This window comes from Megascapheus bottae, chromosome 27, assembly GCF_031878675.1.
Source record: "Megascapheus bottae isolate mThoBot1 chromosome 27, mThoBot2.hap1, whole genome shotgun sequence".
Lineage (NCBI taxonomy): Eukaryota > Metazoa > Chordata > Mammalia > Rodentia > Geomyidae > Megascapheus > Megascapheus bottae.
Window position 1 is genome coordinate 17620954 of NC_143535.1, and position 144179 is coordinate 17765132.

Consider the following 144179-nt stretch of genomic DNA (forward strand, 5'->3'; position numbering starts at 1 on the left):
AAAAGCTGGAAGTGGTACTGAGGCTCAAGTGGTAGAGCTCTGGCCTTGAGAAAGGTCAAGGACAGTGCTCAGGCCCTGAGCTCAAGCCCCGACTGGCAAAAAAAAAAAAAAAATCTGAGATATTTTGGATGAGATGTGTTGTAGTTGGTACATGATTCTGGGATGGCAGACAAAAAAAAATTCTGTAAGATCCATAAATGATCCAGTTTCCTAGAAGGGCTTGGTTAGATTGATACTTGCAGATGTGTTGATTCAGGCTGGTGACCCCAGGTAGCTAGAATTTTTTAAATTTAGTTAACAACAGTCCAGCCCTCACACTCAGAATGTCTCAGTGATTTTGGAATTTAGAGAAAATTCAACTGCAAGCATGAAATGGTAGAGGCAGTCTCTGGTGCTTTTATTTTTTTCCCAAGGCATAATATATGTTTAATATTTTGTCATAAACAATAAATACCTCTCTAAGATTTTTTCCCTGTATTTTTAAAATAAGATAATATTGAACAGAAATTATGAAGACTTTTATATTTGATGTTAGTTGTTTTTGTTAATATGGTTATGAAAATTGAATTCTATATGCTACTAAGCTGGTTTTTCTTTTTGTTATTTATTGATTTATTTTGCTGTTCTTGGGGCTTGAAATGGAGGGCCTGGCCACTGTCTCCAAGCTTCTTTGGCTCAAGGCCTGTGCTCTACCACTTGAGCCACAGAACTGCTTCCAGATTTTTCTGAGTAGTCTTTTGGAGATAAGAGTCTCACACAGACTTTACTGCCCAGAGTGTCTTTGAACCTCAATCCTCAGTTCTCAGCCTCCTGAATAACTAGGATTACAGGTGTGAGACACCAATACCTGGCTCTGTGCCAGTGTAAAGAGCTGGGGGGGGGGGCAATGTCTAGGAAGACACCTGAGAGGGAAGCTGTGCTTTCTTTTCATCCCACCCCACACATTTCAGTTTAATCTGGTGCTCCTCAAGAGACAGTTTTGTCACCAGGGCACTTGAAAGGAGTGGGGTGAGGGGAAAGGAATAGATAAACAAAGAGGAGAAAAAGGAGGAGACTGCAATCAGGAATCCAATGTATATCCTACAAAATTAAGAAGAGTGAGGAAAAACTGTAGGTAGGGGAGGAATGGGTGGGAATGTTGACTGTTGATCAAGGCATAATGTATTTATGAACTGCTTTGTTAAATGGTAACTTCTTTGTACAACTACTTAAAATAAAAGGAAAAAAATAAAGGCATACAACTTGTAAAAAGGGACAGTTTTGTGATGTGGTGTGTGTGTGTGTGTGTGTGTGTGTGTGTGTGTGTGTGTGTATGTGAACACTGGAGTTTGAATTCAGGGCCTATACTCTGACCCTTAGCTTTTTCCACTCAAACCTAGCATTCTCACACTTAAGCCACAGCTCTAATTCCTGCTTTTTGGTGGTTAATTGGAGATGAGTCTCATGGATTTTCCTGCCAAGGCTGGTGTTGAATCAAGGTCCTCGGATCTTTTTCCTGTGTAACTAGGACTATAGGTATGAGACATTGGCATCCAGCTTTGTGATTGTGTGTGTGTTCCTGTGTATATGCCAACATTGGGATTTGAACTCAGGTCCTTGTGGTGCTTTCTCATTTGAGTCATACCTCCACTTCCATAGAATGGTTTTTGATAGGAAACTGATTATTTGATTAAAGCAACAAAGATAACAGAGGTGACTATCAGTTTGAGAGCTGGTCATTTGGGACAGAATCCTCCATGGACCTCTGGCAAAGCTGAATTGGCTCCCAGTACCCTGCTAGGGCTAAGAGGGGAGGTCAGGAAAATTTCTCAGTGATGGGGATGAGGATGGAACCCAGCTCTGCTAAACTCCATTCATTTCCCTTACCCCAACACAGCAAGTACACAAGTCCATTATGCACTTCAACGGGCATTTCTCTCTTCACTTTCTTTCTTCTAAAGTGAAGAAATGGTCAATGGCGGTGGACAGGGAGTCAACATCAACGTTGCTCCAGGCTTCCCTATTTTCACAATAGTATGATAAAGTTCAGTACCGAAATGTTAACTTACTGGCTACATCATTTAGGGTAATTGAGACACAGGATATTGGCAGAGATATGATTTTACAAAGAGAAAGAGTCCTCAAATCTTAATCTGTACACAAAGCATCTCAAAAATTGGAAACACTAGGATGATTTATTGACATTTTCACCTTCCTACATATGTTCAATGCTTTGTAGATATAGTGCTCTGTCTAATTTTCTTTTCCTTTTCTCAATTTAAACTGGGCTTTCAAGATAGGATAGAAGGCTCTAGTTAGCTCACTTGTTAGGTGGATTGCATTTATACTCTTTAAAAGATACCTTCCCATATAAGAGAGGAGTTTTGTAAATTAATATCATCATTAAAAAATAATCTGCCCTCCTCATCCGCACCCTTTGAGTTATCTGAGGTTTCTGTGTGGGCTGCACAGACAGCCAGCGGTCTTGGCATGGGCCGTGGGGCCCAGGGGAATATTAACTTACAAGGCTTTCCCTAGTTTGCTTTTACACGTCTGAAACTATTTCAAAATGTGGCAGCGAAATACAAGTTACTAAATACACTTAACTAGAAGGTGAGAAATGCTTCTGGCCCCTCCCTCATCCTTTAGCATAAAGATGGCAAGGAAAGGACTGTGTTTAGCCACCGGATCCCTGGTTACTTCCAAGTATTTCTAACACCTAGCTCAGGATGAGAAAAGGGTAGATAACTAAGAGATTGTCGAGTGCAACATATAACTTAAGTGTTACACACACATACATGTACATATAACTCAAGATTAAACACTAATGTTCTTTTTTTTAAAATTATTAAACTTCAAGAGTTCTTGGTGAGTGGAGATGCTAGGTGTGGGATAGAACAGGAAAGAGTCTTTGGGTTTTGTCAGAGTCCCTAGCCCTAACTTTGCAAAGGTGTCCTTAACCACTTCTCTTTGATTGGGCTCAGTCCCTAAGAATCCAGACTGTGGAGTGGTTTGCTAAAGACCTCACCTCCGGAAGCTATGAACACCCCCCCCCCCAGCACTTCTTTAATCAGTCCGGCCCTCCTTTGGCATTCCTCTGTGGGTACAAGGGCAGACATTGCCTGGGTTCCTTCACTGGAGACCGAGAATGATCTGTGGGTCTCCAGCAGCTGGAATAGGTTTGAGTCCCTTTAGCAGATGTTTGCTGTTCCAGCCACTTCTAATGCCTTGAAAACAAAACCCCTGACTATTCTGACCAGAGTTCCACTTGGTGATTGACAGCTGGGCTGTGTTTCCTCCCTCCCACAGAAGTGCTTTATGGCCTGAGAGTCTCAGCCAGGGAGTGAAAGAGAGGTATGGGAGCAAAAAGAGAATTGGGCTAGATGCCACAGTTTTTAAAAGCCCAAAATTATCAAGGCAAGAGGAGAGACTCATTTAAAGAGAAAGACAAATTTAGTACAACTAATTAAGATTTGATGTCCCATCAAACACATTATGTAATTTAGTTTCCCCAGCTTTCACAAATTCATGTATGCATGACACATTTACTGAGAGCCACCATGTGCCTGGTGCCATGTCAGTATTGGTGATGGGAGAAGATAATATGGTGAAGATCCCTGGTTCATCAGAAGTTCATTGTCCAGTATGCCACAATCACGTAAAGAGACACTTTAAGTGAACAAAGCATGTTGGGGGCTAAGGGAGGAATGGCAGTGGGCAGTCTTAGGGACTGGGAAAACTGCTTCAGGGAGGTGACATTTGAGAAGTGTCTAGAACTAGTTTTTCTGGAGGAGGAGATGGAATGCTTAGGGCATTCCCATTAGAGGGAGCAAGCTTATAAAAAGATTCGTATTATGAAAGGCCAACCCTGCAAAGTAGGTATTATGATTACCATTAACAGATTGAGAGAAAAAAAGAAGAAGCTCCATTTAGATTATGAACTGAGTGAAGGCTGGATTCCAAGAACTGAAATTCCTCACTTTTGGCTCTTGGGGATTTGTGTCCACAGACCCATCTGAGATTTCTTGCCTCTGTAGTAGAATATAGGGAAAAACATTAGAAAACTCAAGTTGCTGGTTGGAATGCTCTACTTCTCGCTTTTAAAAAATATTTAAGAAAAACCTATCTTTAAGTTGGGGTACAATGGAATTTCAATCCAACATGTCAGTTTACGAGCACAATGCATCTGGTTCATCCCTTCCATCCTCCTCCTCCACTTTTCTCTACCCCACCCATCCCCTCAATTTATCTGGTTCCATTTTTACATATGCTCACTGAATATTGTGACTACATTCACCCATCTTTCTCCCCATTCGTTTGCCCCATCTCTTTGAGTTCACATCTTCTCTCCCCAGAGTTTTACTTCTTCAGCCATTAAAACTGCATTCTTCAAACATCAAATCTGGGGGAGAGACGGGGAGAATTGTGTGCCTGCCGCCCTATCTGTGGAAGCCACGAGTTGGGGCCCCCCATCCCCCGCAGCCTGGGCCGGGTGATCTTCCACACTGTCCACGCTGATTTTTTTCCCGCGTGGCATTGTCACCACGCACTCCCCACATTCGACCTCCGTTTGGCGAAAAGGATGGAGACTTTGAAGAAAAGAAAGAAAAAGAAGGGAGTGAAAAAGATGCGCTACAGGGAGAAAAGAGAGGAAAAAACCAAACACATTTGACCATACAGGAGGCCAAAAGGAGCGATGGAGGGGCGGTAGTGGGGAAAAGGCTAAACCGGAGATGGGAAAAACACCCTCAAAACTCCTTGAGGGGCACGAGGAATGGGAAGGGCTGACGAGGGGAAAACCAGTTGAGGTAAAGGGGGATCGAGAAAGCCGGGGGCCCGGGAAGAGGGAACCGTAGTGCAGATATCAGGCGCGCACAGTCTGGGAGCTGTGGTGATTTAAATGCGTAATGCGCAACCCGGGGGCTGCTCGGTGGCGGCGCGATCTCGGGGAGCGCTGCACGTCCGCCTCGCAGTCGGCCCTTCTACACTCGAATCCCACCAAATCCTCGCGTTTCTTCCTGGTTGTGTATGGCTCCACACTTTCCTGAGGCGACAAAGAAGAGCGATTACCGCTGCGCCCTTGGGGATCCAGCCGTGGTGCCCAGAATAGCTTCCTGTCTTACCCTCCGGTGCTGGTGCGGGGTGGTGGTGGTGTCGGGGCTGAGCCACGAGAGTTCTGGGTCATCGGCCCTGACGATCCACAGGTCACAGGGTCAACCGCATAAGCAGGGGACCATGCACGGACACTGGGTTGGGGTGTGTGTGAAGGGGACCCCGGGGCTGTGCGGCGGAATGCGCGCCCCTGGGACATCTGGAGAGAATTCTCACAGGCCCTGGAGCCGCCTCGGCATGGAGGAGAATAAAAAACAATCCTAAATGGAGGATCCACACACACAAAACGCTGCGAGATGGAAGTCTTCAACACGAGCGGAGGGAAGACCCAGTCCATTACTATCAACTTTCCCCAAGTACCTAATGCCCACTTCTCCAAGTCCGATCGTCTCTCTGCTTTGAACCACCGACCGGCCCAAGCGGGCTCCCACTTGCTTCCCCCCTTCTCCGGTTTCCGGCTCCCCAAGCCCCTCGTGGGGGGGGGCAGCAGCTCCCACGGACCCGCAGGAGACTCGTGGCCACCTGCAGGTTGAGAGCAGTGAGATCTCCTTAGCCATCCTGGTCCTACCATTCTAGGTCTCTAGCGTGACTTTTCTTTCCAGTCCCCCACGCCTATCGATTTCGAGGCAAAAAAAAAAATTCGTGGAAACGAGTGTGCAACGTGCACTTCCCGCCGACTGCAGCTGCGTTCGCGCCGCGGACCGCGGGAGCCGTGCGGGGCGCGGGGAGGGGGGTGGTCTGCGTGACGATAGCCTCGGCTTAGGATGATGGTGGAAAACAAAAATTGGCGCCGATAACGATGGGAATATAATCAGAGCTTGGGGACCCCAGAAGGATAACGGCAAACTACTAAATAAATATTATCTTCGCGGTTACCCGCATTCTGCCTCATTGCAAGGGCCCTGGGGATGAAATTTAGGTAGCTTGGGAAGATTTGGGCCCTCAGAACAGCTAGAATTGGGGCTGACTGGGAGGAGGGCCGCCGGAGCCCCGAAATGGCCATGTCTGGCCCCTTTTGGCAAGGAAACTCATTGATAGTTTAAACGTTTAAAAACAAAACAAAACAAAACAAAACAACCCGCATACTTTATTTTTTAATCTGCAGCTTGTTCTCCGGGTAACGGATTGTGCCGAGGTCACTTGTGATTTGGGATCGCGGTGGTGTGGCCTCGGCGCAAACGCATCCTGCTTGGAGCGCTGGAGCTGAGCGCGGGCGGCTTCGAGGCTGAACGCCCAGAAAAGAAATCCAAGGTGGGGAAATGGCCCCAGGGGTGGAGGAGAAGAAAAACACCGGGGTCCTCGGGAAAGCACCTGGAGGTGTGGCCCGCAGCCGAGGGAAGGACTAGAGTTGTTTCTAGAGAGAGATCTGGACCTTTGAGTCCACCGGATTACAGGTCAGCCCAGGCCCGTGAGTGCTGAGGTCGCCTGGCACTGGGGCTCGCGCGTTGGGGGACCCGCTTGGGAAACGCAGCGGGCTCAGGCCTGGGCTGCTCGAGGGGGCGGCGCGCGGCCCGTGCTGCGCGCACACACGGGCGCGCGCGCAGCTGAACACACACCTGGAGTTCGTGGGGGAGGGGGTGGCGAAGAGGAGGAGAGCCAAAACGAATGTCTTAAAATAGAGAGCCGGGCAGTGTCTAGCGCTCTCAACGAAAGCGCTAGACGCTGACAACCGAGAGGAGGCGAAGGAGAGTGGCTGGGCGCTTAAGCGCGCAGGTCGGGTCCCCCTCCACACACCCCAGCCTGATCGTCCGGGTAGGAGTGGGTGCCGACACCCCTCGGCTCGCACTCAGCACCTGGCCCTGCAGGAAGTACTCGCTGATTGACAGCTGCGGTGTCCCAAAAAGGCTAGCCAAAGATGCTGCTGATCTGCGGGTGGGTGTAGACTCGCAGTCGGGCGCGCCCGTGCCTGCTCCCCTCCGCGCGCCTGGCGCGCCCCGCCGCCCGTCCCGCCACACAGGAGCGGGGCTCCGGGCCCCTGGCCGCGCGCGCAAAAGCCTCAGGGGTCCCCCACCCCCATCCCTCCCCCACCGACCCCGCAGTCCCAGCCGCGTTCGGGTCTGCGGGCGCTCGTCGCGGCTCACCATGCATTGCCACGCCGAACTGAGACTGAGCTCGCCGGGCCAGCTCAAAGCAGCCAGGCGGCGCTACAAGACTTTCATGATCGACGAGATCCTCTCCAAGGAGACCTGCGACTACTTTGAGAAACTTTCCCTCTACTCCGTGTGCCCGTCGCTGGTCGTGCGACCCAAGCCCCTGCATTCCTGTACGGGTAAGACGCCCCGCTGGGAGATGTGTGGGGTGCGGTAGCTTTAGCGCCCGGGTCTTCTCTGTTTTCCGCCTGGAGGGTGAAAGGGAAGAGTTAAGGGATTCTTTTCCTGCACCCTTGCAAGGAGACAGAACCTGGAGACTGGCGGTGGGCATCTGCAACCCGGCCAGAAAGGGCCACAAAGTTGTTTGTCCCGGGACTGGAAATCAAGCAGCGTTTCTCCTGGCTTGGGCTCTTTTACACTTCTTTCCCGCACCATTGGGGTTTCAAGTCAGAAAGTTCAAACTCTTGACCTAACTCAGCGCCCAAGTCACGTTTCAGGAAGTGGGGTTGTGGGTTTCCACTTGAGCTTGGCTGGTCTTTCTTTGCACATTGAGTTAGCTTGTCCAACTTCTGGTGTCTCCGCTGATGTTTACAAGTTAAGTGAGCGCCCAGGAATTCATGACAAAATTGTTTAGGTGGAGTTCTTAAAATGATCTCCCTTTGGTGAAGTAGTTTTTAAGAGTACATTGAAGTTGTGGCCCTACCTGAATGAGAAACTAATGCCCCCCCTCGTCTTTATTAAATAAAACCTGCAGTGCTAGCAATAAAACCAGCCCTCAAATCTGTTTTCCTCTTTTCAAAGAAGCTAAGACCAATAGGAAAGAAAAACAGAATAAACAAATTTGAAAAAAAATAGATATGTAAAGAAAATAAACCCAGAGGCATTAAAAAAAAAAGTACCACAAGAGAAAGCTTCAAGTTGCAAAGTGCCTTGGCATTGTCAATATTTAGCTTATGAAAATGTGGGTATAGAAAAAAAAGTTGAAGCAAATTTTATCAAAGAAGTTGACGTGCTTTTCATGAAAAGTAAACATTTAGAACATTCCAAACCGAAAGCACATTTGAGGTTATATTTGTTGTATAGCTGGCATGAAATAAGTTAATTAAGTTATACTTGTATTGAAAGGGTGAAGAACCTTGCCAGCAGTGGTTTTGAAAGACTTTTTGGAACAGGCTGAATGCTGCTAGAACATATAGAATTTGGAATTCTAGATTTTTCTCTTGATTTTACTTATAGTTCCTGTAGATTGATTGGAAAATATATAACAAATATGTATCATGAAATTGTTTTAAAACCTAGTTGTTTCTACATGTATTTGGATACGAACTACCAAGTGACAAATATTTTGTTATAGGTTTTTTTTTGGTAGCAAAATCTCCAGGATAGGAGGTGAGGCTTTATAACCATAACCAATATTACAATGCAGAATATTTTTATAAATATATTATATCATATAATATATATTATACTACATATAATATGTAACCATGTTTTATATATATGAAATGAGAAACAAGAAATTTTAGGAACAAGAGAGGTAGACTTGGCGTTGAGATTTTTACATATGTGTGATGCCTTGTTTGGCTATCTGTTGGCAAGGAGAAGTCGGCTAAATCTTCTTTAGAGAACAACCATTTTCTAGAATATCTCAAAATCCTTTGAGAAAGAAGAGAATTCATTTGAATCACAACTCATTAAAGTGCCCTGCTCAATCATTGCCTTTGAGAGAGAGAGAGACAGACAGACAGACAGAGACACAGAGAGAAACAAAGGCAGAGACAGAGAGATGGAGAGAGACAGAGAGAGAGAGACAGGTTTCCAGGAAAAAACATTTGAAAGTACCTAGAGGGGCAGAATTTCAGTAGTTCACTTTCACTTAAAGATAGCTTTTCTTGCCTTAGGAGGGTCATGGAGTTAGATCATAGAACATAGATTAAAATGTTCTAAGAAAGGAGCAATTGACGGGTTCAGAAAAATTTTGCCCCATCAGTGGAGGCTGAGTAAGTTCTATGATGTATTGATTTCTCAGTGTGAAATAAAATAGGAGAAAACACAGTGATTCACAGATAGATTTATGGGTGTTAAAAGTGAGGTGATATGTATCTCAGGCTACAATGTTTGTTCCGTCTTGTGTTTCTAGAAGTTCATTGATGATGTGGGGTAGAAGGTGGTGGTTAGCAATGGTTTTCCTCTGTTTTTTGTACTTTCTTTTCTGTAGCATTTGTGCCTACATGTGCTGTGATTTTGCTCTAGTTGAGGAGATGTAAAATGTAGAATCTTGGATTTTCCAGAGGAATTCACCTCATAAAAACTGGCTACAATACTCCCGACTTTCAGATCATGAGCTTCCCGTGAGTTTATGGTTACAGCCTTCCGTGTATTAGATTATGGGAACCCCATTAGTGACTTCTTGAGATTCTCCTTGGCAAATTTGATACTTTCAAAACAGTTTTGTTGTTTTTAGCAGCTGAATTTGAGGATCAAAAATTATTTTAGAATATTGTCCTTAAAAAATTGACCAAAATAATGAAAATAAATGGCTACATCAGTAATGAAACTGTAGATTTTTTTTCACTTTCATGAATGGTGAGCAAAGGAGCTGGATAGAAAGAAGTGGTTATTGCTTCAGGTAGAAGCAATATAGAGAAAGTTCATCTGAAGTGCGAGTCATATGTTGGAAATAGAATCAAGGAACTTTTCTTGTCCTTACATTTGCTCATCTAGGTTTAAATAACTGCAACGGAAGTGAACTCTATCAGCAAAATAATGAAAACTAAGATCAGAAATTTCCTCAAAATGAGGAGTTAACAGCACGTATAATAAACACATATAATTGGGTTGGAAAGAATGCTATAGCATTCAGAAAATCTGTACATAATTAAGCAGTCCATGCTGTTTTAGATTTAGCAATCCCAAAGTCAATTTACTATATTGAACCTCCTCAGGCAGAAGAGTAGTTATTCAAGTAAACAGAGAAATGGAAGTATTTTTAATCAAGCAGATAATCGTTCCACAGTAATTTGTTATTAAACACTTCACATGTGATGGAATATGCACCTTCAATAATATTTATTTTAATAGGCACTTCTTCTAAACTCAATAATTTTAGCTCCAGAAAGGGGTCTCAAATTTTCCTATTTCTTCGTAGATCATTTAAATCACTAACATAGACATGTAGAAAGGGAATCCTTTCTTTCTAAGCCAAACTAAAGGCAAGTTCATCATTAAACTAAAAGAAATGCTGAAGAATGCTTTCTTTAAAAATATTGCTATGTACAGTTATCTTACAGTCTAATAAAATATCAGAAAGCTGGAACTCAAGGTGTTGGGATGGGAGTGGAGTTAAGAGGAAAGAGGTAGACAAATGAAGAGAGGAAGTGTGGGAGAATGCAGTCATATAATATTCAAAGTAAATATGTGGAAACGGAACTAGGAAAATTGAAGGATTGTATGGAATTGAGAGAGGGGGAAGAATGAAGAAAATGGTTACACTGATCCGATGAATTATACACATAAACTGGCATGTTGAACTGAAGCCTTTTGTACATCTAAAAGTGATAAAATTTTTTTAAAAATATTGTTCTTTAGACCATTGGCGAGGTTTAAAATGATTTAGTGTATCTTAAAACCAGATAACAGCAATCCCCAGTTAGAATAGAAATATATAGCCAGTTAGAAATTGAGGATCATTATTCATAAACATTAGCATGGTAACTATGATTGAAAGGACCCCCGAATGGGTCCTTTATGGATGCGATTTGATTTGAGGGTATATTGCTGTCCCTTTCTAGTTGCGATCAGTGTTTACTGGCTAAAAAAAGTCACTAGGGACAAAGCTGGTGGGAGGAGATGGCATGGGAGGGCATTGATTTTTGTTACTTTCAAAGGCAATACCTTTGAATATAATCTTTAGAATTCCACTGGGCTAGTAAATTTGAGAAGTAGTTGGCAAAAAAGAGTAATTTGTTTTCTCAAAACCAGAATGTAACAATTGAGTTTTCTTTTGGGATTCTGATAGACCCACTTGCAGTGCTAATTACTTAGCATTTGTTATGGATGCTTATACTAGAATGATCCTACTTTTGCAGGTGCACATTTACTACGTGGAATATAGATATTTCAACAATCTACAACCGTATGACCTTCCATTATTCCACGTAGTAAACTTATCGATTGAACGCTCCCCTGTCTCTAGCAGAATAATTCTGCTGAAGCTCTCTTCGGTCTGCAGCAGCCGGTCTCACAGGACTAGCTCATGCTTACTGGAGGAGGTCATGGAGGTCAATCTCCTTTTCTTCAAAGTACTGTGATTGCATCTATCTTCAACATAGTTGCAGTCCAGTGTTTACACCCAGGTCCTGGTCAGGGTGCTTGAAAACCAGGCAGGCTTTTCTATCTTGGTTACACACCCGGGATAAACTTGTACAGCCACACCCAGGGAATACTCAACCAGCCAATTAAAAAGGGGGAATTTGAGAGAGGGTGATTATCTTAGGAGGTGGCATTGAGAACATTTTATCCTTTGGTGGGTCCAAGAGAAACGAGTTCTCTGGGGTGGTGTCCTTGGGTGCATTCCTCATGAAGAATAGTGTGTCATTTTGTTGAGCCATTCAATGAGATGGAGACAACGTGTGGTGACTTTTTGGGGAGCTAGCATTGAACTGGCCACTGCAGCATGAAATAAGGTCCCCTGAGTGTTCACATCTCAGCTTCTTCTTCTAACTGGAAACGATACCCTACAGGATCTTGGGAACCTGAGAACTGGACCTTGGAATATTACTGTAGAAACATGAACTAAGGTCTGGGAAAATGATCATTATCTGCACACATTTGGATTTCTGCCAGAGGCAAACAAGCTTTTGTTAGCAATTACTTATAACTACTTCTCTTGTTCCCATTCTAAGGGTAAATAAATTGAGAGACATTCAGGATCTTAGGATTTATTCCCAGGTCATAATGAGCAGTTATTTGACTTCTCAAATTTTGCCATCCCTTTGTTAAATTGAGATGTTCAAGGTGTTCCTTAGGAAGTGTTTTAATTGAGCAGTGTCTCAGCTCCTATTTTTCTAATAGCAAATGGAAGAATGACTGGATGCTATTCACAAGCTGAAATACCTTTGTGAATGTCTACACCTTTAGTATCACTTATTTCAACAATTAAATTCAACGAATATTTGTATTTGTTTGGTAATGCCCTTGTCCTTGAATCCTTTATTTTTTAATCTTACTGCAAATCTGAACTAGCAGATGAGGTATATTAAAAATCTCTTAACCGACCGATGAGCCGCCCCCAAGTCCCCTTTTATTGCACACTAGAGAACATAATGGATGGTTCGGAACTGCGAGATAGAACTCTGGGATGGTCTTACAATTTCACTTACGAAGTGGAATTTTGTCCTGACCTTTACCTATAAGATGCTATCAGCATGAGCCTTGTTAAATTAGCCTCATTAAGCACAAGTCAAATGAAACTGTATATTAGTAAACCTCTTTACAAAGCCAGTTTCTATAAGAAATCAGTTATTTTTCTAGTTGGAAGGGCAAATGGGCCCTGCAAACATGGACAGTGTTAAAATGGTTTGGTTGAGCTGGAGTTAAAGCACAGAGACTGTTAAACATTTCCCAGCCTTCTATAGGAGAAGCAATAATGGACTGGGAAAGTTTACATTGTAAAGAAAGATTAGAAGGTAACAAGAGAACGGAAGAAGGATGGGAGGGGATGGGTTTCTTTGAAATTCTCGAGGCCAGCAAATCCAGCATTTGTCCTAGGGTATTCCTACATAGCTAAACATAGGCTGAAGCTGCCTGAGATCACACCTAGTAAGTGGCGAACACTGGGCTTGGATGCATTCTGGAACCCTGTAAGGGACACACCTGGAGACTGGAGGCTGCTCAGTGTATCTGGGGAGGACTGCCTAAATGTTAAAGTAATAACATTTCGAGTTGCTTTCTGCCCTTTGTTTGGAATCCATGCAGCGGGAGAAACAAAGATGAAAAGTTTGGTAGCCATAGTTCTTGTGTGTACTATTAGGCTTGTGGCCTTTTATGGGTGTCCTGAAATGGCCCCTGCATACTTTTGGAGGGTGGTTGGTGGGGATCCCAGGATCCTGTGGGCCAATTCTTCATGGACTGTGGCTGGAGGGCTGCAAAGACTTGAGAGGGATATTAGACACGTTAGCTTTGCTTCCATCCTCATTTGACAACTGCTGTTTTGAATTTCTTGTTCTTGTAGAGTTGGTGTTGCTAGTCTGGCTTGAAGATCAACTCACAGGTAAATCACCCAGCTGCTAACCAACTTTCTAAAGCCTCCAGAATGGTTACCAGCTACTCTGCTGCAGGAGAAGGGGCAAAGGGGCTTCATTTCTTCAGGAAGGATTGTGAGGACCAGGAAGGAAAGAGAATGATGTATGGGATTTACACTGGATTGTTGGTGGAGAAGCCCGTCCACCTGTCTTGTTGGTGCTTGCCTCAAATTAGGCTGCCTAAAAATTGGGAATGTTGTTTCTTTTCTCTAACACAGGTGGCAGAATTAGAATTTATTAATTTCAAGGCTCAGAGTAGAAGACTGTGTACAAACTTAGTGACATTAGCAAAATACTCTCCAGGAAGATAGGTAGTTGTTTTTGTTTGTTGCCACCTACCTTCCACTTTAAAAACAAAACAAAACAAAACAAAACGTTAACAGAAAACCTTTGTAAACCTTCAGGATTTAATTTATTTTTACTGCAGTTTAATAACAGAAAAAAAGTCTTGTTAAAATAAATGCTCTAAATAAAAACACAGTTAACTTTCCATTACAGAGTCTAATTACTCATCTGCGCTAGAGTGTTTTTATGTGGCAATTTAACTTCTTTAAAGTGGAAACTTGGCACGCATGTAAGGAAGAAAGCCTTACACCTAGATAGATACCAAAGATGATGGATTCGATTCTATTTGTGCTGGAGCTGAGTGTGGCCTGTGATTGCTCAGCAGGGTTGGAGAACCGGCTTCTTGTAGTCACTGAGGGAAGGCTGTGGTGTCTGTAGTGCCAGTTGAAATTGAACACGGAGAAGATAAATCTGAACTTCAGATGATGTGCAAGTACATGGGAGAGGGCTCCCTGCCAGTCCCCGTGGGAGCTGATGTCAGGACTACTTGATAGGCCTGGAGTGTAGCTAGATATGCTTTCTGACTCCACTGGCTGGGGTCACAAAGGCAAACATGGCTTTCCTCCAGGAAAAGGTCAGGATGCGAGTGAACGAGGGCCAGTCTGGAAGGATCTCCAACTAAATGCGTCATGAATCTAAGCAGATACTTTAGAACTTTTCTTTTTTTCTTTTTTTTTTTTTTGGTTCTCTGCAGCTTAACAATATGTCTCTTCTTAAGTATGCTTTCTGCATAACAGGAGAGAGAGAAATGTTTCCAACAGATAAATATTCATTGTCTGGGTGGTCTTCTACCTTGGTGATATCAAGGTATTATTGACCACTGATTCGTAAACACCCAGTTTAGGAATCTGGGTGGCTCATGCTTGTAATCCCAGTTATTCCATGGACTGCTATCTGAGAATCAAGGTTTGAAGCCAGCCCAGGGAGAAAAGTCCTTCAGAAATTTAACTCCAATTATCCAGCAAAGAAAGCAAAACAAACAAATAAAAAACAACTGGAAATGGAGGTATGGCTCAAGTGGTAGAGCAGCAGCCTTGAGTGGAAAAAGCCAAGGAGAATGTGAGGCCCTGAGTTTAAGCCTTATGACTGGCATACAAACACAAAACAAATAAACAAACAAACAAAAACCCCAACAAGTCCCCTCCCCCCAAACCCCTCCAGAACAAGCCCCCAAATAAGAAAAAAAATCTCACCCAATTTAGAGCCTTGATAAGTGATGTGACTATCCATTTTGTTTTGTATTTGAGGGTCACTGAGGATGTGTGGGGAAATGGAGTAGTGTGGGACCTGGTGGAATTTCACAGAAGCTCATGTGTATTCCCATCCCAGGAAATATTTGAGCAGGTCCTGAGAGGGAGATGGTGGGGAAGATCCTCCCCTCCCACTCTCCTCTTTTCCAGTGTTCTCTTCACTGTGTGACTTAACCACTGCCCTAGAAACAGGATAATGTCCCTTCACAAAGAAGATCACAGGCATATGTGGATTGTGTAGTTCACATAATACCTTGCCTAGATGGTTGACTTTGTGTATTACCCTACTGGAAATTTATCAATAGCAGAACACCAGTAGTATGTTTTCTTGGAGAAATACCTTGGGAAAGGAGTGTTACTTAGAGTTCTTTTCACAGAGTTTATCCAAAAGGGACTCCAAACTTGGGAGAAATGCCAGAAACACCCCATACTTGACTCGTCTTATGCATATGTATAACAACAAAAGTGATATTATTTTTTTCCCCGATTGCTTCACATGTCATAGTACTTGCAGTCAAGTGCTTTTTTAAAAATTGGTTTCACAACATTCCTAAGAGGTTGTAGCTATTATTGTATCTCCACTTTGTTCATGAGACTCTGTGAAGTTGAGTAATTTTACCAAAGGCATAGAATCTATGGCGATTTCTCATAAAACAAGGTCGTCAAAGGCAAGTGGGGAATTGGGCAAAGGCTACATTCCATTGGGCCATCCATAAGTATAAAGGTCAAAATGGCTAATACAGTGGAAGGATGCTCAGCTTCAGTGAGAACAAGAATAATTAAAGCATTCTTGCCTATCTATCGAACTCATTTGGGGACAAGGATGTGGAACAACATCTTTTCATTTCATACATGGAAGAAGGATGTTGATAGGATTACTTCTGCTAACATTCCTGTCCCCAGTGCCATTATTTTGGAAAGCAGTTGGTAATTGTCAATAAAGTTGCAGATGGCACCTACTCTTCTACAGAGTCATTCCAATTTTGTGCGCTGTAAGAATGTTCATTTCTATGCTGCTTAGGTGAGGGAAAAAATTGATCTGCCCTTTCAGGGAATAAAATAACAAGATATGTCATACAATAAATTTTTATTCAGGGATTAAAATAGATGAGCCAAATTTAGTTGTGTTACTATGGGCAAATTGCAGAAATACAGATACTGGGGTTTAAAATACTCCCCCCCCCTGCAAGTGGTAGATCCATGCAGATGATCTGATACTGTCCATATAATGAGTGAGAATATATAAACTGACACTTCAGTGTCAGTGGGGGAAGGAGGTGTTGCATGGGATTGAAGAATGCTACCCACCGGTTTTTATTTTCCTATGTAATTATTTCATGAGTAAAAAATAAGCCTAATACAATGGGATTTAACAGACTTTGGCCGTGGGCATACAGAGAGTGATAATACTAGTTTTTATATTTGAAAACTTTTATGTCATAAATATTGAAAATGATAACAGAGGCGACCACATGTATCATGAAATTCATAATCTTATGGAACTTCCTTTCTCTTGGTTGTAGGACTTGAATTCAGGGGCTGGGCATGCATGCTACCACTTTAAGCCACAGTGCTGCTTCCATTTTTCTGGTGGTTACTGGCCGATAAGAGTCTTATGGAGTGGAGGTGGGATGGGGGGTTGGTGGGGAGAGGGAAGCGTCTCACAGACTTTCCTACCCAGGCTGGTTTTGAACTGTAATCTTCAGATCTCAGTCTCCTGAGTAGCTAGGATTACAGGCATGAGCCACTGGTGCTTGGCTTTGGATGGCTTTCTTAATAGGTTTTCTGTGTGTGAACAGAAGCTTTTATATGCAGAGCTTGTTGTAAAGAGTCTCATGGGATTATATGAGAAAGGTTCAGAATTAAATGTATGTCCGGCTCACATTATAAAACAGCCACAGTGGCTTCCGAAGTTGGTTTTGGAACCCACCTTCCTGGTTGCTGGAGGTGCTGTTTCCTTACAAATGCTTTGACATAACTAACCAGACTCTAAGATGGCTACTTGTTTTTTGAACAAATTCCTCCCCCCACCCCCGCAAGGCTAGCACTCTACCACTTGAGCTACATCACCACTTCAGCTTTTTGGTGGTTAATTGGAGATAAGACTCTCATGGCCTTTCCTGCCCAGACTGGCTTTGAACTATGATACTCAGATCTCAGCCTTCTGCGTTGCTAACCAGAAGTGAGCCATTGGCAACCAGCTAATAGTGACAATTTAATTTACAAAAATTGTCTAGGGATAGCTATGGTTATGGGTCAAGGAATCTAATGTTAAAATTCAGTCTCAGTTCAGGCTCCAGTGGCTCATGGCTGTAATCATAGCTACTCAGAAGTCTAAGATTTGAGGGTTGAGGTTCAAACCCAGCCAGGGCAGGAAAGTCTGGGAGATTCTTATTTTTGATTAAGCACCACAGAAAAGCTAGAAGTGGAGCTGTCACACAAATAGTAGCACAGTAGCCTTGAGCATAAGGCTCAGGGACAATGCCCAGGCTCTGAGTTCAAGCCCCAGGACTGGCACACACACACACACACACACACACACACACACACACACATAGAGCAAAGGTAGCTTCATTGCAGGGGAGAATACTGATGTTCACTTATTATCTGTGTGCATTCTCTTTATATTCCATCTCCATGACTTGATTTGAAAACTTCGTTCAGTATGTGGTGTCAGGCACTGTTGGAAGGCTTGAATGTTACCATGGTGATCCCACAGAGCCCTGTCTGTCACCAATAATAAGTGGTCATCTTGCTGTTTAGAGGAGCTAATCTAGACCACATTATTCCGTAATGACAACTGGAGTGGCAGATGCCTTATTCAGTCCAGACATTTATATTTTCTTTGCAAAATGGTTCCAATTTAGCAATGTTGCTTTTAGACACTTTGGCAAGACTGTGGCCCTTTGGGAAAAGTCCTTCTTAGGGAGAACCAGTTGGGATAGTTGAGTTTGTACAAGTTTTTCCCCCTCCCTAGACTGAATGCCAAAGCATTTCTCTGTAAGCCCAAATAAACGCATATAAAAGGAAGCATTGTATCATCTCACATGGATACAAGGAGAAGAGGGATGAGTACACTTCAGTCAAATGTTAGAGAGATAGGCAGACAGACAGACAGACAGACAGACAGACAGACAGACAGACAGACAGACAGAGGAAGACATGAGGTCAGAGTCACATAAGTGTTACTGTAATATAATGTGATGGTTGCTCTATTTTATAATGAATGACTATCTTTAATTATTTACTTGCCTGATTTACAAATTGAGTTTTATGATAGGCAATGCATGTGTGGAAAAAGCCAGGAGTACTACCTATGATTCAGTACTATCACAGATACACTGAAGGTCTTGGAACATAGCTAGTCCCCTTTGGATAAAGGGAACAAACGTATTCCAATGGGCTATAGTGCCTCAATGTATTTATATGCATACATATGTGTGTGTGTGTGTGTGTGTGTGTGTGTGTGTGTGTGTGTGTGTGTGTGTAAAATGCAGGAAGATGTCCTCCTGCAGTGTGGGACTCTGCTCTCTAGTAACACATCTTATAGCTTCACTTGTGAGTACTTAGGAAAAAATAAAAACCAATCTAATCATTCTATATTCATACAGTAAATCTTTAGGCAAGGATTAAAATAAATGAACCAAATATGTGTTAATGGGGGTAAATTTTAGAAATAAAGATACTGGAGAAAATTCAGGTTGTAGTACTTTGGAAGTTCTTGGGGAAAGATGAGTGAGATTTAATAGATTGGGGGTAAATTTTCAGCAGGTTCCACTGAAGGAGAGAAAGGAAGGTATTTTGATGTGGTTCCAATGTAAATTCCCTCTGTTACACATCTAAAATATGTTTTATGGAATTAATTGGTAAGTCAGCCCAAATGAGTTTTTTTCCCCAGGGGGAGGGAGTGTTGTTACTTTCTTACCCCTAGCTATCTATCATGGTAGTTTATTCATGTTTAGCATGTTAGTAGAAGTGTGCTTTCCCTTATCTGTTTAAAGCACAGGATAAAGGGCAATCTTATTGGAATGCTTGTTACTTTTCTGTTTTTCTATTGGGAGATGCAAATTTTCATGGTTGCTAACAATTAGCCTCCTGAATATAAAATGTTTTACTGTTTAGGAAAATGCAAATCAGAATGATGATGATGATGATGATGATGATGATGATCATATTGACCTCAACAATAATTAAAATATAGAACCATGAGCCAGGCACTGAACTAGGTTTTGGATACATGCAGGTGTTTAAATTATATGAAAGAAACCAGGTGCTGGTGACTTATGCTTATAATCCTAATTACTCAAAAGGGTGAGATCCAGAGGACCATTCTGGGTAGAAAAGTCTGTGAGATTCCATCTTCAAAATGATTGAGGTGTGACTCAAATGTTAGTAGGCCAGTGGAGCAAGCAAGCTGAGCAAGAGTGAACCTCTTGTGTTCAAGCTATGGTACTGCACACATATACATGAACACACACACACACACACACACACACACACACACACACACCCAGTAAAGAAAAATGTATAATCACCATTGCTTTCCAGATGAGGAAAGTGAAACCCAGGGAGGTGAACAAATGGCAATAAGGTCACATGAGTAAATGGCAGAATTGAGGCTGGAACTTGGGTCTCGTTCAATAAAGAGCTGCACACTGTATGTGATTATGTTATATGCCAGTTAGAACTCAAACTTATGTTCATTTATATATGAGCCCCATATATTCTGTGCATTCTCAGTGTGCCAGAGCCATATTTCCTAAAAGAATCACAAGATTTTTTTTTCAGTGCTTTTTTTAACAGTGGAATTTTTGAGGAAATGAAGCTGTGGCTGTCTTATGTGAGTCTCATCTCTTCATCTCTGGATGCCAATGGCCCAAATTGTGTCACATTCACAAAGACTGTTTTGGCTACTATACTTCTGGAATCTGTGATTCATCAAAGAAAGCTTTTAAAAGGAGAGCCATTAGTGGAATCCCCTTTGTTGTGTTCATTGTAATAAACTGTGGAGAAGATGCTTAATAATGAAAAACCACATTTTTCACCCTTCAATTGCCATGTAATCAGTTATGTGGGTCTAGGGTAGTAATTCACTGTATTATACAATATGCAAAATCAAATCTTATAAGTCACATTTCCATCTCCTTAGACATTTCCCAATACTTCTTTCTGAGTCTCTGAGCTCTTCTCAACTACTTTCTACATAAAAACATAGTATGTTGTATATTATAAGATATATAAGAAGTGTTATAAATTATAGTAGCTGCACTGTTCTGCAGAATAAGGGACTTCTAACTTTGAATTCATTATCCATCCTGCTATTATCCTCCTTGCTTTTTTAGTTTCTTCCAAATTGACATTAGCTTCTACCTGTGAATGAGAGCATACAGTATTTGTCTTGCCTTAGCTGGCTTATTTCACTTTATCTAGGATCTCCCAGTTCTACCCATTTTACTGCAAATGACAGGATTTTTAAATTATGGTAATGGAGTTTGAACTCAGGATCGCATGGTTGCTAGGCAGGTACTCTACCCCTGAGTCATGCCTCCAGCCTTACTTTTGCATTATTTTGGGGGTAGGGTCTCTCTTCTTATGCAAGTGTGTTCTTGGACCATTCGGTTTCCCATTGTAGCTGACATGACAGGAGTGCTGTCAAGTTTCTTCCATTGAGATGGAGTCTCGCACACTTTTCTGCCTGGACTGGCCTGGAACATCTATCTTACCAATCTCAGCCTCCCATGTAGCTAGGAGACATATGCATATGAGTTGAGGAGTCGCTTGAGCTTTTCTATTGAGGCTGGCCTCAAAGTGTGTGATTCTCTCATTCAAAGCCTCCCCAAGTAGCATTAGCTACCAGTTCATGGATCCTCCTCCTCCTCTTCCTCCTCCTCCTCCTCCTCCTCCTCCTTTATAGTTATAGAAAGCCATCTCCATGATTACAATGAAAATTCAAGTTGGAGAACTACTATTGAGTGGATAGATTGGTATAATTTGCACCCCATGAGCCAAATGCGTGAAAGCATGTAGTGGCGGGATCTTGGTGTCGGGGCTTTGAGTTAGACAGCCCTGGGTTTGCCTGTATTTTATCATCGATGTGACCTTAGACAAGTCACTTAACCTCTCTGGCACTCAATTTCCACATATGTAAAATGAGTAATAACTACATAATAGGCTTAGTAGTGTGGGTTAAATAAGAATGTATATAAAGCTATTAGCATAGTTCCTGACAACAAATGCTCTGTAATTGAGAGCTTCTATTAAAAATAATTATCTTATAATAACATCATCTTAGTTGACTGAAGCACAGTCCTGTAGGGAAAGATTACAAGTGGTATTTTAAACTTAATCAACATTAAACTTACCTTAAAAAAAATCCATGCACCTCACTCTAGGGCTTTCTTCTGATTATGTCATGGGGCTAGCTGTCTTTTAAGGCAATCTGGATGGCTGTGAAGGGTTGGAGTTCAACTCTTCTTGCATCACTCCCAACTTTCTACTTTATGATGTGAGTTTGAGGTTGTAAATTCATAAGTGAATGGCATAAATGAGTTAGCATTACAGGCATCACAGAATGTGCTTTGTTGCTTTCCTCATCTTCTTCTTTAAATAAGAGCTGTTCTGGATTCGTTTCCCCCAGGAAATGTTTCCTCATTGCAGCTGTAAGGAGTTTAAATCAAGAACAGTCTTGGAAAAGTGGTGGAATTTCCCAAGAAGTTGGATAATATTTGTTTTTAATGTAGAGGAAGAGTGCTAAGAGTACTGGTACTCTTATTTTAGGAGGAGAGGGGGGAATAAGTCATGGAGATGTAGCTGTCTTGCGTTTTAATTAGGTGGTATAGAAGAAAGTAGCAATTTGAGGGCTAATCACTTTCCTGGTAAGTTATTAGATCTCTCATTCAGAATGTGCTTCAAATGAAGATCCTATCCTACAGCTTTTCATTACTGTTGGGGCCAACTTACATTGATTTTAGTGGTAATGATGATTGATGGTGCAGATTCTGCATGGATCTTCCTGGAATTGCTTTTCTCAGCCGATCTGTAGGAATTTATGAAATTTTGCATGTGGTGATGAGTTCTAGCCTTCTGTGGTATAATGGAGAGTGAGGGAATGGGGCTGTGCCTCTGTGCAACCATTTGGAAGGATGATTTCTGCAAGCCATTTTAGTGACCTTATTCTGGTTGAGTGACAGATGGGGCCAGGAAGGAGGAGGGGGGCAGGAGGGAAGCAAGACACTTGAGTGTGTCACCACGGGAGAATGGTATCTGTGAAGACTGACTTAGTGCCTAGGCTCCTCAGTCTGAATTGTCCTTCTTGTTAAAGTAGGTCTCAGTGGAAGACATGGATCTTCGGCAGCTCCTTGTGAATATTAAGTTAAACTCATAGGTTCAGGGAAACAAAAGTGTGGTGTTTGTGTTCTTATAGGAAAATGGGCAGGAGTGGGGAGATGGGGACTGGACAAGGGCTATTGACAAATGGGAACCGAAGACTTAGTGAAAAGGACACAAGGTCACTTCTTGAAGTCTGCATCCTTGGACACCTGCTCAGTGTTGGCTGTCTCCTGGGGGTGGTTGTTGGGGAATACAGATACAAAAATGAGAGTAGAGTACAGCATTTGGAAATGGCCTTTTAAGTATGTGCTTCTCTCAGAGGTGTTGTTCTTGATAGCAGTCAGTGACTTCTGATTGGACAATCGCTTGCCCAGCCACAAATGTCACTTAATTATCATGTGTATTAATGACCCATTAAAGAGTGCCATTATCCTGGGTCATAGAAGATCATTCTGCAGTCATGATAATTATGGAATGCTTCAGAGGATATTGTGTAGACTCGATTGTAAAGAAGCAGTGTGCAAACAGAGGTCAGAGCTGAAATCCTGTAAAGACAAACAAAACAGAAACATAAAAGCAAGGAAAGCTTTGACTTGTTGGACTCAGTGGAGAGCACTTGCCTAGCTCTGGGCTGGCTCCCTAGCACCACGAATGGAACAAAATGAAACCAGCAAAACACCACTTCAGGGACCCTTTCTTGTTTCAATGTCTTTTTATACCTTTCACTTCTCAATATGTTGGAGAAAAGTATTAATTTACTGCTTTGAAAAGAAAAAAAACCATAGACACACACACACGCACACACACACACACACACACACACACACACACACACACACACACAAGGAACATGATGAGTCTTAGTGAGAGAGAGGCTGAGAAGTCTGTTGGATTTTATGCATTACTGTATTTGGTAGACAGATGGATGGGGTGGCTCTCACCATCTATTTTTCTGCTACTGTGAAGTGAGAATAATGTTTACGTTTGTAAATAGATGCAGACAGATCCAAAGAATATTTCATGACCTGTGAAGATTATACAGTGTGAAAAGTATGTACACATTTCATTGGAACCCAGACATGTGCACTGGTTTATGAATTGTCTACGGAGACTTTTGTGTCACCACAGCAGAATCAAGGAAATGTGCCAGAAAGAGAGAGAGCGAGCACCGGCCACACAGCCTGAAGTATTCACTCCTTGTCCCTTTGCAGGAAACGTTTACCCCCTTCAGCTAGACTATTGGAAGCTGCACTCCTCACTTGCGAAATAATGTTACTGATCCATGATCTGTGATGTGATCCTAGGCTACAAAAATACCTCCTTTGACGCATCCCAGTCGTCCATGATGCTGTCATCCTGTGGTGTGTGGTACACCTGACCATGACATGACAGTGGGGAATTTAGAAATGACTCTTTAATAAATGGAGATTAATTTCTAAACCTCTCTAAAAAGAGATTAAAGCTTTCCTACACCGTGAGAAGGAAAATGCATACAATAAAGTCATTGGGACAGAATCACAATGAGGTGATTACAACTCAGTACAGTGATTTGGAGACCTCTTTGCGGTCCTAGCTCGTGTGGCTTCCCCAACCCTTCTGCAGGGAGAATCTGAGGGTGAGGGCTCAGGAGAGGCCAGGAGTAGCAGCATCACTGATGGTTCCAGTTTGAAATGTGATGACAGTTGACGGGCTTCTTAATCATCTTTGACTTGTGGCCCATCCCTAGAAATAATAGTGATATGAAGAAGAGTTGTGCAATCTTGTCAACTCAGCCCTACCCAGAAAGAGTGTGCACAGCCAGTCAGATAAAGCACCGAACTGTGATCATGGTAACACATTTCCTATGCCTACGGTGGAGTCTGGCATCCAGAGCCAGGGGCTCCCAGACCTTTCTGGAAGACTATGCTTATTCTCTACGTCCCCTATTGTTCAGCAGACCCTAGGTTAGGGTGAGGCAGGCTTTCAGAGAAGCCCCATGGGAAGCTGGGGAAATGTTAAAGCAATGTCCTTTGCTACAAATGTTTCTGCTTTGTTGGAATCACCCAAGTCGATAGGCGAAGAACCTTGTAGATTGCGTCTTTAATCACCCAGTGGAAGCTGGATGGAGCGTTAAGCACAAATTGGAAGCTGGTTCATTTCAGTGGTAGAAAGTGTGGATGGTGGTGGTTAAAATTCCATTTCAAGTACAAGTATGGGAGGTGAGTGCCATCCTAGATAATCTTACTTCAGATTGAAGGCAAAGTTTATAAACCATAATAATCACAATTAATAAACACATATCACAGCAGCTACTTCTGTAGTGTCTTTTCTGTCCTTAATGCCTTACATGAATCTATTTAATTCCTATTATAGTCATGGAGGACAAAGAATAAACTTCCTCATTTGACAGAGAAGCAAACAGATAATCCATGAACGCAGAGGGAAACCGTTCATGGCCAGGGTGGGGTGTGGGAGTGTGAGAGGTTTCTGAGTTATTAAGAGAGTTAAGTACATTGAGGGTTAATCTCTGATGTCTGAGGTTAATTCAAGAAAAACCAGTGTCCAAATGCAGTATTCTAAAACTATGAGTGAAAGAGTTAAAGACAGCTGGGTGCCCTGGCTCATGCCTGTAATCCTAACTACTCAGGAGGCTGACATCTGAAGATCAAGGTTCCAGCCCAGGCAAGAAATTCCATATCACTCTTATTTCCAATTAATCACCAAAACAAAAAACAGGAAGTGAATTTGCAACCAAGTGGTAGAATGCCAGCTCCAGGCCTTGAGTCCAAGTCCTAGTACCGACTTAAACACTATATTAGCTTTTGCATGCCCAGCGACAAACAAACAACAACAAAACTTCCTGCATTCTATAGATAGATGGTCTCTGCCCCGTTCTTGTGTGCATTTGTAGATTGGAGAAGAAATTTTGAATTTGTACATTTCTCAACATAAAAAGATAGACCCTAAAACATTTAAAAAATAATATGTAGAGTTCTGCAAAGGCACCAAGATTTATGCCAGGCAAAAATTTATAGTCCATCCTATCATTTTGTCACTGAAAAGAACACCAAAGCCCAGAGTGTTGAAATCAGTTACTCGGGATCACGTCAAGTCCCTTTAAATTTAACTTCTCAAAAATAGTGATGTGAATCTGTCATGCGATTTCTAAATTAGAAAGCCACATGCTTTTCTTCATTATGATACTTTTGTTTCAATGCATCTGATTTTAAATGAATTAATATAAGTTAAAAAACAAATCACTATTGCAATCAATCAATGGTAGTTTGAGGTCTGATTCTTTTCCTGCTTTCCTTTAAAAAATTTTTTTCCTATTGATTAAAAAGTTATCTTTAAGTAGTTGTATAAAGGGGTTTTAATTCAACAGGTAAGTTTACAAGCATAACAGATTGCTATATATATATATATATATATATGTATAACCTTAATATTTCTCCTCCCATCTGTCCAAACTCCACCCATCCCCCAAGTTCCTTGGTTTCAATTTTACATACATACATTGAATATTAATCCTGCATTTGCCCTACCCTTTCTCTCTCCAGTCAACTGCAACCCTCCCCTTGAGACCCATTCTCTTGTGACAAAGCTTGTGTCAAGGGTCTGATTTTTTTGAATTTGTATTTTTATTGGTGCTTTGAAGGTAATGGGCAGTGGGATTATAGTTATATAAGTCAAGTAATGAGTCCACTTCTTTTGAGACATTGTCACCCCTTCCATCGCTCTGAGTTTTTCCCTCCTGTCCTTACCATCAAGTTGTATAGTTCATTTTCAACATAGTGCCCTGTGAAAATCATGGTTTTTTTTTTTTACCCATTTTCACTCCATTTCTATGTCCCCCCTTTACCCTTCCAAAGACAGATAAACAAGATAAAACATGAAAACAAAACAACAAAGATAAACAAAAAGATCTCTTGTTTTCTACCTCCTGGAGTTCATTTTGATATACATGGTTTTTTTATCTCATCAGAGGCACATAGGTATTGTGCCTTTGTGTCCCTTCCCTAAGAATGTCTTCCTTTGGTCTCACTGCATGTTAACACTTAGAGTCCTTTTTAATTTATCAAGGGCCTGTGTGTTTTAGATCTGGCTTCTGCAAATGAGCTAAAACAGGCACAGTTTGTCTCTCTGAACTTGGCTTACCTCACTTAACATGATTTGTTCTAAATCTATTTCCCTGAAAATGACATCATGTTATTCTTTCTAATGGCTGTGTCAAATTCCATTGTGTACAGGTACCACAGGGATCTGATTTAAATTTTTTTTTTTCTTCGTGTTGTTGACTGAGCTGAGTCTTGTGAAAGGATCTTCAGTTTCCATAGGCTGGTTTCTGGCAAAGACAATATTTCCATTGTCTTACAACTTACCAGCTGCCAGCCATGTTCTAGGCTTGAAGGGACCTATGTTGTGTCAACAAACAATGGCCCAGACACCTCTAGATAGCTTGTCCACACTCTCCTGGGATTTTCCCTCTTAAAGAAACAGCATATTTGCAAGAGGGATCTTAGTGAGGTCATCTGGATTAGGCTGGGGTAGTGGGCAGTGAGCTTGGTGCATTTAGAGATGGATGGGAGCTTTTCATGTGCTCGGAATCCCTGAGACACTCCCCATCACATTCTTCAATCACACCCAGCCCTCTCCCTCTGCCCCCACCCTGAAATAGCCATGGTTCTTTCTGCTTAGAAGAAATACATTGTTCTGATTCCTCAGGAGCTGGCATTTGCCAAGGAGTGGGTTTTGACTTACTTCTCTTTCAGGTGAAATCTGTGAACATGCTGAGTCTGTTTAATAATGGATGGGTGAGGAATGCAGTAGACGTTGGAGTTGCCAGGTGGTTTGGTTTCCATCTCTGCCAAGTAATACATACAAACTCAATGTGTTTCCCCCCCCTCCCTCCCCGTCCTCCCTTCTTTCCTCCCTCCCTGCCTCTCTACCTTCCTTCCTTTCTATTATTATTAATTAATTAATTAATTAATTAATCTATTTTGCTGGCACTGGGACTTAGAACCCAGAGCCTGGGTGCTGTCTCAGCTTTATTGTTCAAGGCTGGTGCTCTTACCACTGGAACCATAGTTCTACCACTGGAACCACAGCTCCACTTTGGCCTTTTACATGCTAATTGGAGATAAGAATATCTTTTGAACCTTGATCCTTAGATCTCAGCCTACTAAAACCTTTGTTTCTCTATAGGGAAAACTCAGTGAACACAATAAAGCTAGAGGCAGCTGGATCCATACACCAGCTACCTCTGACCCCTGTGCCCAGGGCACCAGCTGTATTGATAGTTTTTATTTGATTGTGTTTTCTCTGGGTGGGACTCTGAGCTTCCTTCAAGCAAAGATTGTGTTTTCTTTGTCTCTGTGTCTCTAGCACCTAGCGTTTATTTTGGCACTTAAGTGCCAAGGACTTTTGTTTTATTTTGTTTTTGCAGTGCTAAGGATCAAAGATAATTCTTCATGGCATACAGGCCATGAAACATCACTATTGAGCTTCATCTCTAGTCCTAACAGTTTGCTTTAAACCTTACCAAACTTGAGCATTGTCTCTGCTGGTGCTCAATGGCTCTTTACATTTATTTATTTTTTTATTTTTATTTTTTTTGGTGTGGGGGGTGGTCCTGGGGTTTGAACTCAAGGCCCGGGAGCTATCCCTTAGTTTTTGTGCTCAAAGATAGCACTCTACCACTTGAGCTGCAGCTCCACTTTCTACTGTTTTGGTATCTAATTGGAGATCCAGAGTCTCACAGATTTTCCCACCAGGGCTGGCTTTCAACTGTGATCTTCAGATCTCAGCCTTCTGAGGAGCTGATATTAATTGGATTCATAATACATTTCTTTTCTTTTCTTTTTGCCAGTCCTGGGGCTTGAACTCAGGGCCTGAGCACTATCCTTGGGCTTTTCTCAAGGCTAGAGCTCTACCACTTGAGCCATAGCATCACTTCTGGCTTTTTTTCTGTGTATTTGTTACCAAGGAATCAAACCCAGGTCTTCGTGGATGCTAGGCAAGCACTCTACCACTAGGCCAAATTCCTGGTCACAATACATTTCTTACAGTAAGCAATTTGGCTTTTCTCTGTACATATGAGCTTTTTCCTGCATAGGGTTTCCCCTAAACACACACCTGCAATTTTCCGATGTGGCTGGCTTTGACCCCACTTTTTTTTGTTGTTGTTGTATTTATAATACACATGCCGTCACATTTAGCTAACAGATTGCACGCTCTCTGAAGCAGACATGCACACACACTGTGTGTGTGTGTGTGTGTGTGTGTGTGTGTTCTACATTCTTGTAAGTTCATATTTATTGTACTTCATTGGGAGGGATAAGGATTCATTTCAAGTTAATCTACAAGACTAAAGTGTAAGCTCTCAGCGTGTGGGAGAGGGGCTGCATGGCAGCTGTTAAACAGTGCATAGCAACTCAGCACAACAACTTAAACATGAAAACGGAATTGGAGTAATAGAATATGCTGGAATTTGGTGAGAACTACTGGGACATGGGATTTGAACTTGCAGTTGCAGACAATGACTCTGTCTCTTAAGATCAGGATACTTAAGCTTTTACCCTAAGGGATGCATAACAAAGGCTGATGGAATTACCTGAAGGGTCCATTTAGCTCATGCAACTTTACATCTGATCCTGTGCTTCCTCTTCTCCTGACTTCTTGTTACATTTCTATGAAGTAGAGACAGAATCGTTCTTGTCAATGTAGTGACCCATTAAGTTGCTGATAAGAATTGCAAAATCTTAAAATAAAAACTTCCTGAGATGAAAATATAAAGGGAAAAGATTAGCCATCCAATGTAACTGTCACCCCTGACAATAAAATTAAATATATAAAAGGATTGGCCCTCCAATATGTGTACTTAGCATTGAAAATGTTTTTATGAGAGAATCTGACCTGAGTTAGCATCGTGGAACATACTCCCAAAATGTTTAGAGCATTATCTGAGAGTACTTAGGAATAAAACTGTTAGTGAGATTACTTGCTTCTTTTAATTCAAAGGAAGTTGTATAGGTGGCTTTTTTAAAACTTTTTTTTTTGTCAGTCCTGGGCCTTGAACTCAGGGCCTGGGCACTGTCCTTGGACTTTCTCAAGGCTAGAGTTCTACCACTTCAGTCACAGCACCATTTCTGGCATTTTTCTATGTATGTGGTACTGAGGAATTGAACCTGAGTCTTCGTGCATGCTAGGCAAACACTCTACCACTAGGCTAAACTCCCGGCCTAGGTGGCTTTTTTTTTTTTTTTTGTGGGGCAGATTTTATGCAATATTTATTTATTTTATTTTTTGTTGATTCTGTGGCTTGAACTCTGGGACTGGCCCTGGACTCCTTTTGCTCAAGGCTAGCACTCTTCTACTTGAGTCACAGTGCCACTTTGGCTTTTTCTGTGATTAATTAAAGATAAGAGTCTTGTGGACTTTCCTGCCTGGTCTGGTTTAAAACTGTGATACTCAGCTCTCAGTCTCCTGAGTAGTGAGGATTATAGGCATGAACCACAGGTACCCAGCAACAATATCAGATTTTAAACAAGTGTTTCAAAATTTACAGGATTGGTTGAACACCTTTGTATTCAGAAGATTAGACATCCAAACTGTGCTAAAATCTGAAATTTACAAGTTTTTTGAGTATCCATATGACACTCAAGAAGAATAAGATTGTGAAATGTCTTAGATTTTGGAATTCTGGATGGGGGGAATAGGAATGCTTAGTAATGTCTCTGAAAATATTCTAAAGTATGAAAAACTCTGAAATATGAAAATCTTGGAAATCTGAAACACTTTAAATCTTGTATTATAGACCAAGGCTCTGAACCTAAACTCACAACCAAATATGTATGTAGGGTATAATGTATATGGTTATGATAGATGATATACCTTTAAAGTGTTTGAATCCTGACTTGTTGCTCCTTCATACATTCATATTTTTTTCTTTTTGTCATAGACACTCTGGAGCGTCAGGGTATTATTTATATCTCTTGATGAAATTTAGACTTAGTGTTTTACCAGGATTAGAGGCTCATGTAGTATAACTGAATTTAATTTTTAAGTTAGTCACAAGCTCCTGGAGTGACATCGGTAGACTTTTGAGCTCTCTCTCTCCCTCTCCCTCTCCCTCTCCCTCTCCCTCTCCCCCTCCCTCCCTCCCTCCCTCCCTCCCTCCCTCCCTCCCTCCCTCCCTCCCTCCCTCTCTCTCTCTCTCTCTCTCTCTCTCTCTCTCTCTCTCTCTCTCTCTCTCTCTCTCTCTCTCTCTCTCTCTCTCTCTCTCTCTCTCTCTCTCTCTCTCTCTCTCTCTCTCTCTGCCAGTCCTGAGGCTTGAACTCATTGCCTGGGTACTGTCACTTTTTCTTAATGCTAAGTGCTCTGCCACTTGAACCACAGTGCCACTTCTGGCTTTTCTGTGTATGTGGCACTGAGGAATTGAACACAGGGCTTTGTGCATGTGAGATGAATACACTAGGCTATGCTCCTGGCCCTCTTTTTCTTTTTCTTTTTCTTTTTTTTTTTTTGATTAGAGATATCAAACTCGTAGTGAAGTACTTGACATTCCTAAACATCAAATATGGTTTTGTACACAAATTTCGAAGCATATATTCAAGACATATTTGCAGTAAATTGGAGAGCAAACATTCATTTTTGCTAGCAGAGCATTAGAACTCTTGTTTCAGTACAATGACCATGCTTTTCTCATTGTAAATATAGGGTTTCATGGTTAAGTATTTTTTGTCATTAATCTATCATTTGGTTAGCTAAATCTCATCACATTTCTGCACAGGATCAGGAACTGTGATCAGGAACTGTATTAGCTCATTTTCTACAGTCCACAGTTCAAGTGGGGTGTGGGGGAAGAAGTCAGTAAATCTAACTATGTAGGAGGCAGAAGCATGAGGATCACAAGTTCAAGACCAGATGGGACAAATATCGTGAGAGACCCTGACTCAAAAACAAACTAATAACAATAATAGTGTGTATGTATGTGTGTATGTGTAGCTCAAGTGGAACAATGCTTGTCTGACATCAACAAGGCCCTGCGTTCTATCCTCAATAATGCAAAACAAGACCCCTGAAACAACTTTTACACATAAATACAGTTCAACACCGTTTGTAAAAGCTGAGTTTGACTTCAGTTCTCACATAATCAGGGGCTACATAACAAAGTATCTGATTCACACACACACACACACACACACACACACACACATAAAACACACATTGAGTCTATAGATTACATTTCCTAGTGACATCACAGCAGTGTTAATTTGAGTTGGACTCTTCCATAATTGCACAACAAGGAACTGACCTGGCTGATGAGGTAGTGAGAGCAGTGTAACTTTTAATTTGTTTATCTTAGAAAGGCTAATCATTGTTCCTTTGTATCACAGTGGCTGGGGGAAACCCATGCTGGACTGTTCTTACCTCCTTAAACCACCATTTTAGCCATGCAGTTCAACTCAAAGAAGCTGAAAAACTATTTTTAATAACTTCAAGAAACTCCGTGACAGACTGGCTGCATGGTGATACCATGAATTAGCTCCTGTTTGCCCAGATTAGCCCCTTAGTATTGCAATCCAAGGAATCACATTTCATCTCTGTAGACTCCCCAGGAGTATAATTAATTAGAGGGCTTGTTATTTGTAGCACTGCCTCATGGGAGGACTTTTAGGTTGATCAGAGGGTAAAGGGCTGTGGCAAATGTCCGGGAGAGCCATCTGGCAAGTTTGGGCTAAACCAACTCTTTGCCTGAATAGAGAGAATTGGTTCTTTGGTTAGAAATGCAGACCTTGAGAGCTGAAAGTACTTACCACTCACTTTAGAAACACTTTAGGAAAGGAGAAATGTATTTCCTTTGCTAGAGGAGAAACAGTAGCTTAGGTCAATTCCGGAAATACTCATTGAGCCCTTACTTTGTCAGTTTAAGGGCCCCGGAGAATGCTGTCAAAGAGGCCAAAACATTGAGGTGTTGTCATAGTACACACCCCCTGTGTAAAGAATGTGATTTAACCCTGTCCGTGCAAGACAGGAGGGAGCAGGAAGAGGCTGGGAAATGTTTTCTGGATGAGAAAACCTGAATGGAATCCTAAAGGATGATTAAGAATTAGCCAGAATAATATACCTAGGTTTATGTGTGTGGTAGGGACATTGTAGAGAAAGAGGAATAAAACATGTGGCTAAATTTAAAATGGCTTGAAACAACCCATTGCATTTGGGAGGGTGAAGGTTAATAGAATGTAATTTTAAATAAAAGCATTAAGAGAGCCGGACATGGTGGCTCACACCTGTAATCCTAGCTACTCAGGAGGCTGAGATCTGAGGATCACAATTCAAAGCCAGCCTGGGCAGGAAAGTCTATGAGGCTCTTATCTCCAATTAATCATCAGAAAACTGAAAGTGGTGCTGTGGCTCAAGGGGTAGGGCAGTAGCCTTGAGCTGAAGAGCTCAGGGACAGTACCCAAGCCCAGAGTTCAAGTCCTATGACCTACAAAAAAGAAAGAAAGAAAGAAAGAAAAGAGGTGAGATTGGGCAGGAAGGACTTATGGCTTGGAAGTTTTCCTCTGTAGGCTCCAGAGAGTAATCAAATGGATATTAAGCAAGAGAAGGACATAATTGGATTTGGGTTTGGGGAGAATCATTGTGAAGGATGTCTTTGGCAAGAATAAGTTAGGAAACCCATAGAGACATCCAGACAAAAGATGATAAACTAGGCCAGTGGGAGGAATGGGCTCAGGGCAGAGCCCTGATCAGTCTCAGCATTCATGAGATAGAGAGAACTCAGAGCCTGAAGAAAATTGTAGCCAGAGAGACACAAGGAAAATCAGAAGACTGTCACCAAGAGAATTTCAAAAGGGTGGTGGTGGTGGTGAAGGATCAATGGTATGAGATGGCAAATGAGGGATTCTACTGAATGAAGATGCCAAGAAGCATCAGATAAAGTCTGGTCCATGGGTCAGAGCACCAGCAACTTCTGGGAGATGGTGAAGGGGTGAAAACTCATGCCCCACACGTAAAGACATCCCCTCCCTCTGAAAATTGTTAATGTCATTGAGATTTCATTTGCATTGGAAAGGTTGGAACAGAATCAGCAAATTTAGGAGTTCTTGAGAGTGGAGAAAGTAGACATAGCATCATCCTACAAGAAACATGGCTTAGATAGGAAAGGGATATGTCAGGAGGGCATGTTATTTTTTTTTCTTTTTTGAATGGCAAAGAGTTGAGTACCTGTCTTCTGGTTTAAAAATAAGCAGAGAGCTTGCGGTTTATGGAGTGAGACACTAGATTATGGTGGTCTTGGAGAAGAGGGGTTTGAAAGCAAGATTATAGGACAAAGTGGTTTTATTATTCAAATTAGTAAAAATTATTTCTGGCTTTAATAATTTGATGATAAAGTTTTCTAGTTAGAAAGAAGTTGCACTGGTGATGGATTGACATATGATAGAAAGATGATAAAAAAAAAGAATAGCTAACGCTAGCCTGTAGTTAATGCAAGTATGGTCCATTTGACTGGAATTATCCAGGGCACCCTGTATGTTAAATCTGTAATGAGTAGGATGCATATTAAAATAAATAAACAAATGAATAAAGAATCCTAGCTACTCAGAGGATCATAATTAGGCCCCGAGCTTAAGCCCAGGACTGGCAAAAAAAAAAAAATCTCCAAACAACAACGACAACAATGACAATAAAACAACAAAAAACTATAGTATGACCAAATTCACACAAACTGTCAGGTATCTACACCAGACACATAGAGGTGACAAGAGCCTAACAGCTGTTTAAATGACTATAGGATTGTAAAAAATCAGTGTGTGAGTAGATATGCCATTTATTTTCTTTAGTGGTATCAGGGTTTAGGGCTCAGGGCCTTGGGCTTGCTAAGCAGTATTCCACTGCTTGAACCATGCCTCTAGCCCTAGATAGGCCATTTAATACTGGCTAATTCGCTAATTTCTTTTCTTTTCTTTCTTTCTTTTTTTTTTTGGAAATGGTTGTTCACTGTTTACTAACACATCAGCACTAGTACATCCACTTTAAGAAAACAGACAAGGAAGGTAGCTGAGCAAGATGGGAAATTTTGAACAATTATCTAGACAGGAATGTCAATGATAGATAAATCTGTAACTCAGAAGGATGAAGAGCTAAATAAATTCCATTCAGGAAGGGTTTATTGAAAGCATCAGTACTGCAGAAGATAGAAGTGGCTGGCTAATTTCTTTTCTCAAGTTCCTTGTAGGTCCTCCATAGAAGAAATGAATCAAGTCAGTCAACGACTGCTAATTAAATGCCTGAAGTATGTAAGATACCATTGTACCCACTCAGGGAGTTAAAAAACAAACAAACCACAAGAACCCCAGGCGTCTTTACCTTCAAGGAGATTCATGTCTGTCAAAACTGAAGACATTCTCAAGTGGGCATGATGGCTCATGCCTATAATTTCAGCTAATTGGGAGGTGGAGATCTAGAGGCTCAAGGTTTGAGGTCAACCATAGACAGGGTGGGAGGAAAAGTTAGTGAGAACCTGTTTCTTCAAACAAGGTGGGTGTGATGGTGCATGCTTCTGGCTTCTGGTCCCAGCTATGAAGAAGGCATAAGTGGGAGGTTCAGGGCCCAAGCCTTACTAATAACAAAGCCAAATAAAGGAAGGCATGGCTCAAGAGTTGAGTGCAAGTGCAAGGTCCTGAATTTACAAGCCCAGTAACACAGACACATATACACACAAACACACATACACACAGATACACAGACACACAGACACACACACACACACCATCAACATGTTGATGACCACAGGCCACCTCTCCTGAATTATTCATCTCCTCCTATTGTTTGACTCTTCACTTGGCCTACTCACAACTGCCATGTTAGAATGGTGTTTACCTTCCAACTGACATTTCCTTCTGTGTTGAATTGCTGAGGCCTAGATAGGGAAAGCAGTGACCCAGCTACCACCTGTTTTTGCTTGTTTGTTTTATTGGTCATGAGTCTTGAACTTAGAGCCTGGGCACTGTCCCTGAGCTTTTTTCTTCCAGGCTAGCACTCCATCACTTTGAGCCATAGTGCTACTTCCAGTTTTCCAGTGGTTAACTGGAGATAAGAATCTCACAGACTTTTCTGCCCAGGTTGGCTTTGGACTATGATCCTCAGATCTCAGTTTCCTGAGTAGCTAGGATTACATGGGTGACTTACCAGTGCCTGGTTCACATCTGTTTTTGATGAATTAGTCCTTGGTGGCTTTTACTGCATTAATCTGGAATAAATGGTCCTATGTCCCCCCGCCCCAGGCACAGAAAAAACAGAGGGTATAGGACAGGGTCTACTCTACATAATGACTCAGTAATTCTATGAGAGATAATGCATACACTGTCCATTTTGACCTTGAAGCTTGCCAAAGGGAGAAGAACTGTTGAAACCCAGAGCCACCGAAGTGGCCACATGGCCAATCTTGTGTCACTTCTGGTTGCTGTTAATATTGCCACATCCTGATGCAAATGCCAGACAGCCTGGTGAGGGCAGTGAAGGAGGCCACAAGTTGACGTGATGAACAAAGCGCCATTCACAGCTCACAAGGGCACGCCTGTCTCCTGTGCCAACCAACATGATGCTGGGGAATAAATGGCGCTCTACACAGTCTTGCTTTAGGTGATTAGAGCCAATTAAGGAAGGTGACATAGCAGAGTGTGAAAAGAAATCACAGAGGGGTGTCAACTTTTTCTCTTGGCCCAAGAGAGAAAGCAAGTGTGCTTGCCATCTTCCCAGGTCCACTTACAAATTGCTGGGTAACCTTTAGTTTGACATTGACCTTTGTTTTGTTTTTTTTTTCTTTGCAACCCCACCCAACCTCAGTTCATATAACAACATGATGCTACCTGCTCTGGGATAAGTTATGCTTTCATAAAGCTGGTGGAAAATACTTGTTTTCCTCTTTGGAAAGTTTCCATGCTAGTTCATGCTCCATTCCCAGAGAAACCCAAAGCTTTGCCATTTGGTCTGACCAGTGAAAGGAGGGCCCCTGACAGGTGCCGTTCAGAGCCTGGAGGGGGAGCCATTCCGAGGGCATTAGGCCTGTTTTGATCTTTGCTCAGATGCAAGGCTTGAGTGGAGTGCTCTCTCGGGCTGGTTAGGGGACTCTTTGATCTCTCTGTGCCTAATAGGCAGAACTCTCTTCTGTTTCCTCTAAGGACAAAAATAAACAGGGAAGCCAAGTTTGTGAACAGCTGCATAAACAATGCAATTTGAATGTACCCATGAATCTGCGGGTTATATATACATTCATGCAGGAATCCTCTTGATCTGTCTTTTGGGTCCTTGTGACCACCACTTGATCCTTGAGACATTTCAGTTGAATGAAGTGAAATCCAGTCTCCTCTAGTAATCAGAGGGGTTTTAGGTGTCAAAGGATTTGGGTGGATGCATTTCTTTTTCCCCGATGTGGATAATTTTTTGAGACCGAGAGTTCCCAGCTTTTGGAAGCTTGCATTAAGATTTGTTTGATTCTATTGTGATTTTAAAAGTGCACCCTTACAACAGTTCTGGTTTTCATGTTCAGTACATTTGTCAGTAAAGAACAAGAGCTATTCTACACTATACTATGTAATGGCCAGTGGAGCCAGACGCCAGTGGCTCATGCATGCCCATAATCCTAGCTAGTCAAGAAGCTGAGATCTGAGCTACATAGTTGAAAGCCAGCCCAGGCAGAAAAGTCTGTGATTTTCTTATTTCCAATTAACCAGCAAAAATCTACAAGTGGAACTGTGACTCAAGTGGTAGAACACCCAGCCTTAAGTGAAAAAGCTAAGGAACAGAGGCTAAGTTATGAGTTTAAGCTCCAGCAGCAACACAAGTGCACAGACACAATACATAAATAATTAAATAGCACAATATAACTATTGCGTTTGGTTACATGATTTTGCCAAGCTGTACACTAATGCAAGTATTTAGAACACATTTAGGGGAGGTTAGGCTAAGCAAGGCTGTTAGGTAAGTTATGTGTATTAGATGCATTTTTGTTTGTATTTTCAACATGCAATGTTTTTTTGGGGGGGGACATAACCCCATTATAAGCTAAACAGGACCTTGGTTTAATAGCATATACTTATAATATAATATATATAATATAATAATAAGCTTTAGCTTAATATGAAAACAGTAGATACTTTACATTCTGGGTCTACATAGCTTGAGTTGATTTTCTGGTAGAGGTTTACACCTGGATGATACAGTTTACAACTCTGAAATCATACTTATATTTCCTCCTGTCTCTTCCAAGGGGCTCACTCTTTTGGCGTCCATACTTCTTTTAATGGGATTGCCATTTGCTTTTGTCATTTTTATTGCTCACCTCTGATTCGTCTCTATAAACTGTATAACTTGTTTTTCTTGCCCGTGTCTCTTTATTGACATTGTAAGTTCATGCCATCTTTAGCAGAGCTAGCCCAAGAGTTTGTTCACTGAATAGTGAGAGTTAATATTTGATTGTTTTCCGGGGGGAGATGCAAGTGATAGACTGGAGAGTTTAGGCCTATCCTGTAGGCTGTAAAGTGTGTGTAGAGGAAATGATGACTTGCTTTAAAAGGAAACCTAGATGGAAAGTTTTGACATTAGGCTTCATTCCACAGCTAATCTCTACTTACCTATGATGACTTCCTCTCTCTGTCCCATCCGTGCTTTTGTCTTTAAGTCTCCCTCTTGATGTCCTCTGTGCCTAAATTCTTGTATACCTTCTCTGCTATTCAAGATCCTCTGCTATTCAGAATCTAGCTTAATTGTCATCTTCTTACTGGGTCACTCTTTCTACTGGATTTCCAGAATACTTACATTCTCTATTCTCTATTTAACTAACTGCTTTATTTTTATCCTTTTATTTATTAACTTATGTGTTGTTAGAAAAGGCCTTCTTTTTTATTAAAGAATCTATTAACATTGATTTTTAAATCATATTTTAAATGACAAGTTCAACAATCAAGCGTTCAAGGGGGGAATCTCTATTTATAATCACTGGGATTTAGTATTTAGAACTTAATCAAAATTAGGCTAAGGGTTTGTATGTCATAGAAACATCTTAATTTATGAAATAAAACATTATGTCTATAGAGTCATAGGTTTTTATGTCTATATAGTTATGTTTATGTTTCCATTACCATGTCCATAGCTTTGGGTATGCAGTTATTGAGTCCTCGCTCTTGTACTCTTTGGATTTAATAGCCACATATTAAGGGTCTTGATTTGTCTCACTCAACATGATTTGCTCTAGATTCATCCACTTCCCTGTTAATGCCATTATTTTATCTTGTCTGTTGGCTATGTTGAATTCCATTGTGTATATATACCACATTTTTTTGTATCCATTCATCCGCAGTAGGGTATCTGGATTGTTTCCATCGCCTAGAAAAGACCCCCTTTTTAAAAAACAAAGCATCTTCATTACTTGCAGAACATAACAAAAACATAAATAGGTGATACTAATACATAATGTCCACACATGCATAGGATATCACTTATGCCCACTGTTTTAACCAAACACTTAAGGAGCATTGCATTAATTTTATTTAATTTGCATCATAATCCCACAGCACAGATTTTACTTTTGACTCTGTTTCAGTGTAGAAAAACAGAGCTCAAAGAGATAAATTCCTTGAGTTCTGTCTGACTTTTTAGGGATAGAGTAGGAATTCAAATCCAGTTCTGTTTGATTCCCGAACCATGTTTGTACCCCCCTGTATTGTATTGTTTGTAGATAATCTCTTTGTAAATATATGTCAAATCAGAACTGGGTGGTATACGCAGTGCAGTGATGTCACTTCATTTGGAGTGGTGACTGCCAGAAGAGGACTTGAAAAAACAGGGGAAGAGAGGACTGTATGATGCACCTCTCAAGAATCAGTGGTCTAAGTCAGATGCAGGTAGCTTATGCTTGTTATATTAACTATTCAGTAGGCTGAGATCTGAAGAATGTGGTTCAAAGCCAGCTTGGGCAGGAAAGTTCACCAGACTCTTAAAAACTTACCAAAAAACTGAAAGTGGAGTTGTGACTTAAATGGTAAAGTGCTAGCCTTGAGCACAAAAGCTCAGAGACAGTGCCCAAACCCTGAATTCAAGCCCCAAGACTGGCACACACATGCGTGCATGCGTGTGTGTGCATGCACACGCATACACACACAATCAATCGGTGATCTGCATTGACTAGCGTGCATGAAGTCCTGGGTTTGATTTCTCAGTACCACATACACAGAAAAAAACTGCAAGTGGTGCTGTGGCTGAAGTGGTAGAGTGCTAGCCTTGAGAAAGCTTAAGGACAGTGCCCAGACCCTGAATTCAATCCCCAGGACTGGCAAAAAAAAAAGAAGGTGGTGGTGGTCGTGGTGATGATAATGATGATGATGATGATGATGATGATGATGATGATGATGATGAGTGGCTAAGAAACCATTGAGAAATAGTACACAGAGTATAGAGGGAAATATAGAAGCCCTGATAGTGTTCCAGGCAAAGGGTATTTCAGGACGGTTCAAGGTACACTTCTGTTCCCTCACGCTTGCCAGTTGAACATCAGTCTCAGAGCTCACAGGATGGGACCAGAAGAGTCATTTGAACTACCCTCTCCCACATGGTAGGATCTTTGTCCAAAGAGCACCAAAAGGCTTGGTTGCCTCATCTTGTACACAGAGGCCCAAACTCCCTACATCTTCACAGAACAAATGTGCTGAACCTAAGGCATCTATTTTGTGGACGCTGGAGCTTACAAGGATATCCTGGTGAATGAGCCACAGCCTTTTCTGTTGTAGGGACTAAACTCTAGTTCTATTAGCAAGGCACAGGATGGTGTTTTGCCATATCTCTCTTATTCTCGGCACTCTCCTGTGGAGAATCAAGTCCCCCTTCAAAGTTGGCTTCAACAATAGACCTACTACTCTATCCATATTCAATGGTTTGCCCTTTTGTTAAACAAAGCCTCAGCTTGGGTTGGTTCTTCCTTAACTATGGTCAGCCCAAATACTGCCTTTCACCCATCCCTTCTCCACAAACAGCTGTTAAATCAGATGTTTCTTACATTATATTTATTTAATCCATTTGCTTATTCAGCACACCTTAAATATCTATGAAATATTCAGCTACCTGCCAGAGGCTGTTTCTAAGATAGAGTTCTGGACTAAGATACAATGTGAGGATTCAAGTTTAGTCCAATAGGAAAGATTCATAAACAGAAATCACCATGCTATGTTACTTTGTCGGAACTGTATGCATGCAAGATGCTGTATAACCATGAAGGAAGGTATCTTTTGACTTGTGATGGAAGGGGATGGGAAAGAAATCAGAGTAGCATTCTAGTATACAGGTGATTTTTTTGATGGAGAAATGGAGATCTGTTTATTATTCAGAAGTAATAATTTTGGGTGATCTGTCAAAGTTAAGTTTGGCCTTACAGATAATTTGAAAGTAATTGTTTTCTCTTATGATGTTTTTATTAAGGTATCAATAACGCATATGGAGCCAGATGCTTGTGGCTTACTCCTATAATTCTAACTTTTCAGGAGGCTGGGAGATCTGAGAACTGGTGTTCAAAGCCCGTGTAGGCAGGAAAGTCTGTGAGACATTTTCTTTAATTAATCACCCAAAACAGCCAGTATTGGAGTTGTGGCTCTGAGCTCAAAAGCTCAGAGATAGTGCTCAGGCCCTGAGTTCTAGACCCAAAACCAGCACAGAAACAAAAAAGATGCATTTAGCCTGATTTATCACCATCTTCTAACCTTGGAAACACTAGGATTTACTTATAGCCTCAGTTTTCTGAAATACACTTTGGGACATCTTTTTCTCAGATATTGTGAAGGTTACCAGGTAGCTTTGTCCAATTCATTTTCAGTTTGGAAATATTTTACTATTCTTTTGATAATTTTGCGTATTCTTTTTTCTTGTTTTGGAAGCTTACATTAGTTAGAGGTTGTAATTCCTTGGGTGACCCACTAACTTTTTCACCTTCCTTCTCACTTTATAGCCTGACCCTCTGGTGCACTATCCCGGAACCTGAGAGAAGTCATATAACATACTTATTACTTTATAGGCCCCATCTGTAAAATGGAGTTATTGATGATCCCTTGTTACAAGCCTCAAATGAAACGTAAATATACTGTATTAATAAGTTTTCCACCACTGTGACAAAATACCTAGAATGAACAGAATAGGAGAGAAGGTTATTTCAGAGTTTTTGGAACGTTGGTTTTGGGCCTGTGACCACATAGTACAGTATGATGGAATACATAGAAGACAAGTCTTAGTTCTTGGCAGCTAGAAGGGAAAGCTAAAGAAAGAGAAGGGACCATAGACCCAGTCTCCTTTCAAGGGTACCCTGCCTCACCCTCCATGGCTTAATCTCTTTCCATTACTCCCTGCCTCCTAAAGATTCTACGACTTCCCAATAATATATTGGGCTGGTCAACAAACCCTGGACACACAGACCTTAGGAGTCCATTTATGATCTGAAACACAACATGCACATTTACAAGTTAATATAAAATGCCTAGCATAGTACCTGATACTGGTGTTACTGTTATTTTCAGTGTATTTGTTTCTATTTATATTGTATTCTATATCTTGATGTTCTTATCCTCGTGTGTGTGTGTGTGTGTGTGTGTGTGTGTGTGTGTGTGTGTGTTTGCTATTATTAGGGCTTGAACTCCAAGTCGGGCACTTCCCCTTATCTTTTTTATTCATTGCCACTTGAACTGTATCTTCAGTTCTGCCTTTTCATTGGTTAGTTGGGGATAAGAATCTCATGGATTTTTCCTGCCTAGGCCGGCTTTGAACCACGATCTCCAGTCAGAAAGCTGACAAGAATTTGTTTTTGAAATCCTGTCTTCATGGGAGGCAGAGAGGAGAGGATTACAATTTGAAGCAGTCCAGACCAAAAAAAGCATGAGACCTTATCTGAAAAATGAACTAAAGCAGGATCAACAAAAGGGGCGGGAGTGTTGCCTACTTATCTAGTAAGCACAGGGCCTGAGTTCAAACCTCCCAACATAAAAATAGAAGAAAAAAACCAAGAAAATAATTTGTTGAATTATGATTTGTACTTGTTGACAAGTTATTTTTCAACTCTGGCTACATAATAAAATCATCAGGTCCTACCACAGGCTAATTAAGCCAGAATCCTTGGGTGTGGAGCCTGAGAAATACTATTATTTAAAAGCTTCCAAAGTCTTTTTGATTTGAAACTAGGATAGAGACTTGTAGGGATGTAATCTCTTTGCAAGAGGATCAGATACAAAATAGAACTCCTATCCTTTTAAGGTACTGACATGGCACTTAACAACTGAACACTCAAAATTTAAATAATATTGATGTTTTTAAATACCAAATAAATAGTTTTAAAATAAAAATGCAGATGAGCTCAGAATAGGAAGATATTTTTGTATTGAGGATAGTTCGAGACTATTAATCAAGAGCAGTTTTGTGCCTGGCCCTGAAATACATTCTGAGGAGATGCAAAGGCAAACAGCACACAGTTTGTGTTCTCAAGAAACTTCTATTTTAAGTAGAGGAAAATAAGAATAAGAAGCTTGAAAAAAACAGAGCTGTTTGCTGTTAAGTTATGTTTGGGAATTTAAGTGCAGTAGGAGTTTGAAGAGATATTCTTAGGTATAGTTGAGAAAAGTTTCTAGCTGCAGATATATTGAGTTTGGCCTTAAAGAACCACAGTGAATTAATTTAATAATTTAAAAAGTGAACAATGAGCCAGGTGTGGTGGTACAAGCTTTTAACTCCAGCTACTTAGGAGGTAGGAACAGGAAAATTGATAGTTCAGTGATAGACCTGATCTCAAAAGTAAGTTAAAAACAAATGGACTGGGGTGTGTGTGTGTCGGGGGAGCATGGATCAAGTAGCAGAGAAACTATCTAGCAAATGTGAAGCCTTGAGTTTCCGTATCAGTATTAAAAAATAAGTAAATATGTAATTTAATAAATTAATTATGATTAAGTATGTAAATAAATTTAAGCAATGAGTATGTGCTACTTTCTAGGCATCCTGCCAAACATTTGCATGGATTGTGTCACTTAATTTAGAGTATGAACTATGTCTTATGAGTGGAAAAAAACAAGGCTTATTAAGGCTAAAGAAACTTGCTCAAAGGTTAAATAAGTTAATAAATGGTAGAGCGTTATGGAGGACTTGAGAAGGGCTTGTCACTATTCTCTCTCTATGGGACAAGTCTGAATAGAGAAGAGAGATCAGAGTTGGTAAAATGTGTTCTTACACATGGAGTAGGCAGCAGATTAGCTTGAGTAAATATCTGACTGGAAAGGCAAGTTGGGGCCCACTTCAGTTCATGAGTTGTTTGTTTATTTTGGTAGTACTGAGGTTGGTTTGAACTCAAGACCTTGCACTTGCTAGGCAGGTGTTCTACTGACTGAGCTATAGGCCAAGCCCTTTTTGCCTTCTTTGTTTTTCGAAAAGCTAGTCAGGACTGTAGTCCACCTATTGACATTTCTGTTGTAATTAGGATGACAGGGGCTTGCCTCCTGAGTAACTAAGATTATAGGCATAAGGCGCTGAGACATGGCCTCATGAGGGATTTTGACAGTCTCTACACAGAAATTTACCTGCTTGACATTGGGGTGTCTCATCTTGAAGATTTTGAGACAGAGAAAGTAAAGACGGAAGGTGCTTTTAAGGAAGTCTAGAAGGCAAAAAGTTTGGAGTCATAGAGGCATGCCTGTATTCCTAGATATTTAGCAGACAGAGATGGGAGGATTAATGAATAAAGTTGATCTGGACAAAAGCATGAGAAGTTACCAAAAAGCAAGTGGTAGAGCACTAAAGAAATGAAAATGGAGGGGCCTGGGGATATGGTGGAAGGGAAAGGACAGGGAGAGTATCAGGCGTTTGGAAAAGAATGACTCGTTTATGAGTCTTTTATGAGTCTGCAGGGCTCTGCGTGTAGGAGTGGGGAGAGCCTCAGGGTTTGCTATCTGTTTGAACTTCCTCATTTTTATAGGAGGGAAGGGATAGTTTAGACGTGAGAATATGCATACATCAGAAACTTTCAAGAACAACATAAATGATGATTTTTCTGAAATTGTTTAAGTTCTGTCTAGACTGGTACTAGGCTTGAAAGGATGACATTACCTTCGATTTAGCTCAATTCTGGACATAATTTAATTTAGTCCTGGGTCCTAAGCTATTTCATATGGACTATCTAAGAGCTTCTGAGATAGAGGAATTATACTGATTCAGGACAGACTTTTGAATCTGGACTCTGGTAGTGTTTCTCAGCAGGCCAATAATCTGTTGTCTTATTTCCCTGTGTCCTTTCCTGTCCTGTTAATTATGGCTGCTAGGTTAAGAATTGATTTTTTTTTCCACAATGTGAAGACTTTTTCTGCCCAAGGAAATTGTCCCCAAGTTTTTCATGGGAAACTTTCACCGTCCTTTACTGGGCCTTCTGTAATGATGTCTTTATGTACGGATCTATGTCTTTAAATCAAGCTAACATAACATTCAAATGACAGCAGTGGGAAGAGGCAGGGAGTGAATCAGAGTCTGTTTATAGCTCTGTGGTGTTAGCTTAAGAAAGACCCTGACCTTGATTACTGGTATCAAAGGTATGTGCACATACTCCCAGAACAAGGTGTGAGAGATTCAAATACATTCTTACTAATGATTTTCACAAGGGCTAAAGAGTTTAGGCCAAAAATAATTAAAGTGCACAATAGCACTGTCAACAACACCCCTAAATAATGCGATAGCAATTAATTAATGCAGGTGCTCATTGTTCTTTTTGGATCTAGGCATAAAGCATCTCATGAGAAGCAGTCCCATGTTGCTTATTTGTACCTTTAGTTAATATGGTCATTTTAATTTTGTCTTATATAACTTTCCATTTTAAAGCTTGGTCTAAAAGCTTGCATCTTAATTCGACATCAGATGATCCCGTGTTTTCCTTCTGCCATTATAAACCTGCCATTATAATTGTGGGTTAGCACTTTGAAGTTTTCTGGATTCACTCTCTGTGATAGGTCCCATAATTGGGCTCTTCATAATTGGCTTGATGGTGTTATTGATGATGATGAGTTTTAAATGGACTTGGATTGCGTAATAAATAGACTCATGTTTTCTGACTTGGTTCCATGGGGTCAGCCTGGCCCATTGTTCTTTCTGTTATCCATCTCTCCTTTAGCTCACAAGAATCAGGAAAATCTTTTTTTTTTCACCTTATTTATTCAGCAAAGTCTGCAAGATGTGTTGGGACATATTCCCGGTCAACCATTTCCCAGGTGGCAAGCTTGTTTTTCTCTTTTTTTTTTTTAACAAAACAAAACAAAACACCTCTCCAGGGATTTTGTTAAAAAAGAAAATGAATCCATTGGTTGAAGTGTGTCTATTAAGTGCATTTCTCAGCATCTTCAGGTATCTCCTTTCTCCCCATGGGAGGGGGAAATATAGTTGGCACCATTTACCAGATCACACAGCACTGAGTTCTGGAAACTTTGGGTTCCTTCTCAGGCCTAGATTATTGAAAGATTTATACATACATCCTTCAACACACATGATATGTAAGTCAAGATGTAAGCCAGGGACAAGTAACTCATGTAATTCTAGCTGCTCAGGAGGCTGAGATTTGAGGATTATGGTTCAAAGCCAGCCCAAGCATGTAATACCTTGGGACTCTTATCTCAAATTAATCACCAAAAAGGCTGGAGCTGGAAGTGGAGCTGTGGCTCAGGTGGTAGAGTGCCAGCCTTGAGTACAAAAGCTCAGGGGTATCAGTGCCTAGGCTCCAAGTTCAAGCCCTAGTACCCCATCCCACACACAACTTAACAAGACTTGATTCATGTTCATGTTGTTTCTGATGGAAAGATTCCATTCATTGTTTTCTTTTAAGGAGCTGAAAAGCAAACCTAGGTCTTCAGGCATGCTGGGTAAGCATCCCACCATTCAGATACATTCCTAACATTCATTCGTTTTAGTGGATAAATCATTTTTAATTATCTATATGTACCAAGTTTTTTTTAGTCTGCCTTTTGACAGACACCTAAGTTCAATCCATTTCTTGGTTATTGTAAATAGAGCTGAAATAAACATGGTGGTAAAATGTCTCTTTGGAAGGATCATATGATTTCTCCTCAGTATATATGGAAAATAAAAGTTGTTATGATGATTGCTGGCCATTGGTGGCTCACATCTACAATCTTAGCTAGTTAGGAGATGGAGATTTGAAGATCAAGGTTTAAAGTCAGCTTGGGCAGGCAAATCCATGAGACTCTTATCTCCAATTAACTACCAAATGGCTGAAAGGAAAGTTGTGGCTTCAGTGACAGCGTGCAAGCATTAAGCAAAAAAGCTCAAGGATAGTATGAAGGCCCTGCGTTCAAGCCTCAGGACTGGCACGCACATTCATTATAAGTTGATAGGATCAAAGTGGAGAATTGGATGGTGGTAACCAAGGCTAGAAAGAAGTAGAGATGGAGCTAGACCAATAGCTACTTAGTTGTAATGATCTGTGAATAAAGGGTTCTGATTTGCTAGTGGAACAAAGGATGACTACAAATTAAGTCATAGTGTACATAATGTTTTTAACAGCTGAAAGAAGAGATTTGGAGCATGGCAAGGTGGCTCACACCTGTAATCCTAGCTACTCAGGAGGCTAAGATCTGAGGATCGTGGAGTTCAAAGCCAGCCTAGGCACCAAAAACTGTGAGAATCTTATCTCCAATTAGCCACTAGAAAACTGGAGTGGTGCTGTGGCTCTAGGGGTAGGATGGTACCCTTGAGCTGAAGAGCTCAGGGACAGTGCCCAGGCCCAGAGTTCAAGCCCCCCACGACCCACAAAAAAAGAAAAGATGTGGAATATTTTTACTATAAAGAAATTGTAAATGTTTGAAGTCATAAACTTACCTTAATTTTGAGTATCAAAACAAAAACAGTATCCTGTAGTTACATAAAATTTAAGTGTTTTATATATCAGTTAAAAATAAATTGGATTTGAAAATGTCTTCATTCTTTCCTTTGTATCCTTTTCTCTGAAGAAAAATTGCCCACATGGCAAGAGTTACCTGAATCCATAGCAAACCCAAGATGTTTTTGAAGTAAATTAGGATCTTAATTACGCCCACAAAGAATTCTTCTTAATGCTTCTTATCAATGGTTCTGATGCATTTGGGATTCTATTTTCTTTCTTAGGGGCCTCAGAATCTGTATTCAGAAGAGTCATCCATGTTTAGAGGGGATTTCTTTCTCTGTTTCAAAGTATTTATTGTTATTATGAAGGTAATGTTCAGAGAGGTTGCAGTTACCTAAGGCAGGTAAAGAGGACATTTCTGTTTTGGACAATGTCACCTCTTCCCTCACTCTCTTCCAGTTTATCCTTCCTGTCTCCACCCACGAGTTGTCCAGTTCATTTTCAACACAGTGTCTAGTGAGTGCCATTGCTGTATTAGGTTTACTCTTTGTCCTTCTCTTTCTGTGCCTCCTTTTATACTTCCCAACACATATAAATAAACAAAGAAGGTAAAAAGAAAATGAAAGCCGCAACAAAGTAAAAACTCTTGTTTTCATTTCCTGTGGTTCATTCTGAGAAATCTTATTTTGTATGATCATAGGCATTATACCTTTGTGTTCCTCTCCTAAGTGTCCTCCTTTGGTCTCCCTGTGTTGAAGGCCTGAGTCCTGTATAATTCATCATGCCTCTCAGTGTATTTTAGATCTAGCTTCTGCACGTTTGTCTCTCTGAGCTTGTCTTGTCTCAGTATGGTTTGTTCTAGATGGAATGGGATTTCTTTAGCAATCTGTTTCTCATGCTATCTTTTTACAAGAAGGATTGAGTTGGATAGGCACTGGAAATACCAGGCCTTCCCATCTGATGGGTGGGTCTGCAGGTGGGTTCCCTCTCAGGGCTGGTACATAGGCTAAATCTGAAAGTGCTTTCCAGTCTTCCCACTTTTGACTGCTGAGATCTGCCATTTCATCTTGGCAGTCATGCCTGCAGAGATGGGTCCTAGATCCTTTACCCAACGGGGGTACTCAGGGGTTATTTGGGAGAGATAAGGGTGTGGCTAGGGTTGGAGGCGTGTGGGGTTGATTAAGACAGACTAGCAAATATTCAGGTGTGGAGAAGTGGGAGGAGCAGGGCTTCAGTATAGAGAAGTTTGGCAACAAGGGCTCTTCCTACAGAAACTTTCTCAGAAATTTCTCCTGGCTCAGTGTTTGCGATTCCTTATCTTTGCTTAGGACGCCCAGGGAATTTTGAAATTATGGATTACCTAGCTCCTCACAAGTTCAAAATATCCAGAAATTGCAGAGTCTACCAAAAATACGTAGAGTTAATAGCAGAGGCTGCTTAACCCCTCCTTCCGCCTCCACCCCTTCCCCCCACAACCCCGTTGCCCCAAACTCTGAGCAATTGAAACACCAACCAGTAAGTGAATGGGCTAAGTTGACAGCACTACTTTCTATTTAATTACTACCTTCAAAAAGGGACAACTAAAACCTGACCCTAATAACTCCATCACAGCCTAAAAATGTAAAAGACCAACTGGTTCCTCCTCTCCTCTAGGCTGCATGGTTTCTATGGAGATGTTGGCATAGAAAAATTCAACTGCTACTCGAGGCTATTTTTTGGAGACTTTTGGAATGTTCTTGGGGTATATCTAGCCAATGTCTTTATTTTTGTTTCAAAGGACATTACAGCACAAAGTTATGCCTTCTGCCAGTTGTGGGATAAAAATATGGACAAATAGGTCTTGTCATGGATGGCCAAATGGGAGGAAGGCACAGCTTTGCCCTGACTCCCACTTAGCTTTGTTCTCGGGATAGGAAGGATAAGTCCCTGCAGTAACACTCTTCCTGCTCCCAGATGTGTAATGAGAGAGGAGAGCGGATCTGCTGTGAAAGGACTAATGGACATTGGATAAGGTGCCTGTAGGCTTGGGCACAGATATTAGAGGAGAGCTGTGGCTCAATATTGAATGCACAGTCACATCCTGCAGGACCAAATGCATGCTTAGCCTCTTCTCTCTGGGGACTCATGAGTTCATTATGTAAAAATCCTCTTTTCCAACTGGGTGCTGGTGGTTCCAGCCTGGATTCCTAACTATTCAGTAGGTTGAGATCTGAGGATCGTTGTTTAAAGCCAGCATGGGTATAAAGTCTGTGTGATTCTTATCACCAATAAACTACTAAGAAAAGCCAAAGTATAGCTTTGGCTCAAATGGTAGAGTGTCAAAGAAATACAGGGATGGCTCTCAGGCCCTGAGTTCAAGCCCAATGACCACCCCAAAAATATCCTCTTTTCTATGTTATTCATGGGCATCAGAAATGAATATATGCTGCACTGCTGGAATGATGAGGGTGTGACACAGGGCCAGACTGCCTTTCTCTTATACCAAAATTGGTTGAGAATTGGGTTTCCTACCATATAAAGGGGGGCTTCTGGAATAGGATTGCATGTATTTACAGGTCCCTAGTCAGATGACAACAGTCACCTACATGTAGTAGGTGTCTTAGTGTCTGTGAAATGAAATATTATATTTATATTTTTATAATTTCTCTTTTTCTGATAGAATCTCACAACTGTGTTCTGGTTTTCCATCTTAATACTAGAGAGAAGAGATCTTAAAAGCTTTTAAAATTTGCTATCTCTCCTTTTTTGCCCTATGGTTTACTTCATCTCTTATTTGAACTATAATTCTGAATTCAGCTTAGGTGAGGTTGTCTATTTGTTTATTGCACTTGCTTTTCTTTATTTTTTCTTTTTATTGTTGGATGATGTATAGAGGGGTTACAGTTACATTTGTCAGGTAGTTGGTACATTACTTCCTGCATATTGATACCCCCTCTCATGTTTTGGTCCCTATTTCCCTTCCAACCATCTTGTTCCCCCCTTCCCTTTCCGATTTCAAATGAACAAATAAACATATATATATAATATACCAGGTAACAAAGGTACAGTAACAATATGTGATTAACTAAAGGGCAACAAAAGAGAAGAGAAACAACATAGTACATTAAGAACGACAATCATACATTATAAAGCTCTTGTTTCCATATCCTAGAGATCCTTTCATTTAGTGTCATACTATATGACCTTATGTTGTACTTGTTTTTCTACATTTCTTGGTAGAAATGTAGCTTATTGCCAGCTAGGGAAGTAAATCTGTGTAATAAAGGGAAACCCAAATCCATACTGATATAGATATCTATGAATAATGGTCTCACGTGATAAAAAAAATACCCGTTTCCTCATGGGAAAATGGCTCACAGGAAATCAGAAGATGCCTGGGCATTTGGCTACAAATCTGAGCCCATTCCCCATATGTATGTTGTAGTTCAGCTCTTTGGTCTTGGTAATGGGGTCAATACTTTTGAGATAGAAGACTTCAGAATGTCATGTTATTGAAACACAAGCTGTTCCCCGGGAAACAGAACATTTTGTCCTCTTCTTTCCTGGATGGAAACTGAAGTGCCATCTTTTCTCCTGGATAGGGAAGAGCCTCCCCAAATAGGGCATTCCTCATCTTTTAGAACTTTGTGAAAATCAGTGAGTTTTCTGTGTGTGAGAGTAGACACAACTATTTTTTTTTTGGCAGAGTGACTTGAATTCAGGACTTTATGCACACTTGGTTAGCTATAGCCTGGTACACTAAAGTACAAGAAAGGAGAGTCTTTGGGAATTTATGTCCTAGAATTTTGTAAGGTGCCATAATATAATTAAAAGAGGATGACCACGAATCAACTAGGCATGTTTAGATTCCAGATACACACCCTCGTTATTAAGCAGGTTTGTGAGGAGGAGCTGAATTGTATGGTGATGCTGAGCAAGCTTCCCTCCCCTCCCCTCTCCTCCTCTCCCTTCCCCTCCTCTCTCCTCCCCTCTCCTCCTCTCCCCTCTTCCTTTCATTTGCTCTGTTTACTCCCTTGAGATTGGGGTGGCACTGGAGAGATACAAGATTCATTTAGTGAGGAGGGTGAGGTGGCTCACGCCTGTAATCCTAGCTACTCAGGAAGCTGAGATCTGAGGCTCTCCGTTCAAAGCAAGCTCAGGCAGTAAAGAACTGAGACTCTTATTACCAATGAATCACTAGAAAATGGGAAGTGTAGCTGTGGCTCAAGGGGTAGGGTGGTAGCCTTGAGCTGAAGAGCTCAAGGACAGCGTCCAGGCTTAGAGTTCAAGCCCCATGACTCACAAAAAAACTCATTTAGTGGTTTATTGAACTTTTCTTCTTTTGGAAAGCAAGTGAGCTGCTATTATTTATTATTATTATTTTAGTGAGTAAATTAGCAGGTGTCATTGGGTTGTCATACAATCAGAGGTTCCCTTTTCATTGTCTCCTCTTGCATTAAACATATATTAACCTTATTTAAGAGAAATTTCCAAGGAGAAGTTTATAAATTGGCTAGCATTGTATCAGATGATCACCTGAAGATATCTTGACATCCTCAAATAGGTCACATGAAAGAGAGCAATGAGTACTGCTAGCCCAACAGTATTTGGCAAGTAGTGGCCCTGGTCTCAGTTGGCAATACACATACAGGAACAGACAATTGTCCCCTCCTTCAGATGACCTAGTTCAAACATGAACTTTCTTTGTAACTTCGTTTACTGCCCTCTGCCTTCAAAAGCCAGGTTATGTTTTGTTTTCAATATGTCATTAACTACACATTACAGAGCCTCCAAGTGCTAATTGCACAAGATGAGAATTATGCAGATGTAATCATTTGCTTACAGTAGTTGATCTAGATTATCTATGGGGATATCAGACTACTAAATAGTTTATCATCCCTCTTCCTGTGAATCAAGAAGATCTAGCAGAACTGGAGGAGTTCCTATGCATGTATCAATATTCTTTGCACACTTGTTGAATTCAACTAAGATTTACTCAGTTGATGCAGTGTGTGAAGTATGAGAAAAGGAGATGATATAGAAGTATAAGACAAAAGGGTCAGATGTAGTGGTACATACCTATACAGTTATTTGGGACCTTGATCTTAACAGCTTTAGGAAGAGAAAAAGGAAAGGAAATCTTTCATGAACTAGGCAAGACTTGGTCTGACTTCTGCCTTGTTTGTACTCCAGTTCTTTGCACAATACCTATACTAGAGATCTTACAATTCATTGAATGGAAATTTCTTCTTCTTCTAATTATCTGTAACTTGGGCAAGCCATTGAGACATCTAAGCCAGGATCAGGATGGGCAGGTAATAGATTAGGTTCAGTTTGGATTTGTAAAATCACATTTTGGCTCATGGTGTTCTGACTTTGACCTTGAAGTGGTCTCTTTCTGGATAAACAAGGACTTGCCTATGTACCTGTATGTGCCGGTTTGCAGAAAGGACATCTCCTTTTTCCTTTGTCTAGAACCTTTGCCCTGTGCTCTGATAGCTATCATGCTCATCTTCCCAGGTTGTAATTCCTAAACCATGAATATAGGTGTGCAATTGTCAGAGAAAAGTATTAAACACATCAACAAATGTGTCTGAGTGGTTAAAAATGAATAAACTGAAGTATAATAGACTCTATGGAGAGCCTACATAACAATGCTTTACAAAGACTAAGTCAAAGCCCAACGAAGTAAGTACAAGGAAATGGATACTTGAAAGAAGGGATGATGGGACCAAGGGTGGAGGAGAAAAATAAAGGTGAGAATAGTGAAGAATGTAGGCAAGAATTCATTGTATATGGCATAGAACTGAGAAAAATAAGAGTGGGTAAAAGGGGGGTGACGATGTTGAAGAGATGACACAGATCAAGGCATATTGTATACATAAAGTTCTTTTCTTAATAACAAAAATTCCAATATATAACCTAAAAATTAAGAAAAGTGATGGAAGGGGTGGATGGGAGGGGTGGTTGAGATTGTTGAGAAAGAGTGACATGGCTCAAGATGCCTTGTTTCCATTAACTGTTCTGTTGAATGCCAACTCCTTTGTACAACTACTTAAAGACAATCACAACATTCAGAAGATGTGTTAATAACCTCTTGGAAAGTTTCCCATTGTTGAAGTTCATTTTGGCTGTTTTTGTCGACTCGACAGTCTTTCCCCATGTGATCCTGCTTGGACTAGGCCACATCTATCTCTTCTATTGGTTGGTTTTCCTTGGCCAGCCATGTTGGTGAAGGTGTACCCCCAGGCCCTCTTCCTCTGAGGTCCTTATGTCTTTCTCGGGAGTCTCCTATTGGCAGTCCCTCAGTATGGATGGGTAACAAAACCACCTTAGAACCCTGGGGAACACCTGTTTGGGTCAGTCCCTGGAACTTAGATATCCAGTCATCACCTCAACTTTAAACCTCATTCTTTCCTTCCCAAACATTCCCCCAGAACAAATTTCTGATTTGTCAGTAGTTCTTTATTGATTCATAGCAGGGCCCTGAGCCTTCCAGCTCCTTCTGTATGTCTGCCCTTCCCACTCCAGGCAGGTGGGCTCATCTTGTGTCAGTGCCTCTGGAAGATTCTTTCCTTTCCTTTCGTGACCCAACTCTCCCTCTTACTCCAAGGCTGGGCATTGAACTCTCTGGAAACCAGTTGCCTAACCTGAATTCATTCATTTCCTATCTAGCTGTTTAGTGCCTTATTTCCCAGGTTAGATAATTTACCCCCTTGAAGACAGAGATCAGGATTTTTTTTTGGTTTCTTCTGGTCTTTGCCATTCACACATCACTTTGTAAGATTGCAGGCATGAGGCATCAGCACTCAACTATTGTCTCGTTTAGAAGAGAAAACAGATGCTAAAGGAGGTGACCCAGCCACAGAACAAGCAGGGTCAAGAACGTCATCTCTACTCTTACTCTCCAGATTCCAGAGTTTACACATTCGTTGGGGAAGGAGACATGGGTCCAAAAGCTGGGAAGATAGACTTTTTGATTTGTGTCTTGTGCTAAAGAAGTTTGTGATTTGATGAGAAGCAGATGGGTAAGCAAATTAACTGGCAATTCAAGATTTGTATTAAGTAAGGGTGAATGAGGACACAAACAAAAAGTGTGGGTACGTCAAGGCAGGGGTGATTAATTCTGTCTTTGTGATAAACAACAGCTGCTGTGGGCAGCTTTCCATGAGCGAGGGCCTGGGAGGTGTGCAAGAAAACAGGTGTGCATAGACAGCAGAATGGCTGGGTGGGGTGGAGGAGAAAAGACCAGAGCATTTCCAGTGTGCCCTGGGCCAGCTGAAGAGCTGAGGGCTGGCAGAAGCTCATAGAGAACGAGGACCAGCAGGCAGCATGGGAAGGCCTAGAAATCTGTCTGCTGGGCCAGCCAGCTTCATGATTCCCAGCTCCTGGTGCTGCTGTATGACTTGGTGGGGCATCTCCAAATCTGATGACATGGCAGATTGAATGTGATGAGTCTGAGCTTGTCTCTATAAAATAACAACCCCCCAAGGTTGCAGTCAGCCTGCCAGGGTTCCAGTAAACCCTGTGCTTACCTCACAAGTTTCTTCATTTCTCCACAGTTCCTCAAGGGTCCCTCCTAGCTCTATCTCTGTGCCTTTTGTGTATCCTTGTGAATCCTCTTAATTTGGTTTTTGTTTCCTCTAAGTTGGTAGTTATTTTAGGGTCTGTATCCTGGAGCTATCATATGGAATTTGGAATCAAATGTATTCCATTATTTTGGGGGAGGGGCAGGGAAAGAGAGGTGAGTAGGGCCAGGACTCAAAGCTGACATTCTACCATTTGAGTCACAGCTCTACTTCTGGCTTTTTAGTGGTTAATTGGAATAAAGAGTCTTATGGACTTTCCTACCCAAGCTGACTTTGAACCTTGATTCTCAGATTGTAGCCTCCTGGGTAGCGAGGATAACCGGTGTGAGCCATAGGTGCCTGGTTGTTTTCTACATTTAAAGTTCCTTTACATGCAATTCATCAAATACCGATGTTCCTTCTTCAAGAGGCAGTTAGTTCATGGCAAACACATTTGTTAGTCTTTGAGATGGCATCTCAAAATGCTCCCCTTATTTTGATTCATATGCAGCCATAAGTATGTGCTATTTCATTCATTCTTGCTGCCTGGAAACTTGAGTGTATTGCAAAGTTAAGTCTGTAGTTCATGTTTCTACTTTCAGTAAATGGGCCTCCAGTAATCTCGTATTTATGGCTGACATATACTTTCCTATTGAAAGTACTTGTTTCCTTCTCAGTGTTTTCTCTATTTTTCTCTTTTAAATACTGACTAAAGTAGTGTTACCTTAAAAAAAAACAAACCATTCAGGGCTTCTTTATCTTTACTCCTCTCCCTTCCCTTCCTTATCCTCTTAACTTCTCCCTCCCTTCTTCCTTCCTTTTCCCACTCTTCCCCTCCCTCCTGTGGTCCCTTATTTCCCATACCTACAGTCAATTACTGCTTAGGTTCAGTTCAACTTTCCCTCAACTTCCTCCCAGGATAAGGTAGGACAAATTGATTTTTAACTACCCCTATAGCTGTTTTCCTGGCACTTTTTAGAAACTGATTTGGTTTTTGTCTGGGTGTCCTCATCATCAAGTCTATCCTTCTATGCCTGTTACTAACTTGAACAAGGGCTGTTCTTGGGGCTTGCAAGCTGTTCTCTGATCCTTCTGTGTTTGGTGCTAAGCAGGCACCGTGCCACTGAGCTACTTCGTGGGCTTTGGTGCTGACAAACCAAAGCAACTGATTCTGGTACCTCAGCAGTCATGGGAGGAGGCATGGCTAGCTTAGCCCTTGCTTTGGTTCCTCTTTGTTGCTCAGGTGTCATTGCAAAGGCTGCAAGGGCATTTGAAGACCTCTACTGGGCATAAAGGAAGAAGAAGATGGGGCTGTTGCTTTGTCTGTGAACTTACAGAGGATTGGGACATGTGATTTGCTTGCAGCTTTGCTTTATTGATTAGAAAATTGATCTCTATTCATGTAGTCCAATCAGAGCAAGGAGGGAAACAAAAGAACTGAACTGAAAGCAAGTAAAAGCCCATTGGACCCGTCATATACTTTAATGTTTTAAATCTTCACAGTGATTTAGGAGGGAGAGGTGGTACCCAGTTGACTTACAGAGTTAGTGGTAGAGGCCCCTTTCTCTCTAGTACCCAAATCTACCAGCCAATTGGTAGGAATGAGTGTCCGCATGAATTATTTGGTATGAATGATTAATTTTGTTTTTCAGGGATCTATTGCTATGCAGTCTTTCTCCTGAATCTCTTTCAGGCTGCCACAAATGCACCTGTACTGGAACCTGTGTGTGTCAGGGGGCCCTTTCGTATAGGTTACACATTTCTGGAGTGCAATTCCATTAGGCAGGCAGCTTAGAGATTTTTAGCCACTCAGACCTTTGGCCTCTGTTTCTGTCAGTTGGAAATGTGAGTGTGGAAAGTGCATTTAGGGTATGGAGATGTGGAACAGAAGCCATGGGAAAAGTGGGATTTTGATCAGGGCTGGAGGAAGATAGGCTTCACCGAGAAGCAGGGCTTGAGGTGTGCTGGGGCCAGCGGCCTTGTGGGGGTGGGGCTGTACCTGGATAATGCGTGTCCATGTGCTTCGCCTTCTACTCATTCAGGACCTGGCAATATGTCACCTTCAGTATCAGTGGGGATTAGTTCTCGAATCACCTCCTCATGTACGTACCAATATTCAAGGAGGCTCAAGTTGCTCACATAAAGTGCTACACTATTTATGCAAAACCCATGGAGATCCAGTGGAATACTTTACCTCACCTCTAGCTTAGCTGCACGAGAAGTCTAATATATGTGGATGGAGACATCTTTAAAATTAACAAGTCATATGAAAGGCCAGACGCATGGCTTAGCAGTGAAGTCACCTCCCTGGCAAGTATGAGGCTCTGGGTTCAAAACTTCAGTAACTGCCAACGTTTTTTTTTCAATAAGAGGTTGGTTAAATTTGTGAATGCAGTTGGGAGCCAGAATCTCACGCCTGTAATCCTAGTTACTCAGGAAGTTGGAGTCTGAGGATCAAGATTCAAAACAAACCTGGGCAGACAAATCTCTGACTCTTATGTCCAATTAACCAACGAAAACCTGGAAGTGAGGTGTGACTCAAGTTGTAGAGCACTGGCCTTGAGTGAAAAAGTCAAGGGAGAGTGTGTGTCCATTATTGTGACTCACACATAGACACAGACACACAGACACAGACAGAGACACAGACACACACTCATGGATGCAGGGCTTGGGTGCTGTTTAGCCTAGTGAATGTTCCACATCTCTTAAACTCCCTCTGTGAGTCTCAGACAACCGCTAATGTACTCAGAGTTTAAACCTCAAACAATTCTCAAAAAGTACAAACACAGGGCAAGGAAGTACTTCTAGGTCCATGGTACATGAAATCATGATATTCATCCTTAGGCAAACATTAGGTAAGGTTGCAGAAAAATAATTCTTAGAAAATACCTTCAGTGTGGTCATGTTGACATGCCTTTTGTCAACTAGAAATGTGTTTGTTTAAGCAATGTCTCTGGCTTATGACAGTCATCACTCCCTCTCAGCGGCAAAGAAAAGTGCCTGACACATATGTGAATGGCCCAGAGTAACAGGGCAGCTGTCTGCATGCCAGGTTTGTACATGATGAGGGTTCCCAGGAATTGGACACTAACACACAATTTTCCCCTGGTCTTCAGAATTAAATTTGATGGTCAGGCAAACATCTAAATATGGCTGGACGATCTCAGAACCCTTTGGAGGGAGTTATAAAATCTTGATGGGTAAGTGCTCTGTGAAATTAAAAGCTCTAGGCCAAAGATATTTGGTAGAAAATCAGACAACTGGCTGAAGTATATTTTGTCTCTTTTTTTCTATTCCCTGGGTTTCTATCTCCTCCAGGAGATTCAGTGCTTTGCCATAGACCTGACCCAGCCAGGTCCTTTTTTCCAAACCTAGGTATACATTGAATGCCAAGAAGCCAAGACAGTGTTTCATTGTAGTTGGAGTTACTTGCAAGAATGTTGCTCCCCAAACCAACCCTGAGAAGCATTCTGAGCAAGTTGGTGGTGATGGGGGGAGTGTAATTTTGTCAGGGAATTTGCATGAAAACATTGAGTTAAGGAATTAATTCTTGAAACTATGGTCTTCAGTGATTCAGATGTTGTCTTCTGTCATGAACATTCATTAGAAGTTATGTTTATTTTTCATTTAAGGGTGTTTCATAAGGTTTAATCTCTCATTCTTCCTTCCCCTCCCTTTTTTCCCTTTTTCTTTCTTTCCTCTTTCTCTTTCTTTCTTTCTTTCTTTCTTTCTTTCTTTCTTTCTTTCTTTCTTTTTCTCTCTCTCTTTCTTTCTTTCTTTTTTCCCCTTTGTTTTTCTGTTTTCTTTCCTTCTTTTCTTTCCCTCTCCTTTTCCATTCTCTCTCCTTCCTTCCTTCTTTCCTTCCTTCCTTCCTTCCTTCCTTCCTTCCTTCCTTCCTTCCTTCCTTCCTTCCTTCCTTCTTTCCTTTCCTCCTTTCTTTCTCTTGTTCCATCCTTTTCCCCTCCTGCCATCCCTCCCTCTCTCCCTTCCTTCCTTGTATTGCAGCTTGAACTGTGGATACTGTGCTTGCTGGACAGATGCTCTACCACTTTGAGCCATATTTCTAGCCCTTGTTTACTTTAGTTTTTTTAAAATTTTGTTTTTCATATAGGGTCTTACCTTTCAACTTGGGCTGACCTGTGACAGAGATTATCCTATCCTATCCCTTTTGTGTAGCTGAAATTACAAATGCACATCACCACATGCCCAGAATGATTTAAGATAACAAAGCATTTTTAACTTTGTTAACTTTTTACCCCCAAGTTGGCCTCAAACTTCAGTCATCCATAACTCTACCTCCTGTGTATTTGGTATTACAAACACAAAAAACTGCTTGTCCAAGTTTGATATTTTTGGAAATTGTATAAATTGCATAAACTATCAGAAACCATTTAAAAATGAATCCCCAATTGGTTTTGACCAGTTATCAAATGGTAGAATCATTAATGGAGTAATCTTTCCCTAAATGAATCGATGAGTCAGTGTAATTTTTACCAAGTTTTTTTATTTGCCGTCCTGGGGCTTGAGCTCAGGTCCTGAACACTGTCCTTGGGCCTTCTCAAGGCTAGAACTCTACCACTTGAGCCAAGCACCACTTTTGGCTTTTTCTATGTATGTGGTGCCAAAGAATCAAACCCAGGTCTTCATGCACGCTAGGCAAGCACTCTACCACTAGGCCAAACTCCAGGCCTGGGATTTGCTTTTGAAAAGAACCTATCAAAACTGGCTCTTGGTGGGTCCAGTAACCCTACCTCCTTGGGAGGCAGAGAATGGGAGGGTTATGATCAAAGCTATCTTGGACAGGAACGTTCACAGGACTCAGCCCCAACTAACCACCAACAAGGTGTAGCTAAGGTTGATCTTAGGGACAGTGCCCCAGCCCTGAGGTCAAGCTCTAGGACTAGCACACGCACACACACACACACACACACACACACACACACACACACACACACACACACATAGAAAGCAACAAAAACAAAGCTGGTGGCATGGCTCAAGTGATAGCTCATTAGCCAAGGAAGTGCAATATATCTTGAGTTCTGCCCAAAGCTGGTCTTCCTTTTTTAATTTTTTTTTTTTTGCCAGTCCTGGGGCTTGAATTCAGGGGCTGAGCACTGTCCTTGGGTTTTCTCAAGGCTAGAGCTCTACCATTTGAGCCACAGCACCACTTCCGGCTTTTTCTACATATGTGGTACTGAGAAATCAAACCTGGTTCTTTGTGCATGCTGGGCAAGCACTCTGCCACTAGGCCAAACTCCCAGCCCCTGGTCTTTCCTTCTTCTTTTTTTTTAAATGACAAATATAACGCATATGTATGACAAAATAATACAGAAGTACCAGGTATTGGACACCTGGGGAACATGTTGGATTGTTTGGGCGTTTTTTTCTACTTCTCTGCCCTCTCCTCTATTTGTATGGCTGTCTTTCCTCCTCATGTCAGTGACTACTTGTCTACAAACCCCTGTACACATGGGCAAAGAGAACTCAAACTGAGGAATTACCTGTTGTGACTTGGTAGATACTTGGTACGAATTATTGGTAAAACTTTAATACACCCAACAGCAGTAAGTGATTGCTTCACACATTAGCCAGACTAGATATTAACACACTTTCTAGATAATATTCCATGCTAGGCCAAACAAAGATAATGTTTTAGAGTGATAACATGGGTCAAATCTGGCCTTCCAGTTGTTTTCATTAGTAAAGTTTTATTAGAACACAGAAAGTGATTAAAAGCTGGACTTACAGGTAGGCATTATCCATTGTTAGCTCCTACATTTCTAGATCAAAAAGTAACCTAATAAAGAATGTTTGTCATTATTAAATAGTGTCACTTTGTAGTGTGTGCAGAGAGTTCTAAACCATGAAACTAGTACCCTCATTTTCTTGCTGGGAAACACTGTTCCCAGATCATTTTCTTAGAAAAGAATCTACAATGTAAAACCTTGGGTATGAGAGTTGGCTGGAGAGTACATGGAAGTTGTAGCACTTGGTAATTTATTGTTATTTAACAGTTTTGTGGTTTCTGCCCGGCCTTGCTAGGAGTGCACTCAAAGAACAAGAGAACTTAGCTGTTTTAATGACTTGGCCTGGCATCCAAAACATGAATAAGTCTGACAATGCCAAGCCAGAGACAAGAGCTGGTTCACAAGTAGCTTCTGGGGGCTCCTATGACATAAGGGGGTTTTAGCATAGAACTGTGGATGTTAGTTGGCACTTACTTGCCTTATCCACTCCCCCCACAGTGTGTTGTCATGGCTACACTTAGACCCACAAGGCAGTCCTGAAACGTCTCTATTTCCAAATAGTGGACTGAAAGATACTTTTGCAGCATCAGTTTATTAAATACTTTGAAGGGTTTTTTGAAATTAGTTACTTTTACTATCGGGATGGCCAAATGGAGGCCCAGAAAGACAATGTGATATATATGGGTCATGTTCAAAACATCTCAAATCCATTGCTTTAGCAGAGCTCCAGTGTCTACCTCCTGTGATCCTCCATCCTCAGGAGGCTGAGATCTAAGAATCCCAGTTCAAAGCCATCCCAGGCATGGAAATAGAGGGGCTTAAAAAAATCCAATTAATGAGCAAAAAGCTAGAAGTGGAGGTGTGACTCAAGTGGTAGAGCATCCTTGAGTGAAAAAAAAAAAGATACTAAGTTCCAAGTTCAAGCCCCACCTAGTACCAGTACATGCGTGCGTGTGCACGTGCACGTGCGCGCGCGTGCGCACACACACACACACACACACACACACACACACACACATACACCACAGACGCTTCTCAGGAGGTTTGAATATTGCAAATGGACTTCGTAATTCAGATGCATATTTTTCTGGTATCTTTTGATGACTTCTTTTCACTTGCCTTGGCCTTGGATGACTTGGGATAGAGTCGCTTAAAACCAAAGGACTTGTGGGCCACTTTTTTTTTTGTTTATTTTTTAGCTCAGAGGTGCATGAATATTCTCACATCCTAAACTGTGAAAATCTCATATAGCCTGTCTGACCTTGTCAGTCTCCAGATAACTTTGCTTCATCCCGCCTCCTCCCTCTGCCACTCCCGAGTGGGAGGCTCTGCCATCAGACTGGTCTCAGCAAATGTCCTCTTTAGGCCCCTGGCCTCGGTTTGCCCACTGCCCCTTGTGATTACCTACCCACCCCCCATTTTGTATTCCAGGTGCCCCTTCTCTTCGGGCCTATCCTCTCCTCTCTGTGATCACCCGGCAACCCACGGTCATCTCCCACCTGGTCCCCACCACTGCGGGAATTACCCCTGTGCTATCCCGCCACCCAGCCTCGGAGGCTGCCTCTGTGGAGGCCCCAGGGGGTGAGGCCTTAGCCAGCAGTGAGTCAGAGGCAGAGCAGTCTACACCCCGGCAAAAGAAGCCTCGCCGGAGTCGAACCATCTTCACTGAACTGCAGCTCATGGGCCTGGAGAAGAAATTTCAGAAGCAGAAGTACTTGTCTACCCCAGACAGGTGAGTGGGCTTTCTGCAGGTAATGTGAAGGAGACTTTTGCTATCTGTGGGGGACACAGAGCCTCCTCAATACCTTCCCGCATTTTGGGGGGTGGGTAATACTAGACTTTGGACTCAGGACCTTGTACTTGCTCAATCTGCTTACCCAGCTGGCAGCTGGCTGTTTGTTAATTCTATCATCTTTAAGTGCTTATACAAAGGAGTTTTAATTCCACATGTGAATTTGTGAGTACTTATGCATCTTGATCCATGTCATCACTTTTATCATTCTCTCCCCAAATTGCAGGTTAGTTTGGAGATAGAGTCTCACGGACTTTTCTTCCCAGATTGGCTTTGCACTGTGATACTTCAGATCTCAGCTTCCTGAGATCTGGATTATAGATCTAGAGTCAATCTGGATTAGCTAGGATTATTTGTTTTTCTGGATTAGCTAGGATTATAATTATGAATCACCAGTCCCCAGTGCTCTTCACTCCTCCTTAAATTACATCTTAAATGCAAAACATACAAGAGCGTGCCTTTTGCCTCGATTCCTCTAGTCTGAGATGCTGAGATTTCCTAGGTGTTTTGTTTTTTTAATTTTACTTTACCAGTCCTGGGGCTTGAACTCGGGGCTTGAACTCAGGAACTGAGCGCTATCCTTTGGGTTTCTCAATGCTAGAGCTCTACCACTTGAGCCATGGTAACACTTCAAGCTTTTTCTATGTATGTGGTACTGAGGAACCGGTCTTCATGCAAGCACTCTACCACTAGGCCAAACTCTTGGCTCATTGTTTTGTTTTTCTGTTTTGCTCACCACCTTGTCCACATCAGGCCTGGCTCCAGTCCTGTCAAAGAAAATGCGAAAGAAACACAAATAATTTTCTGAAGCTATTTAGTAATCATGATAAAAATGGAAATGAAATAGAAATCTGTGAACACCTTCTAAAAGGCATCTGCTGATGTCATGAGCTGGTTCTCATTGGCTGTTTGCTGAGTATTTCTTGGGTACCAAGAATTGTGGCAGAGCTTCTGGTTCCAGAAGACAATACATGGGGCTCTGCTTTGAGGCAGACTATAGGGAAAGAAGGGCGAGAGAACCTAGAGTTCAAAGAAGCAAAACTAATGTCATGTAGTACCAATGGCCTAGAAATCCAAGGATGTTGCTATGCATGTGGCAGATTCAGGAAGGCTTCTCAGAGGAGGTGATAATTAAGGGATTAGATTCTAGCAAAGGAGAATTGCTTATACAGTAACATATCTCTCAGGTATGTTGAAGGAACTGGCAGGATGTGGGGACATCTTGGCTTCAGGTGTGAATGTGGGAGATGAATCTAGATAGGTGGGAAGGGTCTGGTATGTTTGGCTGCAGAATGTGGGCTTTGCTGTTTAGGTAGGCCACAGCTATTAGTAACCGGAAATGACCTGACCTGACTGACATGGCACAATTAAGGCTTTGGTAATTCCACAACTGATGGATCAGAGAAGACAAAGCTGGGGGTAGGGAAATCAGTTAGGAATCCAGGACAGTAGCCGGGGCATAGAAAGTCTAGACAATGGGGAGAGAGAGGAGAAATGCATGGGAGAGCTGCTTTGAAGGTGGACTGGGCATATTTTGTCTTAGGGGAGGAATAGAGTAAGAGTTGAACCATTTGTGGGGGCCTTTCACTGCGGTGGGAAGGCATGGGATGGACAAGATGGGCTGGTGGAAAGCGGTGGGTTCCATGTTGGATCTGTGCAAATAGGGTTCCTTCTGATAGATGATGGGGACAGATCTGTGGAAATGGATTTCATAGGTGGGATCCTCAGGTGGTCTCAATGGCTGTTATGATGTCCCTGACAGGTAACTGAGAGCCTCAAGGCACCTTTATTTACAATGCCATGGTGCTATGTTGCCTATGATGGTATAGCTAAAGGGTTTTTTAGCATATAGGGGTTGTTCACAAACTAGAGAACTTTTCTTTTTCTCTCTTTCTTTCTTTCCCCCAAATGTTCATTCTTTTATAAATCTCCCGAGGCTTTTTGATACTTGCCCAGGCATTTCAGGTGACCAACACCAGACTGATTCACTTGCCTGGGGAGGAGGGAACCATCTGGTTGGCATGGAAGCTGCCAGAACCGCCCTCTCACATGTTCCTTACCTCTCTACGTGACCAAGGCCATGAATGCTCCCTCTTCCCACAGCTCCTGCCTTCCTTCTCCTCCTCCTCTTCCTCCCTGTTTGTTTCCCTGGTTTCCTAGGTGAACTCCATCTAAGTGAATGTGCAGGGAAGTGAGAATTTGTAACGGTGGCAGATAATGAGAGAAAGCTGATGACAGTCAATGGTTTCTGTAGCCAGAGTGAGTCAAGGATGCATTTTTCCCAAATGAGCTAACATCATTTGCTAATGTACTGGCAGAGCTGTGAACCTTCCATTGACTAACGCACCTGATGGCCCCAGGTGAACCAGGCTTGCGGGGGTGGGGAAGCCTCTGCAGGAGGAGCCCAGACAGGAGAACTTGGCCAATCACCAGAGCCCATGGAGGGCTGGGAAACCAGAATCTGAGATTAGCAATCCCCTCCCCCTCCTACACCCCCATTCCTGGTTCTCAGTAAAGACTGCTTGGGATACAGAGCTTTCATAATAGGTAGAGCTAGGTGCTCTACCTATTGATTTGGGTCTCGTAATCATTTTCAGTAAAACTGAGTTGTCCTTCTGTCTGAATGAGCAACTATAGGTGAATGCAGATGAAAGACCAGCTCAGAAGTCCTTGAAGGCAGACTCTTATCACTCTGGTCAGAGTGAGGTGGAGGAAGTTAGGCAGCTCTATGTGAGAGCACCAGAAGTTAGCACCTAAAATCTTTAGGGTTATTACCCACTGATCTTATTGATGTGTCCATCTCTGTGGATAGAGAAAGCTTCAGCTGAGAACTTGAACCCAGGACTCCCTACGGCATAGGTTTGTGTCTGTTCAGGCATGTGTGAAATAGTAGGCCTTATAGTCACAAATGACAATGGCCAGAAACCTGGGGGCCTTCACAGAGTGGTGGCCACTGCTGCTGTTGCTGCTTTATAAGTACACACCGTTTCAATGTACAGGGCTGGGTCTGCAGGATACTGGCTAGCATTGAATTAGGAGGGTAGTCTTTCCAGTCACTGCCTAGGTGCTCTATCTCTTTTTGTGACTATAAATGAACCAGTAGATTTGCTGTTGGGTTAGAAGGCAGGACTAATGCATCTGAAGAGGTGAGAAGCCACCTGAGATCATGGGACCATCTGGCAGCTGCTGGTTTGTGGGAAGCAGCAGGGGAAGGGAATCTCCTGAAGGTGGGATGGCATACCTCATACTTATACTTCATTTCCAGCTTGGGATTTGGGTCAGAGGACACATTTCATGGAAGATCAGATCGTCAAAGGGCTTTCTGATGCAGGCTCAGTCATCTTTTCCAAGTCAATTACCAACTAGAGGATTCTCCTAGATGACCTTGGGGTGGCTGTCTTGTTGTTTATTTTTAAGCCCCCCCTCCTCACATTTCTTCTAGAAGATTCTTGAAAGAGAAGCCCTTTTGAGGAGGTCCGGCTTGAGTTGCAAGTGTCCAGAGTGGATCACATTTCGTATTCTCTCCTGTCTTCCTAACCCTTTTGTTGTATCTTCTACCTTCTAGGTTGGACTTGGCCCAGTCTCTGGGACTCACCCAGCTGCAGGTGAAGACTTGGTATCAGAACCGCAGGATGAAATGGAAGAAAATGGTAAGAAAGGAGAGTCTTAACTTTATTCCGTCTTAATGTGGAGAATTCCTACCACAGAGTTGTTGGGAGGTATGAAAGACTATTTGGTGGTTTGAGCTGCAGGATGGGAATGCTAAGGCTTCATTAGAAATTAGAGAGGAAGAAAGCCCACCGGCTTCTTGGCTACTAGTTGGATCAGTGCCTGCTAGCCTTTAGAAATTAATTCCTTTGCCTCAAGGAATAGAGGGCAGCACCCTCTGGTAAAGCGACAGTAAGGGCACATCACTCAGGGCACTCGTGAGTCTTGTAATGCAAGCATCCTTAAAGTTAGTGGGCATTACAGCCACTTGAGAAACAGATGGAAATGTGGGCCCCGATGTCTTCTAAAGTCTTGGATTCTAGAAACTCTGTCGGGTCTGGGAACTAGCATGTTAGCAAGTACATGGTCTTAGGATCACATATCCATACTATGGCTCTAGTGTTTCCTTACTGCGGCTCTAGATCCCAGCAAATGAGTATTTCTGTCTTTCTTAAATATACAAATAAAGCACCTCTGTTTTGAGGGTCTCAATTTCACGTTCATTTATCCTTTCTTTTCTTTCCCTTCCCCTTGTAGCTGGGGTGACAGATGAGTTCTCATCATACCCAGATTACTTACTGATTGAAATGGGATTTGTTTTTTGCCTAGGCTAGCCTTAAACAACAATCCTTTCAATCTCAGCTTCCCAAGTAGCCATATTGTAGGTATATACCATATTACCTCCTCGCTCCTCCACTTTCCAGGATGAGGGGAAGTGCTGAGAATGAAGGAAGAAGCCCTGCTCTGGGGTTTTAGATTCTGAGTGCCAAGTATCATCCCATGTGGGTCTCTCACCCACCTCATTGTGTCTTATTGGCCCTTTCTCCTTCTGTATGGAGCAGGCATGCCATGCCTTCTTCATATGATTTTCTGATTTGCTAATCTCTCCTCTCACAGGGCCATATTTCCTGATTATTGAGAGATGGAATATGATGTTTTCTGTCTCTGCTGAATTTCTGAGATGCCCCTCTTCCTCAGTTTTCAGGGAAAAAAGTTGGTGGAGAGAGACTTGTCTCAGATTTTTGGTTTTATCCATTGATCTTTTTCTGAAACCTTTAATTCTTGCTTATATTGGCCAGATCTCCACCACAGTGATAAAATGTATGAGGCAGATCAACTTAAAGTGGGAAAGAATTATTTTGCTTCATGGTTTCAGAGGCTTCAGCCATGGTTCCTAGGTTATTTGGCTTCTGGGTCTGTACGTCCTACAGGGAGGCAAAGTATCATGGGGGGAGCCAAGATGCTCACATCAGAGGAAACAGAAAAGGAGAGATAAGAGACACAGAGACACCATGTCACAGAGAGGCATCAGTACCAGACACAGCATGGAAGGGCCACTCCTTTCAACTAGGCCCCACCTCCTGAGTTTTCATCCTTTCCCAAAAGACCAATGGACTGGCCTGCTTCATTAGTGAAGTTAGAACTCTCATGACCCAATAACTTCCCCAAATTTCCTTTTTTCCCTCTGAACATTGCTTACCAGGCTTTCAATTTGTATGCCTTTCAAATCCATACCATCAGAAGGATATTCCTTTCGATCATCTGCTAGAAAGGATAAATATCAAATCATAAATGAATATTGGTGGGAAAAAATAGAAAAAGTCAAAAGTAGCTGAAAGGAGTTCCTAGGTTGATGCTAAAATTCCTTCTGGGAGGCCCTGACCCTTGATGGAAGAGTTTTTCCAAGGGTGGTAGCTGACCCACAAACCCTTCTCAAAGGAAAGCAGACATGGAAATGATATATTGTATGAATCAACTAATTTATACCCTGAGTCTCTGTGAGCCATGCCATATCTTCAGCACCACAGGAAATAATGAAATGAAATATGGCCTCTTGGATGGAATTTAGGATCCAGTTGGAAAAGGAAGGCCAACAGGCAGCTGAGGATCCCGTTCTGACTAAGTGCTTGTTTGCTTATTATGTTTGTATATTTGTAGTGTTATGACTGATAATCCCTTAAGAGTTCAAAGGAGAGGCCTGGGGGTGTGGCACCTTCCTAGCCAGTTCAAGACCTCAACACTTCCAAAAAAGAAAGAAAAAGAAGGAAAGAAAGTTAGGAAAGAAGCAAGGAAGAGAGGAAGGAAGGAAGGAAGGAAGGAAGGAAGGAAGGAAGGAATAAGAGAAGGAAAGAAAAAAGGAAGGAAGGAAGGAAGGAAGGAAGGAAGGAAGGAAGGAAGGAAGGAGGAAATAAGGAAGGCAGTGAGAATGAGAAAGGTGGCATAAAGTTAAAACTGGAGGATAACTGAGATACATTTAGATGGACAGTCAACCCCAAATCTCTGCAGTGCTGCATGCATGACGTTCCAGGTGGAAACCTTTGGGGGAATTGTTCTCTGAAGGAAGCAGATTTGGGAGTGAGAAATGCTGGGCTGCATTCCCATGCCTGCCCCTCCCTGGTTGATTTTGGGCAAGTCCCTTCAATGCTTTCTGTGCAAGTTCCACCACCTACCTCCTTCCTTGTCAATCATCACCATCGAAATCAATGTCTCTCGAGCAGCAGAGGCATTGTTTCAGTTGGTTATCAGCAATCTTTTCATGAGTCAGATGATTCACAAACTGACAGCCAACCCTCTGCTTGTGCCCCGCCCTGGATCTGTGGGACGACGCATGCGCCTTAGCTTCTGATGCCACTTGTTTTTCCTCAGCCATAGTGCTCCTGGCACAGCTGTGGGCTGGCTCTTAGATGGTTATCAGTGCCATATAAAGCAATTTGGAAGTAACTCAGCAGATTTAACCTCAGAGAACGTTCTAGGTCAATCATAATTCAGGTCCGTGTAGGAAAGATAATGGCTAAACTTACAGTGTACATCAGCAAGAATTTATGGAGCACTTAGTTTTATCAGGCAATAGTGTTATAAAGACAAGGTAGGAATCTGTCCATTAAGAAACAGAAGTACCATATGTCAGCGTCTCAAGCCTAATCCTAGCTACTTAGGAGGCTGAGGTATGTGTTTGAGACTCCATCTCCAGTTAATCAGCAAAAAGCTGACCTGGAAGTATGACTTAAGTAATAGAGAACCAACTAAGTAAGCAAGCCCAGCCAGCATGAGTTCCTGAGTTCCAACCCCAGTGGACCTAAAAACTCCCAACAAAACAACAACAGATGATTAACAAGATACTCAGTTTAAGTAGGGGAGATAGACCTAAAATTGAATTCAATGGAGGAGTCAAGACAAGAGTAGAGGATTTACAGGGTTCCCTATCAGGACACAGAAGGGTAGGATTCATAGAATAGGATACCGTGTAACCTGCCTTCAGCAGATGGAGCACATGAAACTGTAAATAGCAAGAGGGAAATGCAAGTGTGTGTGGAGAGGTATGTGTGTGTTTGGTGTTTGAGAACTTCAAGATGGCGGTTGCTAAATGTGAGGGATTGTTGAATTCTAATTCCCTCAAAACAGTGAGGCATTGTTGAAGGCCTATTGCTTCATAAATTATGTTTTCCTGGTAAAACTCTTTCAAGGTTATCTCTTCAGGTACTGAGAGGAAAAGAAAAAGGTAATTGGGTAACATAAAGATGTCTCAAGGCTAGTAACCTAATTGGAACTGGAAAAAAGATTAGCATTTGATTCTCGCACTGATTCACACGCCTGCAAAGGGCGATGTTGCCAAAGCCCAGATAATATCTCTGACTAGTTTTGACTGGTCAGCTTTGTAACTTATAGCGGGCTGGGTAGACTTCTTTTTGTTACAGAGAGATGGGATGTTCACCTTTTATTCCAGTTCAGTTGGCTTTCATTCCTATAGGAACCACAGTGTTTGGTAGCAGCCTGAAAACATCCCATTACTATTCAGTGGTCTTCACCTTTCAAATACAGTTCTCTTCCAGTAGAGAATGCAAATGGATACCAACTTCCTCTTCCACTAACAGGATTTAGGTGGGCTACACACCAAGCAACAACATTAGCTTTGGAATTAAAAGTCTCCCAATAGCAAGTTAGCAGTTGCTGTCTATGTAATCCTGGACAGGTTATACTAAACCTCTGAGTGCATCCTCAGTAAAATACTATGCATATAGCTTATGAATTTGTTGTGTCATCTGAGTTTCTACTCTTCCTCCCCTTCTTGTTCCTCTTCCTCCTTTAATTTTTCTGGTACTGGGGCTTTGAACTCAGGGCCTCCTGAATTTTTGGCTGTCCACTCTACCACTTGAACCATGCCTAGAGTCTGCCATTTTTACTTATTAGAGAAATTAATTAGAGAGTTAATTTGAAATTAGGAGCTTACTTTTCTACCCAGACTGGCTTAAAGTCACAAGCCTCTAGATGCCTGCCTCCTGAGTAGTTGGGATTAAAGGCATTAGATGCCAATGCCCAGCTGACTGAAATAATTTCTATAAAACATTTAGAATAGTGTCTACCATGCAGGATGCAAACAAGGAATTCAGGCTACCATTTTGTAATAGAAATTATTATTGTTACTGCTACTACTATTATTTATTCACCAAAATCTATGTCTTTAGAGGATTCCAACTTCTGAAGGTCAACATAGATAAACTGAAAGTAAGTTCTATAGATTTCTGGGACTCAGAGCATCTCTTTGGTGAAGAGCAGTCTTAGACTGGTGTTCCTCCCCTGCTCAGAGCTTTGGCATTCTGGCCCTGATTGAGGTATTTTGTGTCTTCCAATTGGGATAATTGGCTGATGTGAACAATAATGTCCTGGGAAGAGATTCAGGGTGGGGAATCAGCTTTGCAGAAACTGTCATCAGTTAGATGGCTTTTATTGTTAGAAAGGGAGGGAAAATGGGGGAAGTGGGGAAGGGGGAAGGAGGAGAAGGAGATGATGGGGGAGGGAAATATAGAGGCAGAGGAAGAAAAAGGGAGGCAAAGATCACCTCTGTTGATGAGTCTGCGTTGAATCTGTGAGAATGTTAGACAATTGCAGATAAATAATAATAATAAAAAATAAAACTATGCCCTTCACAAATTCTACAGAATAAAATGATGGTAAGAAGGGATCTGGGGGCTGGGAGTTTGGCCTCGTTGTATAGTACTTGCCTTGTATGCATGAAGACCCGGGTTCAATTCCTCAGTACTACATACATAGAAAAAAAGCTGGAAGTGGTGCTGAGACTCAAGTGGTAGAGCTCTAACCTTGAGAAAGTCCAAGGATCATGCTCAGGCCCTTAGCTTAAGCCCAGGACTGGAAAGAAGAAGAAGAAGGAGAAGGAGAAGGAGAAGGAGAAGGAGAAGGAGAAGGAGATGGAGGAGAGGAGGAGGAGGAGGAGGAGGAGGAAGAGGAAGAGGAAGAAGAAGAATAAGAGATTTGGGTCAGGCCCAGGCATCCTGTTGCTTACCTTTGTAATCCTGACTACTCAGGAGGCTGAGATCTGAGGATTGTGATTCAAAGCCAGCCTGGTCATGAGACTCTTGCCTCCAATTAACCACCAGAAAACCAGAAGTGGCACTGTGGCTCAAAGTGGTAGTGTTAGCCTTGAGCTGAAGTGTTCAGGGACAGTGTCCAGGTCTGAGTTCAAGCCCCATGACCAACAAACAAACAAACAAACAAAACAAAACCAAGAATATTGGATTCAAATGGCCAGAGATTTGGAGTATAAATCCCAGCTCTGCTTAGTCTTAGATCTTGACAACTCTTCCCATTTGCTGTTTCTGTGCTGAAAAGTAAAGGAACACCCCATGGATTTCATGTTGTGTGCCCCTCTATAGTCTGCACCTCGAGAAGGAAGCAAAGGGCTCTGTTTGGTTACTCTCAGCAACAGAACAACTAGAACACGTAGTTTTAGAGTTCAGAGGAGGGCTTTTAGTAGACAATGTGCAAGGTGCCAAGAAACTAGAGAGAAGTATGGACTCCCGTTGTAATAGGTTGGCTGGCTCTCTGGACCAAAGGGACACATTGGCTGCAGGAATAACTAGGAAGGAGAGCCCCCAGGAGGAGCAGGGCCACAGAGTGCATGTGAGACTACAGCTGCGGTGCAGGGAGGGTATGGGATAATTGCATGTCTCAGGTGTGCTGGGAGGCAGGGGGCCAGAGGTCGATGGGGAAAGCAGCCAAGAGAGTAGTTATCTCCTAATTATTGCTTGCATTGGAATGTATTATTCCATTTAGAAAATGGTCTGATTGTTTTGATTTTTTTTTCTTCTGTGCTGTAGGAAAATAGCCAGGTGGGGCTGATCCAAGCTGTGTGGGTGGTGTTCTCTAATTGCTGGGCTGGACTTTCTTTTGCCAATTAGGTGGCTTCCTTAGACCTGCCCTTTTCTAACTTGATTACTACATGGGGCAACACACTTTTGTATAACCTCTTTCATACCCACTGGAGCGGCTTTCAACATGGAAATTTCATCTTGGCACCTTCAGGTGCTTTCAGAAGCCCATGATCACACTGGAATCAAAATCAGATACTGATTTACCTGAAAAATACAGGGCATTTCCCCCCCCCACATACTCCCCCCTTCAGGTAATTTCTGTCATCATACAGCCCTTGTTAAAGGTCCCTTTATGTCTGTGTTAGCTCTCAGTGTGGATTCTAACAGAGCAGATTCATAACTAAAAGGAAGTGTTTTTCTGAAGCACATATGTTTTTTTTTTTCTGCACACTTGCATACAACTTAGCTTAAAATGAATCACAGACCCAAACAATAACAAATCATAGATGAAAATCTGAGTATTTGTGATTTGGGATTAGACAAAAAAAAAACTTCTTAGAAATGACACCATAAAGCATGTGCAAGGGGAGAAGAACCGAGTTCGATTTCAACAGAATTCAAACCTATGTGCTGTAAAGGATATTTAAAAATTGCAAAGACAACCTCACAAAATGTGAGCAAATATTTGCCAAGTCTTCTGTTTAATAAGAAGCATGTATCCAGAAAAACTAGAGAGCTCTTATAGCACAAGACTTTCCTCCAATAAACTGGCCAGAGGTGCTTAGAAAGGTGCTGAACTCACTTTATCATCACAACCGCAGTGAGATCCCCTCTGTGCTAGGATGACTATCATCAGGAGGGCATAACTGCAGCTGTTTGGTGACTATGTGGAGACATGGAATCTTGCCACATCGTTGATTGGAATGTAAATGGGGCAAATGCTTTGGAAAAAAATACCCCTCAAAAATGTTCACCAGCCAGGTGTAGTGACTCATGCCTCTAACCCTAGCTACTCGGGAGGCTGAGATCTGAGGATAGTTCAAAGCCACCCTGAGCACTAAAGATCTTGAGACTCTTACCTCCAATTAACCACTAGAAAAGTGGAAGTGGCGCTGTGGCTCAGAAGGTAGGACAGTAGCCTTGAGCTGAAGGGCTCAGGGACAGTGCCCAGGCCTAGAGTTCAAGCCCCATGACCAACAACAACAACAAGAAAAAAATGTTAATCATAGAATTGTCATTTGATTCAGCAATTCCATTTCTGGGTCCAAGAGAAGTGAAAAACAAAGATGTAAAGAGATACTCACATATCCCTATTTATAAAACCATTAGTTACAATGGATAAATGGTGGAAGATAGCTCAATACAAATGAATGCCCAATAAAAAGGTGGTTTATACATAAGATGAAGGTTTTCTTCTGGTATATGCTACAACATAGCTGAATCTGGAGAACACTAATGCCAAATGAAAGAAACTGAGGCTGGATAAACTGGGGAAAATGAGGAATGGTCAGTTTACAGCAAATATAGGAGATATTCCTTCATGTGCCCTTAAGATTAAGGGAACAAAGTCATTTTAGGGGCAATGAAGCCAGATAACTTAAGAAAACTGAGGCCTGGTGAAGGCGTGTGTGCATGTTTGTCTCTCTGTACCTCTCTCTGTCTCCTTATGAGAGCAACCACACTCTGTTAGAGTGTTTTCTTACCACTGTGACTTGTCCCGAGATTCTTATTCTGTGTTTGAAGTCAAAGACCTTAAGTAAAGAGTTTCTACACTGAAAGGGAAACTTCATTAACCTCACCTCCATCCAGTGCCAAAACTAGTCATAAAAGTCCACATATTATGATTCCATTTACATGAACTGTCCAAAGGAGGCACATCTATACAGAACAAAAGCGCACGCTGGTGGTTGCTTAATGCCGAGGGTAAGAATTTGGAGGGAAATGGCGAGGGGCTGGTAATGACTGTGGGATTTCCATTGGGCATGATGAAGTATTTTAAAACAGTATTAAGTTCCCCGGCTCTCTGATTGGAGAAGTCATTGTGTGCTTTTGATAGATGATACCTATATAAATCAGGTCTCAGAGCTGTTTATAAAAAAAAGAACTATGATTTGATGAGTAAATATAGTCATTCTTAATGTTGAGCGCTGGAGATCCTTTGCTGCTCTTAGAGGAAATGCTAATGAGTACTCAGTGACTATGTAGAAAGCTACAAGTAATTAGATGTTTATGGGAACAGTGTAGAATTTTCCTGCAGGGAGCTTTTGTGCAAATGGGAGAGGATAAGTTTAGGTATATGTTACAGCTTGGATATAGAATGATCCTCAAAGGTCTATGTGTTGAAAACTTTGTCTCCATTCCGTGGCACTTTGGAGAGGTGAAGGAACCTTTAAAAGGTGGGGCTTACTGGGAGGAAGTTGGGCCATTGGGGATGGTGCCCCTTCTTCAACTGATTATGGATTAAGACCTCTAAAAGTGTGAGCCCAAATAAACCTTTCCTTCATATAAGGTGGCTTATCACAAAAGCACACTAGCACAGTATGTAATGACGATATTTCCCACCCCTGCTTTTCCATTTGATCCAAGTCCTCTCGAAGACCTACTTGTCCAGAAAATCATCTACACTGAGCCAGGGTTTGGAGCCAATGGAGAAAGAACTCTCTGTTACAATCCAAAGTAAAATATCAATATTCAAATAATAGCCCCTGCCTCCTTCGTGGGATTCTTGTGCAGATCACAAATTGTGATGATAAATGTGTTAAGTCCTTTGACATCAGCAAAGGCCATTTGGGGTGCAGTTCTTCTGCCTGCTTTACATCTTTCTTCAGCTCTCTGGAAATGTTTATTGAGAAAAGTTAGTTCATGCCATAACAGTTGTCAAATGCCTGCTACGTGCAGGGACTTAGTGGGAGGGGCAGGGCCAGTAAACTTGTAGTGACAGCATTTTATGAAAAGCACTCCTGAAGCACATGGAGGAAAGAATTTGACTGACTTGGGGAAGCAGGGCAGATTTCCAAGAACAGTCAGCCAGGCAGAGGTGCATTCTGAGTGGAGGAAAGCTACTCTGTTCAAGACTAGTTCTTGGCCTGATCAATACAGTATGTGCTCATTTTCCCTCACTCTCTTCCCATTTTACAGCTTCTATAAAAGGTTTTCCCAAAAACCAAGCTGTGAAAGTGCTAGGCATGGAATTTAACCTAGTTTTTCTACCTATACAACCAGAACATTTTCTAGTATTCCTTTGAAGACAATATAGTTTATAAGACTTTTTTTAAAAACCTGATAACAGAAATGATTAGCCACAATGTTTTTTTGGAAATTTAGAAAATACAAATAAAACACACAATAATAAAAATTATCCATGAACCTGCCACTGCAAACTAGGTTTATAGGTATCTAGCCTCTGAGTTGGAGTTTTCATGAGTCTGAGTTGGAGTTACAACTATGTTGTAAAGTATTCTTCTTTTCATAAAAATGTATCATAATATTTTCTGTGTCATTAGATAGTTTTTTCTAAGGATTATAATGATTAGCCTAAATTCTGTCTTTGGGATATAACAATTCTTTACCAATTACATGAATGAACCTTTTGTGTACCTTTAAAAATACTTTTGTTGTTACAAAGCATATGTAACAATAGTTTTTTGGCAGCACTGGGATATAAACTTTGGACAATATTGAGATGAATATTTTTTGAAGATTAACTTTTGTTTCAGTCTTAAATAAGTTTTGAGAATTTATCCCAGGGAACCTCTGTGTCTACAGAAGTGGGATGCACATTTTAAAACTTTTAAAATTTGAGTTCTCAGATTGTCTTGAAAAGGTGGCACCCTTTACGCTGTTAGACTATGGTATATAAATGTTCTCTTGTTTGCTATAAATATCATTTGCCATTTAATTTATCTGTGATAGTTACATGAATATTTTAATTTTCACTTCTTTTCTTTCTGAATTTGAGCTTTAAATGCTTGTTTTGAAATAACAAACCATGATTCTGACAAAATACAGGGCATGGATGAAGCCATGTTTGCATACCAGAGGGAAAGAAAGGGTTGAGAATGCATTAGGCCACACCCTGTAACTTCATTGCTGACAAGAAAGATTTAGATGCCATGTGAAGTTGAAGTGGGGACTGGGGAAATAAAGAGGAGGAATTATTTCTTAGACTCAACAACTTGTCTTTTGCTCACATAGGTTCTTAAAGGTGGACAGGAAGCCCCCACAAAACCTAAAGGTCGCCCCAAGAAGAATTCCATCCCCACCTCAGAAGAAATTGAAGCTGAAGAGAAGATGAACAGCCAGGCCCAGAACCAGGAATGCCTAGAGCCCTTGCCAGGACAGGAGAAGCTCTGTGATGCCCAGGAATCTAAAGCATGTGGTGTGTCCTTGGAGGTGGCAGAGCCATCTGGCCAGCCCCAGGAGTCACCAGTACCCTCCTCTGAACCCCCACCACTAAGCTAAAATAAAGTTCTTTGCGGGAAGGGGGAGACTGGGAAAGAGGGAGAAGATAGAAGGTAGGGAGACTCAGGAGAGGAAATCTGTAATAGCCTGACAAGCTCAAGGAGAAGTTCTACCAGTCTCCAAAGGTTAGAAGAGCACTTGCTTGCCTTGGGCCTTTCTCTTCCTGGAAGCCTGAATTAGCCACAGATGTCCTTGGTTCAGGAAGATGGCAACTTGGAGCTATCTGCCTCTGTTGGGATGACAGCTATTGGGTGGGATATAAGCAGCCTGCCTAGATTTCCAGTGTTGTGCTGGTCTGCAATGGAGGTTCACTCTTCTCCCTTCCTGCTACCGTCTGGGCAAGCGGGTCATAAGGCAGAGAGCGGTGGTGATGTTGAGTAGCCTGCCCAAGGCTGCTGCTTGGGTAGCTCACGCCTTGTTGACTCAGCACATATTTCTGTAGTTTTTAAAAGAGAATTTAATAGTTTTTGGTTTTTGTTGTTGTTTTTGTTGTGGTGGGGGCGGGAGGGAAGGATTGGTAAGGATGGGCAAAAAAAAAAAAAGAGTTGGAAGAAGGGAGTTGTGCGTGACTAGAAATGTTTCTGAATCTCATGTGTTTGGAGACGTGTGCCTTTGTACTCATTATATGGTGGTCAAGTGACCCAAGAACTGATAAGCTTTGTTCTTCTTGCTTCATTAAGTTGCCATCCCAGAAGCAGCAAATGCAGATGTTGTTAAGATAACTTTTTATTTTTTAATTAAATAAATCTTTCAGAAAACAAAACAACAAAAAGATGGAGTGGTTTGTTTCTATCTAACTTTGCCTGAAAGTATCCTCTAGAAAGAGCTAGGCAGGCTCTCCAGGCTTCCCATCCACAACATAAAAGATTGGGACAGAGCCAGGTGCTGGTGACTCATGCCTATAATCTTGGCTACTCAGGAGGCTGAGATCTGAGGATCATGGTTCTAAGACAGCCTGGGCAGAAAAGTCCCCGTGAGAGTCTTATCTCTAACTATTCAAAACCAGCTGTGGCTCAAAGTGGAAGGGTGCTAGCCTTGAGCAAAAGAGCTCAGGGACAGCACGCAGGTCCTGAGTTCAAACCCCATCACTGACAAAAAAAAAAAGTTGGTCCACGCCCACCAGTATTCAAGTACAGGGAGGCAGGGAAGCTACATGGAGACTCTGGTTGAAGAAAGAGGCATGGTTTCTTCCTCCCACACCAGCCCTGCTTTCAGCTGCTCTATATTCTGGGGCTTCTAACTCTAAACACTAAACTTTAAAAATAAGTTGAATTTTATACTTTATTATTTCTATAAGCAGTTGTACAAAGCAGTTTCAATTCAACATCTTGGCTTTTGAGTACAGTACATCTTAATCCATCTCACTCTTTTCACCATTCCGTCCTGTTTCTCCCGACCCCACCTATCTTCTCAAATTTTATGCTTTAAAAGTTAAAAGTCTTTCATCCTTTATAGGTAATCAGTTTTATTGTTTTCTTCCTTACCCTTCCTGTTTCTCTTTCTTAAATATCCATTTGGGTGATAGGATCTGCAACTATTTGAGAATGACTTGGCTAGATGAGCTCTGTGATTTTAGATTCAAAAGAAACATCCTGGACCCAGGATGTAGTCTGATGGTCCAACACAAGCATTAGTAGCCACAAAGTCCTGTGTTCCATTCCCAATACCACCTCAACAAACAATAAACAAACCCCAAGGAAAAGCAATGTCTCACTTCAAGTAAGACTAGCTAAAATGTAATGATTTCCTGCCTGGACATTTACTGTCTGACTGACATGAATTCCAGCTCCAATGCCGACTTCCCAGAAGTTACTTTTAGAGTTTCCAACCGTGCCTGCCGGTCTGGTTAGTGGACCTCTACAGTTATTCTGCCAAGTGGCAAGCTTGGAGAATTCTTAGCAGCTGTCACAGGGGCCTTAACTAGGAGGCAGAACTGGTTACTAAGCCTCAGAAATAATCATAGAATTTATTTCAGAGCTTGACAGGAAAGATCTGCCTGTTTTCAGTTGCCTGGCTGCCTCCTGCCTTTTCTCCATCAGCCTATAGTCAGGAAAGGACTGCAGCCTTGATAATACACAGGTAAACCCTTCATTCCCTTTGCTACTGAAATTAGCAAAGAGAAAGCTGTTCTGTTAGCTCTGTTAATAGACAAAGGAGTTAAGTAAGGAGGCTTTGGCCTCTGAGAACCAGTTTGCACAGACCACACCTAGCTGCCTGTACAGGCTGCTTGTACTGAGAGTGAGGGAAGCTGGCACCCTCACCTTCAGTCCACACCATGGTACAGTTTTATGATCTACCTACCAGGTGGTATCATAACCAGTCAAAGAATGTACACAATGGCTAGGGCAAACAGGTAGATCTGGGCCAGGTTAGTCTACCAAAGAGTTGTTCTCACCCTGAGAGAAGCCTTTCAGTTGGAAGCTGGTTTCCTTTAATGGTTTTTGCTCCTTCCCTGGGCTCTTCTGATGACCTTTTTTGTACTGTCTGATAATGACTTTCCCCGCCTGGGTTTATATGTGCATACACAGTGCTGCTTTCCTTGCATCTTAGTTAGCTTCCAGATGCTTTTGACTTCCAGCTCTGACTTCCTGGCCCATTTTCTCTTTTGCTTTTGTTTCTTACCCCTAGGGCTGAAGACATTTCACTGGTGAATTTAAGACCTGGGATTATCTTTTTTGTGTCTTGTAAGGCCTAGCCCACGGTTACCTCCACTTATAAGCTCTTGGCTTATCCTTCTGTCTCAGATCTGCATGACTTTGCCTGGTGACTCAAAGAGGGGAGCAGTCAAGGCCTCTATTTTTTTTGAAAAAAAATTACATGCATGCATGCATGGCATACCTGATGCTTTAAAATATGTTTTCACTGTAGAATGGTTGCATTCTGCAAATGAACATATCTTATCTCATATGTCACTTATTTGTAGTCAGAAGAGATAAAATTTATGCTCCACAGTTATTTTGTGTGTGTGTGTGTGTGTGTGTGTGTGTGTGTGTGTGTGTGTGTGTGACAGTACTGGGGTTTGCTTTTGGTTAGCTTTCTTTGAGCTCAAGGATGGCACTCTTTCACTTCAGGTACAGCTCCACTCCTGGCTTTTTTCCTGATTAATTGGTGTTAAGAGCCTCTTGGATTTGTTTACTTGAGCTGGCTTTGAAGTAGGATCCTTAGATCTCAGTCTCCTGAGTAGCAAAGATTATCGACCTGAGTCACTGGTTTACTTTCAACAATTTTCAATCATGCAGTACTATAATCTGTAGTTAAAAGGTTGTACAATAGAACTCTTGAATTCAGGTCTCCTGTCTAACTGAAATTTTATATTCTTCAACTAGTGCCTTTCAAGTCCCTGTTGCCTCCCCCAACCTCTGGTAATCCTCACAATACTTCTTACTTGTATAAATGAACTATTTTAGCTTCTACATGTCAGTGAGAAGGTGTGGCATGTGCGTCTAGTTTATATTACTTGACATCATATTGTTCAGGCCTGTCCATTTTGCATTTTGGTCCAATTTAGGACTTTCTTTTTTCTTCTTCATGTGTGTGGTGGATGCTACTGGGGTTCATACTCAGGGCTTTTATGCTTGGGTAGTTTTTTGCTCAAATCTGGTGTTCTCCCACGTCAGTCACATCTCTGCTTCTGTCTTTTTGCTGGTGAGTTGGAGAGAAGAATCACATAAGCCTTTTTTACCTGGGCTGGCTTTGATCTGAGACCCTCACATCTCAGTCTCCTGAATAGCTAGGATTACAGGCACGAGACACCAATGCCTACCTAGGATTTCCTTTTCCTTTATGGCTGAATAGTATTCCTCCATGTTCATAACCCACCTTTTCTTTTTCTATTCATCAGTTGATGGACAGAATTGGCGCTATATCTTGGCTGTTGTGAATAGAATCTCAGGGAACCAAGAAAGTGAGAATATCTCTTGAACATGTTGGCTTTATTTCCTTCAGATTGCTGGATCATGTAGTAAACCAATTTTTAGTTAGTTGAGGAAAGGAATCCACCTTTTGCTCATAGGCTCAACTGCTGTGTCTGCTTTGCAAGCCAATTCCCGCTCCTCCTACAACTCCAGCCTTCCCTTTTCTCACTAGTGACTGGTAAGACTTGTGGTGAAGGGCATCAGGCAGCCAACTTCCTGACTTCCCAGGAGATTCAGTTGGGTGGTGGCTCTGGAAAGCTCTGGCACAAGGTCTTCTGTGGCCCCAGCACCCAGTGCATTCCCTTTCTTCTCTCTGCAGCATCTCTCCTGGGGGGGGAGCGGGGAGGGCCCTAGGCTTTTGTTCTCTAGCACTCACCCCCATTTGCAAGCCTTGTTAAATAAAGGCATTCTCTCCCTTTTTTGGCATCCAGGAAGATTCAGGTTTATGGAGGATCTGTTGCTGGCTGATTTTTGACATTTTCCAGAATAAAAAAGAGGTGAGGTAGTTTCTCCAGAAACTGAACTTGGTGAAGCTGCCCAGAGTCTTTACTCTCTAGATGTTGGATCTTGGAGGACTTGGAAGGGGGGGCACCCTGGTACCCCCCCTTTAACTTGCTGCTGCCTTCATCATTCCTCTCAGACATAGCTTGTGGAGTTGGTCTCTATGCAGAGGGGGTCTTCCTGGCTCTATTTCCACTGTGTGTATTGTTTCTATTAGAGGGCAAAGGGTTCCTGGAACAGAGCCAAACTGTCAGTAACCATCCAAATTCCTGAATTAGTTCTGAGTCACTGAACTCTATTTATTTACACGTTGTCACAAAGATTTGCTAGACTACAATACCCAGCCCTTGCTCAATCCAGACAGTAACCAAATGGATCTCATGATATGAGTCCCAAACCCTCAAATTGGTCTAAAGAGGGAGATCAGAAAACAGCTGTCTCAGAGCTTTTCTTGAAGTGTCTTAAATAGGAGATCTGAGAATGCTTTGAGCCTTTCTTCCCTTCACAGAATGCTAAGAGGTGGCAGAAACAATCAACCTCTCAATATGGTCTTACCTCAAGACCTTGGTTGGGCCTGAGTTAGAACTATTACAGAAGCCAGGTGCTGGTGACTATGCCTGTAACCCTAACTACTCAGGAACCTGAGGATCATGGTTCAAAGCCAGCCTGGGCAGGAAAGTTCACTCAACTACCAGAAAAACCCAAAGTGGAGCAGTGCCCAGATCCTGAGTTTAAGTCCCACAGCTGATAAAACAAACAAAAATAAAACTGTCCTGGAGACTTGGAATTCTGTCTTCTGTAGGATCAATCCACCTTCGGCCCCACCAGGGTTGCCCATTCACCAGAAAATGGGCAGAAGTACAGCAGATCCCCAGCTCTGCATTGAGCCTATCCCAAGGTCTCACTTTGCTTTTCCCTCTGCCTAAGTCAGTAACTATTCAGTGTCTGATCCTCTGACAATTTTTTGTAGGTGCTTTATCAGTCTTAGCATCCCATCTCTTTGAAAGGAACTCTAGAGAATCAGAAAGTGTTGGGGTCAGAAAGCTGAAATGGGCTTTTGCCCCCCACCCCCACTCCCTTCTCAGGACAGCTTAGCCATTTGTTTTGCTTATATCCTAAGTGTCTGGGAGTCTTGATGTGAAATTCTCCTTCCAGATACCTTGCCAATCTCTCCTTGGTAACTTTCCCAACCTTCCCAGATAAAGCGGACTTCTCCTCTTCAGACTCTGTCAATCCATCTCCGAGGGGTTGTGCCATTGTGGGCTGTGCTCAAGAGATGGTGTCTTCTCTCCCATCCGCCTCATCTCTCTTCCTCACATCTCAGCATCTGTCACCTTTTGTTCTTGTGATTGCTCCTCAATGAACCCGACCTCTTCTTCAGTATAACTTGTTTATTTCTATCTCCTCTTTCCCTTAAAGCACTTTCTATAAAAGAACAGTTCCACTGTTTTTCAGATTCCTCTTATAGCATAAATTCATTGAGAATGTTATTTTTTTCCAGTTTAAGTGCTTGTACTTCCCATTTCTCTGCTGAAGTCTTCAAAGCCCCAAAGGGTAGCCACAAAAGGATCTGAATTCTTCTGGCTTCCTGCTGATTTCTTTCTTGGAAGTTCAGAGCTTCTATGCTCTCAGCAGGACTCTGGGTACAGCTCATTGACAGGTGGCCTCTCCAGATCTTTGGCTATCATCAGATACCTCATCATCTGGTACATTGCAGGGACAAGATGCAAAGAACACATAGCTTTACTGTCTGCTAAAGATCTCCCACAGCCCCCCCCCCCCCCAATGACACTGGGCCACTTTCCCTAGGGGAAGTCACAGAGATCCAAGGTTGATGGGGCAAGCAGGCCACCTATTATGCACATTCCTTTTGGAAAGGAATCTGAGAAAGATCACAATGTCACAGCATTTTTTTCCTCCCTGCGATCCTGGGTAGAGTCGCATGTAGCAGCCTGGGAAGAAAGCAATGTCTACTATGGACTTTGTGTAGAACATACATTAAAATCTAAGCTGGGTGCCCATGGCTTGGGCTTGCATTTCTAGCTACCCAGGAAGCTGAACTCTGAGGATTGAGTTCAAAGCCAGTCTGGGCAAAAAAAAAATATCTATGAGACTCTTATCTTCAATTAACCACCTAAAAGCCAGAAGTAGAGCTGTGGCTCAAGTGGTAGAGTGCCAATCTTAGTTAAAAAGTGAAGGGACAGCACTCAAGTCCTGAGTTTAAGTCCCAGTATAGTAACAAAAAAATGCTAAAAGCTTGTTAACCCCAAATTCCATTGGACACTGGCTAGGAGAGAGATCTGACCGATGACTTTTATAGGAGGTAGAGGGGAGATGAAGTCATACAGGAGTGGAGTGGATGGCTAGAACTGTGAGTGCTGCAATTCTACATCTGGGACTCAATTTTGAAACTGCCCAGGGGTCAATGACATCCTTTCTATGTTTTCACAGGGGAAATTGGGACAGATGGCAGTGACCTGATAGAGAACCCCAAGGCCTGATGGGCTCAGAAGCCAGGGTATCCCTGTCTCTAGAAAACAGTGTTTGGGACTTCCTATAGCCATGTGCAGCCTGAGCCACAACTCACATCAACCAGCATTTTCTCAAACATCTATGTTGTCGCCTGGTTCTAGTCCTACATTCATTAACACTGTGGAGAGGGGACTAACTAACATATCCCTGTCCTCCGATGAGCTAAAATCTTGGAAAAACTTATGATCTGTGAGTATGGGGATGTGGTGAGGAATTCCAGCCAGATTTCATCATGTATCTACCTACCCTTCCCCTGGATGTGCCAGGATGGTGATTCATGGAGAATACATCCTGCAGCCTATTCTTACCAGGCTAGGAGAGGGTTAATATCTTAGGGAGAATTCTTGCGCACCTGGAAGGGTGATTAATACTAGAACAACAGGTGTTTGTTAAATTCACCTGAATATGCTCTAATCCCAGATTGCCTCCCAAATCCTGGGTGGAGGATGGTTTGGGGCAGGCGGCAATATCCTGGTAATGCCCTTGGTAATCTGGGTGTGGGTCCTGAAAGGAAGGTAGCTCAGGACCAGTCTGCTTTTATCCCCCTCGAATTCTGCATGGAGGTCTTTGATGGGCAGTGGATGGTGTGGCCTAACTCCTCCCTGCCCCTTCTCATTCGTGACCTGTTCAGGTATGCCATGGGACTGAGTGCTTGTCCTTCGCTGCTCTGTGTTATCCTGTTCTGTCAGCTTTTTGCTTTGCAGGTCAGTAGCGGCCAGGAGGGGCCAGGTGGCTCCTCCTCTAGAAGGAGACTGTGTAAATCACCATGACGGGCTCTTTGCGTGCCTGCCAGCCTGCCTCTTCTTTCCCAAACCCTCTTCCCTTCTGTTTATTTTTGTTGTGGATTTATTAGACACAGAGTTAAGTGCCCATTTAGCGCTGCAAACTGTCATCGTGCCTGCTTCATGAATAAGGTCATTCACTGACAAAACCCTTGAAACATTTTTTGAAGAAGGTGGGGGAGGCATAGGAGAGAGAAGAGGAGAGAAGAAGGAAAGAATGCCCCAGGTCAGCGAGGAAGCCAACAACAACCGAAACCTCAGCGGTGGCCTCTCCTGCAGCTCAAGAATGTAACAAGGGCCCTCACAGTTGCCTTCAGTTTGCCCTGTTCGTCAAGACATGTGTCATCTCTCCTGCAGGATGCTGGGGTCTAGAGTTCATTCTTTTGTCTGGGCTCCTGGAGAGTACACAGTTTGGGGCAGGCTGAGTGGCGGCTGCGCACCTGCTCAAAAACGGTTGCCAACAACCTCAAGGCAAGTCAAGCCCAGTCCTTGCCCCTTTGGGATCTGAAGTCAACTTCCTTGATCCAAAGCCTCCCCAGTTCTTTCAAGGTTTCTCTCCTCTGGGTGGCCTTTCTTCCCAAGTGCCTGGCTTCTGTGGCATACAAATTACTTGGATGGATGAAAGTAGCAATTTCCGGGTCCAATGTCTTTTTAACACACCCTGACTCTAGGCCAGAAACTTAGGAACTCCTCTTTTTCCTTTATCATACTAACTCACTTAGCAGACCAAAGAAGCAAGTGTTATTACCACCTCCATATCAGAGATGGGAAAACTCAGTGCTAATATGATTAGATGGTTTGTATAGTGTGTGTGTGTGTGTGTGTGTGTGTGTGTGTGTGTACCACCAGTACTGGGATTTGAGACCTGGGTGCTGCCTTTTAGCTTTTGCTCAAGGCCAGTACTCCAGTGAGGTACACCTGCACTTCTGGTTATTTGTGATGACTAATTGGAGAGAAAAGTCTCTGAGCTAGCTTTGAACTTTGATCTTCAGATCTCAGCCTCCTGAGTAGCTAAGAGAGCCCGTGGAGCCACACTGGAAGGCTATCTTAATTGGTCCTGGCTGATAATCAGGCACAGTTGGTGGAAGTTGAGCCCAGAGTAAATTGTTGGGGCAGGCAGGCCCTGGGTACCCCAGCCTTCCCTGAAGATAGACCCCTTGCCCTCATGCTCCTGCATAGCTGAAACAGGGGCATCACTTGAGTGCAAGAGACACAAGGCCAGGACCCCTCCCACTATCTGCTGTGAATCCAAAGGCACAAGGTTGTGGGAGTGTGCTGTCATTGGCAGTGAACTTGGAAGATTGTGCTAGCATTTGGAAGAATTTGGAGACATGGATGATGGCTGTAACACAGGAATTGTGTTCTCTTGAGTGAGGGTACATGTATGTCCACACCAGGATGGGAGGTCCATGGCTAGAAGCTGTAGGACTTTGGCAGCCACTCCCAAAGTGACAAGGGGGATGTAGAGTCCCCTGTGCTGTCAGAGGCATCCGTTCTTTGGCTCTCCCGGGAGTGACCGCTAAGGTCTTCGTGGCCCATTCTGGCTCTTAGTATTGCCTTCCTTCTCCACCTCAGTAGCCTCAGAACTAGTCTCCTTTTGCCTGTACCCCTCTCTTCCTCTTCCTTGTGGTTTCTTTTCCAGTCACCTCTTTCTTTTAATTTGTGCTTTGTTTTCTATTTGTGTTCATGAAGTCTATAATGTGAAAAAGTTACTGTGAATAAAGCAATGCAACACACACACACACACACACACACACACACACACACACACACACAGACTGTCCAATCAAATCGGGTGTTTGTGGGCAAACAGAGAGAGGCAAGACTGCTCGCTGACATAGAGAAGCTGGAGATATATTGGAGCTCGTTGTTCTGTTCTGCCTTCTAAGGGAAAACTTTGTTATCAAAGTTGCTGTGGCTTTCTAAACCCTGACACACTCGCTTGTGGTCACAGAAATCAGAGACTTCATGAGTGTATATTTCTCACCTAGGCAGCTGTGGAAAAGGAACTTTTCAGAATCAGACCAGCTTGGTGTCAAGCTAAGGCAGCTAGTTTTAGTTTTGATGGGGAGTATAAAGGTTTCATAAGGGTTTCCCTCATTTGCAATAATTGATACACATCTAGGATTCTCCAAGCAGAGGATCACAATAGCTCAAAAGCTATGTACATATAGTCATACAAGATGAGACTAAACAAAATCAGCTTTAGGATAAGGTCACAAGAGGCTTATCTTTGTGTTGTCCTTAATGTACTATGTGAAGTTATTTCTTTTCTCTTTTTTCCCCCTTATGGTTAATCTCATGAGGTTACTGGATCTGACTTTGTTACCTGATATATTATATATACATTTATTTGCTTATTTGAAATAGGGAAGGGAAGGGGGAAAACAAGATGATTGGGAGGGGATAAAGGGAAGAAAATGGGGACAAAAGCATGAATAGGGGTATCAAGTTTTGAGAAGTAATGCACCCATACCTAACTGTGACTCCTCTATACCTTTTCCTGACAATAAAATACAATAATAAAAAAGAGTAGCATAATAGAATTGTGAGCTCAATTTAGGTGACTTTTTAAAAGAAATTTGAAAGCAATATTTGGTTCTTAGTGTATATGAATTTTGTGTAATTATGGGTTTCAATTATGTCATGCATAGTATTCAGTTGGTTATATATAGTCACTCCTCCATTGCTGTCTCCTCTCATTTCCCACCGGGAGGTCTTTAAAAAAGAAAAAAGTTCTAGATTCTGCAAATGAGAGAAATGTGATTTTTTTTTGTCCTCCCAAATCTGGCTTATTTTGCTTAACATGATGACATCCAGTTCCAGCTATTTCCCTGCAAATAGCATGATTTAAACCTCTATACAGTTGAATAATACCCCATTACTTACATATGTGACATTTTCCATATCCATTCCTTCACTGATAGGAAGGTTTCATAACTTGGCTATTGTGAATAGTGCTGCAATAGGTAGGAGTGTATAGATGTCTCTGTTGTGTGCTTACTTTTATTCCTTCAAGTGTATATGCCTAGCAATGATATGGCTGGATCATATGAGACTTCTTTTTCTGCTTTTTTCATGAGAAATTTTCATTCTGATATCGTTAATAGTTGAACCAAGAGGGGGAGTTCCTATCCCCTCTTCCACTCACTGCTGAACTGCAGCAGCAACCTTTGTGAACTAATATTCCCCCCTCTCTCCTCCCTTTCTTTCTTTCTTTCTTTCTTTCTTTCTTTCTTTCTTTCTTTCTTTCTTTCTTTCTTTCTTTCTTTCCTTGTGCCAATATTGGGGCTTGAATGCAGGGTCTTGTGCTCATGTTTGTCTTTTTAAAAATTAAAACTGAAAATGTCTTCAGTTTTTCCCTATTTAGTATGTATTGGCTTAGATTTGTTGCATATACCTTTTATTATGTTGAGTATGTTCTTCCTGTTCCCAGGTTCTTGAGCAGTCCTATGAAAGGATGTGGAATTTCATCAAGGATGCTTCTGCATATATGGTCACATTTTCCACTTTTCTTAGTGTATTGTATTCCATGTACCGATTAACATTTGGGGAACTCTCCTTGTGTTCCTGGAATAAAATCAACTTGATCATGGTATATAACCTTTTAAAATAAGTTGTTAAATTCAGTTTGAAAGTATTTTGGGCGGAGGGGTAAGCTGAGGCTTGAACTTGGGGGCTTCAGCTCTCAGTCTTTTCATTCACCGCTGGGTTCTCTACACTCGAGCCACACCTACAGTGTTGCCTGTTTGCTGGTTAGTTGGGATCAAGAGTCTCTCAAATCTGTCCTCTTAGGGTGGCTCCACCCTCAAATCCTCAGGTCTCAGCCTCCTGAGTCACAGAATTATAGGTGTTTGCTACCTATCTTACTACTGACATCTATCTTACTATTTTGTTTTACGTGAACATTTCTCTTCACCCACATTTCTATGTGCTATAGGCCCTATTATAGACCCTATATGACTGGGCTTTTTACATGGATATTTTTCTTTTCTTATGTGTGTGTGTGTGTGTGTGTGTGTGTGTGTGTGTGTGAGAGAGAGAGAGAGAGAGAGAGAGAGAGAGAGAGAGAGAGTTATTCTCCAATCTGCACAATCATAATTTAGTGATTATGTTATTCTCTTCTTAAGGCATTTAGTATCTTTCTGTTGTTCTTAGGATACCCGAATCCTTAATTTGACATTACCTGTCTGATATTACCTGACTTGGCTCATCTTTTCAACATCTAGTTCTTCTATCTACGCTCCGCATTTCTTTTCTGCCATGAGACTATACAAGCCTTCTCTTAGTTCTTTGTAAACATGATGCTTTCTCCTCTCATTGGGCTCTTATGCATTTCCTTCTTTCCTTTTTAGATACTATTTCTGGGTTGGGAGTTTGGCCTATTGGTAAGAGTGCTTGCCTAGCATGCATGAAGACCCAGGCTTGATTGCTTGGTCCCACATACATAGAAAAAAGCCAAAAGTGGTGCTGTGGCTCAAGTGGTAGAGCTCTAGCCTTGAGAAAGTCCAAGGACAGTGCTCAGACCCTGAGTTCAAGCCCTAGGACTGGCAAAAAAAGATACTATTTCTCTCCTTCTCCTATGTTAAGCTCCACTTATGATTTATTTCCCAACTCATAATGTATACTACTTTAGGCAAACAGCACAGATATCCTAAACCAGCTTAGCTCTTTCTTTTGTCTGCTGTCTATCTTGCTTTTGAAGTCTTAACATGGTTTACAATTTGGTATTTATCTGTGTGTGCTTAGATATCTACCTCCCATCAGACTGTAAGTATCCGGAGGGTAGAAATCCTGCTTTGTTAGGCTTGATTGTTGTAGCTTCAACACTGCAAACCATCCCTGACACATAGTGTCAGAAAACACTATTGAGTGAATAGATAGATAGATAAGAATTAAAGGCCTATCATCTGGAATGTTTCTTAATGGTAGAACATTTGCCTACAGGTGCAAGGTTTTGAGTTTAATCCTCAGCACTGACAAAAAGGTTTTTTGCCCTACAATCTGGGGCCTTTCTTTAAAAAAATGAGGGCCAAATAGTAATTACAGTTTTATAATTATAGTTCCACTTTAAGATTGATTTTATTATAACCACAATAAAACCTGGATTGTACAAAATTCCCCAAGTTATAAAGAGCTTGAAATTTCCCGAGATGTAACTAAAGTTTGGAGTAAACCAGCTACCTTCATCTGTCTCCAGAGGGTAGATACTTAAGACTCTCATGCATATATCATTAATACCAGGAAGTACAAAGACATCCACCTCCCCAATTTGAGTCCAGGGCAGGGACTATAAGTCTCTATCTGTATCTCTTCAGTTTAATACATGTACTGTTTTTGAATGTCAGTCAACTCCTCATGGATAAATGAAAAAAATGTTATAAGATAAGTTATAGGGCTATAAGAGATAACTAATCAGACACCATGGGTTGTCTCAGAAGAAAAGGTGATGGTTGAGATCACATAGCAGTGTCTGCTAAACACACCCTCATCAAAATGATTTAAAAATTAATTGAGAGGATCAGTTTCTCTACAAAGTACATCTCTGAGGACCCTGCTTCAGTCCTTACCAGTAGTTGTGACCACTGGTCACAGCAGGTTACAGCAAGCTATCTCCTCATCATTTTCCTTCTACCAAGGTCAGTCCTGAATTGGGTCTACATGAAGAAGAGATGTTGTATTGCTGGATAGCCTGGAAGCATGTACATAAGTGACCGGTCTTTCTGGAATCAGGGCATGAGCTTGATTATTTTCTTGTTATTGATTAGAGCTCTTCCAATGAGCTGCCTCCTAAGAGGATGAGCTCTGAGCTCTCATTTACCCATTTGTCCATCCATCCATTAAACAACATTGTATATTCTGACACTTTGCGTCAGGAGCTGTTTGCAATGTTGAAGCTATAAGGATAAGTCAAAAGCTAGCAGAGTTTCTACTCTCTTGGCACTTACAATATGGTGAGAGGCAGAGATTAAACAAAATATCTACTAATATCAAATTGTGAACCATGGGCTTCTGGTCCCTAGTTATCTGGAATATCAACTAACTTTAATTCACTTATACCAAATTCTCAAACCTTTGTTCTTCCCCTCCTTAGACTTCCTTTTTGACACAGATAGATGTTTCTTTCCCCCTTGAAATAATAAGGTTTCCTCTGTTTCTCAGTAATATCACTCTCCTTCCCCCCACCCATCTAAATGAGGCCCCAGTGGGGATTTGGGGAACATGAACCAGTCATTCCCGATCTGGTGCTCCATGTGTGGGTGGTGTCAGTTCAGTGTGGTTTGTGTGAGATTTTTCTAGACAAAGAAGGTCAAAGAAGTAAGAATCTAATCTGTGGCAGGACAATATTACTGACCTCTCCTCAATGAATTCCGATTCCCCTTGAGTGATCAGGTCAGAGATATGAAGGCCCATTTTGCCAGCTCTCCCAGAGAATGCTTGATTTTGCATGGTTTAAACATATTACAGCTTTTAGGAAAGTCAGAAAATCAGTGTTGTCTTAGTTCTGCCACTACCACTGTCATTTTGTATCCTCAACAATTGCTTTATTTGTTGTGAATTTCTCAGTTAACCTTTTAAAAATAGACTAGTTTTTAGAGGCATTCTAAACCCATAGCAAAATTAAAGTTCTCATTCAATATATTATCCCTCCCAAATGGCTCTAAAGATTAGGAATATCGCACACAAAGCAGTGTATTTCTTACAACTTATGTTTGACACATCAGTATTCCCTTAGCCCATGCCTTACACTAAGGTTCCCTCTGGGTGTTACATACTCTATAGTGCTGTAAAATTTATAATGCTACGTATCTTCCATTGTAGTCCATTACCTGGAATTTCCCATTTCCTTTCTCCCAACCCCTGATAACCAGCAATCTTAATTTCTCTCTGATCTGTTTTTTTTCCAGATTGTCATATAGTTGGAATCATACACTATGCAAATAAAACCACTATAAACATCTATGTGTGAATTATTGTGAGGACCTAGGTTTTTGACTCCTTTAGGTAAATATTAAGGAGCGTGACTCTTGGAGTATATGGTAAGACTGATTTCAGTTTTGTAAGAGATTCTTTCACTGTCCTCAAAGGGATTGTACACTATTTTGTATTCCTAGAAGCAATGAATGCAAATTCCTGTTTTTCTGCATACTTGTCAGCACCTAATGCTATCAGTGTTTTGGATTTTGGCTGTTCGAATAGGCACATGGTAGAATTTTGTTTTAATTTAAGACATTCAAAATTTTCTCACATCCCTATTTCTTGTTCTCTCTCTCTCTCTCTCTCTCTCTCTCTCTCTCTCTCTCTCTCTCTCTCTCTCTCTCTCTCTCTCTCTCTCTCTCTCTCTCTCTCTCTCTCTCTCTCTCTCTCTCTCTCTCTCTCTGTTGTTCATGGGACTTGGGCCCAGGCACTGTTCTTGACCTCTTCAGCTCAAGGTTATCACCCTACCTCTTGAGCCACAGTACCACTTTTAGTTTTCTAGTGGTTAATTGGAGATAAGAATTTCATGGTTTTTAGTGCCAGCTTTGAACTATGATCCTCAGATTTCAGTCTCCCGAATAGCTAGGATTACAGGCATGAGCCACCGTGTCCAGCTTCAAATCCCTATTTCTTAATTTTTTTGACTTCTTTGGTGAGATGTTTGTTTGAGATTCTGGTTCACTTTTAAGCAAGTTATTTGCTTTCTTATTATTGAATCTTAAGAATTTGTTATATATCAGTCTTTTATCTTTTTTTTTTTTGCTTGGGCTTGTGATAAGGGCCTGAGCACTATCCTTGGACTTTCTCAAGGCTAGAGCTCTACCACTTGGATCTCAGCACCACTTCTGGCATTTTTCTATGTATGTGGTACCAAGGAATCAAACCGGGGTCTTCGTGCATACTAGGCAAGCACGCTACCACTAAGCCAATCTCCTAGCCCCAGTCTTTCATCTTTTACAAATGTTTTCTCTGTATCTTTTATTCTTCTTCCAGTTTATCCGTGTGTGTGTGTGTGTGTGTGTGTGTGTGTGTGTGTGTGTGTGTGTGTTGGTCCTGGATCTTGAACTTAGGGTCTGGGTACAGTCCCTGAGCTGTTATGCTCAAGTCTAGAGCTCTACCACTTGAGCCACAGCTCCACTTCTAGCCTTTGGTGATTAATTGGAGCTAAGAATTTCATGGACTTTCCTTCGTGAGCTGTCTTTGAACTGGGATGCTCAGATCACAACCGCTTGAATAGCTAGGATTACAGGTGTGAGCGACAGGTACCCCGGCTTCCAATACCATGACTCCTCATTCTTTTAGCAGCATTTTTCATAGAGCAATCTTAATTGTTAATAAAACCCAGATTACCAGTTCTTTCTTTCATGATCATGCTTGTGATGCTGTATAAAAGGTATTACCAAATCCTAGATTATCTGGACATTATGTTGCATTCTATGGACATTATGGGTTTTCTTTTTTGTTGTTTGTTTTTGCCGGTCCTGGGAATTGAACTCAGGGCCTGAAAGGCTGTCCATGGACAGTTTTTGCACAAGGCTAGTGCTCTGTCACTTGGGCCACAGTGCCACTTCTGGCTTTTTATATGTATTTGGTCGAACCCAGGGCTTCGTCCATGCTAGGCGAGCATACTACCACTAGGCCACACTCTCAGCCCGAACATTATGTTTTATATTCATTTTTATACTCACGTTTTTGACCCACTCTAAGTTATTTTTTATGGAGACTTAAGATCTGTGTCTTGTTTTCTTGTATGTGGATGTTCAAGTGTCAACACCATTTCTTCCAAAGGTTATCTTTTCTTTATTATATTTTCATTGCTCTTTTTACAGAGGTTAGCTGGTTATGTTTGTATGGATCTATTTGTTGCTTCTCGGTTTATTCCACTGATAAATTTGTTGTTTCTTTCACTAATACCATACTCTCCTGATTACTGTAGAAATCAACAGGAAGACCTGAAATCAAGATGTGTCACAGTCCTCTAAATTTGTTTTTCTTCAATTTTGTGTTGCCTAATCCTTTTTTTGGATCATTTGGCCCATATTTTTACATATATTTTTATTGTAATTAATAGAAGGGTTACATTATATTCACCAGATAGAAGGTGCATTACTTCACAAGCATTGATACCCTTTCTCATGTCTTGGTCCCCATCTCCCTCCCCCCACCCCCGCCCCTCATGCTGTTTCCCCCCCCTTCCCTATAGGATTTCAAATAACCAAATACCCATATATACAATATATTAGATAACAAGATGAAATACTGTAACAATATGAGATAACCAAGGGACAGCAAAAGAGATGAGAAATGACATAGTACATTAAGGACAACAATCCCACATTATATGGCTCTTGTTTCTATATCCTGGAGGTCCTTTCATTTAACATCATCCTATATGACCTTATGTATCTAGGTTTTGCTCTATTGTAAACCTATGCTAGGAGAGCCCAAGGTTTCTTCTATTGATTATGACAAATGAGGGAAATCATTGACAGTTGGCCCATATTTATAAAATGATTGATTGTGATTTTTTTTCCAGTCCTGGGGCTTGAATTCAGGGCCTGAGCACTGTCCTTGGGTTTTCTCAAGGGTAGAGCTTTACTACTTGAGCCATAACACCACTTCCAGCTTTTATCTATGTATGTGGTACCAAGGAATCGAACCTGAGTTTTAATGCACGCTAGGAAAACACTCTACCACTAGGCCAAACTCCTGGTCCTGATTGTGATTTTGTAATAGGTACTAGTGGATCACACCAATAATTCTAGTTACTCAGGATGCTGAGATTTGTAGATAATGGTTCAAAGCTAACTGTGGCCGGAAAGTCTTGGAGACTCTTAGCTCTAACCACTGAAGACTCAGAAGTGCTAATGTGGCTCAAGAGTTCCAGCCAAGTAAAGTTCCAGCCTGATGTGAAAAAGCTAAGAGACAGTGTTCAGGCCCTGAGTTCAAGCCATAGCATGCATGCATACACACACACACACAGACACAGACACAGACACACACACACACACACACACACACTACTGAATTGCAAGCATTCTTCTGTTGGGAAGTTTTTAAGATCTACAGGTAACCTTTTAGAGATTTGACTATTAAATTTCATAGGACTAGGGCCTCATATTAGTTAAGTGTCTGTGATTTTGAGTAATGTAGACCTTAGAGAAATTGTTCTAGAAGACCAAGTGTTTCAAGAAGCTCTTGTGGCCCCCGCCTGTACACTCCTGCAGCTTCTGCGCTCTTTTGATTTCCCCTTTGGTTGAGTTGTCCAGACTTACCATCTCAACATGTTCATATTTCTTCCACAGTAAAATCCACTCTAGTTTGTCTCTGCTCCCCAATCCTTTGGGGGTTAGCGTTTTGCTGAGGTTATGAGTGAATTTCTAATGCTCAAGCCTAGCCTTTTTTGGCTTCATTTTCATGTATACATCATTGGACACAACCTCTTTCCTAAATAAACCAAAACTTCCTTTCTAGACTATATGATTCATACTCTCTTACTCTGTATTTCTTTATTTTATGGCAACAGCTTTTGAGTTTGTTGGGGTTTTGTTCCTTTTCTTTCAGACAGGATCTCACCAATCAAGTTAGCCTCAAACTCATGATCCTTCTCCTTCAGCCTCTCCATAGCTGGGATTCTAGGCAGACTACTTACTACCATACCTGGTTGGGTCTGTTTCTTAAATCCTGTCTATTAGCATTCTCCAGCCTCAGTCCTCTGTGTACTGGATGAGCCACTCTCCCGTAAGGCTTCAGTTCTATCTTACAGCAATTCTCAAACTGACAGCTTCAGTCTGGATCCTTCTCTTGAGAGACTCCATTCAGTGATAATAAATCTTTATCTCGATGTCTCACAGAACTCTCAAGCTTGAGATCATTTTTTATTCCCTACGTTCCATCTCCTGCCAAACTTGTTCTATCGTCTATGCTTTGCGATGAATAGAAGCACAATCCATTCATGCACTGTTATCAAACTCCTGGACCCGTGCTCAAGCCTTCTCTCCCCAACATGTTTCCTCATCCAAACCACACTCAAGTGCTGCTAATTGTTCTTAAATATGTCTTCAGCTGCTGGTTGCCACATCTGCCCAGGCCCTCATTACCCTTTATTCCTGCTAATCTATTTCCTACTCTCTGTTCTCATTTCCCATTCATTCCTTATTCTGCTCGTGAAGTCATCTATCTTAACTATTTACCAATATACCCAACTCCAGAGCTTAAATGTGTGTGTGTGCATGTGTGTGTGTGTGTGTGTGTGTGTGTGTGTGTGTGTGTGTGTGTGTGTGTGTGTGTGTGTGTGTGTACGTCAGTACAGGGGCTTGAACTGAGAGTCTGGGTGCTATCCATTAGCTTTTCTGCTCAAAGTCAGCACTCTTCCATTTGAGCTATACCTCCAGTTCTGGCTTTTCACTGGTTAATTGGACGAAAGTCTCCCTGACTTTCCTGCACTAACGTCAAACTGTGTTCCTTATATCTCAGCCTTCTGAGCATTTAGAATTATAGGTATGAGTCAGTGGTACCTTGCTTCTGAGCTTAAATGTTTTAAGGCTCCTGTTATACTACAAGATAATGTCCAGATTCCTAAATCTGTCCCACAAGGGCTTTCTGACAATTCTTTTACTTCCTATTTCTTCTTTATGTATTTCTTACCACTTTTCTCTCTGCAAAGCTGCCATTTATGCTCCTTTATGTCATACTAAATGACTTTTTGAACCTGAACACCCTATACAATCAGTTTAAGGACTAAGTTGGTTCTCAGTCTGCTTTTCTTTCTTGTTTTTTTTTTTTATTTGCCAGTACTGGGGCTTAAACTCAGGGCCTGGGCACTACCCTTGGGCTTTCTCAAGGCTAGAGCTCTACCACTTGAGCCACAAGCTTTTCTTTTTTGTGTATGTAGTACCGAGGAATCGAACCCAGGTCTTAGTGCATGCTAGGCAAGCACTCTACCACTAGGCCAAACTCCCAGCCTCAATTTGCCTTTCTTAAGATACCTGGCTTACTTCAAGTGCCTACCGGGCTCCAGTGTGTCATAAATATTTTTGACATTATCTAAGTCCCAGCAAGACTGTAGACTCTATGGGAGTAAGAAGATTATATTCACTTTTGTTTCCCAAGTTTTGTTCCCTGATGCATGGAAATATGTGCTGAATGAATAATGACTGAGTGAATGAAAGAAGGTAACAGGGACACCCTTTACAAAAGACACAGAAGTGATGGAAGATGGAAGATGGTGAATTATTTGAGGCAGAAGTGTGGGAAGACCCTCCCCCATGTTCTCAGCATATCCTACTCTTCTCAAGCCAGTGACTAATAGTACACAAAGTGCCTGGGGCACGGGGACACTTAGGGGAACTTTGATCCAGCTTCCATTAATCACCTGCCTGAAACAGGTGCCTTTAATGCATTATTTGTGGGTCTTATAGTTCACATTTGTAAACTAAGGATACTGGGCCAGATGATCTCATGGCTTTATTCCAATTCTAACCATATGATTATAGAAATATATACCTATAGAAATATATAACTATAACTAGGGAAAGAATAGTACGGACCAAATAAATAAAACTTAGATGTGAAGCATTAGAAGGGTGAAGAAATTAGGAGACTAAAGAGGGCATGCACTCATAAGGGTCTAATTTTCCTTTTGTCCTTGATAAAGGCAAAAGAGTACTGAGACAAGAGAAGATATAGTTTGAATGGAGAAAAGATGATCTTAAGAGTAGAAGAAATTTGGCTAGGTGCTAGTGGCTCATGCCTGTAATCCTAAGTTACTCAGAAGGCTAAGACCTGAGGATCATGGTTCAAAGCCATTCTGGATATGAAAGTCCATGGGACTATTATCTCCAATTAACCACCAGAAAACTAGGAGTGGCATTGTGCCTCAAAGTGGTAGAGTGCTAGCCTTGAGCTGAAGAGTTTAGGGACAGAGCCCAGTTCAAGTCCCATGACTGACAAAAAAAAGAGTTGAAGACTTAAATACTTTTCTTTCAACTCTGAGGGTTGAGACTAGGCCCCACATAGGCTAATCAGATGTGTACCACTGAGCCAAACCTGCAGCTTTTGTAGAACTAATGAGACTGTAAATAATTAAGAGAAGAAGTTCTTGGGAATCTGATTGGGGAAAGGGAACAAGAAATAGCAGCACCAAGGCAGACTGGGGGGATTGGTAGATCAAGGTTTATTAAGCCAGCTCTGGCATAAAAGTTTGAGAAATTCCATCTCACTCAATGGTTGGGCCATGTAGCATAAGCTGTTATCCCAAGCAAGAGGGGCAGCAGTATGACTGAGTATGGTGATTCACACATGTCATCCCCAGGAGTATAGGAAAGCACAAAAATCAGATGATCCCAGCATAAATCGTAACCCTTGCCAGTGTATAACCAATGGTCTGGAGGCATGCCTCAAGTGGTAGAGCTCCTGCATAGTATGAGGACCTGAGTTCATAAATCCCCAGTATTGCCAAAAAAGAAAGAAAAAGAATGAGCCATTAAAAAAAAAAGAAAAAAAAAAGAAATAGCAGCACCAACTGACAGAATGCTCTGTTGGTTTTCTTATTTGGTCCGGTTTGCTCTGGTGCTGTTATTGTTTGCTGTAGAAATAGCAAAGCTTGCCATGCACTGAAGGGTTCTGCCTTGCATCTCACTCACTTAGGGGGCTGATATCTAGAAGACAGAGGTTTGAAGTGAGCCCAGACAATCAGAAAATTCCAGGACTCCATCTCTAACCAACCAATCAGCAAAACACCAGACTAAAACTGTAGCTCAACTGGTAAAGTGAGAGCAATGAGCAAGGAAACTAAAATCAAAGTCCTGAGTTCAAGCCATGGTACTGATACAAAAAAAAAGCAAAAAGAGGGACAGCAAAATAGCAAAGTATAAAAGGGTATACAGAAATATTTAATGAGCACTATGAAAATAGAGCAATGAAAAACAGTTAAATTGTTTTAAAAGGGGGATAAAAGTTAATCTGAGGTGAATTTAGTTAAAGTACAGTATGTGCATATATGGAAATATCCACAGTGATGTTGTTTTGTATAATTAGTATGTGGCAATAAAAAAGGGAATAAGGCTTAGAGGTGAACCAAAAACAGGCTCTTCCTTATACTTCTAAACAACCTTTGTTGTTATGTCACGAACAAGCAACTAATACAGTCAGGCATTTGCCACTGGCTACCTTCCTTAGGGCTGGGCCTTTCTGACTAATTGCTAGAAGAACATTATGGAGGAATGAATAAAAGATCAAGTTACAAAGAGAATAGATCCTATGTGGGTCTATTAAATTATTACATTGTGATAAAAAGGATAAGATCAACCCTGAGCTCCAAAGTCAAGGGAAAGATAATACTTCACTAAGAAAATCTGCCTGCCTTGCATACAGCTAGCTCTTCAGGAAATGTACTCAGCAGTGAAGTCCTCGCAGTCTCTCTGGCCTCACTTTCCACCTCTCTGTTTTCGTTAGGTCATTATGATTAACATGCATGTTAGAGTATTGGCTGGTCACTGTTAAAGCTTGTCTCCAGAAAACCAGTCCTTATTTAATTGGACAGAGTGAAAGTTTGGAAATTCTTAAGCAAGTCATTGGAAAGCAGACTGCTTCATTCTACTTAGAGGCCACCTTCACAGGGCCCTCAGAGGGCTATGTGGTGAATCTGTCTTTTCACCTGGCTTATACAGAACTCAAAAAGAATGAAACTATGGTTGCCAAAGAAGGCATTATAGGAGGAGGAATGACATATTTAATTCAAATTCTGTGTGTCGTGTGAATTTATAGAGCAATTTCACTTTGTACATGTACACATGTGTCCACGCACAGTGGAATTCTACCTTTCTCTTCTTGAAGTCCTCAACTCCTATGTCCAGATTCTGAGATGCAATTTCCACTGTGACCATTCTAGCATTGCTGGAAGGGAACTTGAATCATTCTTCAAGTGAATCTTACCTGTGCTCTGACTCCCAGATTGTGAGCTTCTTGGGTAGGGACCATAGTTCAATGTCTCTCACTCCACCTTATGAGGACATGTTTCATTCTGGAGACATAAAGGGCTGTGTCCTTTCATTCTATCTCTATTATTCTTGTTGAGTGACATATAAACTTGGTAGCGCTGAGTCCCTTAACTGTGTGAATGTATATACACGTAATTGTGTAAATGTTATGAGTCATAAAATGTAAGAGTCTAAGCTCCATAGCTCTCTAGAAAGTATTTTTTTTTACAGTCCTTGGGCTTGAACTCAGGGCCTGAGCACTGTCCTTGGGCATTGTTCTTGGGCTTTCTCAAGGCTAGAGCTCTACCACTTGAGCCACAGCACCACTTCTGGCTTTTTTTTCTATGTATGTGGTACCGAGGAATCAAACCTGTGTTTTAGTGCATGTTAGGGAAGCACTCTACCACTAGGTCAAACTCCCAGCCTTAGAAGAAGGTGTTTTATAAATCTGAGGTATGCAAATAGTGTGAGAAAAGGTATGGATATAGAGAAATAAACTTGAAGAATGGACTAGTAAACCAGGTGCCTCATTCCTATAATCCTAGCTACTCAGGAAGCTGAGATGTGAGAAAATGAAGTGGGAAGAAAAATCTGGAAGTGGAGCTGCTACTCAGGTAGTAAAAATGCTAGCCTTGAATGAAAAAGCCAAGTGAAAGCATGAGGCCATGAGTGCAAACCCCAGCACAGGCACACCACACAAACACACAAACACACACACACACACACACACACACACACACACACACACACACACACACACACACACAGAGTGGATAAATGAACCAAAAGAAATCTCATCATGAGGGTTAATTAGAAAGGTAAGTTGTGATAAATTTCAACCTTATTTACCTTGCAACTATCATTATGTTTGGGAAGAACAAGAAGGATACTAACTACATATTTATCATTTGGGATGAATAAAAGTATTACTTGGATTAATAAAATATAATTTAATAGAAAAGCTGCCTGAATTATGGCTAGCTTTTAGTTATTTGATTATTTTTAACAAATAGAAGATGTACAATTTTTATGAGATAGGCGGTTCTGAGTTGTGTGTGTGTGTGTGTGTGTGTGTGTGTGCTGGTACTGGGTCCTGGGTACCAGGGTGTATACTCAGGGCCTTGCGCTCTCTTTTCACTTTATCATTCAAGGCTGGCATTCTATTCCTTGAGCAATGCATTCACTTCCACCTTCTTTTGCTGGGTAATTGGATGTTGTTAGAGGCACATGGTTTTCTTTTTAGTCTACTGGGTAGCTAGGATTATGGTGTGAGTCACCAGCTCTGGGCTGAAGCTCTGAATCTTTTCAACTAAGACTAAGAAAGGCTCTAGGAAGCAGCTGCAGCCCCTCTGATTTCTGTGCTTAGGGTAGATGCAGGAAAGGTTGGCCGTTGACAGGAACCCAGCAAGGAAATTGTGCACAGAACTTCAGGATGAGGACAAGAGGACCGGAACTGAAATGGTGTCGGTGTCATGGTTTGTGGTCTATGTGTTGCCTTATGCTCTTCTGGTTTATATTTCTGACCCTTACAGACTTGTCCAGTCCCCACATCTGTATCAAGTTGGAGGTTCCTGAGGCTAGGGCTGTGTCTTCTGCTTCTCTTTTATAGAATCCTGTTGGAGCAGATGACAAAGTAATTTGATGCACGTGCTTTGCCAATGATGATCTTCGCATGTGGTCCTACTTGCTAGGAAAGTCACTCTTGAACCCAGAGATCTATTTCCCTTGATCAAGTTATAGTCCTGAATGAATGATGGTAGAATGGGCCAAAGAACAGCCTACGAATAGCTCCGAGAGAGATCGGATTTAAAGAGGCGGCAATCCTTTAATCCCACGTGATACTTCTTCCGCTGCAAACCCTGGAGTCCATGCCACCATCAGAACAGCCCTGGCTTCCGTCCTCAGCCACCTGATCCCCAGAAGAAGCAGGGAACATTAGCTCTTCCAAAAGTGGGTATGGTGGGCTGCTTGCTTGGGTGGAGGAGGGGAAAGGAGGAGGGTTGATCACATGGGATGGGACACTGTAATTTTAGCCACAGCCTGCCTTGGTCTCTTCTAAGAGCAATTGGTGTGATCAAGATGTAGAAAATGCTAATCCTGTCTTGGCATAGAGACAGCCTGATATTTGCCAGGACTCTTCTACCAAGAAATTCAGCTTTATAAATAGAGGAACCACTGGGTAAGGTTGTAGCAATGGTCACATATGGCATGGCAGCCAAATCAGGAAATTTACAAGGGGGAGAGATATTCTTGGCATCCTGTCTCAGGGGAGACTGTGCCGAGGGCTGGTTTGGTTCATTTCCCTATCACCTGCACTTTAGGTGAAGGAAAGTCGTAGATGGGTAGAATTTTGATCCTCAAAATTCAGAAATCTTTGAGCATGTGTGTGCATAGATATGAAGGCAAACAGTGTGTGTACACACAGGTGCATGTTGGGTAAGAATGGCTACAAATCTATAGCTTTAAACCACGTCTTGAAATTTGATACTTTTGCAGTTTATGAAGTCCTTCTTCCTAAGGTAGAATCCAGAAAATTGGCAAGCGCCGACCTTACACGGATAGAGTGCACTCACCAGGTAAGATTCTAGCAATCATTAGCATCATGAGAAGGCTTGGATTTAAAAGTCAGTAGCTGGAGCAGGCAGCCACACATGGACCACCAATCTTCAAGCAGGGGTAGTGACAGAGGTCCCCAGATCATTGAAAGTGTCAGGGTAGAGTTTCTGGCATCTGGTAAACTGGCAGAAGGCCTAGTGGTTGGACATTGATTCTATCTGTATATTTACAGATTCTGGCTCTCGACCCTTGGGAGAATCTGGATCTGGATCTAATATTTTTATTTTGATCCAGTCCTTGGGTTTTCTCAAGGCTAGAGCTCTACTATTTGAGCCACAGCAACCCTTCTGGCTTTTCGGTGTATGTCTTAACAAGGAATTGAACCAGGGTTTTAGTGCATGCTAGACAAGCACTCTTCCACTAGTCTAAACTCCCAACCCCTGAATCTAATATTCTTGAGCCTATTTCCTTTTGCTTAAATTACTAGAATTGATTCCGCGGTTTGTATCTAAAGACCCTGATAGACCAGTATCATTGGTATTTGGAATGGTTGCCAACAACAGATCTTCAAGGGAATGAAGACTCGCTGCTTTGCTGAGTAAAATGGTTGATTTGAAGGTGAGGTAATGATTATTTAATGTGTGTTAGTGGATGTGCTTCTGGTAGCCTGTGACTGACAATGACAATGATGAAATAATTATCTTAAATTATTACCTAACCTACTGTTTGAGGCCTGTTTTGAGTTTTGGTTTTGTTTTCTTTTTGGTGCTAGGGATCAAACCAGGGACTCCACACATGGGACCCAAAATGTTCTACTACTGAATGCCATACCTAGCCTTTTTGTTATAAGCTTTAAGGAGATAAAAGTGATAAGTTAAAAAAAGGTTTTGTTTATGAGACTATTGTATAAACAGGTGTTCTCTATACAGCCTCTTGAAGCCATAGAACCGAAGTAGCTAAAATCCAACTCATAGCGGGATGTAGAAAGATAGATTGAATCAAGAGGGTTCCAATGTGGGTGTGATGACACTGAATGGGGAAGAGTGAGACACGCAGAATTAGTGAGGGGACATGGAGACTAGGTCAGTTGCTGAAATGCCAGCACGAGGAACACTTCATTCCTTCTTCATTAAAGCTATTCCCTTCTGGATGAATATCTGTAATCACCTTGTTAAGAGATGTTAGCTTAGTTGTAGAAGCCAATTTTTGTTATGACTAACCACTTCTCTGCCTCTAGTAATGACAAAGCAAGCAATTGCAAAGTCAATCTGAGGAAACGGGGCCAAATATTATAAGATTTTGCTCATTTACATGGTCCTAAATGAGCAAATACATGATAATAGATGATAGTAGTGGATAAAGGATGGTAGACATAGAATTACAGATTGCGTCAAGTTCAATGAGTAAGTCTACATTCTTTTTCATTAGACGAAGACTGAGTCACAGCAAGGAAACTTCTCCAGAATGGGAGAACTTCTCACAAAGAAAGACAAGAGGGGACAATGTTTGGAGAATATATAGGGTTGAGAATAGTTGTTCATCTTTTCAGCCATGTAATATCAAATAGAGAATTCAGAAGGGTTTTGCTTAAGTAGTGGGGAAAATTTATTCTGATACCACCAAATTAATATAGAGGATCAGACTGCTTACTAGTGATTTAACTGAATTCCAGAACATTTATCAGCATCAAAATAAAGCATATAATATCTAGTGCATCATCAGAACTTACCAGATTTATCTGGGAAATAGGAGGAGGAAAATAGAACCTGTAATGCAGCATAAAAAAAATCATTTAAGGGGCCGGGAATTTGGCCTAGTGGTGGAGTGCTTGACTAGCATGCACGAAGACCCAGGTTTGATTCCTCGGTACCACATACACATGAAAAAGCTGGAATTAGTGCTGAGGCTCAAGTGGTAGAGCTCTAGCCTTGAGAAAGTCCAAGGACAGTGCTGAGGCCTTGAGCTCAAGCCCAGGACTGGCAAAAAAAAAAATCTTTTAAGTGAAATTGAGAAACAAAATGACACTGAAGATGTAATTAACTACTGTTGCTTGGATATTTGAGCCACACTCTCCTTCCCTCTTTTTGATGGCCACAAGGGGTCCTGAAATGAAGGTCTCAGTGATTCTGAAGAATGACTACACAGAACCACTGTCATTCCTCTGGTGTGGGGACAGGCTGTTGTACACTTCGGTGCATGTTGAGATGCTCAGCGCCTAACTCAATACGTGCCACCAAGTGGAAGACAATGGACATAAGATGATTTGGTTTTGGTAGTATATTCCTGAAATGCCAAATGCAGAGGAAACATGGAGTTATTATTTTTTTTAGTAGCAAAGATTTTCCACTATTGAACCCATACCTTTTCTACGGATTCCCTTCCTTCAGCATGTGGGGAAGTGCACACACTTGCAAGTCAAGCACATCCAGGTTCAAATTCCTGGTTCTACCACTTACTGAGGGAATTGCACAAGATTCCTTAAGCTCTCTAAATCTCTCAGGGCTGTTAAAGGGATTAAATTACAGAATGTATCAAAAGCCCTTGAACTTGCCAGGCACAGAGTAAGTGTTCAGGAAAGAGACATAGTTATTATAAAAGCGACTCTATAAGTGCTTCTTGCCTAAGCACAGATGAAACCTTTCTGCCTTCCCTAAATGTTTGCCATGCACTTGTTTGTCTTTTATATCATATTTTTGAAACAGGATCTCATTATATTGCCCAAAATTGACAAGAAACTCCTAGGCTTCAGTGATCTGTCTGCCTCAGCCCTGAGAAGCTAGGAGTACAGGTATGTGCTCCCACACTCAGATCTTTAAAAATATTGGAAATGCCAAGTTGCTGGTATCTCACACCTATAATCCTAGCTACTGGAAGCTGAGATCTGAGGATCAGAGATTAAAGCCAGCCTGGAAAGACAAACCCTAGAGACTTATTTCCAATTAGTAACCAACAAACAAAAAGCTCCAGGTGGAGGTATGACTCAAATGGCAAAGCACCAGCCTTGAGAAGAAAAGCCCAAACAAGGTCTTTGAGGCCTCATGTTCAAGCCACAGTAAAAGTATAAAAACAAAAACCAACTATTGGAAATGTTCAGCTGAAACATCTTACTAGGCATGATTTAATATACACCAATAAAAATATTGGGCTAAAATATATTTTAACTATCTTGTATTCTTGAGTTACACATTTGCATTCAGTTGTAAGAAGCAATGCAGAGAATTTTGTGAATGTGTATCCTAATAGTGACATTTTGCACAATGGTAATATCCCAACCAGGTTATTATCACTGTTACAGAACAGATACAGAACATATAGGGTCCCCACCTTCAGATCACATTCACACCCTGCAGGCCCCTGGGTAATTCCCACAACCACTCGATTCTTTCCTACATCTCCATGCTTTGTCACCTCAGAGATCCTCTGTAAATGAGATTATTCATAGTATAAAGCTTGAAGACTGATCTTTCCCTTCAGCCTGGTTCCTTTGGGGGCTCATCTTGGCTCTTGCATGGATCAGTATTTGGGTTTTTTTTTTGAGTAATTAAGTATTAAATAATGTGAATATACTTTATGTTCTTCATAGTTGGCTTATTCATATTTATTTGTTTGTTTGTTTGTTTATTTTTCTAGTCCTGGGGCTTGAACTCAAGGCCTGGGCATTGTTCATGAACATTTGTGCCCAAGTCTAGCACTTTACCAGTTGAGCTCTATGCTTTGGATCTTTGAGTAGTTAATGAATGAGTCTCATGAACTTTTCTGTGAAGGCTAATTTGAACTTAGATCCTCATATTTCAGCCTCCTGGGTGGCTAGGATTACAGGCTTGAGCCAGCTGTGCCAGGCTTATATAAATATTTTGTGTATATGTGTGAGTGAGTGTGTGTGTGTGTGTGTGTGTGTGTTTTAGTAATCTTGGCATTTTTGTTCACTACTGGTCCTCTGCCACCTGAGCCACTTCCAGCTTTTTACTGGTTCATTGGAGACAAGAGTTTCTCATACTTGTCCATGTAGGCTGGTTTGGAGCTGAGATCCTCAGGTCTGTCTCCTGAATAATTGGGATTATAAATGTGAGATACCAGCACTAGGCCCATCCACTTATTAAGAACTCTAGATTTTGCAGTTTTGAGCCATCACCAATATTATCAGTATTTTTTATAATCTTATTTTGGGGGGGCAGAACTTAGGCTTGAACACAGGGCTTCTGGCTTGCCAGGCTGGTGCTGTACCACTTGAACTATGTTTCCAGGCTCTTCTTGCATGGATCATTTTCAAGGCAGTGTCTCACATTATGCTTGAACTAGCCTGGGGTATGATTCTCCTACCTGTGTTTCTTTCTCATGTCTGTGGAAATGACAGGTGTGTGTCACTGTACCCAGCCATTTGTGCTTTCCACATAGCTCGAATAGCAGACATATACCACCTCACTTAGCTATTGGATGAGTTAGGGTCTTGCAAACTTCTGTTTGCTTGGACTGACCTCAAACTTCAATCCTTAGATCTCTTCCTCCAAAGTAGCTAGGGTTACACACTTGAACCACTACAACTAACTTCATTTGAAGTCTTTGTGTGAACATAGTCTTCATTCTTTGTTGTTGTTTTTACTTTTTAATTTTTTTTTAATTTTGGTAGATGGAGGTCGGGGGAAGGAGGTAAATGCCCAGTAGTATGGGTCAGATGGTAGTTGTGTGTTTAGTGTTCCAAGAAACTAGTTAGATTATTTTATTTCCAGTGACTGCCATTTTTTATTCTTGCCAGCAATGTGTAAATGATTTAATTTATCTGCACTCTAGCCAGTGTTTCATGTTGCCACACTACTTTTTTGTAACTGTTCCAATAGTTATATAGTAGTATCTCATTGTGATTTTTAGTTTCCATTTCCCTAGTGACTAATTATGTTGAACATATTTTCATATGTCTGTTTGCTACCTTCCTATCTTCTCTTCTTCCATTTGTCTGTTCCTTAGATTCTAATTGCATTGTTTGCTTTTTTGGTTTGTTTACTAGCAAGTGTTAAGATCCCTAGTCCTTTGTTGACTATGTGGTTCATAAATATCTTCCACATTGTATATTTTCCTTTTTCATTGTTTTAACATGATGCTTTATAGGCCCAAACTCCCTAAATTTGATAAAAACCTGATCTATATTTCTTTTAAGGATTCATGTTTCTATTTTCAAATCCAGTTCTATGTTTAGCTCTTAGTCTCTAAAACTTTTCTTCTATATAATTATGCTTGGCTAGGTATAATCTTACTGTCTAATCCAGCATGATATTGAATAGCAGATAAGAGCAGATATCCATACTTGTGTCTATTCTCAGAAAGCATATGTAAAATGTTAGTTATATGATTTTTTTTTGCCAGTCCTGGGCTTGAGCTCAGGGCCTGAGCACTGTCCTTGGACTTTCTCAAGGCTAGAGCTCTACCATTTGAGTCTCAGCACCACTTCCGGCTTTTTTCTATGTATGTGGTACCAAGGAATTGAACCCGGGTCTTCGTGCATGCTAGGCAAGCACTCTACCACTAGGCCAAAATCCTGACCCCAGTCATATGATTTTTATTAGATGCTCTTTATCAGGCTTGGGAAATTCCCATTTGAAGTTTTCATAGATGTTTTATTTAAATCATGAGACCATGTTTGTTTTTTTCCTTTACCCTATTAATATGATGGATGATACTGATTTCCCAATACTGAATTAGCTTTAAATTCTGTATTGTCATGGTACACAATTGTTTTTATATATTGCTGAGCTATACTTACTAAGATTTTTGTTAAGCATTTTTGTGTCTATATTTATGAACAATATTAGTCTTTTGTTTCTTTCCTTTCTTTTTAGCCTCTCCTTCCTTCCCTCTCTTTTCCTTCCTTTCTCCTTACCTTCTTTTCTTCTCTCTCCCTTCTCCTTCCCTAATTTCCTCCCTCCCTCCCCCTTTTTCCTTCCTTCCTTCCCTTCCTTCCAACTCCCCTACCTCCCTCCCCAACCTTCCTTCCTTCCTTCCTTCCTTCCTTCCTTCCTTCCTTCCTTCCTTCCTTCCTTCCTTCCTTCCTTCCTTCCTTCCTTCTTCCGTCCCTCCCTCCCTACCCCACTTTCTTTGTCTCTCTTGTAGTACTATAGTTTGAACTCAGGGTCTTGCTCTTGATAGGCAGGCACTCTACCACCTGAGCTCTTTATGCTTTAGTTACTTTTCAAGTAGTGCAATATGGGAAGTTTTTCCCCCAGAAATTGCCGTAGACAATCCCACCTTCAGCTTCCTGCAGAACTTGTGTACCACCACATCTGGTTTATAAACTAAGATAGGGCTTTGTTTTTTTGTTAACCTGGGTTGGCCTCAAATTTTGGTTCTCCTGATTTCCATCTCCTAAGTAGCTGGGATTAAATTTTTGTTCAATTTGAAATTCAACTTTCATGATCACTTTCATTGAAACAGTTGCTCTAATATAAGGTATTTCCTCACTGATGCACAAACAGGTATAGTCTGAGTTTGGATTGGAAATATGAATGTAAATCATGATATGTTGTACTTTGAAAGTTATTTCCTCACACATTCTACTAAGAGGAATCAAAAACTATGGCCAATTCACTGTTAATGCTATATGAATAGTGAGGTGCCCATTAATATGTTGGTCCTTTTTTCTGGGTTCTCTATTCATATCGTAGGGTGTCCAATCACTAGTTCTAAGTATTATTTTCAAATGAAAGGAGCCAGAGATCCTTGCAGGAAAGGTTCACCCAAGTCTGCAGTACATGTGAAAGATGAGTCTGGGGTACTCTATCCTCCAAGAATCCAGAATGCTTCAAAAACTGGAGCCGTACAAAGGGGCCACAATTTGACATCATCATAGATGGCACAATTTGACATCACATATGTCTACATCCATAAGTCAATGAAAAGAATGAAGTAACTTTAATGGTGCATTTCCAAAAGAGCATTTGGGAAACTGATAAAGTCCACAGCACTTATCTTGCTTTCTTACAAGATCCATGTCTGAAATTCCTAAAGTCCTAATAGAGGAAAAGTTTCCTTATAGAATTAATGAAGAAGTAATAAGTGCATGGGCACTCAGAAAACCTGTGAGTACTGAGCATTGTAAGGGAACAGTACCAGGTTTATCAACAGACATGACCTCTTCTCTAAGCCTCTGAAACTAAAGTAACTGGTTCTAGAATGCTGTGTCAACCCGAGAGCTTAGGATAGTAGAAAGAGCACAGGATTTTTATCAGTTTTGGTTTTGAATTAGTCTCTGACTCAAACTTGGGCCTTTTTTTGATCATTCAAAGTCTATGAAGAGACTCAAGTCTCATGTATGCCGACCTGAGAGAATGCCCAGGAAAGAACCCCTAGAGCAGGAAAGGGACCTATCAGGAGGATTTTCTTCAGAAGATAGGTTTTATAGGACACCCCTCAAGGAAGCCACCACCCCATGTGGGTTCAGTCTCTTTGGTTTCCACTTTAAGCCTTGAGGGTGAGTTGACATTAACTAACAAAGGAATCCTTTGAAAAGCATAGGAACCCACAAAGAAAAACAGGCTGGACTCTTGATGTGCCTGCTTGACTGTTGTGTAAGAGCTGTAGGGGAAGAGGAGTGGCGGGGGCAGGGTGGCACACAGTGGCTGCAGTCAGTCCCTGGGCACAGAGCAGCCAGCTTGGCTGACAGGTCAGGCTTCTCTCACAGATTTTCCTCCAGACTAGACAAAAGGGGAATAGAAAGCAGGAAAAGGGCGGAGGCCTCAAGTAAAAATTAATTAACACTATCTATTTTTCTTTCTTTTTTTCTAAGAGTAATCTCTTAATCCTAAGAACGGGGACACGTGTGTAGCCTTTGGTCTTCAACCAAAAAAGGCAGGGGCAGGAGGAATCCTTGGTGTTTGAGTCTCAGCTATTAGATTTCCTTCTTTCAATGGATCTTTGTATGGCAATCTGCAAGTGAAATAGACCTTCTAGCCAAAGTATAGCCATAGTGGCCAAAGTTATCTATCTGTCCTCAGGACCAATTCCATGTGGGACAGTTAGGAACTGAAGAGCACCGACATATCAGGACTGGAATCACCAAGAAAAAGAGGGCTACATTCATTGCTCAACTGCATCCAAATAGCCCATCAATTGATTTTTCTGTATACCTTGTCATCCATATGCTTCTCTTTGTTTCCCCACTTACCATTTGAGGGCCTGACTAAAAGATCCCCCATCCCCCCCCAAGAAAAACTCAAAACACTTCAGATCATAGCATCTTGGTGAGTCTAAGCCTCATGATTTTGTGTATTTTTTTGTTCTGTTTGGCTTAAGTTTTACATGGCCACCAGAAACAACCCACAGGTATCATCTGATGAGAAAGCAAGTGTATTCAAATACTAGAAATGTAATAGTGATTTTGGACTTACTTGGACTTCATGATCTACCAGAATATATTCCTAGAAGATTCTCAAGGGTGTTCTATGTGGTATTTATTTTTGTTTTTTTTTTTTAGAATGAACATCCCTGTTCTTTATTAGCCAAGATTCCTCTTATTGCTCCTGGCGACTGCATCCCTACTCCATTTGTGTAGCTGTTACAACTTGTCATGTTCTTTTTGGAACCAAGGAGTGCCAACAAATAGCTTATTCACCAACATTATTATTAGGTTCAGATAACCTAAGCCAGTTTGTCTCTTACAACTCGTGCTGTAAGGTATAAAAACTAAAGAGCTATATCTTTTTCAGCTTATGATGAAAACTAATTTACTGAAAGGAAAAGGCAGGATGGAGAGAGAAGGCAAAAGCTGGTAAACAGAGGTTAAGTTAGTATTGGCTGTTGCAGGGAGCCTGGCTTTCAGAGCACTGATCTTAAGGACATGAACAGTGATGCTAGTACAAACTTGAGGTTGTGTAATTCTATAGAGTGTGAGGGTCCATCCCAGGAAATGCAAAGAGGATTGCTGTCTTGGGAGAGAGCAGAAGGAGGAAGGGAAGAAGAGTGAATAAAGATGAATGAATATACTAACTGAGCATGTTAGTACATAAGGTAAAGTAGCATGAGTTAAAATTGAGTCTCTAATCTCTAAGCTGATCTCATCTGGAAAGTTAGAAAAAGGAGGAAAATGGAGCCTCGGAGAGCCTAATGACTCTACATTTAAGCAGCTATTAATGTAGTCAAGTCTGAGGTTTATGCTTAGTTCTCTGATCAAATCCTTTCCTTCCTTCCTTCCTTCCTTCCTTCCTTCCTTCCTTCCTTCCTTCCTTCCTTTCTTTTTTTGGGTGGGGGGGGCGGTGTTGGTTATGGGGATTGAACTCTAGCCCTGGGCTCTATCCCTGAGCTCTTTTGCTCAAGGTTAATGTTCTACCACTTTGAGCCACAGCTCCACTTCTGGTTTTCTGGTGGTTAATTGGAGATAAGAGTCTCACAGTCTTTTCTGTCCCGGCTGGCTTTGCACTGCAAGCCTCACTTGTCCGCCTCCTGAGTAGCTATGGCATGAGCCGCTGGCACCTGGCTTTCAAATCCCTTCTAATGATAAAGACAATGAGAATTTGAGAGGTAAAGTGACTTGTCCAAGGATACCAAGGTACTTCTACTAAAATTCACTCTAGTACCACCCAAACACAGCTAAATATTCGTCCTTGTTCATCCATTACCTCCTACCAAATTCAGAGAAGAACTGCCATGTTTCTAAAGAGCCTTCTATTTCATTTGTGTTCTGTTCAGCTCCTTAGTAATCTAGAGAGGACATCAACAAAGTATCACAAGCACTGTGAGACACTTGGAAAATAGAAATCTTTCCATTAGGAAAATCTGAGCAATTATTTCTTGTCAACTTAAGGAGGGCAGGGCAGGATTAGTTTGAGCTCAAAGGATCAGGATGAAAATAAAGGTATAATTATTATTGTTATAATGGTGATTGCTTATTAATCGGTAAATTCTGTACAAACATTACCCCACCCTCAAGTAGCTTGCCTGTTGTAATAGGGAATAAGTTAGGGGTAGAGGTAGGGATGGGAGGAAACGAGGTAACTGGTATGTGAGGGATAGAGGTAAGGAGCTAAGCTGGGGGACAAGACACATGCGCCTTTGCAGCGATGGAAAGTTGACAGTAGTTTGATACACAGAACATTGTGCAATAAGTCACAAACAGTTCATATCAAGGAAGATGAGGCCCATATTTCTCATGTCCTTTATTGGAAATTACAGATAAAGAAAGTTAGGTAAAGTGGAGAATGCCAGGGGTATAACTCCTTTGAACAACAAACTTACAGTTTAACAAAATGAACACCAAGAAGCTGGACTTCTGTTGGGGAGTGGGGGAAGTCAAGGGGAAGAGGGCAGATGGATGGACAGAGCAAAGATGGGTGAATACAATCATTAATAGTCAACATACATTTGCAGAAATGGAGCCAGGAGAGCAATCCTCCATCAGAAGGGTAAGCTTTAATAAAAGGTATTGATGTGAATACTCATTTTTCTTAGCCTAACATTTTTTATGAAAAGATTTTATTAACACTGAGTTTTTACATCATATTTCAAATGCCATGTTTAACAAACAAGTATTCAGGAAGGGAATCTCTATATGCAATCCCTGGCACATAGATTTTAGAACATAATTAAAATTAAGCTGAGAGACTTTGTATGTCATAGATACATATCAGTCTATATAATCTAACATTATGTCAATAGAGTATATATCCCATCATAGATTTTTATGTCTATGTACATAAATTTATATCTCCAAGACTGTTCTTAGCGTAACTTCTGATGGAGGAGTGCTCTCACGAAAAGTCAATACTGCAGACCTTATGATCATGGGGAAAAATTGAGAACAAAAAAAGTAGTCTTTAGCTAATTAGTTTTTTTTTTTTTTGGCCAGTCCTGGGCTTGAGCTCAGGGCCGGAGCACTGTCCTTGGACTTTCTCAAGGCTAGAGCTCTACCACTTGAGCCTCAGCACCACTTCCAGCTTTTTTCTATATATGTGGTACCGAGGAATGGAACCTGGGTCTTCATGCATGCTAGGCAAGCACTTAACCACTAGGCCAAACTCCTGGCCCTTAGCTGATTAGTTTCTGTCAGTTGTGGGGCTTGAACTCTGGGCCTGGGAGTTGTCCCTGAGCTCTTCAGCTCAAGGTTAGCACGCTATCACTTGAGTCACAGCAGTGTTTCCAGTTTTTTTCTTGGTTAATTAGAGATAACAGTCTCGTGGACTTTAGTGCCTGAGCTGGCTTTGAACTGAGATTCTCAGATCTTAACCTCCTGAGTAGTTACCATTATAGACATGAACCACTGGTGCCCAGCTTTTAGCTGGCTTTTAGCTGATATTCTTGATAAAAGCAATGTGTAAATTTCCTAGAAGGAAACAAGCTCTTTCTTTTAGAGTTCCATAACTATAGATGTAATTTAGGCTTTCACAAATAAATCATTACTGAAGATGAATTCACAACCCAAAATTACCAAACAAGCCAGCCATCACAAATAAGAGAATCATATCTAACTAACGACAGAATTGAGCTTTGAATGACTTCAGTAACACAACATAGAGGAAAAGCCTTCAGGATCTATATCAAATAATTAAAGGAAAAAAAACAAAGATTGTTAAAAAAAAGACACAAAAAGACTTCTTTCCTGGGAAAGAAGTTAGTTAAAATTAGTTAAATCTTTAGAAGTAAGAAATATCACCACTAAGATTAAAATGAATTAAGTGGATTAGAGGATGCTGAGGAGAATTAGTTACCTGGAAGAGTGACAAGGAAAATTATATCAGAAAGATAAGAAATAGTGGCCAATAGGCATATAAAATAGACAAAGAAGGCCAAATTATGTCTATTATGGCTTTAGAATGAAAGATATCATCAGATCCAGAGAGTATACTGAATAATTAGTATGCTAAAGAAATAAAAGTCTATAATGTACTATGTTATTTCTCATCTCTTTTGTTGTTCCTTGGTTATTCTCGTATTGTTACAGTATCTTACCTTGTTATCTGGTATATTGTATATACATTTATTTGTTTATTTGAAATAGGAAAAGGAAGGGGGAAAACAAGCTGAGGGGAGGGGTGAGGGGAGGGAAATGGGGACCAAACATAAAACTCTTATCTCCAATTAACCAGAAAATATTTGGAAGTGAAGGTATGGCTCCAGTGTGTTAGAATACCAGCAATGAGCCCCAAAGCCAAGCAAGAGCATGAGGCCCTGTGTTCAAGACTCAGTACTAGCATAACAAAGAAAAAATGTGAAAGAGAAAAAGAAAGGAAGAAAGAGAAGGAGGAAGGAAGAAAGAAAGAGAAGAAAAGAGAAAAAACACAAGAGAAAGAAAGATCCACACAAAGATTCAGTTCAGAAAAACTATAGAACACAAAAGACCTCAAAAATGTGAACAGAGAGAAAGATACCTTCAGAAGGGCATGTGGACAGGTGACAAGGGGAAATTATCAAGAAACGGGGAAAGTATTTCCAATTTAAACAAAGAAGGTGAAATCAAGGAATTTTCATGTAAATGAAAACTGAGGTGACATAAGGGAAACAGAAGAAAACTGAGATGTAACAGTTCTACTAAATGATATATGTCCCCCCAAAAATCCCACTGAGTTTAAAACTGTATCACAAGGAATGTTGAGCAGGGAAGTTGACATGTATATAGGTAATAATATCAGATATGGACCATATAAAGCAGGAAAATAATAATGGTTCATTGGACAGGGGTAGAAACAATACAATACAATCTGGGGCAGCAATTACTTGTACACTACGAAAAGTCAGTTGGAATATTACACTCACAGGATAGATAATGGAATTAGAGTATGTAATTATAAGTCATAGAGTGATAGGAAAGGAATAATCAATAGGGTAGAAAATGAAGATAACAAATCTGATGAAAGAATAAGAATTAGTTTGAGGAACAAAAAGGAGATGTGGATGGAAACAGCAACCAGAACCTTATCTTGCCAAGCATCTTAAAAATTCTGACTTTAAAAGTTGGATGTGATGGAAAACATCTGTGATCCCAGTATTTGGGAGGCAGAGATTTGGAGAATTCTTATTCAAGGCCAGCTAGGGAAAAACATTCCCGAGATTCCCATCTCGCCAAGTATGACCATGTACACCAGTCACCTATTTGAGATGTAAAAGTAAGATCATGGTACAGGTCGGTTCAGGAGAGCCTACCTAAAACAAAATAATAATCACTCAAGCAAAATGTGCTGGGGACATGGCTCAAAAGATTGAGTGCTTGAGGCCCCAAATTAAAAGGCCAAATACTTGCTTTTGCAAAACATTGGAATTTTGAAAGGTAGCTATTCTTTATTTTAAAAAAAATTGAGAAACTGAATCTCAGAAGTGACAACTCATTTAGGTTTATATGGCTAAATCAGAAACTGTTCCACGTTCTTTCCACCATCAATCTGTCACTCATACCATCTGAAGATTGGAGTATTGCATTCTGGCAACTTTGGGGTCCGACAAAGGTCAGGCATATCATCTTTTAGTAGCTGAGATGCAGGGAAGCATAGAAGTCAGCCAGGAGAACAAAGACTGGGCCCCAAGCCAAGATCTTCTACATGTATTGGGAGGGAACAAGAGGTGAGGTGGCCCAGGGGACAGTACCTGTCAGCGATAAGGCAGGGTAGCAATAAGATTAGACACAAACCTCACAGGCAAAGGCACCGGATTACATTCAGTAAGGAGAATGCTTCACTTCTCTCTGACCCTTGTGGGATCCTCTTAGTCCACATGTGGGAACAACACTTTCCAACTGCTGGGACATTCTGTGCTTGTTCACACCTGATCACAGCAGTGAGGATCAACTTTCTTTATTCCCTTATGCAAGGCAGAAACCAAGGAGTCATCCTAAACATTCTCTCTTCCCTCCATGTCCAATCCATCATGAAATCCTGTTAAGTCTCTCTGGAATCCCTTCGTTTCCCTCTAACTACACCCTCTTCACCCCAGTCCAAGGCCCCACCCACTCCTGGCTGGTGTGCTGCCCTGAGAACCTCCTGCCCCTCTGCTGCCTCTTCTTTCTCTCAGATCTAGTCTCTACCTGCTCCACCAACATACACAGTTTTTCTTCAAATGCAACTTGGTCTACTTGTTCTCTGGGTCAGACTCATGACATGGGTCTGGAAGTTCTTCAGCAGTGGTGCACACCAGGGAGGAAGAAAGGAAGGGAGGAAGGGAGGAAGGAAAGAAGGAAGGAAGGAAGGAAGGAAGGAAGGAAGGAAGGAAGGAATGGATTTAGGGGAAGGGAGAAAAGGAGGGATGAAGAAAGGGAGGAAGAAAGGAAAGAAGGGAAGGAGGGAAAAGAGAAGGAGGGAGAGGGATGGAATAAGAGAGGAAAGGAGGGAGGGAGGAAAGAAGGAAGGAAGGAATAGAGAGGAAGGATGAAAAGGAAGGGAGGGAAGGAAAAAGAGGAAGAATAGAGAGATGGAGGGAGGGAGGAAGGAAAGGGGGAGGGAAGAAGAAAGGAAGGGAGCAAGGGAAAAAGGAAAGAAGGGAGGAAGGGAGGGAGGAAGGAAGGAAGGAAGGAAGGAAGGAAGAAAAAAGAAAGAAAGGAAGGAAAGAAGGAAAGAAGGAAGAAAGGACGTCCTTGTGGCATGCTGTGCCATGAGCTTAGCTTAGCCCTAACATCAGGCACATTGGGGCTGAGGATGGAAAGGACACAAGCTTTACAAAGTGCAGCTTCTCTTCTTCAGGGCAGCTTCTCCCCTGCAGGGCAGCTTCTCCCCTGCAGGGCAGCGTTTTTGCTCTTGAACAGCTTAAGAGTGTCTCATCAGCATGCAGAAATAATTTGCCCACCCGTCCCCCAGCCATTTTGACATAAATCCTCATGGATAAACATTTTTAGAAGAGCAAAAATAAGACGGAGGGGACATGTTTCAACAAGGCAATGGAATGTGGGGAAAGGAGAACTGTCACTATTCTCAACCATTGAAAAGACCCTGCAAAGGAGATGGGGAGTTCAGACTCATGTCCCATTACAGCTGGTTTTAGAAACACAGTACTTTGGAGGTAATCTATTCCAGTGTCTAATTACATAGATAAAGAAACCAAGGCTCCAAGAAGAGCAAGAGTTTGGCTCAAGGTCTCTCAAGGTTAGTGACAAAGATAATGCTAGACTTTCAGAGCTCTTGCCAGTAACTCTTTCTAAAGTCGGAAGAAGGAAGGAAAGAAAGAAAAGAAGGAAGGGTATGAAAGGTTAAATTCAACTCCCCCTTGCTCTCCCTTGACCACCTTCTGCAATGGGGTGATGCAGGAAAGGGGGTTCTATCAGATATCAATGCCTTGGACTTAACAGTGTGTAGAATTGAGAGCCAATGGACCTAGTATCAGGTGTTCTGTTACAACAGCAGAAAATAAACTCTCACAAGGCCTGTATCAAGCAGTGAGAGGCTGAAAAATAAAGCAACGCTTTCTTGAGTCTCAATGTGACACAAAAACTGGAGTTTGGTGTGCCTTTAAGTATGCTGGTGGAGAGTTCTTAAAAATATCTCAGGATTTTATTTATGACCTTTGGATTGCACATGCAAAAACACAAACCAGCAATGAATAGAGCCTTACAAAGACCAGAACATGCCTCAACTTAATTCTTGTTGAACTGAGGTGATTTCATCCTCTTCGCCTGCCAAAATGTAGAGTGAATGCTCCTGAGTGAGAAAATATCAGTAAGAGCCTCTACAATATTATACACAACAATTAGCAGCTAGTAAACATCACCCGGACATATGAAAAACAACTGAAAAAAAGCAGATGAAAATATACACATAATTTTTATGACAATTTTAATAGAATGACAGTGATAAGAAAATAGATGAGACTGAAATACCATGATACATACATAAACTTTTGTGTGAGTGTGTGCCAGTTCTGAGGCTTGAACTAAGGGCCTGCCTGCTGTTCCTGAGCTTTTTTTGCTCAAGGTAAGCACTGTAACACTTGCATCACAGCTGTATTTCCAGCTTTCGGGAAGTTAATTGGAGATGAGAGTCTCATGGACTTTTCTGCCCAGGCCAGCTTTGAACTGTGATCTTCAGATCTCAGCCTCCTTAATAGCTAGGATTACAGACATGAGACACTGGCACCTGGCCACAGAAAGTTAAAAACTAAATAGAATACTACAACTGAAACATGTGACAGCAAACTTATTCAAAGAGCAAAATGTACAAAATTGAAAATATTAGTGAACTGGATACAAGATCTAGACAGAGACAGACAGTAGACTAAAGCTCAGATATTAAAAAGGATAAGGAGGGACAGAAGAAAGCATAGTAGACACATAAAAGATGATTCAAAGGGCCAGAAGCATGGCCTAGTGGGAGAGGGCTTGCCTAGCATACAGGAAACCCTGGGTTTGATTCCTCGGTACCACATACACGGAAAAAGCCAGAAGTAATGCTGGGGCTCAAGTGATAGAGCACTAGCTTTGAGAAAGCTCAAGGACAGTGCCCGGGTCCTGAGTTCAAGCCCCAGCATGGGCAAAAAAAGAAGATAGAAAATTTTCGTGTCTATATAATTGAAATTTCCATAAAGATGAAACAAATCAACAGAAACCAGTTTTTAAGCTATAATGACCAAGAATATTTTAAACTGTCATAAACAATTACAATATGAAATTCAAGAAGGATAAGTACAAAGAAAAGTATAGCAACACATATCTAAGTGAATCTCTTCAAAAGAGCGACATGAAGACTGACAGTGGACTTTTCTACCCATATAACAGACACAATAGTAGATCCTTTTAAAATACCAAAACAAGATAGAAAGAAAAACAGAGGAGGAAGGAAGGAAAGAAGGAAGGAAGGAGGGAGGGAGAGAGGAAGGGAGGAAGGCAAGAATGGAGGGAGGGAGGGAGGGAGGGAGAGAAGGAAGGAGGGAGGAAACAAAAAGAAGAAAGGAAGGAAAAAGACATCTTTTTGTGTGTACTGGTTCTGGGGCTAGAACTCAGGTCCAGGGTGCTATCCCTGAGCTTTTTTGCTCAAGGCTAGCACTCTCCTACTTGAGCCACATCCCCACTTTCCAGATTTTTTTAGTGGTTAATTGGAGATAAGAATTTCACAAACTTTTCTGCATAGCCTGGCTTTGAACCGCAATCCTCAACTTTCATCCCCCTAAATAGCTAGGATTAATAGATGTGAGCCATGGAAGCCCAGCCAGAAGACATCTTTAAAGTCTCCCCCAACTTGTAGTTACTTACAAATTAACAATGGTCCTCAACCATAAGGTGAAATAATAGCATTGTAAACAAACAAAACCAGTAAGTGTGTTGCCAAGAGACCTTCACTAAAACAAATTGTAAAGAGCAGCAACAAAGTGACTGGATACAAATGACATAAATGGCAGATACATACATTTCCATTAACATCACCTAAAAGGTAGAAGAATAACAAAATTCTCAGGAAACAGAACTTAAGTACACAATACCATAAATCAAAAAGGTAGGACTGGAATAAATGGAATCTTATTCTAAGATCCTAGCATTATGTTGGAAGAGGTGACAAATCCCAATTTATATTAGGCTTTAATAAATCCACATTATTTATTCCTTTTTGCTCTCTTCAGTTGTCAGTATGAGGAGAATGCATGATTCTCCTCTATCTATGTAGGTGATGTTGGGACAAAATCTTAATCTGAAGGATCATCATCAAAAGACTCATAGACAGTAACAAGCCAGCACTGAGGCTCATGCTTGTGAACTCAGGCTTATCTACTTGGAAAAGTGAACATCGGGAAGATCATAGTCCAAGGTCATTGGAAGCAAAAGTCCACAAAAAAAAGACAGACACTAAGGTTCATGTTTGTCACTCCAGCTATTCAAGATTCATAAAGAGGAAGATCCAGGTCCAAGCTGGTCTGGGTAGAAATGAGAAATCCTACTAAAAATACAACAAATGCAAAGATGATTAGGGGACTGGCTCAAAGAGCACCTGCCAAGTAAGTGCAAGGTCCTGAGTTCAAAACCTGTGTGTGTATATGTGTGTGTGTGTGTGTGTGTGTAGCTGTGTGTGTGTATGTATGTATGCATGTGATATGAAGATTAAAATAAGAAAGCCAAAAGCTGAGCTGTAATCCTAGCTACTCAGGAGGCTGATAGTAGATTGAAGTTTGAAACCAGCCCATATAGAAAAGTCTTCCAGACTCCATCTCCAATTAATCAGTTAAATGCTGAACTAGAAGCTTGGTTCAACTGGCACAAACATAAAGGGAATGTGAACATAAAACAGGTAAAGAAAATAGAAAACAACTAGTAAAGTAGTAAATCAAAATGCTTATCATACCAGCTACAATGATTAATCTACTCAAGTAGCAAATACTGTAAGACTGGATTAAAGAAACCAAAATTATATGATTTTTACAAGAACACAGAGTATAAAATGAGGGTGTGATATTTGTTTATCAATAACGGATAGAAAAAGAAGACAAAAAGAGTATGATGTGGTGATATGTAATTTCCCTAGCTACTCAAGGATGGGGGCGGTGAGGGGGAAAGAGAGATTAGGAAAATCCTGGTTCTGTTAGCTTGGGTGCTAACAGAAATAAAAGTAAGTTTAGCAAGAGAATATCACCAAAAAAGCTGCACGTGGAGTGTTTCTGTAATCCCAGTTCTTGGGAGGCATAGGGTAGGAAGATTGTCGTCTGAACCTATCCTGGACAGAAATACAAGACCCTAGAGGAAAAATAACTTAAGGGAAAAATGTGAAGGGGTATGGCTCAAGTGGTTATGTGCTTAGCTAGATTCTGACTTCAAAACCCTAACACCATCAAAAAAAAGAAGAGAGGAAGGAAAGAGAGCAAGAGAAAGGAAGAAGGAAAGGAGGAAGGAAGGAAAGAAGGAAGGAAGGAAGGAAGGAAGGAAGGAAGGAAGGAAGGAAGGAAAAGAAAGAATAGACAGAATTAGTAAAGGTAGAAAACTTGAATGGCATGGCTAATAAAGTTTCCTAGCTGACTCACCCTCAAGATACTATTCATCTAAAACAATTGCCCAGAGCGAGGTGCTAGACAACCAGTAACAACTCTACATTCAGATCCAAACAAGACAGATTGGCTTGTTTCACTTGTCCAGAGCCCATATTAACACTTCTTGCCACAGTCCCAGCCTGCTCATGGCTGATCTGGCCACTGCCGGCTGGTCCCACAGGAAGCTCTGTGCATTCTGGCTCCTCCAGCTCCCATCTTTGACCATTATTGGCCAGAGAAGTCAAAGCAGGCCAAATCTTCCATGTTATTTTAAACCCAGCCACTTGTGCCGGGGTGTGGAACTGTACTAGCAAGGTTTAATTTCATTAAATTAAGTGTGGCTCTGATGTTTTAAATTGCCTTACTATGTCAGGAAAGCACCCACTTTAACTAGTCTCCTGCGAGGCTTCACCTCATAACACTTGTGGAGTGCAAACACTTATTTTGAGATGTGTGTTCACTGTTTCTATATTCTTTCTCAGTCAGAATAAATCCAACAAGAAGTCCCCATCCTGGTAGAATGGTGGCAGTGCCAACACTGTTCCTGTGAGCAGCGCAGTGTGGTGGTGAAATGTCCAGGCTTTGTGCCTGGCTGTAGTTTAGATTCTAGCCTTGTCATTTATTAGCTTGTCCTGGGGCTTGAACTCAGCGGCTGGGCACTGACCTTGAGCTATATTGCTCTACTACTTGAGCTACAATTCCACTTAGGGATTTTTTTTAGTGGTTAACTTCTGGGAGTTAATTCTTGTAATTCTTGACAGGATATCCCTACTATCAAGTGGGAATCATGCTAGTATTTAGTTCACTGACTTGTATTAAGGATTAAATAAAAAAATTTTAAAGGCATTCAAACATTTCTTGCTTTGGGTGAGGTAAGATGGGGCCAGATGCAATTAAGAGTGTTTTTTCTTAAAGTAAGCACTGGTGGCTCACATCTAATAATCCTAGCTACTTTGTAAGCTGAGATCTGAAGCATGAGGTTCAAAGTTAGCCCAGATGGAAAGTTTGTGAGAGTCTTATCACCAATTAACCACCCAAAGGCCCAAAATGGAGGTATGCTGAGTTCAAGCCCCAGTGCAGAGAGAGAGAGAGAGAGAGAGAGAGAGAGAGAGAGAGAGAGAGAGACAGACAGACAGACAGACAGACAGAGACAGAGACAGATAGACAGAAAGAGACAGAGACACAGAGAGAGAGGAGAGAGAGAGAGAGAGAGAGAGAGAGAGAGAGAGAGAGAGAGAGAGAGAGAGAGAGAGAGAGAGAGAGAGATGAGTGTTCCTAAATTTTATTACCTGGGGAGAATACAGAGCATCAGAGGACATGAGGACATCAGGCAATGCCAGGTCAGTCATGAGTAGCCTGTGACTGTGACAGACTTCATTGTGATTCACAAGAAGAAGCAGTTTCAACAAGCTGGTCAGGCTTGGTATTGGCTTGTGTGGGTAATTTCACTGGCTCTGAGTATCAGTCTGTTGATGATTTTCTAGTACCCAGCTCTGAGGCAATGGCTATAGATTATAGTAGCTTGGGGTTTAAGAATCCCCTATGAGAGGTGGTTGGCTGTTACATAGTTAGTCAGCGGCTGGAAGAAGCGTACCTGAGCATCCTCTAAAGCCAGGACCTCAAAACTAGGTCAAGACCACATTATACTAAAAAAAAATTATTTGCTACCTGGCACACACCAAGCTCTCAGCAATCGTCAACTCTTTACAAGAAATGATAACATTGAGAGTCAGAAGTTCTTGTGCTGGCATACTTGTGCATGTGCTCATGTGCATATTTATATATATATAACACTATATATAGTGTAGTACTATAGTATGTATAGCATATATACTACATAACATATTACATTTATGATTAACCTTGAGTTGTTCTTGGGAATTTAAAGGTTAACCATGAAAGTATACATATAATTAGCTCATAGTCAATTATGAATTCATATACGTATCATATACTACATATGTAGTATAGAGTAAAAATAAATACAAATCAGATAATGAAAATGAAGTGAGACTTGAACGTAATGTATATATAGTACACACCCTCTTAATCTGGGGTGTCAAAGGGCAAGCTGTGGAAACTCCTCGTGCACTTGCTCAGAGGAAGCTCCGATGACAGAGTGCTGCAGGAAATATCACATGCCTTTTTTCAGGCAGAGGACTGCTAACTTGTTTTACAGGAGATTGGTTAAACAGATCTTGGGGCCTAGAGGTAGTGGTGATTTGCTCTGGGGAAATTTAAAGGCTTGTCTTTCCTCAAAGCCATTTGCTTACATTTTTAGAGTACTGAACCTAGAGGCCTTCTGCCAAGAGACTTGCTTACATTCCAGAGAACGGTGATCCTCCCCCCCTCTCTCTCTGCCTCTCTCTCTCTCTCTCTTTCCCTCTCCTTCTCTTTCTCATCTTCCCACCTATACACATAGAATAGACGAACACAAACTCTGCTCAATAGCCTCATTAGAATTGGGGGGTTCCTTTCCTAGGTTGCAACATATGGCCTGCACTGCATTGCTCTGTAGGGAAATGAGACACGGGGACACAGGGGGCTAGCATTGCTTGGATGCTGTCTAAGTGGGGGAAAAAAGTACAGTTATAAAAACTTAACAATGTTATCTATCATAAACCTGTGGTGTCTGTCTTTCTAGTTGTATGAATCAATAATGATGACTCTATTGTTGTTAACAGGTCATTTGTTGAGTGCTTTCTCTGTTCCAGACACCCAGACACAGCTGTAAAGGTTACATAACGGGCCAGGGATGGGCCATGTATAGGATAATGGGTACCTTAGCGTAAGGTCAGCATTTCCATGGAACAATCCGCTGGTGGCTACTCAGAAAAAGGTGAACAGACTTTGTCATAGGCAAGGGGTGCCATGATTTTCCTTTGTGAAGAGACTAATGGCTCTATCCTCTATTTGCCAGCACTGTGAAGATACCCAGCCTGCATCCAGTCTCTTCTAGCTCCCAGACTTCTCTGGCTAAAGACCTATTATCAAGAGCCTTTCAGCCTTTGGGAGGCCTTGAGGTGGGTGAGTGGAATGTGATGAAGAAAGAGGAGACTAAATGAAACAACCTTGTTTCTTTCTCTTCTCCCCAATATGTAGGCAAAATGCCTCATGGAACCCAACTCAGCAACTATGCATGCAGACTGCAGCCCTGTGCCAGGCAGCTGCTGTTCTCAGACTCTCTCTCTCTCCCCTTCTCTCTCTCCATCTTAGTCCACTGCATTCCCATTAGAGTATCTTCTGCCTTCCTCTCCAGAACCCCAAATTGTACAAGACTGTCCCAAGATTCAACCCCTGTGAGAATACAGAGGGCATCAACATGGCTTCAAAGCAGAAGCTTTGGAAAAGCTCCTATGAAATTGGCAGGTTTGGGGAAGTAGTCTTGAGCTGAAGAGCTCAGGGACAGCTCCCAGGCCCAGTGTTCAAGCCCCACAACTGACACAAATAAAAAGAAAAGAAAACTTAATGCACTATGTAAAGTTATTCCTTTTCTCCTTTTCCCCCTTATGGTTAATCTCATGTGGTTACTGTATCTGACTTTGTTACCTGGTATATTGTATGTATGTTAATTTGTTTATTTGAAATAGAGAAGGGAAGGGGGAAACAAGATGATTAGGTGAGAGGAGTGGGGAAGAGAAAGAGGGACAAAAACATGAGAATGGGTATCAAGGTTCGAGAAGTACTGCTCCCATTACCCTCTACACATTACCTAGACAATATTTTTTAAATAATTGAAATCATAAAAAGAAATTGGCAGGTTTTAATACAATGATTTTTGTTGGATCAAAAAGATACTTTTTTTCAACATTTTTTATTATCTTAAGTAGTTGTACAAAGGAGTGTCATTTAACAAAGCAGTTTGCGAACGCAATGCATCTTGATTAACATCATCTCTTACATTCTCATCTATGGCTACCCTATCCACACCTAGCCTCACACTTCTTCATTTTGCCTATTATTTTATTGGGTAAGATATTCTGCAAACCTGTGTGTGTGTGTGTGTGTGTGTGTGTGTGTGTGTGTGTGTTAAATGGCTGAAGATAGTACATGAAGAAATATTCAACATCTTTAGCCATGAAGAAATTAAAATGAAATGATATTGAGAGTCCATCCTACTCTGCACAGAAGAGATATCTTGAAGAAAACAAAAAAAAATGCTGGAGAGGATGTAAGAAGAAAAGAAAACTCCATATGGTTCCATATCTTCGCTATGGTAAATAGTACTGCAATGACTATTGTTGTGCTAGTGGATTTAGTATGTCCTTGTTTCTGGATGATTGGGTAAATGCCAAATAGTGGAATTGTTGGGTCATAGGGGAGCTCTATGTTTAGTCTTTTGAGGAATTGCCATATTGCTTTCCATAGTGGTTGAACGAGTTTACACTTCCACCAACAGTGTAGTAGTGATCCCTCCTGGCCACATCCCCTCCAGCATCTGTTGTTACTGGATTTCTTGATCCTGGCCATTCTAACTGCAGTGAGGTGGAATCTCAGAGTTGTTTTGATTTGCAATTTTTTTTGTGGCCGGAGCTGTCAAGCATTTCTTCATGTGTCTATAGGCCATTCTTATTTCTTCTTAAAAGAAGACTCTCTTTAAGTCTTTGGCCCATCTTTTAATGGGATGGTTGCTTCTTTGAAGATCTGTTTTTGAGAGATTTGTTTTTGTAGCTGTAGATATATTTTTGATATGAATTCTTTGTCTGTTGCATGGTTAGTGAAGACCTTCTCCCACTTTGTGGGCTTTCTATTTAACTTGCTAGCTATATCCTTTGCTATACAGAAGTTCTGCTGTTTCATGCAGTCCCATTTGTCCAAACTTAACTTTAATTTGTTGTGCTTCTGGGTCTTTATTAAGAAAGTTTTGACCTGTGCCAAGGAGACCTAGTGTATCTCCTATTCTTTCTTGTAAAGTTTTCAGGGTATCTGCTTTTACCTTGAGGTCTTTGATCCATTTGGAATTAATCCTGGTACAGAGTGACATAGAAGGATCCAGTTTTAGTTTTCTGCAAGTGCTTAACCAATTCTATCAGCACCACTTGTTGAGGAGGCTGTCTTTCTTCTGTTCTATAATTTTGGCTCCCTTATAAAGGTTAGGTAGCGATAGGTCTGCGGGTTGAGTTTTAGGTCTTCAGTTCTATTCCATTGATCTTCAGGCCTGTTCTTGTGCCAGTACCAAGCTGTTTTGGTTACTATAGCTCTGTAATAGGGTCTAAAGTTTGGTATTGAAAGTCCTCCTGCGCTGTTTGTTCTTTCTGCTAAGAATTGTTTTTGCTATATGGAGTCTTTTGCTATTCCATATGAAATTTTGGATTGATTCTTCTGTTTCCTTAAAGAATGACATTGGGATATTGATGGGTATCACATTGAATTTGTAGATAGCCCTTTTGCAGGATTCCATTTTCACAATGTTAATTCCTCCAATCCAGGAGCATGGGAGGTTTTTCCATTTCCTCAGTTCTGCTTTAATTTCCTTCTCTAGGATTTTACAGAAAAACTGATTTTAAATAGAAACAGAAAAAGAAATACCCTGTATTGACCTCAGAGTTCCTTGTTTTTTTTTCAACTTAGAAGTGAAGGTGTTGTTTGGGAATTCTATTAAAAAGTTGTGTTTTGGGGCTAGGAATATAGCTGACAAGAATAACACTTACCTAGAAACTGCGGTGTCCTGACTTCTATCCCCTAAACAGAAACAAAACCACAAAGGGTAAATTCCTACCTCCAGAAGTATTTGTAGGTGAAATGATGTGCTTTAAAATGCCTTTGTGGACCATGTTCACTGCAACATTGTTTATTATAGCTAAGACATGGAATCAGCACCAGTGCCCTTCAGTGGAAAAATACATTTAAAAAAATGTCACATATATACACAAGGAAATTCTATGCTTCCATCAGAAAGAATGCCATTGTCCTATTCATAAGGAAATGGAAAGAGTTGGAAAAAAATTTATCAAAGTAAGCCAGACCCAAACATAGGTTGCATGGTTTCCCTCATTTGTGGTCAGTAGAATGTGCCTGCAAATCTACAAGTAAACCCAATGGGTAGTAAAAGACAAGAAGATTATTCTTGGACATAATAAATTAAAGAGGACTCTAAACATTCATACAGGGAGTCCAAAGGAAGATATTCTTAGCAGAGGATCACAGGGCTCCATGGCTATGTGTATATGAGCATATGACAATGATGCTTATTGAAATGAACTCCAAGAAGTAGAAACAAGAGGGTTTTTTTTTTTACTTTTTCTTTTTATCACTTTTTAATTTCTGTACTCTTTGTCTGATATGGGGGGAGAAAGGGAAGTACAGAAACAGTAGGACAGAGGATGAACTAATTTCGCACTGATATAGTCACTAGACACTATGTTGGAAACAAACTATTCAACTTATAGAGGAGAGAGTGGAGGGCAAAAAGTTGGAGGAAAGGAAATGTACTCAATACCTGACTTATGTAACTGTAACCCCTCTGTGTAATATCTTTATAATTTAAAAAAAAGTTAATTTAAAAAATAAAATGCTTTTGTGGGGGACTGGACATTCTCTCCAGGGAAGTACTGGAGATGGGGAGGGAGTAGGAAGAGAGAAAACTGAAAAATGATTGAAGCTGGGTGAGCATTTCTGTTCACAATTCTCTGTCATTATGCATGCGGGAACATTTTCCATTAAAAAAGGACGCTCGAGTGATCCGCTTCCTCTTTCATCATTTTTTCTGACTTCCCCTGACTTGAATGTACACGTATACCTATCTTTTCATTAAATACCACACAGTTCTCATTAAAAGTAAGCAAAAGTAAGTGCTCTAAGATCTCTGGTAAGAAAACCGGTTAAACCCATTGTTAACCAATTTTGTTTGACTGACTGTGCTGTTCCTTTTTGAAAAGCCCTATGAACACCTCAACCAATTCTGTTCTTCCTGAGATGACCATGGTAGCTTGACCTCATCAGTGTGCAGGAGAGAAAAGCAAAACCAGAAAAGATCAGCACTGATCTGCGAATCCAGAGAGACAGGAGCCAGAACGGACGTGCTGGGTGAGCTGTCTCTACAGCAATCTGAGCAAGGTTCTGAATAGCTACCGAAGGCAGAAAAGTAGTGCTGCCACGGCACTGGAAGAAAGATGAACATTAAGATTTGACCTCTGTGGAAAGTGACCAAGGAGCCAGGAAGATGCTACAGCCTAATGGAGGGATAGCATGAGGGTCAAATGCAGGGAAATGAAAAGGAGGCCAAGGCAGGCAGAAGCAAAGCCACCCAGTCCATCATCACACAATCAGCTTCAAGCAGAGACAACACATTGATTAGTAAGGACATGTATTTTTGTACCAATACTGGGGCTCAACTCAGGGCTTTTGGTTCTTGGTGAGCATTTTTGTTCAAATACCACTTGAGCCATGCCTCCACTCACAGATTTTTGCTGGTTAATTGGAGATAAGGGTCTCTCGGATTTGTTCTGCCTGGGCTGGCTTCAAATCAAGATCTTCAGTCTCTGCTTCCTGCATAACTAGGATTATAGATGTGACTCCCTGGCATTGCCCAGGTATTAATAACAATTTACTCATTAAATCTTGATAATAACTTACTAGGGTTTTCTCCTGCTTTTATGCTAATGTGTGAATTATTAGGAAAATGGTAAGTGAATCATATGCCATTTGATTTTCCTGTTTATACAGTGTATAGTTTAATGACTTTCTAGTATTTTCACAGACATGTGTGCCAATTATTTCAAAAGGAAACGTATGTTTCAGCTATCATTTCCTAATCTCCCATCCCTCCAATTCTGAGAAAACATAAATCTCCTTTATATTTTGATAATCTTCTCTACTGAGGACATTTTATATTAATAGAATCATGAAATCTGTTGTACGTAGTATATGACTTCCTAGCATAATGTGGTCAAAGTTTGTCCATGCTGTATAGCACACTGTTCATGGCTGAAAAGATTTCATTTTCCATACATACTACATTTTGTTTATCCACTCACTAGCTGATGATAACATTTGGATTATTTTTAGTTTTTTTTTTGCTATTACAAATAATGTGTAACAATTTTGGTGTGATCGATATTCCTATTTTTCCTGGGTGTAGACTTGGGAGTGAATTATTGGGTCTATTTACTACTTTACTTGCCACCAATAAAATACCTGACAGACAATATAATAAAACGTTTGGTCCAAGGACATGTGGTTCTATTTGCTTGAGCACTGGGAACTGGGATCATGAAAGAGTAAAGTGTATGTCATGGAAGAGAGGAAGCAGAGAGAATCACAGGAAGCAGAGAAAGCAACAGGGGGAAGAAACAGAGGACACACAGAGAGAGACAGGAAGCAGAGAGAACTACAGGAAGCAGAGAGAGAGGGACACAAAGCAGAGAGAACTACAGGAAACATACACAGGGAGAGAGAGAGCAACAGGAAGGCCAGAAACAAGATCTCTCCAACAACCTGCCCCTCATGACCTACTTCCTCCAGCTGGCCTCACCTCCTAAAGTTTCTAGAACTTCTCAAAATAGTAGCACCAGCTGGGGACTAAGTATTCAGCATATGAACCTGTGGGGGGAATTTTTCTATTTCCACCATTTGAGTGGGCTGCTGGGTAATTCACAATTTGGGTAAGTGCTCCAATTGCAAACATCCTGTACAATCAGAAAATCATGTTCCAGGACGATCCCTTGGGAATTCACCTGCACACTGAGAAGTGCTGGGTTAGGTGACTTCCAAGATCACTTCTTACTGTGCAGTAGGCATCTACAAAGTTCCAATGGAAGGAATGGAGATAGCTGTGCCCCGGAAGCATTCTTGGCAGAGGGGCTTTCAAAATCTGCCCTGACAGAGGGTACTGTTGGATCAAAAACTAGAGTTTTCCCCAGGCATGGAAATCTTGATTAAACAACAACAACAACAACAGCAACACACCTGGTGCTCACAGGCCAAGAATAATTAATTAGTAGTGTGCTCCTGGCACTCCACCTACTGCTGCCAGTGGAGAGAGATGAGGAGAAGTGACAGAAGATTGACGTGAACCAGAGAGCGTGTGTGTGCGTGCGTGTGTGTGTGTGTGTGTGTGTGTGTGTGTGTGTGTGTATGTGTGTGTGGTGTGTGTGTGTGTGTGTGTGTGGTGTGTGTGTGTGGTGTGTGTGTGTGTGGTGTGTGTGTGTTTGAGAGAGAGAGAGAGAGAGATCAGATAACTTGTTTTCCTAATATGTCAGTGAACTTAGATCTTAAGGGAATCACAGTGCTGTGACTGGCTCCTCTGAGTCAGTCATGCACAATTAAAATGAATCCCAAAAGCTGAGGAACCCTTTCCTTGCTTTGAGGATTTGGTATTTCACTTTTAAACATTAAGGTGACATTATATATAGTATATATATATATATATAGTTTAGTGACATTAACTATATTGCCAGAGTTTTGTTCATTTCCCAAACTCAAACTTGACACCCATTAAATGGAAAGTTGTCTCACCTTCTATATCTAGTCTACTATTTTCTTTTTTCTATGAATTTGACTACTCAGATACCTCATGGAAACAGGATTAACAAATCCTCTTGTGAGTAATTTTTCACTTAACATGATAGCTTCAAGGTTCACTTATATTGAAGCAAGCATCACAATTCTTTGCATTTCTACCCAACATCTCGATAGCCTGGGAGACAATAAATAGATGTTTATCTAGACAATTATGTAATATTTCGTGGGGAGAAGATAGAGTAGGCATGTAACTCACTTCTGCTGCATCTACAGTATCAATCAGTACAAAAAGAGGATCATAGAGGTAGACTTTTGTCAATGAGTGCAATTGGAAAAGGATGAGGGGTTATTTTATGGAAGAAATCCATAAATTCAGGATTAATCAATATCTTAGGAATGTGTGTTGGAGTGTACACGCACATACACAGACACACATACACATGCACACACACACACATGCACATGCATGCACTCACACTTAATCCTTCCAGAGATAGCTTACCTTTCTGCTATAAATTATCCTCTCCAAAACTCATGTTGAAATTTGCAATTATGACAATATTGGAAGGTAAAACAATTAAGAGGTGATTAGATTGAGAGGGATGAATGCCTTTCTTTTACTCTCTTGGAACTGCTTACCCAGAGCACAGACGTTTACTAAGCAAGTCTTTCACCTATGTCTGCTTCCTACCATGAGTTAAAGCAGAATGAGACCTTTGCTGGAAGCTAAGCAGATTACCGGCACCATGCTCTTGGCTTTCCCAGCCTCCAGAAACAAGAGCTCAGTAAATCACTTCCCTTTATGACTGCAATAGAAAACAATGATTCTTTCTTAACTTTATTCTGCCACACGTGAAGCCAGTGGTGCTGCCTTGGTTATCACCTTTGAGTCCTGGAACACTGTCCTTTAGAGTATCCCCTAGCCCTCCAGGGGTTCCTAGCCCTCCAGAAGGTTGTTTCACTGTGCTTGCGGTTTGGTAATAACTGACTCCAGCAATCCAGAGCACTGCTTAGTTTCTGGCTCCTGTGCAGCATCTCAGGAAGGAAGAAAAGTAGCAAAAAGCATGACTGTCACAATTTGTGACTTAGGAAAAGATGTCAGGGCATGGTCAAGAAAATAGTGTGTGTGTGTGTGTGTGTGTGTGTGTGTGTGTGTGTGTGTGTTCATATATAAGAAACCATGATCAAAAGTGAATATTACCATCCAGGGTATGAGAGGCCTTTCTACTTACAATGTCAGTTTTGGCCTCTTAACAACCCCACACCTCTCCAGGTATGTGTCTTTAGAGCTCCATTGATGCTTCCTTGTTTCCAGAACGTGACTACAATTTGCTGTAAGGGACAGTTCTAAGATTTGAAATGACTATTGATTCAGGCAATGTCTTACCTTAGGAATTTTAGACTGATCTGGGTAAAATAGTTGAAAGTTCCAACACACCAACTTTAATCTCATTAGTGCAAATTCAGCTGACAGGCGCTGAGCAACCCCGAGGGACAAGAGATTGAGATGCATAGACACTTACACGGGGCAATTTCCTTTGCACCTGGAGATGAGAAATCACAGTTGTCAGCTCTGGCTTTGAAAGACAGGAGATCTGTGATAAGTCAGAATTGCCCCACCAGAGACTCTGATGGAAGAAGGCTACATTCCATCTTTTCCTAAGGAAGGAGGGGCAGCTAGATGGAAGCAGCTGGGAGAGGAAAGGGACTCACAGAAAAGGGAAGGCCACTGGGTACTTCAGATGGCTTATACCCCTCACAAGAGAGAACAAGAATCCATGCAAACCACTGCCTGCCTCTCACCTCCATGATCCCCTACCATGCGCATTGGCCACCCCTGCCACCTATAAACAGGAAGCAGAAATTACTCGGAGCTCTAAGCCTTTACTGTCTTCCTAAGGGTTGCATCCTCATTGTACTTGGTCTTCATTTCTATACATAGTAATCCCTTTCCCATTGTGTCTGTGTGAACAGAGTTCAGGACTCCCCCCCTACACACACATACACAGAGAATGCCTAAAGCTTCCCATAGTTCCCAACCTTACAAATGCCATATTTGTTGCTATACCTACATGCCTAGGATCGAGTTCCAAACTAGCCACAAGAATTTAACAACAATCATGATAAACAAGAGCAATTATAACAATACATCATAAGAAAAGTCACTTAAAAGTTCTGAATTGTTGATTTCTGGAATTTTCCATTTAATGCTTACAGATTACTGTGGCCTATAAGTATAAGTGGAATCACAGATAAGTGGGACCTGTGTGTATTTCAATGGTTCTCTGGCAGTAACTCCAACAATTAAGACCTAGAAAAGTTATTTCCACACACCAAATCTTTGTTATTTTTCAAGATGTGAAAAATAAAACTAAATGAAGTGAAAAGAAACAATAAATAACAAAAACTGCTGTTTTTCCCCCCAAAATATATTCTAACACCAAACCGATCATTATGCCATTCTTGATTTCCTCATTATCACATGGCTCTTTTAGCATTTGGAGACAAGGGATTAAAAGCTACTGCCATTAGGCAATTGTTAGTTTCTAGTTTCACTATCTATCCATCACATCCCACCTATCACTTTCCCTGGTCTGCTTTGTTCTTTGAAAAGCCACCCTTCAATCCATCTCAGTGAGTCACTGGTCACTGCATATTCTCACCATGTCTGCCCTCCAAGGGGCAGCTACTTCCGGTCTCTGAGAGAACATTGTCACATCCCTTCTGAGCTCTGTTCTACAGAAATCTCCTCTCCAAGGTAGAGGGTTGCTGACCTTCATGCCTTTGATTCAGAATTCATCACATCACATTAGGATTGCTCGTTCTTACCTTAGCTTCCTTTCTCTTAAAAACTCTCCCCCACCCTCTTAGTCCTCTATGTCCTGCAGAAAGCCTCCTCCCAGCTATCCAGAGGTTGAAAACCATGGACAACCAAGGTCCTCAATTCTCCAAGCAGGTGCCAGAAGAGTGCTGGCACTATTGAGGCTCTGCACAAGTAGAGAACAAGTTTCTTGCCCTGGGGGAGTTGACTTTTAGGGAACTGAGTAAATCAAACAGGCTTCAAGGAGACAATACAAGTCATTTGGAAGTATGGTGACTCAGACAGCAGCATAATAGCTGAGGGAATTTTAAAGGGCTGGGAAGTCATCTCAGGGTGGGGTCGCCAGGGGTGGTTTCATGGAAGAGTTGTTTTCATCTGCATCTTGTGAGAAATAATGGAATTCAGGTTGGCAGAGGAAAGTGAAGAGACTCAAGGAAGGGCAAAGAGTAGGAGAGAATGCTAGAAAGAATCATGCAGTAGAAAATCGAGGTGCGCTGGACCCCTGATACAGCCAAGGTGGTGAGTACTTAGGAACCCACAGTCTAGTAGCTCCCATAGAGGCAGTGTGGATAGGTAAGTTTAAACTAAATGCCAAGCTGAAGAAGGGAAATTGTGTATAGGAAACAGCATGTATCAGCCAGTCCAATCCCATCTTGTTCATTTCACACACATGAAATATAAGGTGGAGACAGAACAATGACTTCCTACAACAGTAGGGAAGTCGGGGGGGGGGGGAGCAGGGGGATGTAAAGACTGCCTTTTCTTTTCTAGAACTCTTGTGAGAGTTAAAGACATTGCTCTGAGCATTTTTCCATGCACATCTTAGTTAATCCTTTGCAGAGATCCTGTGCTGGTAAATACTGTTTCTATCTCCATTTTGTAGATCAGGATGCTAAGAATTTATCATGCTTGGGTTTGCAAGGTGATATGGACAAATGACAGAGCCAGCACTGTGCAATTGTTCTCATAGGGTGTTAGTGCTTATGGAAAGAAAATACAAGTTGGAATATGCATTTCAATTCTAGCTCCGCCCCAGATGTCAGGTGACTTCCCCCCTTCCCCAGACAACTTACTCAACGGTCAACTTGCTGACCGTTTTGTTTCCTCATTAGTACAAAGGGGATAACAATTCCTACCTCATAGGATTTCTGTGGGGATTAAACACGATTACAGGTGTCAAGTTCTTGGCACATAATACATGCTCAGTAAGCATGAGTTTTCCCCCTCATCTCCTTGTTGCCATTATCCTGGACACCAATTCTGTAGACCTGTGTCTCCCTTATCCCATTCCCATCTCATGAATTCAGGCCTCCTGTTACTGGACATGGTTTTCCAGCTGAAGGTGTCCTACCTGGAGGAAGGGAGGGGAGGGATGAGAAAGCCTGATAGATTGATGTTTTGATGCTGTTATTGGCATGAGGGGCAGAGCAGTGCTGGGCTTGTGTGGGAAATGTCATAATGAATGAATGGACAGACTGGAGAAACCCATGCGCTCTCACTGGCCCAGACCTTGCCTCCTGAGTTTTTTGAGTTCTGTATTCCCTTTGGCCCTCTTTATACAGACCAGCCTGGAGATGGTGAATTATGCTTCCTGGTGGTTCATCCAGAAGCCTCTATATGGTGGGCATGATGGAGGTAAAGCACCTGTCAGTAGAGTATTGTTCAAACATGGTCACCTGAAACTAGAGATGCAGAATTTTTTAAACCCTGGCTCAGAAATGAGACAGGAACAAATAATCTTCTTGCCAGTATGAACTTTGGAAACTGCTTAACAGCTTCTTGGCTTATTAAGTGACAATTAGCTTAGTTACAAACTACCAGTCAACCCCTCAAGCATTAACAAGTTTGAAGCCATTTGGTGTGAATCAGTGACTAATAAATCTCATAGGCGAGGAGTGGTATAATCTTGGCTATCTAGAAGGTTGGCAGAAATGGGAAGATTGGAATTTGAGGCCAGCAAGCGTTCCTTCCCCACCCTCCACCTCCAAGAAAAAATTCTAGTCTGGAAGGTAGAAGCAGAATGATCTAAGGCCAGCACTTATCTGGAAAGAAAGGATTGAAGGCATGGCTCAAATAGCCATGGTAGAGTGCTTGCCTAGGGTGCATGAAGCCCTGGGTTCAATTCCTCAGCACCGCATACACAAAAAATGCTGGAAGGGGTGCTGTCGCTCAAATGGTAGAGCGCTAACCTTGAGAAAGCTCAAGGACGGTACCCAGACCTGAGTTCAAGCCCCAGGACTGGCAAACAAAGAAAAAAATGAGGGTGAAACATTTGCCATAGTTCAAGAAGACAGGACATCAAGGTAGAGTTCTGGCTCAACTTACAGTTGGTCTGTGGCTATCCTGTACAGATCACGGGCCTCAGTTTTCATATCTGTGAAAGGAAACTTCTGCATGTGTAAACTTCCCCAGCTCTGTGAAAATCTCCAGCACTAAGAACCTGCTGTTCCAAAACACAAATCCATTTATATAATCTTAACAGCCCCATTCTGGCTTTTCAAATGTGACAGGTGGCTTAGGAGGTACAAGAAAAATAACTCTTAAATAATTTCAAAACAAAACAAAGCAATGCCTCTGAATTGGATACGCTTTCCATGTCTTGCCCTGTTCACCTGCTTAGGGAACAAAAATAACAGGGTTTCCCCCCCCCTTTTCTTTCTTTTTAAATATAATGTACATATTGTCTTCCTACCTGGCTCTTTATGTGGGTCCCTGTGCCAGCAATGTGGATAAGATCTTTCAGGAACCTTTACAATGTCACATACTTATGCAAATTGGCAATATGTTTATAGCAACAGACACCACAACAGGTTTCCATTAGTGCACAGCAGCCAGGCAACCCAAGCAATTTAAAAGAAGAAGAAAGCACTGGATGAGAGTGGGACGAGCTAACATTACTGGAAGGACAGACCCTGGCTTGCTCCAGGTTTTAACACAGCTGCTACTTACTAGATCCTCACTAGTCCACACCACTCCATTTCATGGCTAGGACTGATCCTGGGCTGCTGAATAGCACTAAGAAATCTCCAGGCTTTCCTAGTCTCCAGGCCCTTTATAAGTCAGGCCATAGGCCCACATGTATAACAATTACAGGTAAAGGGAGACATCTATGTAAGACAGCCCAACTCCATTCTTTACCAGGTCACAGAGTGTGGGTAAAACGCTTACTATCCTTGAGTCTTATTTTCTGTACTTGTAGGCCACAAATTGTCAAGCCTAAGTTTTGATCAGTCTCACCTTCCAACCCACTTCACTGTGCTGTTTGAGAGTTACATGTTTATGTCTGATATGGAGTCAGAATTTAATCAGCGAACATTGTTATCAAATCCCAAACTGAACGTCAAAGGGCTTAATAGGTGATATTGGTAAAACAGCTTCTGTGGTCAAATACCAACTGATACAGAACACAGGACCACAAGCTATCTTCCTGCAAGGCTTCCCAGGGACCTAATGAGAACGACAGCTTTCTAAAAGGAGATTTGCTACTCATTCTTTCTCAAATGAACTTCCCCTCTGTTGAAGCTCGTTCTGGGTAATAGTGATGGTAATAGTGATCCATACAGAACTTTGGGAAACTTTAAGGCCTAGAAAAGGGGCAGAAATCTCCAAAGAAGTCTGTAGTGACAGATGGAGAGTAGAACTGGAGGAAGGAGTAAAATATGAGTTATGAAGAGAAAAGAGGGTAGATGTGGACAGTCATGTACTGAGAAGCCAGCTGAGCTCCACTTCCAGACTCGCAGGCCCCCGCTATCCACACAAGCCCCACTTTCTACCGAGTTCCCATTCACAAACAAAGCTAAAATCTTAGGAGAGCCAGGAAGGTCTTATTGTCACCATTAGAGAGATGATAGTTGTCCAGCACTGAAAGCTTCAGCTATTGCCAGGACCCCACAATTAGGAAACGGTCTGAGATGGTAAGTCCATTTTTAACTCATGTTACTTTCTAGTGCTTTCTCTGTAAGAAGGAGGCAAATCGAGATTATAAGTTTGCAAAGCATTCAGATTCACTTAGCCTTAGGTCATTAAGTAATTAAGATCATTTTTGGCTTATTTAGGGCTTTATGTGTCACCAGATTGTTTTCATTAGTTGTCTCCAACTTTTACATTTGGAACATTATGAAAATTTTCTCTATTCAAAATTGTAATTGGAATCTTACCAAAAAAAATTTTGTAAGTGAGGTTTAGATTTAGTTGAACCTAAGTTCTCCCTCCTGCCCATTTTTTTTTCTATATCTGTCTTTAAAAGCTCCGTGGTGCCAAACACCAGTGGCTCACATTTATAATTCTAACTACTTAGAAAGCTGATATCCAGAGGATCCTGGTTCAAAGTACAGCTAGGCAGAAAAGTCTGTGTGATTCAATTTCCAGAAAATAACTAGCAAAAATGCTGGATTAGAAAAGTCACTCAAAGGACAGAGATCCACCTGAGTAAATCCCTTGAGTTCAAACTCTGGAATCAGCAATAAAAACTAAATAAGCCAGGTGCGGTGGCTCATGCCTGTAATCCTAGCTACTCAGGAGGCTGAGATCTGACGATCACAGTTCAAAGCCAGCCTGGGCACTAACGTTTGTGAGATTCCTATCTCCAATTAACCACCAGTAAACAGGAAATGGTGCTGTGGCTCAAGTGGTAGGGCGCTAGCCTCGAGCTGAGGCGCTCAGGAACAACACCCAGGCCCAGAGTTCAAGTCCCACGACTGACCAAAAAGAAAAAAAAAAACTAAATAAAAATTAGTTAAGGAAGGAAAGACACAAGCATGCAAGAACTCAGTGGCTTTGGAGTCAGAGTACCAGGTTCAGATGATTCACCTTAGTTCCTATAACCTCACCACAGAAATTGCTGGGGCCAGCCCATTCTCTTCCCAGTTCTCTGGGATAAGGAAAACTCCCAAGGGCCTATAAATATTACAAGAAATAGCACCCCACCCAGCCTTCTGTTTAGCTTGGATGAAGAATGCGCACAGTGATAATGCAAAGTGCCTGGAGGCAGGGACAGGATTCCGTGATAGTCCTATATTCCATCCATGACTGATGAATGGTGAGGCTATCCACAGAAACACATCTGTCTCACAGTTCTATGGGCACTGTGGTGGTTGTTTCCTCTATTGCTCCTGCTGCTTGTGCTGCACAAGGAATCCTTCCTGCCAAGGCAAAAGTGGTAAATATCCATCCAGGTGCAGTAATCAATTAAAGACTGAGTGGGTATTTGGTTATCTCACCCAAGTTTCTCCAAACCAACTCTGGCACCTGGGAAAGCATGTGGAGAAAGGCCTTTCTCGCCTTTCTCTGTTTTGATTGCCTGGCTTTCCGTTTTTGCTGGGAAAGTATATTCAAACACAACCAAAAGGCTTCTTCACAAGTGCTCTGAGAACAGATATTGTCTCTCTCACTCAAAGGTCATTCATTAAGTCTTCACTGTGTACACAGCACTGCGTGTGAAATTCCTGGGACCACTGAGGGAGGGAGGAGGGACACCCAGCAGGAGCTCACTGGCCCACTGAACCGGTCAGATCTTCAAAACCACACACCCAGGACAGTGACAATATGGGATCATATTCTAGGAGACTGTGTCAGATATCTGCCATTTTGGCCAGGTTTGGGGGGAAAGCAATCTATACATAATGCAGAGATTCTGATATTCTGGGTAATTATATCCTTTCCCAGCTTTGAGCAGAGGAGTGAATGAATAAACTTTCTCCTGACAGTTTTTGTTTTGAGAGGGAACGCAGGAAGAAAAAGGAATTAGAGCTTGTCCTTCCATGACCATGCCTAACAGTTAAGTCTGTGACCTTACGTTGTTTAGACATTTTGGGATATCTTGGTTCTTCACCTTCTTAAGAGTAGTTTTGTTTCCTCCTCTTCAAATTCTCATGAACTACTCAGGATCTAGCCTTCCAAGATACTCTTTCCTTTCTGTTTATATCACATCTATACTTTTATGCTTAAAGATTAAAAGTAATATTGCTCCAAGAGCGACGACTCAAAAGTTGCATACCCAGTGCTATGGACATGGTACTGGAAATATAAACACAACTACATAGTCATAAAAACTTATGACTCTATAGACATAATGTTTTATTACACAGATTATTATGTATCTACAACATACAAACCCTCAGCCTAATTTTGATTATGTTCTAAAATCTAAGTGCCAGTGATTGTATATAGAGATTTCCTTCTTGAATACTTGCTTAACACGTCATTTGAAATATGATGTAAAAAACAATGTTAATAAATTCTTCAATAAAAAAATGGAAAAGAAAAAAGTAATATTGCTGATAGTTTAATGGCATTAGGCAAAGAGCTGGAAGCCCTAATTCTTAGTTAGAATGCCAGCTCTTCCACTTGCCAACAAAGAGACTTTACTTCAGACAAGACATGCTTTGAGCCTTATCAACTGAGTATGAGAATACTTCTCAAATGCTTCCTCTTCCAGATGCCAGGAGCATCTGGAAGTCTCTCACATAAATATAGAATATTATCATTATTATTAGTGATAAATGTCTGTTAGACAAAACATGAGCAGGGAGTGGGTGTACATTGATCCTCAAAAACTCAAAATGGCCAAAACAGAGCCAGTAAAGAAGGAAGAAGGCAACATGAGAATGGAGCATAGTAGATGGATAGGTCGTGGTAAGATCTTGAGGGCATGTAGGAATTCTTGAGAACAGGAAGACTGTGGCATGCACAATGACACTGTCAGCTGCCTCCTGGCTGGACTAGAGAGAGGGAAGTTCAGCAGGGAAGAGCAACTCATAGAATTGTGAGCTTCTGACTGCAAACTCTAGTTCCTGCACTTTTCTCATAGATTTAGTGACAACTCAGAAATAAAGCTGAAGGAAGTGCTATTGTCGTAAGGTGTTCCTTTGACACTGCCCCTCACTCTATGTAGCTACCAGAGAGATGATGACGGGCTGTGGGAAGAAGTTTAGCTAACAAACTTTGGATGTCAGGAGGCTCTCATACAGAATACTGGTGAGAATTTGGAAAACAAATTGACAATATCTTGAAAAGTTCAATGTATGAATATCTATTTAGCAAATCTGATAGGTATAGTTGCATTTTTCTAAGTATATATCCAAGAGGAAATTTAGTTCATATCTACCATCTATCTGTCTGTCTGTCTATCTATCTATCATATCTATCTATCTATAATAGATGTATAGGTTTATATACATACTAGGGGACAAATACACAAAAGATAACTCATAAGCAAACTTGACAAAATAGTGAAACCTAAAGCTAGTCTAAATATCCAGGAAAGACATAATGTATAAATTAATATGATATTCAAAATGTGGAAAATTCTACATCATGAAAGCAACAAAGGCTACAGGTAGACTCTTTTTCACATGGATAAATCTAGAGCCATATTCTATTTTTTTTTTGCTAGTTGTGGGACTTGAACTCAGGGCCTGGGTACTGTCCTTGGACATTTTTATTCATGACTAGTCCTCTGCCACTTGAGCCACAGTGCCACTTCCAACTTTTTCTGAGTTATCAAACTTAGGGCTTTGTGCATGCCCTTTTAGATCCATATTCTTGTGCCAAAAAATAATCTGCTAAGTAGGAAAGTAGTTATTTCTGGGGAGGAGATGGTAAAATAGAAAGGAAAGTTACACACAGGGGTTGTAAGATATTGGGAATATTCTGGTTTTAGTTTGCTTCAATGGGTTCAGAAGTGTTTAATATTATTTAGTGTATATACATAAAAATAATATGAAAAATTCCCTTCAATGGACCAGCGAGGATAATATGCCATGTACCATTGATTCTAATCAATCCAATTCTGTGAACCTAAGATCTAACCAGTCAGTCAATCAATTAAAAAGAAATTTTGTCTCTCATCTGGTAATTTTATGAGCCTTTGTAAGTTGCTTAATATGTCTTAGTTCAGTTTTCTTGACTGTGCTGCAATTAAGTCCATGGGCTATTATGAAGATTAATTGGGTGATAAATGAAAGCTAGTAAATCATTGAATTATACACTTTAAATGAGTTGGTTGTATGGACTGCAAATTGTAACAGCTTTATTGAGATCTAATTCACATCTCATATAATTCACTCAAAATATATAATTCAGTGGTTTATAATACATTGAAAGAATTGTGTAATCATTACCACAACCAATTTTAGACCATTTTCATTACCCTGCCAATAATTCTAAACTCATTAGCAATCTCTTTTCCTAGTCTTCTGTCTCTAAACACTCCAATCTACTTTGTCTCTGCAAAGCAATCTAATATGGACATGTGATATAAATGCATCACACAATATAAGACCTTTTATGATAGAAGATATTATTTTATCTTAGAGTAGAAATTCTTAGAATTTAGTGATGCGAATCTGTATAAACAACTGTAACTTAACAGTGCATATTGACATCTGCAATCACAACCATCAAATTAATAAATAACTTAAAATTATGAGCATCATTTATCATTTAGGTGCTACAATGTGGGTTTAAAAATAATTACAGGCTTATATAGATTAATATGTATCTATGACATACAAACCCTCAGCTTAATTTTAATTATATTCTAAAATCTATGTGCCAGTGATTGCGTATAGATATTCCCTTCTTGAATACTTGCTTGTTAAACATGACATTTGAAATAGGATGTAAAAATGAGTGTTAATAAAATCTTAAAAAAAATTATTACAGGCTGGGAATGTGGCTTAGCAGTAGAGTGCCTGCTTAGCATGCATAAGGCCCTGAGTTCAGCTTCTCAGTACCACATAAACAGGAAAAGCCATAAATGATGCTGTGTCTCATGTGGTAGAGTACTTGCCTTCAGCAAAAGAAGTTCAGGGACAGAGCCCAGACCCTGAGTTCAAGTCCCAGGACTGGCAAAAAGAATTACACAAAGTCTTGAAATACCCTATGAAGTAGGAATAAAAAAGCTACTGGGCAAAGTCCCCTGGGCAGCTACCTACTGGCTCAGAGATTCCTACACAGATGTGGTTGATTCAGACCCTAGGGTCTTAGTATATATGAAGAATTCCTCTATGTATGAGGAAATGGTATTCCTTTTGTGGTGGAGGGAAAAGATGATAATTAGCTTAATTTTTATATAATGTCTTTTTGTTGTTCGGATGAAGCTCATTTGGGATTTCCTTTGAATCAAGCAGAGTTAAGAGCTTCTGGTATTCTTTGCATGGCTAACATTACCCACTATTGAATCATTTATTTCTGGAAAAACTTACCTGTGGGAAGAGTAATAATTACCACTCAAGAGAAGGTGCCAATGAATGAGTAGCAGACTGTTGATTTAAGGGTTGGTAAAACATAAAGAACTCACTAAGTCCATAATTATTGGTGTTCAGAGAGGATGCACCTGTCTGTGGGTAGCAAGTCAGGAAAACAGGAGCTGCTACTTTCTGAGCACTGGGACAGACTGGTTTAAAGATCTAGCAGTCCTCACTGCTTACTGAAAATAAATGGCAGATAACAAAGAAATAGAGGTGGTATTTAATCTAGTTGATCTAGTTTGATCTAGTTTGGCATACATATTTATTTTTCTTTTTAAATTGCTTTTGTGTAGTTGATATACAGAGGGTTACAGATACAATCAGGGAATTTTCTTTTAGAGCCATTTTCCCCCTTCAATCCTCCTCTCCCAATCTTTCCCTCCCATCCCCACCCATAAGATACCCAGTTCATTTTCTACATAGTAACACGTACACTTAAACCTGTCTTTCATATTGTTATTCTGCTAAGCCATGAAGATTCTGGAATGTCTATAATAATAAAGGGAATCAATGCTTCACCAAGCAGAGAATACAGCTTTTTTCCCCCCTTCAATTATACTTTCAGTTGGAGAAAGATTATTGCCTTTATATATGACACATTCCCATAGAAAGACATAAAACCCCTCGTCCCTTCTTTCCTCCTTTTGCCTCAAGGGAGCTTAGCCACGGGCCTGATTAAACAAGGAAAGCCATCATGCTTTTTTCGACAGCTCAGAAATCCCTGGGGTTGAGTTGTAGGTGAAGGGTTCATATGGGTGCCAAACTCGTTTGCCCCCATCTCATCACTGTCCAGCCATGACAGGACCAAAGCTGGCATTCACATGGACAATCAGGGAGCAGGTACCCAGGCTTGAGATCCAAAGAAAGAAACACCTGGCTAGAATTCCTGCAAACACACTGCTGATTTATTTTATTTTTTATTAAAGAGTTTATTAACATTGATTTTTACATCATATTTCAAATGACATATTTAACAAACAAGTATTCAGGAAGAGAATTTCTACATATAATCACTGGCACTTAGATTTTAGAACATAATTAAAATTATTAATTAGGCTAAGGGTTTGTATGTCATAGATACATATTAATCTATGTCTATAGAGTCATAGATTTTTATCTCTATGTAATTGTGTTTATATTTCCAATACCTTGTCCATAGCATAATGGCATTTGCAAGGAAGTGGATGAGTCTAGAGCGAATCATGTTGAGTGAGACAAGTCAAGACCAAAGGAACAAAATTCACATGTATCCTTAATATGTGGCTATTAGATCCACAACCTATTTTTGGGAGAGTGAGGATTTCAAATGGAACTTGGATTTCCCTAACTACTCTGTCCTAGTCCTTTGGCCTCTTGCTTACCATCAACCCCAGGAATTTCCAGGTTATTCCTTTTTTTCCTCCAATCACTTAGGATTTTTCTCATCCACTCTATCCCTCAAGCTAAAGAGCAAAGCAACTCATTTTTCAGATTGCACTCCTTGTATTTGTTTTTGTTGGTTGGGGCTTGAACTCAGAGCCTAAGAGCTGTCCCTGCGCTTCTTTGATTTAAGGGCAGTACTCTACCTTTTGGGCCACAATGCCACTTCTGTTTTTTTCTGGGTAGATTATTAGAGATAAGAGTCCTATGAACGTCCTGTATGGTATGGCTTTGAACCATGATCCTCAGATCTCAGCCACCTAGGTACCTAGGTCGCTAGGATAACAAGCATGAGCCACCAATGACCAGTTTGTCTTTGTTTCTTGTTCTGTGTGTGTGTGTGTGTGTGTGTGTGTGTGTGTGTGTGTGTGTGTGTGTGTGTGAAGCTTGAACTCAGGGTCTGGTGGGGCTTTATTGTTCAAAGTTGGC

General features: G+C 41.4%; 1 protein-coding gene across 1 annotated transcript; it reads left to right on the top strand.

Moving 5' to 3' along the window:
- Window positions 1-7173: 7173 nt before the first annotated feature.
- Window positions 7174-77129, top strand: Barx2 (BARX homeobox 2). The gene is made up of 4 exons (XM_090319830.1): window positions 7174-7360; window positions 62016-62316; window positions 65942-66026; window positions 76386-77129. The coding sequence occupies exons 1-4, from the start codon at window positions 7174-7176 to the stop codon at window positions 76650-76652; spliced, it is 840 nt and encodes a 279-aa protein (XP_090175956.1). The 3' UTR covers window positions 76653-77129.
- The last annotated feature ends 67050 nt before the right edge of the window (window positions 77130-144179 follow it).

Bases quoted from the DNA above. Each gene is read 5' to 3' on its own strand.
- Barx2 (XM_090319830.1), top strand. From the start codon at position 7,174: ATGCATTGCCACGCCGAACTGAGACTGAGCTCGCCGGGCCAGCTCAAA. The intron at 62,317-65,941 runs GTGAGTGGGCTT...TCTACCTTCTAG, and splicing joins TACTTGTCTACCCCAGACAG to GTTGGACTTGGCCCAGTCTC. The intron at 66,027-76,385 runs GTAAGAAAGGAG...TTGCTCACATAG, and splicing joins GGATGAAATGGAAGAAAATG to GTTCTTAAAGGTGGACAGGA.